The sequence below is a fragment of the Heterodontus francisci genome, chromosome 13 (assembly GCF_036365525.1).
Source record: "Heterodontus francisci isolate sHetFra1 chromosome 13, sHetFra1.hap1, whole genome shotgun sequence".
Lineage (NCBI taxonomy): Eukaryota > Metazoa > Chordata > Chondrichthyes > Heterodontiformes > Heterodontidae > Heterodontus > Heterodontus francisci.
Window position 1 is genome coordinate 44,364,365 of NC_090383.1, and position 144,179 is coordinate 44,508,543.

The 144,179-nt window shown below is 45.0% G+C and overlaps 2 protein-coding genes across 3 annotated transcripts in view; one reads left to right on the forward strand and one right to left on the reverse strand.

Moving 5' to 3' along the window:
• Window positions 1-8,739: 8,739 nt before the first annotated feature.
• tcp1 (t-complex 1) lies at window positions 8,740-79,860 on the reverse strand. Of its 2 annotated transcripts, XM_068044743.1 has the most exons (13): window positions 79,703-79,860; window positions 61,459-61,618; window positions 58,595-58,680; window positions 49,388-49,516; window positions 48,080-48,177; window positions 46,349-46,459; window positions 45,256-45,437; window positions 38,982-39,108; window positions 34,656-34,831; window positions 31,362-31,485; window positions 26,258-26,450; window positions 20,681-20,844; window positions 8,740-9,302 (listed from the first exon to the last, which is right to left on the reverse strand). In XM_068044743.1, exons 2-13 carry the CDS (start codon window positions 61,529-61,531, stop codon window positions 9,086-9,088), a joined length of 1,680 nt encoding a protein of 559 aa, XP_067900844.1. In that variant the 5' UTR covers window positions 61,532-61,618; window positions 79,703-79,860; the 3' UTR covers window positions 8,740-9,085. The 2 variants fall into 2 exon arrangements, with proteins under 2 accessions (XP_067900844.1, XP_067900845.1); XM_068044744.1 differs by lacking the exon at window positions 61,459-61,618.
• Window positions 79,861-141,175: 61,315 nt separating this feature from the next.
• Window positions 141,176-144,179, forward strand: part of tmem181 (transmembrane protein 181) — a 219,165-nt gene continuing 216,161 nt past the window's right edge. The window contains exon 1 of the mRNA XM_068044745.1: window positions 141,176-141,250. Coding sequence (XP_067900846.1) covers window positions 141,243-141,250 — 8 coding nt within the window. The 5' untranslated portion in view covers window positions 141,176-141,242. The remainder of the gene's footprint in view (window positions 141,251-144,179) is intronic.

A 144,179-nucleotide genomic window follows, 5' to 3' on the forward strand; every position in this document is an offset into this window, starting at 1 on the left:
GATTCTATATCCCGGGGTATTGAGCTGCCAATCCTGCCCCTCCCTCAACCATGTCTCCGTGATGGCTACTATATCACAATTCCACGTGTCAATCCTTGCCCTTAACTCATCCGTTTTACCTGTAATACTCCTGGCATTAAAGTAGAGGCCATCCATCCTGTTCTTACTCCCTTGAAACTTACTTCCGCTATATTCCCTCTGACTTGTTTGCTTTCCTGTGTTTAGCTGTGTCCCTATTCTGCTAGGAGTATGCGTCCCCTCCCCCTGCCAAATTAGTTTAAACTCCTCCCAACAGCACTAGCAAACCCACCAGCAAGGATGTTAGTCCCCCTCTGGTTCAGATATATACCGTCCCACTTGTACAGGTCCCACCTTCCCCAGAAATGATCCCAGTGGTCCAGGAATCTAAAACCCTCCCTCCTGCACCAACTCTTAAGCCACGCATTCATCTGTGCTATTCTCCTATTTCTGTACTCGCTAGCATGTGGCACTGGGAGTAATCCAGAGATGACAACCCGACAGGTCCTGCTTTTTAGTCTACTGCCTAACTCCCTGAATTCTTGATGCAAGACCTCATCCCTCTTTCTTCCTATGTCATTGGTACCGACATGTATCACCCTCCCCCTTCAGGATGCCCTGCAGCCAATCAGTGACATCTCGGACCCTGGCACCAGGGAGACAACACACCATTCTGGAGTCACGTTGACAGCCACAGTAGCGCCTATCTGTTCCCCTGACTATAGAATTCCCTATTACTATTGCTCTTCCTCTCTTTCCCCCTTCCTGCACAGACAGGCTGCTTGTGGTGCCAGAAGCTTGACTCTGTCCGCATTCCCTGGAGGAACCAGCCTCATCAGCCTCCAAAATGGAATACAGATTTGCAAGCGGGACCCCAGGGGACTCTTGAACTACCTGCCTGTTTCTCTTGGACTGCCTGGTGGTCACCCATTCCCTTCCTTCCTCAAGTCCCTTCAGCTGCGGTGTGACCACCTCTCTAAACGTGCTATCCACGATGCTCTCAGACTCGCGGATGCTCCACAGTGTTTCCAGCCGCCGTTCCAGCTCTGAAACCCAAGTTTCCAGGAGCTGCAGCTGGACACACTTCCTGCACACATGCTGGTCCTGAGGACTTGAAATGTTCCCAGATTTCCACATGCAGCAAGAGGAGCAAACCACAGCTTTAAGCTCTCCTGCCATGACTAAACCCTTTAAATTTAAAACTTTAGCAGACTGTTATAATAAAAAAATTCAACTAAGTCTTGCTATAACAATGACTTACAATTCAATCCAGTTTGAAAAATACCCACCAGGACTTGCTCACCAGTCAGCTGTGCTCTTTGGAAACTCTCGGCTCCCCTCATGTTCTTTGAGGACAGGTAGGAAATGCAAGGAGCTTCTTGCTCCATCCTCACTGAACTCCCTCAGTCACAAAACTCCCACTTTAGCACTCTAATTCAGCCCCAAGTCAGCACTCCAGTGCAAACCCCCACGTGAAAAGGTTGGACAACCCTGGATTTGAGGATACTGTCATCTTCAGTGGCTTCAGCCCTGCTGCTGGCCACAGCCTCAGCAATGGATGTCCAATAACAGCCAGCACTATCTCCTCCATGGACGTTTGGACATGAGGCATGCCTGTCTCCCTCCAGTTAGCTCCTGCTGCTTCTTGTTTGCATGCCATCTTGCCCTACAAGACAGAGGGATGTGTGTCAATGAGCATCGTGCAATCTGTTTGGCTGAGCTGGTTGTCACTGTTGGATAGCTGTGTGTGTGCAAGGTGTGAGATGTGGGTGTGAGGCTTTCAGCGCTTCTGAGTGTGTGAGGGTGAGGTGAAGCATATCAATGCTAGATATAAGACCTGATTGATACAGCTTGTTGGTAGGTGAATGATGGGAGTGTGGTGGTTTAGAATCATAGAAAGTTTAAAGCACAGAAAGAGGCCACTTGGCCCAATGTGTCTGTGCTGGCTGAAAAACGAACCACCTATTCTAATCCCACCTTCCAGCATTTGGTCCGTAGCCCTGCAGCTTATGGCACTTGAGGTGCATATCCAGACTCCTTTTGAATAAGTTGAGGGTCTCTGCCTCAACTACCCTTTCGGACAGTGAGTTGCAGACCATCACCACCCTCTGGGTGAAAAGGTTTTTCCTCATCTCTCCTCTAATTTTTCTACCAATCACTATAAATCTATGCTCCCTTGTCACTGAGCTCTCTGCTAAAGTGAATAGACCTCCACTCTATCCAGGCCCCTCAACATTTTGTACATTTCAATCAGATCACCCCTCAGCCTTCTCTGTTCCAAGGAGAACAACCCAAGCCTATCTAATCTTTCCTCATAGCTGCATTTTTCCAGTCCTGGCAACATCCTCGTAAATCTCCTCTGTACCCTCTCTAGTGCAATTACATCTTTCTGTAATGAGGTGACCAGAACTGCACACAGTACTCAAGTTGTGGCCTGACCGATGAGTTATACAGTTCCAGCATAACCTCCCTGCTCTTGTATTCTATACCTCAGCTAATAAAGGAAAGGATTCCATATGCCTTCTTAACCACCTTATCGACCTCACCTGCTACCTCCAGGGATCTGTGGACATTCACTCCAAGGTCCCTTCCTCTACCCTTCTCAGTATTTTCCCATTAATCATATATTCCTTTGCCTTGTTTGACCTCCCCAAATGCATCACCTCACACTTCTCCAAGTTGAATTCCATTTGCCACTTTTCTGCCCATCTGACCAGACCATCAGTAGCTTCTTGCAGCCGACAGCTATCCTCCTCACTATCTACTACACGGCTAATCTTTGTGTCATCTGCAAACTTTTTAATCATGCCCCCTACATTTACGTGCAAATCGTTAATATATACGACAAAAAGCAGGGGACTCAGTACTAAGCCCTGCAGAACGCCACTGGAAACAGCTCTCCAGTTGCTAAAACAGCCGTCAACAATTACCCTTTGTTTCCTGCCACTGAGCCAATTTTGTATCCACCTTGCTGCATTTCCCTGGATCCCATGGGATTTTATTTTTTTAACCAGTCTGCCATGTGGGACCTTGTCAAAAGCCTTGCTAAAATTCATGTAGACCACATCAACTGCACGACCCTCATCTATCCTCCCTATTACTTCTTCAAAAAATTCGATCAAGTTGGTCAAACAAGATTTTACCTTTACAAAAAATGGGGCAGCACAGTGGCGCAGTGGTTAGCACCACAGCCTCATAGCTCCAGCGACCCGGGTTCAATTCTGGGTACTGTGTGGAGTTTGCAAGTTCTCCCTGTGTCTGTGTGGGTTTTCTCCAGGTGCTCCGGTTTCCTCCCACAAGCCAAAAAACTTGCAGGTTGGTAGGTAAATTGGCCATTATAAATTGCCCCTAGTATAGGTAGGTGGTAGGGAAACATAGGGACAGGTGGGGATGTGGTAGGAATATGGGATTAGTATAAATGGGTGGTTGATGGTTGGCACAGACTCGGTGGGCTGAAGGGCCTGTTTCAGTGCTGTATCTCTTTAAAAAAAAATCCATGCTGACTGTCCTTGATTAACCTGTGCCTTTCTAACTGACAGTTTATCCTGTCTCTCAGAATAGATTCCAATAATTTGCCCACTACTGCGGTTAGACTGACAGGCCTGTAATTATTTGGTGTATCCTTCGCTCCCTTTTTAAACAAAGGTACAACGTTATGTAAAGTTATGAGAGGTATGGACAGAGTCAGTTACTCGGGGACATAGGTTTAAGGTGAGAGGGGCAAAGTTTAGAGGGGATGTGCGGGGAAAGTTCTTTACAGAGGGTGGTGAGTGCCTGGAACATGCTGCTGGCGGAGGTGGTGGAAGCAGGTACAATAATGACGTTTAAGAGGCATCTTGACAAATACATGAATAGGATGGGAATAGAGGGATACGGTACCCGGAAGTGCAGAAGGTTTTAGTTTAGGCAGGCATCAAGATCGGCGCAGGCTTGGAGGGCCGAATGGCCTGTTCCTGTGCTGTACTGTTCTTTGTTTGCAATTGAGCAGTGTCTGAGGCTAGAGGTGCAGTTGGCAGGATATGGCATTTGAAGATGCACCTTATAGCACTCTATCCAGATCCTCAGGGCTTGACTCATGGTATTGATCTCCTTGGCTATCTGCTCCCACTGTCTTTTGGTCGTGTATGTGGAGGGTCTCCTGGGCACTTGTGGACACAGGACTTCTCTTATTTTCCACCTCCTCTGCTTAGGCCTCCCTTGCAGCATCCGAAAGCCCTGGAGTCTGCGCTCTTCCATGTAATGCCATTCTTCACTGTTTCCCAGGACAGATTCACTTGCTTCATGGCTGCCAGCACCTGCTTTAGCCATAATGCACCATCCCTTTAAGAGGTGCAGGCTGGAGCTTTAAGCAGTACAGGCTATCTTTAAGTGGCACTAGGAAATTACGGTCTTGGCCCCCCTGTTGATGCATGCAGCAATCATTCAAATAACACAGGTAGCACATAGTTGGCGTGTTGTTTGCATTACCTTGAATGGACACGGGTTAATGATTACGCGCCCATTTTTTGGGGGCTATCGAATAAAGCCCTGACTGTCCTAGACCACATGAGGGTAAGGTTCCCAGTTGAAAATGAATCATAGAATGATTCAGCACAGAAGGAGGCCATTTGATCGATCATGCCTCTTTGGATTGAAAGCTGATATACAGACCATCAACCCCATTACCCTAATCAATCTCCTCTGTTAGTTCACCAAAGAATTCAATCAAGTTACAAATCTGGGCTGACTTTCATTTATTAGCCCATACTTCTCAAAGCACCCAGTAATTTTGTGACAGATTTAATGATTCTAAAAGTTTTCCCACCACTGACTGTAGGCTAACTGGGCTAAATCCAAATACAAGTTCACAAGTTTCTGCATATAATGAGCGAGCTGCAGGCCTCTTTGCACATCGCTGTAACAACATGGAAGAAATTAAATGTTTAATCCACCTCATTCATCTAGCTCATAACTATTCCATATGGACACATTTCCTTCCTTAGCCCAATACTTGGTTCTATGGTTATTGTCATAGAATGCTTGTTAAAGGCTTCTGACAGAGCATGACATGGGTTTACTGACCTTTGCTGTAAGATGCAGGACAGGTCCCAGTCCAGTTTAGAGACCAAGACCTAGATTTTAAGCAACCACACCACTCACCACCCCTGCCCCATCCCAGCAACAGGTGGGAGATGGTTGGGCAGGGGGTTAAAATGTGGAATTTGAGTAACCCATCCTTATGCCCCGTTCTCATCTCCGGGCTAATACTATGACCAGAAATAATAGAGTGGGAAATGGAATAGGGTCTGCTTACTGAGGAAGAAAAATATATGTTATCAGCATGACAGTTCCCATTACACTTTATTGTCAAAGGTGGAAGATTAGCTACCAATTCCAACAGCTGACACCACTAAATTTGTTCTTCCTATTGTCTTGATGATTACGGAATGGCAAGGGGCAGGTTGCGGCAAGGGCTGGGGAGCGGCGAGGGCCATGGCTGGAGTCCAGTAACCCAGGCTGTGGGCCAGAAGCATCAAGAGCTGACTGTCTGTGCAGCAGTAGGCTGCAGGTATGGTTTGGTGGGTAAGCCTAAAATGAGGTGTGGGGTGTGTGCTTGTGGTGGAGCCAGGCATGATTTCCAAGAAAGGAGGCTGGTGGGGTCGGGGTGAGGTGAAGCGCGAGAGCCGGGAGGGAGGGAGAGTCTAATTGTTACAGTTCAAGATTGTTTTGAATATGGATAATTTAGTGCTGAGTTGGGGTTTTATTGAAGGAGTTAATATTGAGATGGGGTTTCACTGAGGAACTTAATGTTGAGGTAGGGTTTTACTGAGGGGTTTTAATGTGAGGTGGAGTTTTACTGAGGGGGTTTAATGTTTAGGTTGGGGGGGGGTCTTTTGAGGGGATTTAGTACTGAGGTTGTCCATTCAGAATAACAACAGGTGTCTTGAAACCAGTCGCTTCGGGTAGATGGAATTCGTTAGCTGTGGTTGGCAGTCCAAGTAGGAGAGGGAAAACTCTTGATTTCAAACCTACCCATGCCTCTGGGTGGGGCTCTTTAGCCAGAGGCTGGGAGAAGGAAACTCCAATGTAAAACCTCAGCCCACTGAGCCACTGCAGAGAAACACTTAGCCTAAAGAGTGACATCAGTCAGCATGAGCTGATTTTCACTTTAAAACAAATAAGTGTAGGCAGGAAGAATAAGGCCTATAAGCAATGGAGAAGCGATAATAGCAGGTGTAAGATGGCACTGGCAGCTGCAGCCTCAATCCTGCATGTAGGTGGCTCAGAAGTATGGGTTGGCTGACTGTTGACCTGGAAACATCATTTGGCAGCACTCTTTTGAGATCAAGCAACCTTTTCAAGGGCTAGCACTGCTTGCTCCAAATGGAGATGGGTCTAGAAATGGTGACCCAAGCATTGCTTATCTCAACCTTACCCTTACTGGGCTTACTGAGGTCAACAAGCATCTCTCAAGCAGTGCAAAAGAAAGTAACAAAAAGAGCCAAAGCATTCTGAAATGTGTATTGGAATGTTTGTACAATGATTGACACAGATGACAACATGCACCCTCCAAGACGATCTATAGCTTATTGCTAGCTCAGCTTGACATTGATATTGCAGCACTCAAAGAAGTTTGCTTCGCAGGACAAGGTTCAATGACAGAACACGGAGCAGGCTGCACACTTTATTGGTCAGGGAAAGGCAAGGAGGAACGACGCCTATCCAGTGCTGGCTTTATTATAAATACAATTGCAAGCAAGCTCCGCAGCTTTCCCATCATTCATTCTGATCATCTCATGTCCCTTCGACTGCTGATTCAAAACAACCAGTTTGCCACCATCATCAGCATATATCACAGAATTGTTATTGTGCAGAAGGAGGCATTCAGCTCATTGTGTCCACTCTGGCTCTCCGAAAGAGCAATTCACTCAGTTCATTCACCTTCTCCCCATAACCTGCACATTCTTCCTTTTCATTTAACAGCCTAATTCCCCTTTGAATGCTTCAATTGAACCTGTCTCCACTACACTCTCAGGCAGTGTATTCCAGACCTTAACCACTCTGTGTGAAAAAGTTTTTTCTCATCACATTTGCTACTCTTACCAAATATTTTCAATATGTGCTCTCTCATTATTGATCCTTTCAAGAGTGGGAACAGCTTCTCTCTCTCAACTCTGTCCAGACCCCTCATGATTTTGAACACCTCTATCAAATCACCTCGCACCCTTCTCTTCTCCAAGGAAAAGTCCTAACTTCGCCAATCTATCTTCATAACAGAAGTGCCTCATCCCTGGAACCACTCTCATGAATCTTTTCTGCACTCGCTCCAATGCCCTCACATTTTTCCGAAATTGCAGCACCCAGAACTGGGCGCAATACTCCAGCTGAGGCCAAATAAGTGCCTTACACAAGTTCAACACAATTTCCTTGCTCTTGTACTCTATGCCCTTATTAATAAAGTCCAGGATACTGTATGCTTAGTTAACTGTGCTTTCATCTGTCCTGCCACCTTCAATGACTTATACACCCAGGTCCCTCAAAATGACTTGTGGCAAGCCAGAATTAAGCAGACAGCAGCGACGAGATTTTTTAATGAGTCCTTGAAGACAGTTTACTGACCGTCCCACCTGATGCAGGCACCACTGCAACCTTGACAGCACAACCCTGCTTACTGATAAAGAGGCTGTCACAATGCAATTGTTAGAACACTTTTGAGAGCCTCTTTGGGATTGCAAGGGACAGTGTAGGAAGCTTCAATAGCGTGTATACCCCAAAGGGAAACAGTTCGAACTGGATGAACCGCCAACCCACGCAGAGATTGCGCGTGCTATAACACTATTGAAATCCGGCAAGGCCCCAGGAAGCAACAGTATTCCAGCAGAGGCCAACAAGCAAGGAGGAACTGCACTTCTCAACAAGCTCTGAGTGCTGTTTACAGCTGTTGGGAGAAAGGGACAGTGCCACAGGACCTTTGCGATCCAGTGATTGCCCTCTACAAAAACAAGGGGGAAAAGTAAGACTGCTCAAATTAGCGAGATGACCTTGTTAAGATTTTGGGCTACAATGGAGAGCAAGAGTAGTTCCAAGCTAAGAGTCCCAAGGGCTCTTTCATTTGTGCATGCAACTTTCTTGTATGGAATTAGTCAAATTAGTTACCATCTCAAAATACTGAACTAACCATTAGACATGAATTATCCTTTGCAAATCCATGTGACTTTCTCTAATCATATTTGTCCAAATATTCATCAATATAAAGATTCCAGTAACTTCCCCCCAAGTGACTGCAGATTAATCAGCCTATAATTTTCTATTTTATATCTCCTAACCTTAAGGGAGTGACGTGCAGGTTCATAGTGTAAACTAGTCCTAAATATGCCAGTACAATTTCTGTTGCATATTGCATATATGCAAAATTACTATATCGTCTTTGGCTTTATCATATTAAATTGCCTTACTGAGGTTTTGAATGTCAATTTATTCAGCTCAAGAATTAGCAGCAAAATCAGACTAGTAACTCTGACCAAATTTCGCCTTATGGCAGCTTATTTCAGAGTAGTGGAGTACTCCCTTGGCTGGTGAATGTGTGCAATGCAAGATAAGTAAAAGGATCAAGCTGTTTTCAGCTCTGCACAAACCATTTTAGCATATCTTTACTTGTGAAATAGATGACAATATTCCACAGAAGGCATTAAAAATTCTATCCAGGCATGCAGAACCAGATGTAATGTGACTAAAAAAAAAAACAATTTGACAGATTTTTATTAAAGACATGAATGTCAATCCTGTGCCAGGACAAAACATAAGGTCACATATTTTCTATTCTCTCCAAGAAAAACAGTGATGTTCTTCGTCATCTCACTTATTAAGGAACCAGAAATCACTAGAGTAGAGTAGAGACTTTGCACAGTTTTTGTTTTTAGACAATGAGTGTAATTTGCAGATACCAGAAACACACAAATATTGACTATTGCCACTAATACAAACAAACAATAAATGAAAGCAGAAAATGTGACTTTTGCTACCTATCAAAATAAAAATTATAGTCTGACAAATACTGTGGCTATAGATATCTTTTAAAACAGGTACTTCAACCATCAAGCTCGCCACTTTGAACTGCGTCATGGTAACTCTTTCCTTTGTCTTGTTTATCCTCTGGATAAAGTTTGATCAGATCATCAATGCGAAGGATGGTAATTGCAGCTTCTGTGGCAAACTTCAGACTCTTTGTTTTGACCATAGTTGGCTCAAGTATACCAGCTTGCTTGTTGTCTCTTGGTTTACCATTCACTAAATCAAGACCAATCCTGAGCAAGAAAAAACATCAAATTTGTTGTGCGCTTCAAGCAGGAAATTAAACCAGTCCAGGCAATCAGACCAAGTACCACTGTAAACAAAGACCCATATTAACTTTACTTGGAGCGTGACTGTGATCGAGAGTTCGTTAATCACTTATAAAGGAGGTAAAATAGTCACTCTCATGTCTCTGCCTCTTTTTTTCTCATCCACCCACCAACTTCAAAAAAAGCTTAATTTCTTCATTCTTATAGCAGTTATGAACCCACAGCCCTCCTCTGTCATAGTGGGATGAGGAAGAACCTTAGTTTCCCAGATCTTCAGCTTGATTAGACCTTTCTTATTGCCTACCTTCTGCTATCTTAGGAGGCCATAGTCCCTCCACTGCTAACTATGCATCCAGCAAGAAATTGATAAATACTTCTCTCCAATTCTACTACTAATTAGGTCAGAATTTGCTGTTAAAATAAAGGGGAGGCGAATGGGACTAACTTATTTATTAGTTAAATGGTACAGTAGCTTCAGATGAGAAGTCCAATTAAATGCTAATAGGCAAAAGTTGCTGTCAAAGTCATCTTTGTGAAATGTAATTTTGCTGTCTGCCTCACCATTGACTCATACTGAATGCTGTGAAGTTGCTGCAGACAGGAATTAAAATGACAAAAAGTTGTCTTAAGTGTAAGTAAGAGGTGGAATGGGGCCCATCAGGGACAAAGAGGGTAATATATGCTTAGATGTGCAGGGCAAGGCCAATATACTGAATAAGTACTTTGCATCAGCGTTTACTAATGAAGTGGAATCTGAAAAAATAATTAGTAGAAGAGGAGAGGCAATGGGGAGTAAAATTGAGGTGGGGAGGTACTAAAAAGGTAGATAAAAGTTGCCTGGCCCAGATGGCTTGCATCCCAGGTTGCTAAAGGATGTGAGGACAGAGATAGCGGAAGGGCTTGCCATAATCTTGCAATCTTCCCTGGATAGTGGGGAGGTGCCAGAGGATTGGCGAGTGGCAAATGTGACACCCCCAAGAAAGGGTGTAAGGACAGTCCTAGCAACTACAGGCCAGCTAGTTTATCAGTGGTGGGCAAGGTTTTAGAAACAGCAATCAGGGGGAGAGAAAAAAAGACACTTGGAGAGGTTCGAGTTAGTTAAGGTTAGCCAGCATGGATTTGTAAAAAAGGCAGATCATGCTTGACTAATTTAATTGAATTTTTTGATGACGTGAGAGAAGACTAATGAAGGGAATGTGGTCTGTTATTTACATGGATTTTAAGAAAGTGTTTGATAAGGTACCAGGCACGCAGACCTGCCTGCCAAGAATGAGGCACATTAATTTTGTCATATGAACATGGATTTGAAAACGGTTAGTGAAGAAAGGACTTGTTTAAAAAAGAAAAATCACCATGTCCTTGGCTGGAAAGACATTTGCATATTAACAGACAGTGCTTGTGGAGACAAAGGGGTTACCCTCCCTTATCCAATTTAACCCACAATAGACTTTGAGCACCAGACACTGAAGGTGGGGGAGCTCAAATTTCAGGATGTCTGCTGGGATGGCCGAATCCACAAATAGACATGGCCAGATCAGCTGGTCATGTGACTAGCCTAGCCTGCTTGGCAACCTGTTTTTTCTAAATTGTACAGGGTTTTGAACAGAGACTGCAGTATGCTCCTGCACTGAAGACGACCTCTCCTGTCTGGCTCTCTCCCTCTCTTTCTCACTGAACTCCAAATGCACTGAAGACACATGAACCCCAAGAGAGAAAAGTCTCCTACAGCGAACAAGGTTGAAGAATGCTGGGCCCCAATGAAAAGCAAAATCTACCAACAAAGACTCGAGTGAGCTCGAAGAACCGCAACAAAACCTCTTCAGATGTTGCCTCAAACTTTTCCACTTTGTCTTCTGCTCTTCTCTGCATGTGTGTATATCGCGTATGCACACTAGCATGGGCACATCATGTATCCATAGGCGTTAACCGAATTAGAGTTTAAGTTTAATAGGTTTAAAGAAGAAAGGTTGAAATTTAAGAAAACCCGTTTGTGCTGGGTTCTTTGCCTTATAATTGGAAAGCACTGCACAAGGATTCACCAAGGGGGAGCTAAAAACATGCTTAAAATTAAACCTGTTACTGTAAGAGCAGGTGAAGGCCGAGAGGGAACCCTAGACCCCTTTCTCACCTGGTTGCAGCAGTGCCACATAAAAGGCTGGTTAACAAAATTGAAGCTCATGGAATAGGAGGATCAGTGTCCAATTGGATAATAAAAAATTGGCATGAGGACAGAAAACAGCAAGTCATGGTAAATGCTTGTTTTTCCAGACTGGAGGATGGTGGACAGTGGTGTTCCCCAAGGGTCAGTGCTGAGAACACTGCTTTTTTTGCCATATATAAATGACTTTGTCCTTGGAGTACAGAATAGAATCTCAATTTGCCACTAACACCAAACTTGGAGGGGCAGCAAACAATGAGGATGATATGCCTTCAACAGGACATAGAAAGGCTTGCAGAATGGGCAGACAGGTGGCAGATGGAATTTAATACTGACAGTGAGGTGACGCATTTTGGAACGAGGAACAGGGAGAAGCAATATATACTTAATGGCAGAGCTCGGTGTGCAGGAACAGAGGGACCTGGGGGTGCATGTGCATCAATCTTTGAAGCTGGTAGGACATATTGAGTGGAAAGTAAAGCACATGGGATTTTGATCTTCATAAATAGGAGGTATGGAGTACAAAAACAGGGAAGTTACACTGAACCTTTACAAAGTTCTGGTTAGGCTCCAACTGGAGTACTGTATCCAGTTCTGGTCACTACACTAAGGATGTGAGGGTCCTTGAGGGGATGCAGAGGAGATTTACCAGAATGATTCCAGGGATGGGGGATTTTAGTTACAAGGTTAGGCTGGAAAAGCTGGGGTTGTTCTCTTTAGAACAAAGGGGACTGAGGGGAGATTTAATAGAAGTGACAGGTTTAGATAAGTTAGACAAGGAAAAACTGTTTCCATTAACTCATGGCACAAGCACTAGGGGGCACAGATTTAAAGGTTTTGGGCAAGAGATGCAGGGGGAATATGGGCAAGAACTTTATGCAGCAGGTGGTAATGAGCTGGAACTTGCTGCCCGCAAGGGTGGTGGAAGCAAAGAGACAATCAATGACTTCAAAAGAAAATCAGATGGGCACTTGAAAAATAAACTTGCAATGGTACGAGGATCAAGCGAGGGAGGTAGACTGACTGGATAGCTCCGTGGAGAGCTGGCATAGACTCAATGGCCTCCTTCTGTGCTGTAGATGACTGACTCTACCCTTTTTAATCTCTGGCATTGAAACTTAAGCTTGGAGTTTCATGGTCATTCAAAATGTTTTTCTTTTTTCTTATAGTCTCGCTCTCTCAATTCAATCATTTTCCTCTGCCGCCACCCCCCCCCCCCCCCACCCCCCACCCCGCCCCACCACCCTTGAATCTGATTGACATTTAATTCATCCTCCTTCTCAGTTATTTCCCAATCCTTACATCTCACTGGCGGAGATACCCTGTTTTCTTTACTGCACTGTCATTAGCTTCCACTTTCAGCAACTTTGAGCGAAATCGTTAGAGTGGAAGGGTGCAACAGCAAGTCTAAAATGGCAGATACTATTAGATGCACAACAAATTCTGTCCCACTGTGTATATAACCAGCCATTTAAAGATTACATGCAATGCATGTAAGTGGAGCCCACACCATGAACTATTCCATTTGGGATTAGCTCATAGGAGGCAGCAGCAGCGCTGAAGGTGTGGACCACAGGCCTGCTACAGTGTTTTCCAAAAAAAAAAAGAGTGATTTCAGAGGACAGCAGGTAGCTGACTTTTAAGGTTATTTCCCCTTTCTAAACAAGGGCATTGCTTTAAATTAGGACTGGGAAACTATAAAGTACTGTATTATTACAGCTTAAACAATAAAATTTCAATTGGGGCAAGTAGAACATTAAATGGATTAAGTGCATTAGCACAGAGCAGGTCAAAAGGGATAAATTAAAATTAACAGATTATAAAAGAGGGAATAGAGCTTTTATTTTAATCATGGATGGGCAGCTGAGACCTGTTGCTTGCAATTCCTGCACCACGTGGGAACTTCAGGACACCATGTATCTTGGGGAACCACGTGTGTAGGAACTGTCTCCAGTTGTTTAAACCTACACTCTAGCTCGTGGTAGTAGATGACTGACCGAGAGTTTCTAAGTTGTGGAGCAGCTAGATAATGCGGTGCATCAGGGAGGAGCAGCGTTTTCTGGATCGTCTGTTGCAAGAGGTGGTCAACTCACCGGCAGTGAGAGTTCAGGATAATAGATAAGTGACCATCTGAAAGACTAGGAAGAGGCAGAAGGTGCAGGAATCTTCGGAGTGTGTGCTACTCTGAAACCAGGACAGCGCTTTGGAGACTGCTGGGAGTGGCGACACCTTGAAGGAGTGCAGTCCAGACCACGGCAACAAAGGGCAAGGGACTGTACAGGAGAGAACAGCAAAGAGTAGAAATGTAGTAGTTATTGGGGATTCCATAGTTAGGGGAACAGACAGGCATTTCGCTAACTGTTATCATGAATCCCAAATGATGTGTTGCTTCCCCAGTGCCAGGGTAAAAGGACGCCATGGAAAGTGTGCAGAATATTTTGCAGGGCGAAAGGAGCCAGTTAGAAGTTGTGGTACACGTTGGTACCAATATGTTCAGAAAAGATAGGGAATGAAAAAAAAAAGGCAGGTGGGGTGGCAGTACTGATCAGGGAAGAAGCTGTAGTGCTGGAAAGGGAGGATAAGAAACTGTAGTGCTGGAAAGGGAGGATGACCTCGAGGGGCCAAGGACAGAATCCATTTGGTTAAAGTTGAGAAGCCAAAAGGGTATTCTACATGCCTCCAATTAGAAAGAGAAAGCACGCATCACAGAGCAAAGTAAATCTGCAGGGAAATCAGATGTGCAAGAACTATAGAGTGGTGATATTGGAGGGCTTGAATTACCTAAATATTAATTGAAATAATGCTAGAGTAAAAGATAAGGAGAGGAAGCAATTTCTGAAATATGTTCAGGAGAACTTCCTTCACCAGTATGTTCTCGGTCCAACTAGAAAGCAGGTATTGCTGGATCTGGTGGTGGGGAATGAGGTGGGCCATGTGGACCAAGTGTCTGTGGCAGAACACTTGGGTAAGAGTGATCACCGTACTATAAGGTTTAGATTAGGAATGGAAAAGAGGAAGGAACAATCCAAAGTAGAATTTCTAAATGGAACCAAAGATTGACAGGAAAAACTAACGGAACGGGTGATTTTTTTAAGGGGGAAAAGATATTTCAGGTACAGACTAGGTTGATTCCAACAAGGGCGAAAGGTAAGGGAACCAAAGCCAGGGGTTCTTAGATGACGAGGGAGACAGAGAATACGATAAAAAAAAAAGAGGGGATGTATGATGCATGTCAGGTCAAGCAAGAACCAGGCCAAATACAATAAGCTGACAGGGGAAGTGAAGAGGAAAGAAAGACTTGCAAAGAATGAGAATAGAATGGCAGTTAACATAAAAGGGAACCCCAAAATCTTCTAGCAGCATATAAATAGTAAGCAGCTAGTAAAAGGCAAGATGGGGCCTATTAATGACAAAAGGTGATTTATGCCTAGAAGCACACGGCAAGGCTAGAATACTACAGGAGTACTTTGCATCGGTGTTTACTAAGGAAGGTGCTGATAAAATATTGGTAGAAGTAGAGATGGTAAAGTTAATGAATGTGGTGAAAATTCATAGGAAGGCTGTACTGGAAAGGAATACTATGCTTAGAGCGGATACGTCACCTGGACCAGATCGTTTGGATCCCAGGTTGCTAAAGGAAGTGGGAGTGGAGAAAGCAAAAGGGCTCGCTATAATCTTCTAATCTGTCCTAGATACAGGGGAGGTGCCAGAGGATTGGAGTGTGGCAAATGTGACACCCTTACTCAAGGAAAGGTGCAAGGTCATCCCAGTTACTACAGGCTGGTCAGTTTAACAGCAATGGTGGGTACGGTTTTAGAAACTAGAATCAGTGGGGGAAAGAAAAAAAAAAAAAATCAACAGGCACTGGAGAGATTTGAGTTAAAGGCAGCCAGCATGGATCAGGCAGATTGTGCTCGACAATTCATTAAAAAATTCAATTAGATTTAAGATTGCTGAAGGGAAAGCAACAGATGTTGTCTATATGGATTTTAAGAAAGCGTTTGACCAAGTAGTGCATAAAAGGCTGGTTAACAAAAATTGAGGCTCATGGAATGGAAGGGTCAGTGACAGCTTAGATAAAAAAATTGGGTTAAGGGCAGAAAAAAAAAGGAGTCTTGGTAAGTGGTTGTTTTTCAGACTGGAGGATGGTAGACAGTGGTGTTCCAAAGGTCAGTGAAAGGACCACTACTTTTTTGATTTACATAAATGATTTAGATATTGGAATAAAAGTAAAATTTAAAAATTTGATGTTACCAATTAGTGTGGCAGACAGCGAGGATGATACCAATCAATTGCAACAGGACAGATAGGCCAACAGATTGAGCAGATGGAATTCAACATAGAAGTGTGAGGGGATGCATTTTGGCAGAAGGGATAGGGAGAGGCAATATAGACTAAATGGCACCGTTCTTTAAAAAAAAAAAATTATACAGGGTAAGAGGGACCTGGGTGTCCATGTGCATAAATCTTTGAAGGTGGCAGGACATATTGAGTGTCAGCAAGCCAAGCATATGAGGTCTTGGGCTTCATAAATAGAGGCAAAGAGTACAAAAGCAGGGAAGGTATGCTGATCCTGCATAAGGTTCTGGCTAGACCACATTTAGAGTATTGCGTCCAGTTCTGGTCACCACACTTCAGTGTCCTTGAGAGGGTGCAGAGGAAATTTACCAGAATGGTTCCAGTGATTTTAGCCACAAGGATATGTCAGAGATGCTGGGGTTGTTCTCCTTGGAGCAAAGATACTGCCTGTGTGGAGTTTGCAAGTTCTCCCTGTGTCTGCGTGGGTTTTCTCCGGGTGCTCCGGTTTCCTCCCACAAGCCAAAAGACTTGCAGGTTGATAGGTAAATTGGCCATTATTAATTGTCACTAGTATAGGTAGGTGGTAGGGAAATATAGGGACAGGTGGGGATGTTTGGTAGGAATATGGGATTAGTGTAGGATTAGTATAAATGGGTGGTTGATATTCGGCACAGACTTGGTGGGCCGAAGGGCCTGTTTCAGTGCTGTATCTCTAATCTAATCTAAAGATGATTGAGGGGAGATGTGATACAGCTGCACAAGATTATTACAGGTTTAGATAAGGTAGACAAAGAAAAGTTGTTCCCAATAGCGGATGGTACAAGAACTAGAGTACACAGATTTAAGATTTTGGGCAAGAGATGCAGGAATGATGCAAGGAAGAACTTCTTTTGCACAGTGAGTGGTAATGACCTGGAACATACTACCTACGAGATTGACGGAAACAGAGACTATAAATGATTTCAAAAGGAAAATGGATGGGCACTTGAGGGAAATAAATTTGCAGGTTTACAGGGATACAGCAGGGAATTGGGGGGGGGGGGGGGGCTGATTGGATTGCTCTATAGAGAGCTGGCATGGACTCAATATGCTGAATGGGCTCCTCCTGAGCCATAAACAACTGAATCATAGCAGAAGTAGGAGGCGCAATGATTCCTTAGTCCTCTTGGAGAATGGAATGGACAAATACCAAGGAGAATGTTCCTGCCAGGTTGTGCAAAATTAAACTGAATATTTAATCACTTACTGAAAAAACCTCACTGTCTACAACTGCTGGAATGCCCCAACGATAACACCACTGCCCTGCAGTGGTTTAGGATCTTGCTACTCCCATCACAAATAGGAGATGGAGAAAACATGAAAATATCGATGCCTGGTTCGCCCAATCTAAAGTTAACAACATGTATTAATCCCCAAATAAACTGACAGGAGTCAGTTCGGGCTGGAGTGATTTGAAAACTCTTGGACAAGGCCTTTTACTTTGTACCGTCATTAACATCTTTTTCTTCTATGCTGAAGTAACCTAGGCTTGTTACCAGGACCTAAAGTTCAGGTTAAACTGTTGCCACAAAGTCTTAATTGCCACATTGGGGCGATATTATTAAACAAAGAAATAACTAATGCCTATAAAAATGGTACGGCAATTATCATGGGGGATTTTAATCTACATGTAGATTGGTCGAACCAGCTCAGTCAGGGTAGCCTTGAGGAGTTCGTTGAGTGTATCTGTGATAGTTTTCTTGAACAGTATGTAATGGAACCGACGACGGAGCAAGCTATCCTAGATCTAGTTCTGTGTAATGAGACAGGAATAATTAATGACCTCATAGTTAGGGATCCTCTTGGAAGGAGTGATCACAGTATGGTTGAATTTAGAATACAGATGGAGAGTGCGAAGATAAAATCCAATACCAGGGTCCTGCGCTTGAACAAGGGGGACTACAATAGAATGAGGGAGGACTTGGCTAAAGTAGACTGGAAACAAAGATTTTATGGTGGGACAGTTGACGAGCAGTGGAGGACTTTCAAAGAAATTTTTCAAAGTGCTCAGCAAAAGTATATTCCAGTGAAAAGGAAGGACTGGAAGAAAAGGGGTAATCTGCCATGGGTGTCTAAGGAAATAAGGGAGGCTATCAAATTGAAAGAGAAGGCATACAAAGTGGCCAAAAGCAGCATGAAACTAGAAGATTGGGAAAACTTTAAAGGTCAACAGAAAGCCACAAAAAGAGCTATAAAGAAAAGTAAGATAGAACATGAGAAAAAACTAGCACAGAATATAAAGACAGATAGCAAAAGTTTCTATAAATATATAAAACGAAAAAGAGTGGCTAAAGTAAACGTTGGTCCTTTAGAGGATGAGAAGGGGAATTTAGTTATGGGATATGATGAAATGGCCGAGACATTGAACAGGTATTTTGTATCGGTCTTCTCAGTGGAGGACATTAATAACATGCCAGTAATTGACAAAGAGACGAACGTAGGTGAGGACCTGGGAACAATCATTATTACGGAAGAGGTAGTGTTGGGCAAGCTAATGGAGCTAAGGATTGATAAGTCTCCTGGCCCTGATGGAATGCATCCCAGGGTACTAAAAGATGGCGGGAGAAATAGCAGGTGCACTGGCGGTAATTTTCCAAAATTCGCTGGACTCTGGGGTAGTCCCAGCAGATTGGAAAACAGAAGATGTGACGCCACTGTTTAAAACGGGAGGTAGACAAAAGATGGGGAATTATAGACCGGTTAGTTTAACCTCTGTAGTGGGGAAGATGCTTGAGTCTATTATCAAGGAAGAAATAGCAGGGCATCTCGATAGAAATTGTCCCGTTGGGCAGACGCAGCATGGGTTCATGAAGGGCAGGTCATGCTTGACAAATCTTTTGGAATTCTATGACGACATTACGAGCAAGGGTCCATGGACAATGGGGACCCAGTGGATGTGGTGTACTTAGATTTCCAAAAGGCCTTCGACAAGGTGCCACACAAGAGGCTGCTGCATAGGATAAGGATGCATGGCGTTAGGGGTCAAGTATTAGCATGGATAGAGGATTGGTTAACTAACAGGAAGCAGAGAGTGGGGATAAATGAGTGCTATTCTGGTTGGCAGTCACTAGTGGTGTGCCTCAGGGATCGGTGTTGGGACCGCAATTATTTACAATTTATATAGATGATTTGGAGTTGGGGACCACGTGTAGGGTGTCAAAGTTTGCAGATGATACTAAGATGAGTGGCAGAGCAAAGTGTGCAGATGACTGTGAAACTTTGCAGAGGAACATAGATACATTGAGTGAGTGGGCAAAGGTCTGGCAGATGGAATACAATGTTAATAAATGTGAAGTCATTCATTTCGGTAGGAGTAACAGTAAAAAGGATTATTACTTGAATGGTAAAAAGTTGCAGCATGCTGCTATGCAGAGGGACCTGGGTGTCCTTGTGCATGAATCGCAGAAGGTTGGTCTGCAAGTACAGCAAGTAATTAGGAAGGCAAATGGAATTTTGTCCTTCATTGCTAAAGGGATTGAGTTTAAAAGCAGAGAGGATATGTTGCAGCTGTATAAGGTACTGGTGAGGCCGCACCTGGAGTACTGTGTGCAGTTTTGGTCTCCTTACTTGAGAAAGGATGTACTGGCACTGGAGAGGGTGCAGAGGAGGTTCATTTGGTTGATTCCAGAGTTGAGGGGGTTGGCTTATGAGGACAGACTGAGTAGATTGGGATTATATTCATTGGAATTCAGAAGAATGAGGGGGGGATCTTATAGAAACATATAAGATTATGAAGGGAATAGATAAGATACAAGTAGAGAGGATGTTTCCACTGGCAGGTGAAGCTAGGACAAGAGGGCATAGCCTCAAGATTAGAGGGAGCAGATTTAGGACTGAATTGAGAAGGAACTTCTTCACCCAGAGGGTTGTTAATCTATGGAATTCCTTGCCCAGTGAAGTAGTTGACGCTTCTTCAGTAAACGTTTTTAAAGCCAAGGTAGATATCTTTTTGAACAATACAGGAATTAAGGGATACGGTGAGAGCGCGGGTAAGTGGATCGGAGTCCACGAAAAGATCAGCCATGATCTTATTGAATGGCGGAGCAGGCTCGAGGGGCCGGATGGCCTACTCCTGCTCCTAGTTCTTATGATCTTATGGTACTGAATTAGACGATCAGCCATGATCTTTTTTGAATGGCAGAGCAGGCCCGAAGGGCCGACTCCTGCTCCTATTTTCTATGTTTCTATCAATGCACGTCAATTATCAAAAACGTAGATTAGAACCTGGCCATCCATTTGCCCATCCTGAGCACCTGGAAGGGACACCATAACCTCCAAGTCCCACACCACCCCGACGCAGTCATTGGGTCAATACCCTGAAATTCCCTCTTTAAATTTCAAAAATTCAGACCCCAAATACTGCAAGAAAGTTCGTTGTCTTTGTATATAATTGTTTGTTCAAACACTATTCTAATTTTTCTTTTAGACTCAAGTATTCTCCACTAGTTTCTTAAATCCACTGAAGCAGAGTATTTTTTCCAAAAACAACAAGGTGCAAGACAGTCACCCACTCCTCACCCAGTTTTGAACGCACCACACAAGGACAGCTAATTACCATTTGGGCAAAGGACCTGAGGAATGCAAGGACAACTAGTCAGATTATGCGAGATCTACAGCAACCCACACAATAATGGAAGAGACGACTTTCGGTTGGATGAAAATGAACCTGCATCTTGCCACCTTATAGAGACATGTAACCAAAACCCAACTCTTCATGGGTTTTAAAACAATGATGTTGAACTGTCACTTCATGGGTAATAGATGTCTTTTCACTGCTCTAACTAGTAAATCATCCTGCAGTGCATACTAGCAGAACACTACCTGTAACAAAAAAAAAAAAACTTACCATTTCAAATTTTTGCGTTCGGGATTTACTTGGGCTTCATTGTGGAATGCACGCAGCTTCGCAACCAGGTCTGTAGAATCTTGAGCTGCATTTACTGCCAGAGTCTTCGGAATAACCAACAAGGCCCGGGCAAATTCAGCAATTGCAAGCTGCTCACGTGATCCCTAGAAGACAGAAAATCTTCAATTATACTAGCCACTCTTACTAAAGAGTCATGACAATTTCCTCCCAATATTCCAACTAAGCAGGCACGATAAGACAGTGACTTATAATTCATTGCACAAAGCAGACTGGACATGATTTTTTTTTCAAAAAAGCACCAGCTTGAAGTGTTCTCCAAGATAGAAATAAAAAGTGCATAATCAGTATTATCCTTCTCTTACAACCAAATGTCGCGTTTTCCCCTCAACCCACCACCACATTCAACCAAGATTAAATTACTTCCTGTAGAACTCGATAGTCATGATCTTTTGTTTGGACAATTAGAGGTTGCATTTTTCTCTGTGAAAATACAGTGACTATTCAATATACGAACATATGAATTAGGAGTAGACAACTCGGCCCCTCGAGCCTGCCCCACCACTCAATAAGATCACAGCTGATCTGATTGTAACCTCAACTCCACATTCCCTCCTACCCCCAATAACCCTTCACCCCCTTGCTTATCAAGAATCTATCTACCTCAAAAATATTCAAAGACTCTGCTTCCACTGCTTTTTGAGGAAGAGTTCCAAAAACTCAACCCTGAGGAAAAAACTTCTCATTTCTGTCTTAAATAGGCAACCCCTTATTTTTAAACAGTGACCCCTAGTTCTAGATTTTCCCACAAGAGAAAACATCCTTTCCACATCCACCCTGTTAAGACCCTTCAGAATCCTATATGTTTCAATCAAGTTGCCTCTTATTCTTCTAAACTCCAGCAGATACAAGCCTAGCCTGTCCAACCTTTCCTCATAAAACAAACTGCCCATTCCAGGTATTAGTCTAGTAAACCTTTTCTGAACTGCCTCCAAAGCATTTACACCCTTCCTTAAATGAGACCAATACTGTATACAGTACTCCAGATGTGGTCTCACCAATGCCCTGTATAGCTGAAGCATAACCTCCCTACTTTTGTATTCAATTCACCTCGCAATAAAAGATAACATTCTATTAGCTTTCCTAATTACTTGCTGTACTTGTACACTAACCATTTGCCATTCTTGCAATAAGACACCCAGATCCCTCTGCATCTAGGAGCTCTGCAATCTCTCACCATTTAGATATGCTTTTTTATTCTTCCTGCCAAAATGGACAAGTTCACATTTTCCCACATGATACTCCACTTGACAGATCTTTGTCCACTCACTTAACCTATCTATGTCCCTTTGTAGCTTCCTTATGTCCTCTTCACAACTTACTTTCCTAACTATCTTTGCATCAGCAAATGTAGCAACTATACCTTTGGTCTCTTCATCCAAGTCATTTACATAAATTGTAAAAAGTTGAGGCCCCAGCATTGATCCCTGTGGCACACCACCAGTTTCATCTTGCCAACCAGAAAATAACCCATTTATGCCTACTGCTTCCTGTTAACTAGCCAATCTTCTATCCATGCCAAAATGTTACCCCCTAAACCATGAGCTTTTATTTTCCGCAATAACCTTTGATGTGGCACCTTGTCAAATGTCTTCTGGAAATCTAAGAACAGTACATCCACCAATTCCCCTTTATCCATAGCACAGGTTACTTCTTCAAAGAAGTCCAATAAATTGGTTAAAGATGAATAACCTTTCACAAAACCATGTTGACTCTGCCGGATTACCTTGAATTTTTCTAAGTGCCCTGCTGTAATGTCTTTAATAGCTAACATCTACCCTATGACAGATGTTCAGCTAACTGGCTTGTAGCTTCCTGCTTTTCGTCTCCCTCCTATTTTGAATAAAGGAGTTACATTCACTATTTTCCAATCTAATGGAAGCTTCTCCAAATCTAGGGAATTTTGGAAAATCAAAACCAACGCAACTATCTAACTAGACACTTCTATTAAGCCCCTACGATGAGGTCCATCAAGACCCGGGGAGTTGTCAGCCCGCAGCTCCAACAATTTGCTCAGTTCCACTTCCCTGGTGATTGTAATTTTCTTGAGTTCCTCCCTCCCATTTCCTGATTTACAGCTATTTCTGTTTAGTTTATAATGTTTAGAGATACAGCACTGAAACAGGCCCTTCGGCCCACCGAGTCTGTGCCGACCATCAACCACCCATTTATACTAATCCAACACTAACTCCATATCCCTACCACATCCCCACCTGTCCCTATATTTCCCTACCACCTACCTATACTAGGACAAATTCCTAATGGCCAATTTACCTATCAACCTGCAAGTCTTTTGGCTTGTGGGAGGAAACCGGATAACCCGGAGGAAACCCACACAGACACAGGGAGAACTTGCAAACTCCACACAGGCAGGACCCAGAATTGAACCCGGGTCGCTGGAGCTGTGAGGCTGCAGTGCTAACCACTGCGCAGTGGGATGTTACTTGCACCCTCTATGAAAAGGGATGCAAAATAACTGTTCAATTCATCAGCCATCTCCTTATTTTCCCTTATTAACTCCCCAGACTCACTTTCCATAGGACCAATGCTCACTTTAACTTTTCTTTTTAAAAATATCTATAGAAACTCTTACTAATCTGTCTTCACATTTCTCGCTAGCTTTCTCTTGTACTCTAATTTTTCCCTCAATCTTAGTCGTTCTTCGTTGCTTTTTATATTCTGTCCAATCTTCTGAACTGCCACCCATCTTTACACAATTATATGCTTTTTCTTTTAAGTTTGATACTATCTTTAACTTTTTTAGTTAACAATGGACGGTGGGTCCTCCCCTTAGAATTTCTCTCATTGGAATGCATCTATTGCGTATTCTGAAATATCCCCTTATATGTCTGCCACTGCATCTCTAGTGATCTATTAAACTACTTTGCCAATTCACTTTTGCTAGCTCTGCTTTCATGCCATCATAATTGCCCTTATTTAAGTTTAAAATACTAGTCTGAGAACCACTCTTCTCTCCGTCAAACTGAAAGCAAAATTTAATCACATTATGATTGCTGCTACCTAGGGGTGCCTTCACTATGAGGTCATTAATTAATCCTCTCGTTGCACAATACAGAAACAGAAAAATAGGAGGCGTCTATTCGGCCCTTCAAGACGAACATGGCCAAGCATCCAATTCAGTACCCTGTGCCTGCTTTCTCCCCGTATCCCTTTAGCCCCAAGAACTATATCTAACTTTTTCTTGAATATACTTGATGATTTGGCCTCAATTGCTTTCTGTGGTAGAGAATTCCACAGGTTCACCACTCTGAGTGAAGAAATTCCTCATCTCAGTCCTAAATGGCTTACCCCTTATCCTTAGACAGTGACCCTTCCCTGTTCCTGGACTCCCCGGCCATCGGGAACATCCTTTCTGCATCTAGTCTGTCCAGTCCTGTTAGAATTTTGTAGGTTTCTATGAGATCATCGGACCTTTATGACAAGCACCCATTATTTCTTCCTTTATACCCGGTCCTACTGCGTGGTTACTGTTAGGGAGCCTGTCAACCACTCCCACAAGTGGCTTCTTGCCTTTATCATTTCTCATCTCGACCTAAACTTCTTCTACATCCTAGTTTCCTGAACTTAGGGTCATCCTTTTCTATTGTGCTATTACCATCATTAACAGAGCCACCACTCCACCTTTTCCAAGCTTCCTGTCCTTCCTAAATGTCATGTACACTTCAATATTCAGGTCCCAATTTATGCCATCCTGCAGCCATGGCTCTAATGGCTATCAGATCGTACTTATTTATTTCTACTTGCTCTATCAGTTCATCTGTTTTGTTTGGAATGCTACATGCATTCAGATACAGAGCCTTTACTAGGTTACTAGGGGACAATAGGTTTAAGGTACGAGGGCCAAAGTTTAGAGGGGATGTGCAAGGCAAGTTCTTTACACAGAGGGTGGAGTGTGCCTGGAACTTGCTGCTGGGGGAGGTGCTGGAAGCAGATACGATAGCGACGTTTAAGAGGCATCTTGACAAATACATGAATAGGATGGAAATAGAGGGATATGGACCCCGGAAGTGCAGAAGGTTTTAGTTTAGACAGGCATCAAGATCGGCGCAGGCTTGGAGGGCCGAATGGCCTGTTCCTGTGCTGTACTGTTCTTTAATTTTGTCATTATTTTTGTAACCTCTAGCTTTGTCTGATTTACTCTTAGATTTGTAATCACTGTCCCTTCCTGCCACTGTCTGATTATTTTTCCCATATTAATACCTTTCTCTCTTGCCTAGTCTCGACTCTTTGATTTACTACATCCTCCCAAATTTGATCACTTGCCCCCACTAGAGAGGTTTAAAACCCTCTCTATGTCCCTAGTTATGCGACTTGCTAGAACACTGGTCGCAGCATGGTTCAGGTGTAAACCATCCCAATGGTACAGCCCCCACTTTTCCCAGTACTAGTGCTAGTGCCTCACGAACCGAAACCTACTTCTACCGCACCAGTCTTTGAGCCACACATTCATTTTTCTAATCTTATTTGCGCTGCTCCAAATTGCATGTGGCTCAGGTAATAATCCAGAGATTACCACCTTTGAGGTTTTGCTTAATTTGGTGCCTAGCTCCTCATACTGACTATGCAGAACCTCTTTCCTTCTCCTACCTATGTCGTTGGTACCTAAATGGACCATGACAACTGGATCCTCCCCTTCCCACTGTAAGTTCCTCTCCAGCCTTGAGCAGATGTCCTGAACCCTGGTACCAGGCAGGCAACACAGCCTTCTGGACTCTCGCTCTTTGCTGCACAAAACCATGTCAATCCCCCTCACTATACTGTCCTCTACTACCACTACTTTCCTTTTAACTCCCCCCACTTGAACTACTTCCTGTACCAAGGTCAGTTTACTCACCCACACTACAACCTTCACTCTTGTCCATACAAGCTGCGAGAACCTCAAACTTGTTGCTCAATTGCAAGGGCTGAGGCTCCTCCACTCCCACATTCTCAATCTGCCTGACTCGACGACCCTATCCTCAGGGGTGTGACTGCCTTCTGGAACAAAGCGTCCAGGTAACTTTCCAGCTCCCTGATGCATTGCAGTGTCTGCAGCTCGGCCTCCGGCTCAATGACTCTGAACCGAAGCTCAAGCCACAGACAATTACTCCAGACATGGCTGCCATGGATTGCTGTGGCATCCAGAAGCTCCCACATACTGCAGCCACAACACATCACCTTCTCTGCCATCTTTGTATTCATTTCATTAAGTTTATTTTCTCTTAATTTAGAGGTCCCCTCCTTACCAAACTCCCTTTTTCACACTCTCTGCCCTCCAGCAGCACTCAGTGCAGACCAATACCCTCATTTCAAAGTCTAAACAACCATGGATGTTAACATTTGGCCAAGAAAACATTAGCAGTTCCAGATCTTTCATCTAAGTCAAGGGCATCATCACAAAAGGGCTTAAATAAACCATTTAAATGGCGACCAGGAAGGAAAACATTTAGAAAAACCATGCGCTTTTTTTTGGCAGAAATAACCAAATTGAACTCATACCAAACTAGTTGCGTAATTCTCCAAGTAGATGGAGAGTGCAGCTTCCACAGCACCACCACCAGGTACTAACGACTTGGATTCCAGAACCCTCTTCACCACACTGAGTGCATCATGCAGAGAACGCTCCATCTCATCACACATGAAATCATTTGCTCCACGCAGGATGATGGAAGCAGAAGTACGAGCCTTTGTGCTTAAAAAAAAAAGTAAAAAAGCCACATCAAAACAGCATGCGCTGCTGTACAAAAAAAAAAAAATCAGGTTCAACTCATTTTAAACCTGCAGCATTCAAGCTTACTGACCTGCAAAAGATATAATTTCTAACCACTTACATTTGAGAATTAATAGTTTTAGAACACAAAAATTAACTTGCATTTATATAGCAATTTCAACGTCCCAAGACGATCAAACAAAATCTGACACTGAGCCAGAAAAGGAGATACTAGGACAGGTGACCAAACGTTTGGTCAAAGAACACCTTGAAAAAAAGAGGGGCGGAAAGTTTTAGGGAGGGAATTCCAGAACTTAGCAACAAGGCAGCTGAAGACAGGCCGCCAATGACAGAAGTTGGGACACACAAAAGGCCAGAATTGCAGGTGGTAAAACTGGATGGCTTTTCAGATATAGGGAGGGGTGAGACTATGGAAGGATTTGAACACAAGGATGCGAATTTTTAAACCAAGGCGTTGCCAAACCGGAAGCAAATATAGATCAGCGATGGCTGAGGACATTGGACTACAGGCACTACCAGGCTTTTAAAGATTTCCCAAAAAAATCCAGTCATTTAATTTAGTATCTTCATAGCTTGAAAAATTCTCATTTTGGTTCAAGCAGACTTCAACAGAATGGCATAATGAAAACCCAAATTTAAATCCTGCCCAAGTCTTTTCACTTAGCAGCTGCAAGGGACATGTGTGGAATGAATTTTAATAATCACAATCCAGCTCCCAGTGGGTGCAACTTTAGAACATAAAATGGTCAATAAATGATCAGTTACCAGCCTCAGAAAGAGGCCACAAATATATGGCATAGGGTAAATAAAAAAAAAATCACGTTGGGCAGCTCTAAGCTTCAGGAAGAGTGGGGGGAGTTTTACTCCATAATTAGATTACTTAATGCTGAAAGATAGCACTGCATTCTTCAGCACCTCCGTGCCAGTCAAGAACAGCCAAATAAATCCTCTTAACGGGAGCTTGATTTTTATGCATACATAGGGAATATGAAACTCATTTTCCCAAAGTAATTAAAATTTTCTATCTTACTGATTTCTTCCCTTTCTTTTCTTGGACACACTTTTATTAGAGTGCATTTCCTGAATACCAGCAACTCCATGGCACCTGCCCAAATGGTTATTTTTCATGGAAGAACCTAGACACCGATTCTGTAGGGCATTACTATCAAGCCTGATTTCGCCCTGCCCAACTTCCATTCACATGCACTTTCTAGTAAGGATTAATGAACAGCAGGAACCTAGGATGCCCAGGGGCATCAAGACCAACAACACTGTCCCAGATCATACCTGCTAATTTGGCATAGGCTAAAAAAAAAACAATCAAACTTGGTATCTTTTTTGGTTTTGTGATCTGCTGGCCCATAAATCACTGGGACAGTTAAAGCTGTATCAATTTCAAAAAGGCTAACTACATTCGCTATGTCCACAACTCAGACACATTTAAATTCATTAAGAGTGAACAGTTGTAACTCTTTCCTCCACCCCCATTAATTTCTCTCCAGATCTGATGGCAGTAGCTTATGGTGCCAGGAAGGTGCCAATACTTTGTGGATGGGCATCAGCAGCCCAATGTTCATATACAGGCCCAATGCTATATTCATCTGAACTAGATCAGGAATCAAACATGAATCATTCGCCATGCATTTATTCAGTTTGTCATCAAATCAGTTTAGAAACTCAGCGTTGGATGCACAGCATCAGAATGGGCAACAAAAACTACTTGTAACTAGTTTAAGTGATACATTTTGCGATGAACAATGAGGCACAATATAAAATAGAGTCAGAGTCTTACATCACAGAAACAGGCCCTTTGGCCCAATGCGCCTGTGCCAACAATCAAGCACCCGTCCTAACTAATCCCATTTCCCCGCACTTGGCCTGTAGCCTTGTATGTTATGGCGTTTTAAGTGCTCATCTTAATGTCGTGAGTGTTCCTGCCTCCACCACCACTTCAGGCGGTGTATTCCAGATTCCACCCACCCTCTGGGTGAAAAAATTCCTCAACTCCCCTCTAAACCTCCTGCCCCTTATCTTCAATCTATGCCCCCTAGCTATTGACGTCTCCGCTAAGGGAAAACGTTTCTTCCTATCTAATGTATCATGACTCTCATAATTTTGTATACCTCAATCAGGTTCCCCCCCCTCAGCCTTCTCCGCTCCAAGGAAAACTCCAGCCTATCTAGTCTGTCTTCATAACAGAAATGCTCCAGCCCAGGCAACATCCTGGTGAATCTCTCCTCTGCACCCTCTCCAGTGCAATCGCATCCTTCCTATCGTGTGGTGACCAGAACTGTAAAGAGTACTCCAACTGTGGCTTAACTAGCGTTTTATACAGCTCCATCATAACCTCCCTGCTCTAATAAAGGAAAGTATCCCACATGCCTTCCTAACCACCTTACTGTGCTGCTGTCTTCAGTGATCTAAGGACAAGCACCCCAAGGTCCCTCAGTACTCCCTAGGATCCTACCTGCCATTGTATGTTCCATTGCCTTGTTAGACCTCCTAAAGTGCATCACCTCACACTACTCAGGATTAAACTCCATTTCCCACTGCTCCACCCATCTTACCAGCTCATCTATATCGTCCTGTAATCCAAGGCTTTCCTCAATATTTACAGTACCAATTTTCATGTCATCTTTGAACTTACTGATCATACCTCCTGTATTCACGTCTAAAATCATTAATGTACACTACAAACAGGGTCCCAGCACAGATCCCTGCGGTACATCACTGGTCACAGGCTTCCAATTGCAAAAACAACCCTCTACCATCACCCTCTGCCTCCCTCCACCAAGCCAATTTTGAATCCAATTTGCCAAATTACCCTGGATTCCATGGACTCTTACCTTCTTAACCAATCTCCCATGCGGGACCTTATCAAAAGCCTTATTGAAGTCCATGTAGACTACATCAACTGCTTTACCCTCATCTACACATCTAGTCACCTCCTCAAAAAATTCAATCAAGTTAGACACGATCTCCCCCGGACAAAGCCATGCTGACTATCCCGGAATTCTAAAGGGGGTGCAGAAACAGATGGACTTGGGAGTATATATGCACAAATTATTGAAGGTGGCAGGGCAAGTTGAGAAAGCAGTCCATAAGGCATGCGGGATCCTGGGCATTATAAATAGAACAGAGTGTACAAAAGCAGGGAAGTTTGGTAAACCTTTATAAAAACACTAGTGCGACCTCAACTGGAGTATGGTGTCCAATTTTGGGCACCACACTTCAGGAAGGATGTGAATCTATTAGAGAGGGTGCAGAAAAGAATGGTTCCAGGGATGAGGGACTTCAGTTATGTGGATAGACTGGAGAAACTGGGACCGTTCTCCTTGGAGAGAAATTTGAGAGGAGATTTGATAGGGGTGTTCAAAATCATGAGGGGTATGGACAGAGCAGATAGGGAGAATCTGTCCTCATTGGCAGAAGGGTCAAGAACCAGAGGACACCTTTTTAAGCTGAATGGCAGAAGAACCAAAAGTGACCGGAGGGAAAACTTCTTTACGCAGTGAGTGGTTAGGATCTGGAATACAGAGTGTAGTGGAGGCAGATTCAAACACGGCTTTCAAAAGGGTATTGGAGAATTACCTGAAGAGAAAACAACTACAGGGTGAAGGGGAAAAGGCAGGTGTGTGGGACTAGCTGTGTTACTCTTTCAGAGAGCTGGCATGGACAAGACAGGCCGAAAGGCCTCCTCCTGTGCTGTAAACATTCTATGATTCTAAGTAATAAGTCAGGAACAAAACTGACTCAAGATATACAGGAATTACTTTGATTAAATTGATACAACAGGTTTGATCTGCATCAGTACAACTAAAACATTAGTAAATACAGCAACCAAAGCAGTGTGTGAATTCAAATGGTAATGGTCAGGCACTGCTGTCTACACCAGCGCATTGTATTGTGGATACAAAAGAAATAGGATGTACAGCCCATGTGATTTGTTAACACAACAGTGTCTTCCAGTTACACAAGACCAAATATTCTCTATCCCACGCGTATAACTGCTCACACTACTTATATCAGCATGGCAGCAAATAAATGGGAATTTCAGCACCAAGTATTGCAAATAGGCCTTCAAATAATGCACTGCTTAATCAACTTAACCAACATAAACAAAGTACGATGTCCAGGTTAACTGCAAAACTATTAACGCACGGCTGTTTACTTTCTGCTTGAAGGTTCCGGTTAAAGGATTCTCTCAGTGACTTAGTTTGCGAAATGCATTGTGCAACAGTCTTGCATACTAGGAGGCCCGAGTGAAGTCAACCAGTCTCAGCCTCACCCCAAACTACAGACAACCTGCTACTGATCGCTACCCAGTGACCTGTCAACCGAAGACAGCATTCTGATCTATGATGCCCTATCCACAGTACAACAAGACTTTCAACATTCACTATCCAGATTCTCACCACTTACCGATAGAACAAGAGCAGCCAATCTGAACAAGTGGAGCAGCACAAAGAATTACTATAGGCAGCTAACCTATCGCTGGTAAAGTAATGCATGAATGTGTACTGCAGCAAATGACATCTAACAAAAAGTTCTTAAAATTTTTACTGAAGCTTTGGTACAAATCTAGTCATGCATTTATAACCCTTTGGTGTCACTGGAGTTAAAGGAGAGTTCAACCTTCAGACTATTTGGGACAACTAATTTTTCTCTCCAACTTCTAGGATAAATCTTGATTTTCTATGCCTTTTCTACTGCCAACCTATTTAGAAGGGCAATGTCAAGGAAGTGATCCTGCAAACTGTCCAAACTGAATGAAGACAATGATTAAAAAAAGGCTTCCATTTAAACAAATCCGTATGTAGAAAAAAAACTGCAAGAAGAACACATTCTCCTTCCCCCCCCCCTCCCCCTTACTTTTTAATCAGGATCAGTTCATCATCACATATCCTTTCTTGAACCACTTCCTCAGCCTGACCCAACATGGAGGCTTCAAAGGTCTCTTCTCCTTCCAAGTTTGCCAGTGTTGAACAAACAGTTGCTACAAACAAAACAAAGGATAGAAAACGTGAAACAAGTACTCCTGAACTTTTCTCTGCCTTTAACATAAATTGGTGTCATTAAAAAACAAAATATGTCTTTAATCAAAAGGGTAGCCAATTAATACTGTCACATCAAGTCTTCAAAAGCTACACAACTTAAACAAAATTTTGTAACTGCATATTTGACCATCTTGTTTACTTTAAAGAATGTATAATTACACAAAATCAAAACTGAAAAATAAATGCACACATTAGTAGAAACAATGGAAACAACTGGCCCTTTATTCAAAATGGAAAGTGTAAAAAAAACACATTTCCAAGTATATACAAAAGTGAAATAATGCAGATGTGGGAAATCCACCAAAGAAATGTTGGAAATACTCAGCAGGTCTGGCAGCATCTGTAAAGAGCGAAAGAGTTGATGTTTCAGGTCAATGACCTTTGGTTCTGATGAAGAGTCATTCACCTGCAACAGTAACACTATTTATCACCAAGGATGTGCAAGTTGTTAGTTATGGGAAGGCGGTGGCGTAGTGGTATTGTCACTGGACTAATAACCCAGAGACCCAGGGTATTGCTCTGGGGGCACGGGTTCAAATCCCACCACCGCAGGTGGAATTTGAATTCAATTAATAAATCTGAAATTTAAAGCTAGTCTAATGATGGCCATGAAACCATTGTCGATTGCGGTAAAAACCCATCTGGTTCACGAATGCCCTTTAGGGAAGGAAATCTGCTGCCTTGACCTGGTCTGGCCTACATGTGACTCCAGATCCCAGACAATGTCCCAAACACTGCCATCACCATTCCCGGGTATGTCCTGTCCCACTGGCAGGACAGAGCCAGCAGAGGTGGTGGCACAGTGGTATACAGTAGGGAGCGACTTGCCCTGGGAGTCCTCAACATTGATTCTGGACTCCATGAAGTCTCTTTGGCATCAGGTATACCCTCCTGCGTGTTGCGTGGCACTACCAACGTGCTAAATGGGATAGATTTCGAACAGTTCTAGCAATGCAAAACTGGGCATCATTGAGACGCTGTGGGCCAACAACAGCAGAACTGTACTCAACCACAATCTGTAACCTCATGGCCCGACATATCCCCCACTCTACCATTATCAAGCCAGGAGACCACCCTGGTTCAAAGAAGAGCGCAGAAGGGCATGCCAGGAGCAGCACCAGGCATACCTCAAAATGAGGCGTCAACCTGGTGAAGCTACAACACAGGACTGTGTGTGCTAAACTGCATAAGCAGCATGCGACAGAGCTAAGCGATCCCATAACCAACAGATCAGATTTAAGCTCTGCAGTCCTGCCACATCCAGCCGTGAATGGTGGTGGACAATTAAACAACTAACTGGAGGAGGTGGCTCCACAAATATCCCCATCCTCAATGATGGGGGAGCCCAGCACATCAGTGCGAAAGATAAGGCTAAAGCATTTGCAACAATCTTCAGCCAGAAGCGCCGAGTTGATGATCTATCTCGGCCTCCTCCTGAAGACTCCAGATACCAGTCTTCAGTCAATTCAAATCACTACGTGAGATATCAAGAAACAACTGAAGGCACTGGATACTGCAAAGGCTATGGGCCCTGACAATATTCTGGCAATAGTACTGAAGACCTGTGCTCCAGAACTTGCCACACCCCTAGCCAAGCTGTTCCAGTACAGCTACAACACTGGCATCTACCCTGCAATGTGGAAAATTGCCCAGGCATGTCCTGTACACAAAAAGCAGGACAAATCCAACCCGACCAATTACTGCCCCATCAGTCTACTCTCAATCATCAGTAAAGTGATGGAAGGTATCAACAGTGCCATCAAGTGGCACTTGCTTAGCAATAACCTGCGCAGTGACGCTCAGTTTGGGTTCAGCCAGGGCCACTCAGCTCCTGACCTCATTACAGCCTTGGTTCAAACATGGACAGAAGAGCTGAATTCCAGAGGTGAGGGTAGAGTGAAGGCCCTTGACATCAAGGCAGTATTTGACAGAGTATGGCGTCAAGGAGCCCTAGCAAAACTGAGGTCAAAGGGAATCAGAGGGAAAACCCTCCGCTGGTTGGAGTCACACCTAGCACAAAGGAAGATGGCTGTGGTTGTTGGAGGTCAATCATCTCAGCTCCAGGACATCACTGCAGGAGTTCCTCAGGGTAGTGTCCTAGGCCCAACCATCTTCAGCTGCTACATCAATGACCTTCCTTCAATCATAAGGTCAGGAGTGGGGATGTTCACTGATGATTGCACAATGTTCAGCACCATTCGTGACTCCTCAGATACTGAAGCAGTCCGTGTAGAAATGCAGCAAGACTTGTACAATATCCAGGCTTGGACTGATAAGTGGCAAGTAACATTCGCACCACACAAGTGCCAGGCAATGACCATCTCCAACAAGAGAGAATCTAATCATCTCCCCATGACATTCAACCGTATTACCATTGCTGAATCCCCCACTATCAACATCCTGGGGCTACCATTGACCAGAAACTGAACTGGAGTAGCCATATAAATACAGTGGCTACAAGAGCAGCTCAGAGGCTAGGAATCCTGCGTTGAGTAACTCACCTCCAGACTCCCCAAAGCCTGTCCACCATCTACAAGGCACAGGTCAGGAGTGTGACGGAATACTCTCCACTTGCCTGGATGGGTGCAGCTCCAACAACACTCAAGAAGCTCGACACCATCCAGGATAAAGCAGCCCGCTATTTTGGCACTCCATCTACAAACATTCACTCCCTCCACCACAAATGCACAGTGACAGCAGTGTGTACCATCGACAGGATGCACTGCAGCAATGCACCAAGGCTCCTTAGACAGCATCTTCCAAACCTGCGACCTCTACCAACTAGAAGGACAAGGACAGCAAATGCATGGGAACACCACCACCAGCAGATTCCCCTCCAAATCACACACCATCCTGACTTGGAACTATATCGCCGTTCCTTCAATGTCACTGGGTCAAAATCCTGGTACTCCCTTCGTAACAGCACTGTAGGTGTACCTACCCCACATGGACTGCAGCAGTTGAAGAATGCAGCTCACCACCACCTTCTCAAGGGCAATTAGGGATGGGCAATAAATGCTGGCCTGGCCAGCGATGTCCACATCCCATGAATGAATTTAAAAAAAAAGTGTGCAATTCCCAACTTATTAAGTCAAATTCTTGCACTTACCTCCACTTGCCTTTGCAATTCGTTTCAAGTCCCTTTTCAGACATCGACGTACTGCCATTGCACCAACATCCACAAAATATTTTAGACACATATCATCAATGCCACCAGTGGTCAGAATGACATTTGCACCTGTGGCCAGGATCTTATGGATTCGCTCTTTGGTAATATCAGACTCTCTGAAAAATCAAAGCCACAACTACATATCGGATATCAGGAAGGAAAAATAAATTTAAAGAAAGATATACATAGCAGGAGGATAACCAGGATGTATTGGAAAGGTTGGCTATGCTTAGAGTGGATAAGTCACCTGGTCTGGATGGCTTGCACCCAAGGTTGCTTTGGGAAGTGGAAATGGAGATAGCAGATGGGCTCGCCATAATCTTCCTATCTTCCCTAGATATGGAAGAGGTGCCAAAGGATTGGACAGTGGCAAATGTGACACCCTGATTCAAGAAATTATGCAAGGAAATTCCAAGTAACCATGCGTCAGTTAGTTTATCAATGGCAAGTAAGGTTCTAGAATCAATAATCAGGGGGGGAAAAAAAAAAGAGGCACTTGGAGAGGTTTGAGTTAATTAAGAGCCAGCATTGATTTGTAAAAGGCAGATCGTGCTTGACTAATCAATTGATTTTTTGATTAATTAACAGAGGTTAAAGAAGGAATAGCAATGGATGCATTTATATATTCATATAAAGTACCACATAAAAGGCTGGTTAACAAAATTGTGGCACATGGAATAGAAGGGTCAGTGTCAGCTTGGATAAAAAATTGACTTAAGGACAGAAAAGAGAATGTCTTGGTAAGTGGCTGTTTTTCAGACTGGAGGATGGTAGACAACATGTTCCCCAAAATTCAGTACTAGGGTCACTGCTTTTTTTGATACACAAATGACTTGGATATTGGAATACAGAGCAATATTTCAAAATTTGCTGATGGCACCAAACTTGGAGGTGTGGCAGACAGCAAGGGTGCTACCAATCAAGTGCAACAGGACTCACAGGCTAGCAGAATAGACAAACAAGTGGCAGATGGAATTCAATACAGAAAAATGTGACGTGATGTATTTGACAGAATGGACAGGGAGAGGCAATGAAGACTTAATGGGCTGAATTTTATGCACCCACCACCCTCCTCCCACCCGAACAGCAGGATGGTGGCGTAAAATAGAGGTGGCTCCAGGGGCCCTTCCCGGCCGCCACTTTATGCAGAGCAGCAGCGGCGAGAAACAGCCTTCTTGCCCCAGGCCCTTAATTAGCCAGTTAAAGGCCTTCGCCCATCTCCATGCAGATTTCACGCATGGCAAGCGGGCATCCTAGACCAGAGAGAAGCTGCTCGACAGCCCGGGGGAGAAGCCCTCATGATCAAGCATCCTGTGCCCAATGGAGGGCTGCCCCAACACCCCCCCCCCCGACCTAATCGACCACCCTTGCCTCTCTGGAGCCCAACCTATTACCCCCGGCGAGGCAAACAAAAACATAACCTTTGGTCTGGGTTCCCCCGACATCACCTTTTTCGAGCTGGACTGTAGTCCCAGCAGTTTTCACCGCTCCTAGTGGCGCTGCTGGGACAGTAAGCTGCCGGCCCACTGATTGGCCAGGAGCTCTATTCGGCTGGACTTCCTACCTCAAGTGGGTGGAAGTCCCGCCTCACCAATTGAAGCCAGACGACCCACAAAATACAGGTCAGATCCCCAGGCAAGGCAGAAGCAGGTTTGCTACCGACTTTTCAGTTGGTGGCCGGCTTCCGTCTGCCCAGGGTTAAATCCTGGCCAATGGCACAGTTCTAAAGAGTGTATGAGGGCAAAGGGGCCTGGGGGTTCATGTGCATACATCTTTGAAGGTGGCAGGACGTATTGAGAGAGTAGTTAGCAAAGCATATGGGATCTTGAGCTTCATAAATAGAGGTATTGAGTACAAAAGCAGGGCAGTTATACTAAATCTTAATGAAGCTCTAGTTCAACCACAACTGAAGTATTGCCTCCAGTTCTTGTCACCACAGTTTAGGAAGGTGTCCTTGAGAAGGTGCAGAGGAGATTTACCAGAATAGTTCCAGGGATGAGGGATTTTAGCTACAAGGTTAGGTTGGGCTGGGGTTGTTCTCAGAGCAAAAGGATATTGAGGGGAGGTGTATAAGATTCTGACAGGCTTGGATAGGGTAGACAAAGAAAAGCTATTCCCACAAGGACTAGGGCCCACAGATTTAAAAGGTTTTGGGCAAGAGATACAGGAGGGACGTGAGGAAGATCCTGGAAGTCGCTGCCTACAAGGTTGGGGGAAGTAGAAACGATGAACGATTTCAAAAGAAAACTAGATAGGCACTTGAGGGAAATAAACTTACAGGGCTACAGGGACAGAGCCAGGAAATAAGCCTGACTGGATTGCTCTGCTGAGAGCCAGCATGGACTTGATGGGCCAAATGGCTTCCTTTTGTGCTATTACGACTATGACTCCAAAGGGTTTCTCATGTGTTAGCCGATCTCAGGTGGGGTGGTAAAGCTAATTTAGCAAGTGACCATGGGCGGCACAATGGCGCAGTGGTTAGCACCGCAGCCTCACAGCTCCAGGGACCCGGGTTCGATTCTGGGTACTGCCTGTACGAAGTTTGCAAGTTCTCCGTGTCTGCGTGGGTTTTCGCCGGGTGCTCCGGTTTCCTCCCACATCCAAAGACTTGCAGGTGATAGGTAAATTGGCCGTTGTAAATTGCCCCTAGTGTCGGTAGGCGGTAGGGAATATGGGATTACTGTAGGGTTAGTATAAATGGGTGGTTGTTGGTCGGCACAGACTCGGTGGGCCGAAGGGTCTGTTTCAGTGCTGTATCTCTAAATAAAAGAAATAAAAAATAAATCTGATCACACAAATCAAAAATTATTAGCTTTAACCTCCTAGTGTTATGAGCAAAAACATGAAGTGCATTTATACATACACTGGACTTATTCTAATACACATTTATGTATTTCTATACTTTGCTATTTTGTTCAGCTGCCTACAGTAAAATACAAATGTATTTAAAAGTTTCGCATCGATAAATGCAGAAATAGGGAGGAGCGAGCAGCAAGGCCATGAAGGCATTTGAAAACAAGGTTGAGAATTAAATAAAAATTGGAGTGCTGATGGATGATTGGGACTTAGTGCGAGTTACTACATATATAGGCGTTTTGTAGGAGCTCAAGTTTACAGAAGGTGCAAATTGGGAAACTGGTCAGGAGAGCATTGGAATAGCCAAGTTTGAGGTAATAAAGGAATGGATAAGAGTTTCAGCATCAGATAAGCTGACACAGGACAGAGACATGGGATGTTGGAGATGGAAGGAGTGGTCTTGGCAATGGAGGAAATATTGTCCAGAAGCAAATAGGATGCTACAGTTGTACTTTTTCTGGTTTAGCCTCAAGTAGTGGCCAGGAAGAGGGATGGAGTCAGTGGCTAGCGAATGGAGTTTGTGGCGGGGACAGAAGGTAATGACTTTGTTCTTCCCAATTGGAGGAAATTTCTTCTGGTCCAATACTCCAGAAGGTAATAATGTTGCAGCAGCAGGAAGAGAAGTCATTGCAGGAGATTTTCTGGCAATGAGATAGATAGGAATGGAACCAGGCGAGAGCCATCCCACCCAGTTGTTCATAAAGGAGTGCCACTGGAGGAGGGAGGTGAGGTTGCAAAGTCAATGGCTGCAGACAGCTCAACCAGGGTGAAGAGGGATAGGTTCACCACAGTCACAGTTGCACAGGAAGCAATTGTGACTTTGGGAAGGGCTATTTCAATACTGTGGCAGAGACGGAAACCTGATAGGAGGGGTTCGAACAGAATTGCAGGAAAAATGAATACTGATTTGGGAGTTCCAAACATGAGGGGAAAAGGAGGTTGGAGATGGGACAGAAGCTTGCAAGGAGACACGGGTCTAGGGTGGGCTTTTTTGAAGCAGATCGATGGCAGATTTGACAGGGAGCAGGGGAAGTACGTGAGAAGGAACCACCAACAGCAAGGAAGTTCGGTGATCAGCAGTTTGGTGGGAATAGGGTCAAGGAAGCAGATGGTGAGTCTCAAAGAACAGTACAACACAGGAACAGGCCATTCAGCCCTCCAAGCCTGCACCGATCTTGACGCCTCTCGGATTACTAGTTCAGAGAGGGCATGAGGGGAGAAGAGGAAAGTCCCTCAACTCTAATTACAACAAAACTCAACGTCCTACAAACTCAATAGCAATCTCACAATATACAAAGAAATTTTATATTTTTTATTTACAAGTTAACCTAATGAATACTGAGGCATCCAACAATAAATGATTAAAGGAAAGAGCATCTTCACCCATGTCTAGCTTCAATCCTGTCATACCTCTGTCTGATTTGATCCAATTTTTCTGGGTCAGAGATGACAACTTGGACACCCAGTTTCATTTTTGTCTTCTGCAGGCTGAAGTCCAAACATGCAATCTTAGCACCAAGTATTCTTTTGTTCATTCCTAAACACCAAAAGATTTCAATTAATCTCAATTTAATTCAGTTAAAATGAAACTAAATTACATTGAACAACTCAAAAGGGAAAGTGAATTCTGGTGGAACAAAAAGTTGAATCAAATCTCAAGTTTTAACTATTTCAAAAGTGCACCACAATTTTAGCTTTTTAAAAAAAATTACTTTTTAAAATTGTAAATAAAAATGAAAATATGCATAAGTTTCCTCAATGTGATAGAAGGTACACAGGTATTCCAGCAAACAGACTAGGTCAATTTCAATCAGTGGTCATAACTGTTACCAGACTTTAGCCAGGGCAGCAGTTGGAGTCCAACTGACGAATGGTTTGAGCTTGGCTATGATGTTCAATAGTCTGTAGTCGATTGGCCTGGCAACAACCACTGCCTCAGCACACAAAGGAAGAATGGGCATTTGGGTTGCCAATATCTGTGCAACCAGATCCTAGCACCAGTCATCTTTATTGCATAAAGATGTCAAGGAGAGTATGTTCATTTGAATTTATTTCAAATTATGATTCTGGGATAAAAACGTGCAATTATACATTTAACAATATCAGTGTATATAGTTATATAGTCAACAGCATTTAGGACTGAGGTGTTCCAACTGGGCAATGGCAATGAAAAATTAAAACCTTGGGACTAATTAAAAGCCAAGAGCTACTTAGATGGACACCATAAACTGGACAGAAGTTTTAATACTTTATACCAAAATAACCACATCCACCTGCCTTGGCTCAGTGTCCTTTTATACCCTCGTCTAGGAAAAATCTGATTTAAAATTAATTCAGCTAGCATCTACTGTTTAGTGGAAGAGTGTTCCACATCTGTTTCACTGTATCAAGAAGTATTTTCTAATTTCTCACCTGAATGGCCTGGCTCTGATTTTAAGGTTATGTTCCCCCTTATCCTAGAGTCCTCCACCAGCAAAAAAGTTAATCTCTACCTACCCTATCAATTCCTTTCAAAATCCTAAAAACCTCAATCGTATTATCCAATAACCTTCTGCATTCCAGTGAATACAAACCTAGTTCATGTAACCTCTCAATTTAACCCTCAGCCCATTCTGGTGAATCTGTGCTAAATTCCTTCCAAGGCCAACATAGCTTTTTAAAAGGTGCAATGCCCAGAACTGTACACAGTACTCCAGGTGTGGTTTAACCAGGGCTTTGCCTAGCTGTAGCAAAACATCCTCCCTTTTATATTCTAGCCCTTTAGTTACAACGGGCAACATTCCATTTGGCTTTTTTTTTGTACAAAGTGTGGTGAGTAAGGTTCGTGAGCTACAAGCACAAACAGCCGTGTAGGAATATGATGTTGTGGCAATAATGGAAATGTGGCTTAAAAATGGCGAGGACAAGGCACTTAACATTCAATGATACAAAGTATTCAGAGGGAAGGGGAGAAAAGGAAGGTGGAATTGCAGTACTGATTAGGGAAGACATTGTAGTGTTGGAAAGGAAAGATGCCCTTGAGGGAACAAAGACAAAAGGTTAGAGTTGAGGAGAAAAGGGGGAAAGGAGGTGGAGGAATTTTTGAAATCTGTTCAGGAGAACTTGCTTCACCAATAAGTTCTCGGCCCAACTGGGAAGGAGATATTGCCAGCCGTGATCATAAAGGCTTAGATTAGTAATGGAGAAGAGCAAGGAACAAGCCAAAAAATTAGAATTTTTAAACTGGGATAAGAGGGGATCTAGCCAGGGTAAAATGGAACCAAAGATCGACAGGAAAAACTGTAATGGAATAATGGGTGTTATTTAAAAGGAGATGTTTCAGGTACAGGCTAGGAAAATTCCAAGAGAGAACGATAATTGAACCAAAGCCAGGGCTCCTTGGATGACAAGGGACAGAGAATATAGAAGATGAAACAAAAAAAAGGGTGTATGATGCATGTTAGGTGAATTCAAGCGAGAACCAGACCAAATCTAATAAGAGTGGAAGTGAAGAAAAGATTTGCAAAGGGAGAATGAAAATAGAAAGGTAATTAACATAAAAGGGAACCCAAAAATCTTTTTCTGGCATGTAAATAGTAAGTGGGTAGTAAGAGGTAGAGTGAGGCCCCTTAGGGACAAAGAGGGTGATTATATGCTTAAAGATACAGGGCAAGGCTAGAATACTCGGAGTACTTTGCACTGGTGTTTACTAAGGATGTTGACAAAATATTAGCTGAAGTGGAGATGGTAGAGGTAATGGATGGGGTGAAAACTGAGACTGGATGCACTGGAAAGGTTGGCTATGCTTAGAGCTGATAAGTCACCTGGTCCAGATGGCTTACATTCAAGGTTGCTAAAGGAAGTGGGGGTGGAGATAGCGGAAGGACTTGCCATAATCTCCCAATTTTTTCCAGGTATGGGGGAGGTGCCAGAGGATTGGTGAGTGGCGAATGAGACACCCTTGTTCAAGAATTTGGGCGGCGCAGTGGTTAGCACTGCAGCCTCACAGCTCCAATGACCCGGGTTCAGTTCTGGGTACTGCCTGTGCAGAGTTTGCAAGTTCTCTGTCTGCGTGGGTTTCCGCCGGGTACTCCGGTTTTCTCCCACAGCCAAAGACTTGCAGGTTGATAGGTAAATTGGCCATTGTAAATTTCCCCTAGTGTAGGTAGGTGGTAGGAGAATGGTCGGGATGTGGTAGAGAATTTGGGGTTAATGTAGGATTAGTATAAATGGGTGGTTGTTGGTCAGCAGACTCGGTGGGCCGAAGGGCCTGTTTCAGTGCTGTATTTCTAAATAAAATAAAAGGTGTAAGGACATTCCTAGCAACTACAGGCTCTTCAGTTTAAAATCAGCATGGGAAAGATTTTAGAAACGATAATTGGGGGGGGGGGGGGGAAATCAACAGACACTTGGAAAAGTTTGAGTTAATTCAAGAGAGCCAAGATTTGTAAAAGGCAGATCGTGCTTGACTAATGTAATTGAATTTGATGAAGTACCAGAGAAGGTTAATGAAGGGAAAGCAATGGATATTGTGCAGGAGCTCAACATCATAAAGAGCAAATGCTAAGCCAAACAGATTGTTGCAATCCAATGCTCTTTCAGCAAATACCAGACCCCAACCACACTACTAAAAGCCAGACACAAAAAGGTCTTCTGTGTCAAACTCATAGTTGGCGATTTCTGTTTCCCCTGTTCCCCGAGTAAAACGTAGCTGGTAAATAGTAGTGTTTCCCAAGAGTCAGTGCTCGGACCACCGCTTTGTTACAACCAGGTGAGAAAGATGTTTAAGGGTCCTTTTTAGTCTTCACTTGGTCTTATTCAAAAGGGTTTGATTTTTAAACACACTGTTTTCAGCTCCCCTTGGTGAATCCTTGTTCACAACTTTCCAATTAGAAGGCAAAGAAATGAACACAAACAAGTTTTCTTAGTTTTAAAGTGAAATTTATTAAACTTTAACTCTAAATCAGTTAACGCCTACAGATATACGACGCGCCCACGCTAGCACGTACACATGATACACACATGCAAATAGGGACAGAAAAGAGAAGAAAAATAGAGACTTTTGAGGCAGTCTCTGAGGGGGGGTTATTTCTTGTTACTGTTTTGTGTTTCCAGCTCGCCGTAGAGTCTTTGATTGTAGACAGCTCTTACTTTTCGTTGGGGCCCCAGTATTCTTCTCAAACCGTGTTCACACAGGAGACTTTTCTCTGAGTTCACGTGTCCTCAATGGGTCTTCCATTCCGTGAGAAAGAGATGGGAGCATACAGGAGAGAGGGGTTCAGTCCAGGAGCAAACAGCTTTGAGTTTCTTTCTCCCAGCAAGTTCAAGTTTACAAAAAATCTCCAACAGTTAGTCATGTGACTAAACTGGTCGAACCACTACTTCTGTGTATTGGGGAAGAAAGGACTGGGTCCCTTGTTCCAATAATGTCTGCTAGCATGCAAATGTCTTCCCAGTCAGGGGCTTGGCAATTCCTTGTGATAGGCCCTCTTTTCTTCCCAGCCGCAATTTTAAGTTTTAATGTTCATGTGGCAAAATAATGTGTGCCTCATATTAGAATACAGAGAAGAATTTCAAAGCTTGCCGAACTTGGAGGTATGGCAGTGAGGATGATACTGATGGACTGCAACAGGACAGAAAGGCTAGCTGAATGGCAGACAAGTGGCAGATGGAATTTAATACAGAAAAGTGTGAAATGATGCATTTTGGCAGAAGGGATAGCGAGACACAATGTAGACAGTTCTAAAACAAAGTATATACGGACAGGTTCATGTGCATAGATCTCTGAAGGTGGCAGGACATATTGAGAATAATTAGCAAAGCATATGGGATCTTGAGCTCCATAAATGCATGAACATACCTAGAATACTGCATCTAGTTCTGGCTAGTGCAGTTTAGAAAGGATGCGAGGGCCCTGGAGAGGGGGCAGAGGAGATTTAGCAGAATGGTGCCACGGATGAGGGAATTTAGCTATAAGGTTAGGTTGGAGAGGCTGAGGTTGTTTTCCTTGGAGCAAAGGAGGTCGAAGGAGAACAGAGAGGCGTACAAGATTATGACAGGTTTAGATAAGGTAGACAAAGAAAATCTGTTCCCAATAGCACTGGTACAAGGACAAGGGACACAGATGTAAGGTTTTGGGCACGAGATGCAGGGGAGCTGTGAGGAAGAACTTTTAGAGAGCGAGTGGTCATGGCCTGGAACACTGCCTATGAGGATGGTGGAAGCAGAGATGAAGAATGATTTCAAAAGAAAATCTGATGGGCATTTGAGGGAGATAAACTTGCAGGGCTACGGGGATACAGCAGGGAAATGGGACTGACTCTATAGAGAGCCAGTATGGACGGATGGGTGAAATGGCCTCCTTCTGTGCCATATTGACTGTACCCAGCTGTATTTTAGAGATATGTACACATTGACCCCTAAATCTCTCTGAATCTTCACTATCATAGCTTTTCACCATTTAATACTTTGTCGATCAAAAATGGATGGCCTCAGTTGCCTAGATTGAAATCCATCTGTCATAGCTTTTCCCACTCACTTAGTATATCAGTGTGTCTTTGTAACCCCATCTACAGTACTCCTATACCAATCTTTGTGTCATTGATATATGGCTCTCCGTTGTCCATATTAGAAGTGTGCAGTTGAGGCCACAGCACAGATCCCTGCGGGACACCAACAGCCACTTCCTTCCAATAGGAGTACATGCCCATTATCCATATGCTGTCTCAATCAACGTCATCAGGTCAATAATTTCCCTTCAATTCCATAAGCTTCAATTTTAACTAAAAATCTCATGTAGAACCTTACCGAATGCCTTCTGGAACTTCATATAAATTAAATCCGTAGACAATCCCATCTACTACTTTAGTTACTTCCTCAAAAAATTCAATTAGGTTCATTAAACATGACCTACCTTTTCCAAATCCATCTTGACTCTCTATAAATCAGTTCAAATTTCTCAGTCACTCTCAATTCTAGATTTCAATTAATTTTCCCACAACAGACAAGACCAACAGATCTATAATTTCTTTGTTTTGCAGCCTCACCTTTCTAAGCAATCGAGTTGAATTTTCAATTCTCCAACCTAAAGGAACAATTCCTGAATCAAGAACGGTTTGGAAGATTGTGGCTGGATCTAATTTTCTCACCTACTTCATTTAAAACCCTGGGATGAAAACTATTTCCCAGGGTTTTGTCAGCCTTTGGTGGCATTATTTTTTCTAATACTGTTTTCTTACTTATATTAAGATTAGTGAGCTCTAGTCTGGTGGCATATTGTGACACTGCTATTTGTGTCACCACTATTCCAAGCCAGAATAGAGATGGTGGCGAATTCCCCCGTCAGATCATACCTAGAGGTTACTGCCATAAATAACTGGGATTTATTTTGCAAGTAACAATCCACCATTCAGTGCATCTTGCATCACTGTGCTTTTAAATCAGGCAAAGCAGCTGAGACCTGCTTGATGTCAGCTTGAAGTCCACAGAGACTCTTTAAATAGCCTCTGTAAATAAGACTATTTGCTGAATCAATTAAGATTTAGTTTGCTTTGCTGTTTGCTGAGGAGTAAGCCCTGCCCTGTCTGCAACTCAGACACCCCATGATGTCAGACACTGTTGAAAGTACTCAGGTGGTATTATAACTGGTACTTAATGTTATTTCATTTAACCACAGAGAACAAACATATATGCTGCTGAAATTTACCTTGGGAACCAACAGTAGCATTAAGTGCATATCCATTCACCAGAAGACTCTCTCTCTGGCTCCGTCCATGTGCCTTTAACAGATTTATAGCCTTGATTGGATAGCGAGCCTGGCCCTTGGCATCTGTGAATTTTACTGCATGAGCAGCATCTACCACCATGTTGGCAAAGAAATCTGCATCACTACATAATTCAAGTCAAGGTTCATACGGATTGTTAAACTTTTAAAAATCAAATCAAGGATTACATAAATAAAGCACAATTGAAAACTCAACTTGCATCACTGGTAAGAAAGTACTATGCCTTAATATCTGACTTGCAGCCTGGTCAGATACAAACAAATTGCAAGCATGGAATGCTAGTGGATAATTTACGTGCAACTCAACGGTACCCATCTCAAACTCACAAAAGAAACAATTCTGCTAGCTATGTAATTAACCTTAGAATAATCTACATCAAAATCAAATTTGTACATCAACAGCACAGAAGAAATCATGCTGTAATTTCAAGACAATTGGAAACGGAATAGCAACAAAATGATCAGCGAGCACAAGACTAACTGTACTTTGTAACAGAAATTAGCTTAAGTAAAATAAAGTTTTACTGAAGTAATTACATATCAAGATAGGTGGAGAATTCTAAAGCTGATGCTATGTAGCAAGGTATAATACTGCAGGTATTAAACTTAAGGATTCATTTCAAAGCTTGTATTTCAATTATATTTAAGAAAGATTGTTTTAAAATTTTCTAATGCACTCAAACACTTGGTTCTATCCTTGAAGAAAACTGAGCATAAATAATGTAATCCTTGGATATATGTTGTGTTAGCCAATCCCAATTGGTGTTAAGTAGGGGAACAAAAGACATTAGCAATAATAGCTTAAGAATGTTTTTTTTTATAAAAACAGCCAAACTTGTACTAATGGAAATGCCTCATTCTAGGTGCACATATTTGGAATGCCCACTGGAGAAAAAGGACGAGTGTGTCACAATGTTGAACCATTCCTCACAGCAAGCATGTAATCTGCAGTGGAGACTTTAGGAAAGAAAAAGTATCAAGAAAAGTACATCAGCCATTTCTGCTAGAAAGATACACTCCAATTATTTTTGACGACATGGAAGTTTTCGCAGCATTGACAAGACACTCTCTGCCTAGCTCATCCATGTTAATTGTCAGGTTCTCCTGGATGTAACGGACAGCCTCCCTGTTAAAAAACATATATTTACAATATATCCCATCTTTATTAAATAAGATTTACTATTTATAAATTTACAAAAGCAGGCAAAAATATAAAGCATCAAAATTTGTAACTAAATCAATGTTCAGCTCTATCAAATTTTAAGTGACAAAATTTGAATTCTTAAATGAGCAATACTATGCATATTAAATAACCTGAAGCATGAACATATACAATCTAGATGCTGCAAAGATGTCAATTCAACAGTTTGTTAACCCAACCTCATAAATCAGACCACCATATGCTAGTCGTTCCTCTCCATGTCATTAGAATGGTAAAAGCAACCTCTTTCCCAAATTGCTCAGAGAATAAACACTGCAAACACAGCACTGAGCCACCCAGCAGTATTTCTGGTTCAATCCCTGGTTTATAAATGAGCAACTCTCAGCAAGACTTTATGCAGCTATTTAGAGGAGAGCACAACTAACAGTACATCAACATTATAAAATGTTTAGAGTTCTGTGCAGCCATTTCATTTGTACAGAAACAAATTCAGCACATTATTATGACAATATTTTTCTCCCCACGAACAATAACTAGCAAGTCATAAAACAAAGCCAAGCTAGCCAAACGATGTGGGTTCTTGCAAAGGTTAATCATTTATCAAATCTAACACTAGACAAGAAGGCATTATCTGTTAAAAATTCCCTAGATAAAAGTTCAGATTTTTTTTTAAACCGAAGAATTAAGACTGAAGCTATACTAACCATTGTTTCCACCATTCTTTAGAAATGTATGGTGTCGATACAGACACAAAATGACTCCACCAATTATAGCAGTTGTGTTTATTAATTGAGTTCATCCAGCACAAAGTAGTACAGTAATAACAGTTAAGTTTCAGCCCTAACAATTTCTGAAAAGGACAGGTAGCTGTCCTGGCTCAATAACATATCTGCCCAATAATAGCCACAGACTACCATTTACTGCTTGCTGAAAACATTTAACATTTTTCACATGGCACAGGGTACAGGGTAAGAGCAACCTCTATTATTTTAAGAGTACATAATCAGAGCTCTATCATTCTGCTAATAAAAACTCTGCATTGAGTGTAAACACCACCATCAGTTCCCCATACCAAAAGATGTTTCTTGAAAGCTGGGCATATTCAAAAAATTTATACAACTCTGCAAGAACCTCTTAAAATATTACCACCTATAACTTCAAGTCCATTAAGTTTTAGTGTCAGATGCGATTAGCAGACTTTTTATTAAAAAGGTCTTGTATATAAAATCATAACTGTTGTAAACTTTTCTCTTCCCACTTGTTTATTCCAAACTTGGTTTCACCTAACCACTACTTTAATTTATCTTCTGTTCTCACCTACTCTGTTCGACCTATAGCTGCGTCTGGCATTAGCTCCTTTACCATGGTTTCTTGATAAAACAGATGTTGCAAATGCAAAATCAAACATTCAAGGTTTGAAAAGATAACTCGGGTGAGTTGAAGTTAACTAGCAAACTTCAACTTCTGCACAAAGACAACCAGTGCCTCATGCCAGAGAAACTAGTGCAAGTTAAAATCTGCAATACTCAAATGATTGTATTACTTGTGTCTACTTGACTTATTGAATACTTTACCAGAACTTACTTGCAGGCAAGACGATAACCACCAATGATTGAAGTTGGATGAATTTTCTGTTTGACCAATTCATCCGCGCCTTTAAGTAGCTCTGCAGCGATAATAACCTGTATTAAAAGGACAATGAAACTCAGTCTGTGAAATTATCAACTATTACCCCTATACTGCATTCGCTTTCACAGCTGGCGGATGAATTTTTGATCTAGCATTCGTAAGTCAAATGAGAAACCAAAAGGTGAACTAAAACAAGAAAATATCTTTTTAATCCATACACACAACCAAAATCCTTGAAGATCTGGAGGAAACTCATTGAATTATGATAAAATGTGACTTTGCATAGTTAAGTTCTGAAAATACAATTTTCAAGCTCCAATTCCAATTTATGTAATTACGTTGAGTCAGCGGCGCTTGAGATGGCTTGGCCATGTGAGCCGCATGAAAGATGGCAGGATCCCCAAAGACACATTGTACAGCGAGCTCGCCACTGGTATCAGACCCACCGGCCGTCCATGTCTCCGTTATAAAGACGTCTGCAAACGCGACATGAAATCGTGTGACATTGATCACAAGTCGTGGGAGTCAGTTGCCAGCATTCGCCAGAGCTGGCGGGCAGCCATAAAGACAGGGCTAAATTGTGGCGAGTCGAAGAGACTTAGTAGTTGGCAGGAAAAAAGACAGAGGCGCAAGGGGAGAGCCAACTGTGCAACAGCCCCAACAAACAAATTTCTCTGCAGCACCTGTGGAAGAGCCTGTCACTCCAGAATTGGCCTTTATAGCCACTCCAGGCGCTGCTTCACAAACCACTGACCACCTCCAGGCGCGTATCCATTGTCTCTCAAGATAAGGAGGCCCAAAAGAAATTTAAAACTACTAGATCATTTCATCTTGAAGCAGAAAAACAGCTTTTATATCTAAAATATTGTATTATGAACAAAAGCATAATATAGCATTGCCAACTCGGGGCCAATGGGATACAGGAAAATAACTTGGGTATAACTTAATCATTCAGATTCAAAGTCTTTGGTTCTCAAAATAATTCCCTCCTCCCCAGTTCATGTGGACAATTGTGTTTATGCTGCATCTTCACTGAGTTAATTCTAGACAATAGTCAGTGACAATGATGGTCTCACAGCCCATGGTACTGAAATTTTCTACAATGTATCAATTATTGTAGAAGACTGCTGGTCAGTAAAGAGTTAAAACAGTTAAGTGGTCAACATATTTATACTTTAGAATAATTTAGGTTAATTCACAAGTATTTCCCACTTATGCAGAGTTTTTAAATAAAACCAAACCAGCTGATACAAATTTACTTACAACTGATGTGGTACCATCTCCTACTTCCTTATCTTGAAGATCAGCTAATTCGCACAACACCTTGGCAGCTGGATGCTCCACTTCAAGTAGCTTTAGAATTGTCGCTCCATCATTAGTGATGGTGACATCCTACACAAGATCAGAAACAAGTATAAATTTAGAAATGATTCAGTGATAACTGAAAATATTTTCTTTTAACCCCAAAACACTTACTTTGTATAGACTGATTCTTAGAATGATTACACACAGCTTTACCCTCCTTCAGAGCTATGCAGCTTTGAAAAAAAAGCCTTTACCTGTAGAATCTCACCAAGTCAGTCACCATGCGACATCACCAAAGGATGATTACTTTGAAATATCAGAGTTCAGGCAAGTACACCAGCTGGGTACAGGTTTCCCAAATAAAAATTCTCACCGAAGTTTATTTCCGTTGGTGCTATCTATCCTTTCTAACCCCTCACGCGTGTATGATTTTGTTTTGTACAAGGATGGAAAACACTCAATGGCAAGGGTATTTCAGATAAAAGGAGCCTTCGCTGATTGGGCTCAGGAAGTGTAACAGAAACTGAAGCCAAGGGTACCCCAACCATTAGCCCAGTTGAGATTTCTAGACCGGGGAGCAAGACCTGGAATCTCAGTCAATTTGGCTCAAATGGACACCACTTAACATCTGAACCAACAGCTCTAGGAAGGTGGTGAGTTGGATGATAGCCTAATAAATGTTTGCAATTTCAAAGAAAAACAACTGAGAACAGAACACAGGACCCAAAAATAAAATGTAATGCAACAATACATTTGCTGCCCTAAATGTTCAACAAGTTTATCCAGTTATTAAAACATTAAACCCGAACAGGAAAAGGAAAATGGCGGCTAGAACAATAGTTTTTGGGGAACTTTATTTCCTTTCACGTGATGTGGGCGTTGCTGGCTAGGCCAGCACTTATTGCCCATCCCTAACTGCCCTTGAGAAGGTGGTGGTGAGACACCTTCTTGAACTGCTGCAGTCCCTGTGGTATAGGTACACCATCAGTACTGTGAGGGAGTTCCAGGATATTGAACCAGCGACAGTGAAGGAATGGCCATAGTTCCAAGTCAGGATGGTGTGTGGCTTGGAGGGGAACTTGCAGGTAGTGGTATTCCCATGCATCAGCTACCTTTGTCCTTCTAGGTGGCAGAGGTCACTGGTTTGCAGGGTGCCGTTGAATGAGCCTTGGTGAGTTGCTGCAATACATCTTGTATATGGTACACACTGCTGCCACTGTGCATCGGTGGTGGAGGGAGCGAACATTGAAGGTGGTGAATGGGGTGCCAATCAAGCGGGCTACTTTGTCCTAAATGGTGACGAGCTTCTTGAGCGTTGTTGGAGCTGCACTCATCCAGGCAAGTGCAATGTATTCCATCGCGCTCCTGACTTGTGCCTTGTAGATGGTGGACAGGAATTGGGGAGTCAGGTGGTCAGATACTTGCCGCAGAATTCCAGCCTCTGACCTGCTCGTTACACAGCACTTATATGGCTGGCTCAGTTCAGTTTCTGGTCAATGGTAACCCCCCAGGATGTTGATATTGGAGGATTCAGCAATGGTAATGCCATTGAATGTCAAGGGGAGATGGTTGGATTCTCTCTTGTTTTTGAGATGGTCATTGTTTGGCATGTATGTTACTTGCCACTTACCAGCCTAAGCCTGAACTTTGTCCAGATCTGGTTGCATATGGACACTGACTGCTTTAATATCTGGGGAGTTGCAATGGTGAATATTGTGCAATCATCAGTGAACATCCCCACTTCTGACCTTATGATTGAAGGAAGGTCATTGATGAAGCAGCTGAAGATGGTTGGGCATAGGACACTACCCTGAGGAACTCCTGCAGTAATGTCCTGGGGCTGAGATGATTGGCCTCCAACAACCACAACTATCTTTCTTTGTGCTAGGTCTGACTCCAACCAGTGAAGAGTCCTCCCCTCCAATTCCAGCTTTACTCGGGCCCCTTGAGGTCACACTCAGTCAAATGCTGGCTCAATGTCAAGGGCAATCACTCTCTCCTCACCTCTGGAGTTCAGCTCTTTTGTCCATGGTTGGACCAAGGCTGTAATGAGGTCAGGAGCTGAGTGGCCCTGTCAGAACCCAAAGTGAGCATCAGTGGGCAGGTTATTGCTGAGTAAGTGCCACTCGATGGCACTGTCGACGATACCTTCCATCAATTTGCTGATTATCGAGAGTAGACTGATGGGGCAGTAATTGACTGGGTTGGATTTGTCCCGCTGTGTGTGTACAGGACATACTTGTGCAGTTTTCCACATTGCCAGGTAGATGCCAGTTTTGTAGCTCTATTGGAACAGCTTGGCTAGGGGGCATGGCCAGTTCTGGAGCACAAGCCTTCAGTAATATTGCCAGAATGTTGTCAGGACCCATAGCTTTTGCAGTATCCACTTGATATCTTGATATCACCTGAAGTGAATCGAATTGGCTGAAGATTGGCATCTGGAGGAGGCCAAGATGGATCATCCACTCGGCATTTCTGGCTGAAGATGGTTGTAAATGAACAAAAAAAAGAACAAAGAAAATTACAGCACAGGAACAGGCCCTTCGGCCCTCCAAGCCTGCGCCGATCCAGATCCTCTATCTAAACATGTCGCCTATTTTCTAAGGGTCTGTATCTCTTTTCTTCCTGCCCATTCATGTATCTGTCTAGATACATCTTAAAAGACGCCATCGTGCCCGCATCTACCACCTCCGCTGGCAACGCGTTCCAGGCACCCACCACCCTCTGCGTAAAGAACTTTCCACGCATATCCCCCCTAAACTTTTCCCCTTTCACTTTGAACTCGTGTCCTCTAGTAATTGAATCCCCCACTCTGGGAAAAAGCCTCTTGCTATCCAACCTGTCTATACCTCTCATGATTTTGTACACCTCAATCAGGTCCCCCCTCAACCTCCGTCTTTCTAATGAAAATAATCCTAATCTACTCAACCTCTCTTCATAGCTAGCGCCATCCATACCAGGCAACATCCTGGTGAACCTCCTCTGCACCCTCTCCAAAGCATCCACATCCTTTTGGTAATGTGGCGACCAGAACTGCACGCAGTATTCCAAATGTGGCCGAACCAAAGTCCTATACAACTGTAACATGACCTGCCAACTCTTGTACTCAATACCCCGTCCGATGAAGGAAAGCATGCCGTATGCCTTCTTGACCACTCTATTGACCTGCATTGCCACCTTCAGGGAACAATGGACCTGAACACCCAAATCTCTCTGGACATCAATTTTCCCCAGGACTTTTCCATTTACTGTATAGTTCACTCTTGAATTGGATCTTCCAAAATGCATCACCTCGCATTTGCCCTGATTGAACTCCATCTGCCATTTCTCTGCCCAACTCTCCAATCTATCTATATTCTGCTGTATTCTCTGACAGTCCCCTTCACTATCTGCTACGCCACCAATCTTAGTGTCGTCTGCAAACTTGCTAATCAGTCCACCTATACTTTCCTCCAAATCATTCATGTATATCACAAACAACAGTGGTCCCAGCACGGATCCCTGTGGAACACCACTGGTCACACGTCTCCATTTTGAGAAACTCCCCTCTACTGCTACTCTGTCTCCTGTTGCCCAGTCAGTTCTTTATCCATCTAGCTTCAGCCTTGTCTTTTGCACGGATGTGCTGGGCTCTCCCGTCGTTGAGGATAGGGATATTTGTGCAGCCTCGTCCTCCTGTTAACCGTTCACAATGCACATGGCGAGACTTCAGAGCTTAGATCTCTGCAGATATCATAGCCCAAAAACAGGTCTCTTCAGCAGAACTGGAGGTTGGATTAAAAGGGGGGGCCTGGGATCTCTCAGCACTGGGTAGAGGTCTGTCTTGCTGATATGAACAAATTTGTGTTAGTCCTTCAGATGAATTGCTGTCAACAACTCACATCCACATTGAGTGACATCCAGTGACTGAATAAAACACCAACAATATTGTACTATATATAACAAATAAAAGCAAAATACTGCAGATGCTGGAAATCTGAAATAAAAACAACAAATACTCAGCAGGCCTGGCAGCCATCTATGGAGAGAGAAGCAGAGTTAATGTTTCAGTTCAGTGACCCTTCATCAGAACTGGCAGATATTAGAAATGTAAAAGGTTTTAAGCAAGGGGGAGGCGAGAGATAACAAAAGAGGTGTTGATAAGTCAGGGTCACAGAATAACTGATCAGAAGGTCATGGAACAAAGGCAAACGGTATGTTAAATGGTGTGCTGAAAGACAAAGCGTTAGTACAGGGAAGGCGTGAATAGACTGAAAAGCACAAAGCACGCCAGGCACAAACATTAAAAAAAGTGGGTAGGCACAGTAGAAACAAAAAAAAACCAAATACGAAAAAAAAAGGACAAAAAAAAACAAAAAGGGGGGCCCCGTCATGATCTGAAATGATTGAACACAATGTTCAGTCCAGCAGGCTATATTGTACCAACAATATTGTACTATTCGGTAGCTTCGGTCGCTTTCAACGAGTCAACACCATTCTTCACATGGAAGGCTAGACAATCAAGTTATTGGGGTATGTGCTCCACAGACTCAGGCTGCCACACTGAAACCATCCAAGAACCTTTTATTACTGGTGGTTGGAACAACAGTGGCCAGAACAGAGATTTGTTACATCAACTGGTAGTGACACCAGGGGAATTAATCTTCATAGAACCTACTGGCCTTTAAAATTTAAATAGAAACTTATCAACCTTGTTTCACTACAAACATTCTTGATTCTCAATTTAACAGCTGGAGAAATGGCAGCTGGAGTGGTGTTTTTTTGTTGCGAATTTTAAGTTCATCAGCGATGATTGCCAGAGCGTCCATCCACAGGCACCAGTGATGTTAATAAATACTACTTCATGTGGATGACTTGGCACTAGCAACAGGTGTTTGAATATGGCCACAGGAAATATTTAATTCACGGAAATACATGAAGTGCTGCCCTTCGAACAGCCTCTGGTCTTAATCCATGTTGGCACCTGGACATCAGTTAGTCACCCAAGCTATATAAACTTTATTGGACCTCTGACTAACTCTAGTTTTCCCATCTTTTATCTGCTCCCTACTCAGCATATTTCAAATTGTAGCTATCTTAATCTTGTACGTAACCGTGCCTGTGTAACTTAGTTTCCCCATGTATGTTTTGGCTGCTGCTCTGGACCAGAGAATATCACCTAATTCCCCCTTTGTTTTTTGTTTTAAATCCTCTTTATCCCTCCTACCATCACACCTCGCATTTCTCTGCCCACTGAGTTAAATGATCTTGTTTCCACCCTAAACCTTTCCTTCAATACCCATATTCACCCCCCTTCAATCTCACCGTCTCAAGTGCCATCACAACCAGCACAGGTAAGGCCATCTTTGATCACACTTCATATTGCTCATGACCCATATCTGCCTTCCCCCTCCCAACCCACTTCCTTCAGTGCCCTCCCCTGGAAAAGACAACTCTCCCTCAAATCACTTACCACTGGAAATTCTAATTTCCAACTATCTAATCTTTAGCTCTCCACTCATCATGAAATCACCTCTGATGCCCTTGCCCTGATTAAAACCACTACACACTCACCCAGCATACCCCTCATCTTCGGTCCCTCAAGTTCAAAGGACGCAGATTTGGACATCTACACCGGACAACAGGTTGAACCATTCATTGCAAGACCCAGTTGGACCACAAAGCACTATCGCGTCCTGTTCTCCTTTGCTAAAACTGCTTATTATTTAAAAGATCATCCTGGAATGCAAAGATAACCCCTGGCTTCTCCTCACCAGAAACCCTTCCACGCCTCCTTCGTCTTTACCTCCAATAGCAAGTGTAAGGTGCTCACTGACTTTTTTTTCAGTAACAAAGATTGAGGCTATCTATTCAACTGCCTCTGCCCTCCCTTCCCCTAGCCCACTGGGCCAAACTTCTAAGGTTCTCTGTTGTCTGAACCATGAACTCACAGCTTTCTCTAGATTTCACCCTATCTCCTACCATGTTATCGCCAAGCTTTTATCAACCATCTCCTGCTCCCCTTGACCCCATTTCCAAACTGAGTAATAAAAGCAAAATACTGCAGATGCTGGAAATCTGAAGTAAAAACAAGAAATGCTGGAAATACTCAGCAGGTCTGGCAGCATCTGAAGGGTCACTAGCCTGAAACGTTAACTCTGCTCTCTCGATAGATGCTGCCAGACTTACTTGAGTATTTCCAGCATTTCTTGTTTTTATTCCAAACGGTTGAGGACTAAAATTCGATGCCCTCTCCCCACAGCTGATATTAACTGTTCCCTCTCTTCAGGTACTATCCCAAACACCTTTAAATCACCCCTTTCTGCAAAAACCCTTAGAGTCATAGAGAGATACAGCACTGTAACAGGTCCTTCGGCCCCACCGAGTCTGTGGCGACCAACAACCACCCACTTATACTAATCCTACATTAATCCAATACCACATCCCCACCATTCTTCTACCACCTACCTACACTAGGGGCAATTTACAATGGCCAATTTAGCTATCTACCTGCAAGTCTTTGGCTGCGGGAGGAAACCGGAGCACCCGGCGGAAACCCACGCGATCACAAGGAGAACTAGCAAACTCCGCACAGGCAGTACCCAGAACCTAACCTGGGTCGCTGGAGCTGTGAGGCTGCGGTGCTAACCACTGCGCCGCCCTTGATCCTATTGTCCTTGTAAATCACCAGATCTTAAACCACCCTTTCCTCTCCAAAGTCCTTAACACATTCTTTCTTTGGCCTCCTTGTCTCGAGAGACAATGGGTAAGCGCCTAGAGGTGGTCACACCTGCATTAGACCTTCCAAAATGCATTACCTCACATTTGTCCGGATTAAACTCCATCTGTCATTTCTCCGCCCAAGTCTCCAACTGCTCTATATCCTGCTGTATCCTCTGACAATCCTCATCACTATCCGCAACTCCACCAACCTTTGTGTCATCCGCAAACTTACTAATCAGACCAGCTACATTTTCCTCCAAATCATTTATATATACTACACATTAATGCCTTCCAAAACCATGCCCATCTTACTCAATTCCATGTCTGAATCCCTGCAATCAGCTTTCTACCTTGCCACAATGCTAAAATAGCCATAGATCCATAGAAAAGTTACAGCACAAAAAGAGGCCATTCAGTCCATCATGCCTACACTGGTTGAAAAAACTAGCCGCCCATTCTAATCCCACCTTCCAGCACCTGGTCCATAGACTTGCAGGTTACAGCACTTCAGGTGCAGATCCAGGTACCTTTTAAATGAGTTGAAGGTTTCTGCTTCCACCACCAATCCAGGTAGTGAACTCCAGACACCCACCACCCTCTGGGTGAAAAGGTTTTTCCTCAAATCCCTTCTAATCCTTCTACCAATCACCTTAAATCTGCACCTCCTGGTAATTGACCTCTCTGCTAGGGGAAACAGGTCCTTCCTGTCTACTCTATCTAGGCCCCTCATAATTTTGTACATCTCAATATGTCACCCCTCAGCCTCCTCTGTTCAAAGTAAAAGCAAAGTCAGAAATTGCATTCTAAGCAACTCTGATCGTGGTAAGCTATCCCTCATCGTTCCCTGCTATCTCTTTCAGAGAGCTGGCATGGACACAACAGGCTGAATGGCCTCCTTCAGTGCTTTAACATTTCTGTGATCTGCAGCCTTCAAAGCTGACCACACTATCCTCAATCATCTAGCTGGGTGGAAAACCTTGCCTGGTTCCATTCTTATCAAATCATAGCCACAGAATGGTCTACCAAGGCTTCTCTTCCCACTTAGACATCATTAACTCTGGAGCCCTCCAAGAATCTCTCTGCATCCCACCCCCATGTTTCATCAGGATGCTGCCCACGGCAACAGGTCCACACGTATGCCGACGACACTCAATTCTATCTCATCTCTAATGACTCCTCCAATGACTCTTGATTTGTCACACTGCTTGTCCCTCAACTGGATGAGCAGAAATTTCTTCCAATTGAACATTGGGAAGACCATGGTTCCTGCCACAAATGCAGTTCTCTGATGACCATTTCCATTCCTCCCCCAGCAACTGCCTAAAGCTGAGTCAGACTGTGCACAATCCTGGTGTAGTTTTTGACTGACTTGAACTTCCAACCACATATCCGCACCATCACCACTGACTCAGCTCACCTGCTGCTGAAACCCTCATCCATGCTTTTGGCACATCTAGACTGGACTATTAGAATCCCCCCTTGGTTAGCCTCCCATCTTCCACCATGTGAAAGCTTGTGCCCATCCAAAGCTCTGCTGTCTGTATCTCAACTCACACCAAGTCCCATTCACCCATTACCCCAATACTTGACCTACAGTGGCTTACACTCCAACACCGCCTTAATTTTAAAATCCTCATCCATGTTTTCAAATCCCTCCATGGCCGTGCCCCTTCCCACCTTTGCAACCTCTTCCAGCCCTACAAGCTGTGCTCCTCCAATTCCGGCATCTTGCAGATCCCCAACTCAAGAGGCTCCAAGCTCTGAAATGCCTTCCCTCTCTACCTCTCCCTCCTCCAAGATGCTCCTTAAAACCTAACTATTTGACCAAGCTTTTGGTCAGCTGTCCTGGTATCAGCTTCTGTAGTTTCATGTCAAAATTTTCTTCATCGATAACATTCATGTTAAGCGCCTGTGGATATTTTGCTATGTTAGAGGCGCTGTACAAATGCAAGTCGTTTAGAGCTCAGTTACACAGACTGAAGTTCCAGACTCAATCTCCACTACACCGAATTTGTGACTGCATCACTACAAAGTGGAGGTGCTGCAATTAACCTCAGCATCACTCAGTTAAGCGAACATTTTAATAACACTCAGTATACACATATCTTTACAGGATGACAAGCGGACACTAAACTGGGTATTTGGGAGGGGACAACAAAGCCTTTGGAAGTCGGAAGGGAGGTTGCAAAGCAGAGATGCCGAAGGGAGGAGGTGAAACAGGATAAATACCGCAGCAATCTGGATGACTGCAATGAACGTAAAAACCAAAAAGCAATCCATTCCTAATCTACGTTTAGGGGACAAAATTGGATTTGACTGTGGCTCAAGTCAACTTTCACTTGCACGAGAGATTTGGCTGAGCTATCAGGTGGCACAGCCAGTGCCTGTGGAAGAGGACACCAACAATTCAAAGAGGAAAAATTTGGTGACCAAAATCGACAAACAGTAACAAATTCTACTTACACCGATATCATCCACCAGCATCTTATCCAGACCAACTGGTCCCAAGGAGCTTTTCACAATGTTAGCAATGGAGGCTGCTGCCATCACTGGAAAAAAAATGTACAAATATAACAGCCTAGAGTTATCTTTGGCATTTTATTACACATAATTGGATACAATAGCATTATGGTTTTGTTACTGGTAATGTAACTAGTAATCTAAAACTTAGGACTATTAATAGAGCTAATAGTTCAAATCCCACCACAGCATGCAATGAATATGAATTCAGTTAATTAAGTAAGTCTCGAATAAAAAGCTAGTTATCAGTAAAGGTGACCATGAAGCTATCAGATCGAAAACCCAACGGGTTTATTACTATCCTTTAGGAAAAGAAACATGCCATCCTTACCTGGTCTGGCCTATATGCAACACCAGACTCTCAGCAATGTGACTGACTCTTAACTGCCCTGTGAAATAGCCCAGCAAGCCACAGTTGTATACAGTAAAATCAGAATTTTTTTTAAAATTTGTTTATGGAATGTGGACACCACTGGCAAGCCCAGCATTGAATGCCCATCCCTTATTCCCTTGAAAAGGTGATGCTTTCCTGAACCACTTAAAACCATGTAGTTTAAATACACTGCTGTTAGGTCGGGAGTTCCAGGATTTTGACCCAGCGACAGTGAAGGATTGGTAATATATTTCCAAGTTAGGATGATGCGCGATTTGGAGGTGAACTTGCCATACATCTGCTGCCCTTGTTCTACTAGGTGGTAAAGGCTGCAGGTTTGGAAGACACTGTCGAAGTAGGCTTGGTGAGTTGCTGCAGTGCATCTCGTAGATGGCAAACATTGCAGCTATGCAGCAGTGTTAAATTCTTTAGTTAGTTATGGATGGTACATTCTTCTTGTAGAGTCTTTCTTTCTCAATCATGTATATCTGTTGAGAATTATGAAATTATCACCTTAAATGTCAGCTGTCTCCATACATGTGTAATTGCCTTTAAGTTTAAGACAGTAGTTTCAGACACAAGTTTCTCACCCTCAAACTGAATGTGAAATTCTATCATGTTAAAACTACTCTTCCCTAGAGGATCCTTTATCGAGATTGTTAATTGCCTCATTACACATTACCAGATCTAAAAAGTCTGCTCCCTGGTTGGTTCCACAACATATTGTTGTAAGAAGCTGTCCCGAAAACTGATCCTCAGGGCTATCTTTGTCAATTTAATTTGTCCAATCCATACGAAGGTTACAGTTGACCCCAAGTATTGCAGTACCTTTCTTAGAAGGCCCCTTTACTTCTCGATTTAATGCCCTGTTCGACAGTGTAGCTGGAGACTATTCCCACCAGTGACTTCTTTCCCTTGCTATTTCTAATCTCCACCCAAACTGATTCTACATCTTGATCTTTAAAGTCAATGTCATTTCTGATGACTGCACCACCGATCCCATCTATTGACAAGTTACCCCACCACCTTTCGCTTTCTGCACGCTGTTCTGAAATGTCAAGTATCCTTAAACACTTAGTGCCCACTCTTGATCATCTAGCAACCGCATCTCTGTAATGGCTACCAGATCATACCCATTTATTTTTATTTGTGTCATCAATTCATCTATCTTCTACCCTTTGTGCGTAAAGGTGTTTAACTTCACTCCTGAAAGGGTTGACTCAATTGGGCAGCACAGTGGTTAGCACTGCAGCCTCACAGCTCCAGCAACCCGGGTTAGGTTCTGGGTACTGCCTGTGCAGAGTTTGCAAGTTCTCCCTGTGCCCATGTGGGTTTCCACCGGGTGCTCCGGTTTCCTCCCACAGCCAAAGACCTGTAGGTTGATAGGTAAATTGGCCATTGTAAATTGCCCCGAGTGTAGGTAGGTGATAGGAAAATTGAGGGAAGGTGGGGATGTGGTAGGGAATATGGGATTACTGTAGGGTTAGTATAAATGGGTGGTTGTTGGTCAGCACAGACTCAGTGGGCCAAAGGGCCTGTTTCAGTGCTGTATCTCTAAATAAATAAAGCCAATATATCCTTCCGAAGGCACGGTGCCCAGAACTGCTCACAGTACTCCAGGTGTGGCTTAACTAGAGCTTTGTACAGCTGAAGCAAACTTCCACCCCTTGTATCCTAACGCTCGAGCCAACATTCCATGAGCCTTTTTGATTTTTCCTGTACCTGTTCATGACATTTCAATGATGTATGTACTTGGATCCCAAAGTCTCTTTCAACCTCCACCTTTTCATCATTTGGAAAGTTCCCTGTACTATCCTTGTTAGGTCCAAAGTGGATGACCTCCCATTTGCCTACATTGAAAACTATTTGCCATAACTAGCAATATTTTTTGTACTTTTATGCTTCCATTGACACAATGTTGCCGATCCTTATGTCATCTGATGCAAGGTCACAGACCTGAAACGTTATCTTTTTCTCTCCACAGACTTCAGTATTTCCAGCACTTTGTTTTTATTTTACATTTCCAGCATCCGCAGTATTTTGCTTTAATTAAATTGATTCATACAACTCGCAGACAAGTGGAGCCTTTTAATCCAACAAACATTAGAACTGCATGAATTCCTGAAGGCCGGAGGAAGAACGAATGTGGGGCCAGTTGTTAAGGCGGGGAGATTCTAGAACATTCCAAGAGTCGGGCGGGGCGTGCATAGTCGCCACCAACCAACCACTCTAATTTGACGGATCCAGCCTGAGCCCGGAGACAAAAGAACTTTCTCGAATTTCGCCTCATAGCCAGCCGCCAACATGCACGTGTCTTCATACCCGAGGGCCCTCGTTTATGATCCCAGATCTTATTGCTCGTGCTAATAGAACCCACAAATAATTAGCAGTAACTTCCTTTCTTCCCGCTCAGTATGAAGATACTATCCCTTACCGTTTTGAGTGCGAATCGAATCTCCAGAAGTTCTCTGCCCAAATACGTTCAACGGACCTTCCATCCCCGCCATCTTCAGCTACTTCAGGCAAACTGGAAGCAGCAGCGCGGTGTATGCCGGGATCCTGTTGCATTGTGGGTAATTCTCCCCACTCGGTTGCTATGGGGTGGAGTTAATTAAAAGTAACTCCATTCCTTGACTGCGTAAACGTTTCATTATAATAGGTTTCTCACAATGTATTTTTTCGCCATTTATTTGCAGAATTCTGCGTTATCTGGGTAACAAAATAAGTGTGCCTTGCGCGATGATGTCAGACGCAGCGCGAGTGCGCTTTTCTGAAGGATTGCGCGTGATCGTTGTTGAGTCCGTTTGACTTTCCGTTTAGTTTTAAGAATAAAGCATTGAAATAGGTAAGAACAAAAGCAAAATACTGCAGATGTTGGGAATCAAAAATAAAAACAGAAGGTGCTGGAAATACTCAGCAGGTCATTGACCTAAAACGTTATCTGCTTCTCTCTCCACAGATGCTGCCAGACCTGCTGAGTATTTCCAGCACCTTCTGTTTTTATATTAAAATAGGTAAGTATTCCAACAGCGGCATGTTTCCTGCTCTTAAGTGATAATTCTTCAACATGTATAAATCTTGACAATCAGTAACTTGGGGACATTCTACCACTACCATTTTCATTTATATAGCATCTCGAAGGTTGAAAAACATTCCACGGTATTATTTAAATGAAAGTTGTTACGGGGATGTGCAAAAATAAATCGATAAAAGGGATATTGAAGTGGATGTGAGTTGGGATATGAGACTTATTAACAGAAGTTTGGTCGAAAATATGTTCTGAGGCTTTTAGAGCGCTGGAAGAATAACAGTAAAGATTTCGGGAGAGGAGGGAGTGATGAGGGAGCGGAGCTGGGTGATGGGGGGAGGGAGGAGAGGGGTGGGGAGATGGGAAAAGGAGGGAGGAGAGGGGTGGGGAGATGGGAATAGGAGGGAGGAGAGGGGTGGGGAGATGGGAAAAGGAGGGAGGAGAGGGGTGGGGAAAGGAGGGAGGAGAGGGGGTTAAGGGTGATGGGGAAAGGAGGGATGGGGTGGGGAAAGGAGGGATGGGGTGAGGGAAGGGAAGGGAAAGGAGGGATGGGGTGAGGGAAGGGAAAGGAGGGATGGGGTGAGGGAAGGGAAAGGAGGGATGGGGTGAGGGAAGGGAAGGGAAAGGAGGGATGGGGTGAGGGAAGGGAGGGGGAGTTGGGGTGAAGGGAGGGGGAGTTGGGGTGGAGGGAGGGGAAAGGACAGGAAGAATGGAGGGGAGGGGAATGGGGGACAGGAGGGTGGGGGAGGGGAATGGGGGACAGGAGGCTGGGAGAGGAGAGGGGAGGGGAGGGGAGGGGAAAGGAGGGATGGGGGATGGGATGGGATGGTAGAGTGAGGGGTGATGGGGAAAGTGGGGAGGGAATGAGGGTAGGTAGAATGAGGGTAGGGGAGTTTGGGGTGGGGAAAGGAGGGATGGGAGGGAGTTGATGGGTGAGGCGAGGAAGTGATGGGCGGGAGGGGAGGAGAAAGGGGGGTTGGGGAGGGGGGAAGGCAAGAGGGGCGGAATGGAAGTGGAGGGAAGAGGGATGGGATGTGGGAGAGGAGGAAGGGGATATGGTGGAGGGGAGGGCAGCAGGGAGGAGGAAGGGGAGATGGGATAGGAGGGGTGGGTGAGGGAGTGATGGGGAGAGAGGGGGTGATTGGGTAGGGAGGGGGTGGGAATGATGGGGGAAGAAGGGGGAGGGTTTTTTTATATTCATTCATGGGATTTGGCATTGCTGGCTAGGTCAGCATTTATTGCCCATCCCTAATTGCCCTTGAGAAGGTGGTGGTGAGCTGCCTTCTTGAACTGCTGCAATCCATGTGGGGTAGGTACGCACACAGTGATGTTAGGAAGGGAGTTCCAGGATTTTGACCCAGCGACAGTGAAGGAACGGTGATATAGTTCCAAGTCAGGATGGTGTGTGACTTGGAGGGGAACTTGCAGGTGGTGATGTTCCCATGCATTTTCTGCCCTTGTCCTTCTAGGTGATAGAGGTCGCGGGTTTGGAACGTGCTGTCTAAGGAGCCTTGGTGTGTTACTGCAATGCATCTTGCAGATGGTACACACTGCTGCCACTGTGCGTCGGTGCCGGAGGGAGTGAATGTTTGTGAATGGGGTAACAATCAAGCCATGTCCTGGATGGTGTCGAGCTTCTTGAGTGCTGTTGGAGCTACACTAAAGGTCTGCAAAGGAAACCTGACCCGAGCCCGAATGCTGGACCCGGAGGTCCGACCCGACCGGACCTGAGCCTGTCGTCGGGTTCGGGTTGGTTAGCCGGCCTTTACATCTTTACATGAGTAAAGGCCGTCTACCCAACCCCACCCCGACGGGACCCGACGACATGTGTCGGTTTCGGGTCGGACATCCAGGTCTGGCATTCGGCTCGGATCGGGTTTCCTTTGCAGACCTGTAAGCTGCGCCCATGCAGGCAAATGGGGAGTATTCCATCACACTCCTGACTTGTGCCTTGTAGATGATGGATATGCTTTGGGGAATCAGAAGGTGAATTACTCGTTGCAGGATTCCTAGCCTCTGACCTGCTCTTGTAGCCACTGTATTTATATGACTACTCCAGTTCAGTTTCTGGTCAATGGTAACCCCCAGAATGTTGAAAGTGGGGGATTCAGCGATGGTAATGCTATTGAATGTCAAGGGGAGATAGTTAGATTTTCTCTTGTTGGAGAAGGTCATTGCCTGGCACTTGTATGGTATGTCACTTGCCACTTATCAGCCCAAGCCTGGATATTGTCCAAATCTTGCTGCATTTCTACACAGACTGCTTCAGTGTCTGAGGAGTTGCGAATGGTGCTGAAGAATGTGCAATCATCAGCGAACATCCCCACTTCTGACCTTATCATTGAAGGAAGGCCATTGATAAAACAGCTGAAGATGGTTGGGCCTAGGATACAACCTTGAGGAACTCCTGCAGTGATGTCCTGGAGTTGAGATGATTGACCAACAACCACAATCATCTTCCTTTGTGCTAGGTATGACTCCAACCAGCGGAGAGTTTTCTCCCTGATTCCCATTGACTACAGTTTTGCTAGGGCTCCTTGATGCTATTATCGGTCAAATGCTGCCTTGATGTCAAGGGCAGTCACTCCCACCTCACTCCTTGAGTTCAGCTCTTTTGTCCAAATTTGAACAAGGCTGAGTGGCCCTGGCCAAACCCAAACTGAGCGTCACTGAGCAGATTATTGCTAAGCAAGTGCCGCTTGATGGCACTGTTGATTACACCTTCCATCACTTTACTGATGATTGAGAGTAGACTGATGGCGGGGGGTGGGGGGGGGGGGTGGTGGTGGTGGGGGGGTGTAATTGGCCGGGTTGGACTTGTCCAGCTTTTCTTTGTATACAGGACATACCCAGGCAATTTTCCACATTGCCGGGTAGATGCCAGTGTTGTAGCTGTACTGGAACAGCTTGGCTAACGGCGCCGCAAGTTCTGGAGCACAGATCTTCAGTACTATTGTCGGAATATTGTCAGGGCCCATAGCCTTTGCAGTATCCAGTGCCTTCAGTCGTTTCTTGATATCACGCGCAGTGAATTGAATTGGCTGAAGTCTGGCATCTGTGATGCTGGGGACTTCAGGAGGAGGCCGAGATGGATCATCATCTCGGCATTTCTGGCTAAAGATTGTTGCAAATGCTTCAGCCTTATCTTTTGCACTATTGTGCTGGGCTCCCCCATCACTGAGGATGGAGATATTTGTGGAGCCACCTCCTCCACTTAATTGTTTAATTGTCCACCACCATTCACGGCTAGACTTGGCAGGACTGCAGAGCTGACACTTCATTTTGAGGTATTTCTGGTGCTGCTCTTGGCATGCCTTCCTGCACTTTTCATTGAACCAGGGTTGGTCTCACGGCTTGATGGCAATCGTAGTGTGGGGGATATGCCGTGCCATGAGGTTACAGATTGATGGGGAGGGTTTGATGAGGAGGGAGGGGGTGATGGGGGAAGGGGGAGTTGGGGTGAGCGGTTGGGGAGGGGAGGGGCAGAGGATGGGATGGCAGGGGGAAGGGAGGAGAGAGGGAAAGGGGGAGAAGGAGGAGGAATGGGGAAGGGAGGGGGGAGAGGAAGTGGGGTGGGTGAAGGGAGAGGGAAGGGCGGGGAGAGGAGTGGGAAGGGAGGTGGAGAGGGGCGAGAAGGGAGGAGAAGGGGAGGGGGATGGGAGGGGTGGGAAGGAAGGGGGCAAGAAGGGAGGAGGGGAGGGGAGGGGGCAAGGGAGGGAGAGAGAAAGGGAGGGGAGATGGAAAGGGAGTGGGAGGGGTGAAGGGAGGGGAGATGGAAAGGGAGTGGGAGGGGTGAAGGGAGGGGAGGGTGAAAGGGGCAGGCAAGGAGGGGGTGGGAAAGGTGGGAGGGGAGGGGAGGGGTAAATGGGATGGGAATGGAAGGGGGAAGGGGGGAGGAGGGAAGGGAGGGGAGAGGGTGTGATGGGAGAGGGGGTTGAGGGGGAGGGAAAGAGGAGAGGGGTGGGAGGGGAGGAGAGAAGGGGCAGGAGTGAGGCAGAGGGGTGGAGAAGAGGCGGGGGAAGGGGAGAGGGGCCAAAGGGGAGGGCGGGAGAGCGGAGAGGAGGGGGGATGGGAGAAGGGAGCAGTGGGGGAGGAGGGGGCAGTGGGGACAGGGGAGGAGGAAGTGGGAAGGGGAAGGGAGGGAATTCCTGGTCTATCGTGTGGTCGTGATCCCTACCTTATCTCTGGGGATAGGCTGTCCCCTTTTTTAAAAATTCATTCATGGGATATAGGCGTCACTAGCCAAGCCAGCATTTATTGCCCATCCCTAATTGCCCTTGAGAAGGTGGTGATGAGCTGCCTTCTTGAACCGCTGCAGTCCATTTGGGGTAGGTATACCCACAGTGCTGTTAGGAAGGGAGTTCCAGGATTTTGACCCAGCGCCAGTGAAGGAACGGTGATATAGTTCCAAGACAGGATGGTGTGTGTCTTGGAGGGGAACTTGCAGGTGGTGATGTTCCCATGTATTTGCTGCCCTTGTCCTTCTAGTTGGTAGAGGTCGCGGGTTTGGAAGTTGCTGTCTAAGGAGCCTTGGTGTATTGCTGCAGTGCATCTTGAAGATGGTACACACTGCTGCCACTGTGCGCCGGTGGTGGAGGGAGTGAATGTTTGTCGATGGGATGCCAATCAAGCGGGCTGCTTTGTCCTGGATGGTGTCGAGCTTCTTGAGTGTTGTTGGAGCTGCACCCATCCAGGGAAGTGGAGAGTATTCCATCACACTCCTGACTTGTGCCTTGTAGATGGTGGACAGGCTTTGGGGAGTCAGGAGGTGAGTTACTCGCCTCAGGATTCCTAGCCTCTGACCTGCTCTTGTAGCCACGGTATTTATATGGCTACTCCAGTTCAGTTTTTGGTCAATGGTAGCCCCTAGGATGTTGATAGTGGGGGATTCAGCAATGGTAATGCCGTTGAATGTCAAGGGTAGATGGCTAGATTCTCTCTTGTTGGAGATGGTCGTTGCCTGGGACTTGTGTGGCGCGAATGTTACTTGTCACTTATCAGCCCAAGCCTGGTTATTGTCCAAGTCTTGCAGCATTTCTACACGGACTGCTTCAGTATCTGAGGAATCACGAATGGTGCTGAACATTGTGCAATCATCAGCGAACATCCCCACTTCTGACCTTGTGATTGAAGGAAGGTCATTGTTGAAGCAGCTGAAGATGGTTGGGCCTAGGACACTATCCTGAGGAACTCCTGCAGTGATGTCCTGGATCTGAGATGATTGACCTCCAACAACCACAACCATCTTCCTTTGCGCTAGGTATGACTCCAGCCAGCGGGGGGTTTTCCCCCTGATTCCCATTGACCTTAGTTTTGCTTGGGCTCCTTGATGCCATACTCGGTCAAATGCTGCCTTGATGTCAAGGGCAGTCACTAATATCCACTAATATAAGCCCACCGACTCCCACGGCTACTTTGACTACACTTCCTCACACCCTACTTCCTGTAAGGACTCCATTCCATTCTCGCAGTTTCTCCGTCTCTGACACATCTGTTCTGATGATGCAACCTTCCACAACAGTGCTTCTGACATGTCTATCTTTCTCCTCGACCTCAGAATCCCCCCCACTGTGGTTAACCCCTTCCCTCCATTTCTGCCCTCACCCCTTCCCTCCTTCCCCTCCTTCCCCAAACCGCGACAGAGCTCCCTTTGTCCTCAATTTCCACCCCAACAGCCTCCACATCCAAAGGATCATCCTCCACCATTTCTGCCACCTGCAGCGTGATGCCACCAAATGCATCTTCCCCTCCCCTTCCCTATCAGCATTCCAAAGGGATTGTTCCATCCTTGACACTCTGGTCCACTACTCTATTACCTCCGACACCTCGTCATCTTCCCACGGCACCTTCCCATGCAATCACAGGACGTGTAATACCTGCCCTTTTACCTCCTCTCTCCTCACTATCCAAAGCCCCAAACACTCTTTTCAGGTGAAGCAGCGATTTATTTGTACTTAGAATCATAGAAATCATACAAAGTTTATGGCACAGAAAGAGTTCACTTAGCCTATCGTCTCTACACCTGCTGAAAAACATGCCACCCAGTCTAATCCCACCTTCCAGCATTTGGTCCATATCCCTGCAGGTTATGGCACTTGAGGTGCATATCCAGACACCTTTTAAATGAGTTGAGAGTTTCTGCCTCTGCTACCCTTTCAGGCAGTGAGTTCCAGACCCCCACCACCCTCTGGATGTAAGAAATTTTCCTCATCTCCCAATCTTTCTAACAATCACTTTAAATCTATGTCCCCTAGCCACTCTCTGCGAAGGTAAATAGGCCCTTCACACCCACTGTATCCAGGCCCCTCACAATTTTGTACATTGTGTGGGCGGCACAGTGGCGCAGTGGTTAGCACTGCAGCCTCACAGCTCCAGGGACCCGGGTTCGATTCTGGGTACTGCCTGTGCGGAGTTTGCAAGTTCTCCCTGTGACCGCGTGGGTTTCCTCCGGGTGCTCCGGTTTCCTCCCACATGCCAAAGACTTGCAGGTTGATAGGTTAATTGGCCATTATAAATTGCCCCTAGTATAGGTAGGTGGTAAAGAAATATATAGGGACCGGTGGGGAATGTTATTGGAATATGGGATTCGTGTAGGATTAGTATAAATTGGTGGTTGATGGTCGGCACAGACTCGGTGGGCCGAAGGGCCTGTTTCAGTGCTGTATCTCTAAACTAAACTAAACAGATCTCCCCTCAGCCTTCTCTGTTCCAAGGAGAACAACCCCAGCCTATCCAATCTTTCCTCATAGCTGCACCTTTCCAGTCCCAGCAACATCCTCGTAAATCTCCACTATACTCTCTCTGGTGCAATTACATCCTTTTTGTGATGAGGTGACCAGAACTGCGCACAGTACTAAAGTTGTGCCTAACTAATGATTTATACAGTTCCAGCATATTATATTCTATACCTCGGCAAATAAAGGAAAGTATTCCATATGCCTTCTTAACCACCTTATGTGGTTGGGGAGGGTTTAAACTAAAATAGCAGGGGGATGGGAACCTTTGCAAGGAGTCAGAGGAGGGGGGGAATCAAAGACAAGAACAAAAGACAGTAAGGGGAATAAGAAAAGTGATAGAGAAATCAAGGGCCAGAATCAAACAGGGCCACAGTGAAAAATAGAGAGAAGGGGACAAGTAATGTTAAAAAGACAAGCCTTAAGGCTTTGTGCCTTAACGCGCGGAGGATCCGTAATAAAGTGGATGAATTAATCGTGCAAATAGATGTAAACGGGTATGATATAGTTGGGATTATGGAGACATGGCTGCAAGGTGACCAGGGATGGGAAATGAACATCCAGGGGTATTCAGTATTTAGGAAGGACAGAAAAAAAGCAAAAGGCGGTGGAGTTGCATTGCTGGTTAAAGAGGAAATTAATGCAATAGTGAGGGAAGATATTAGCTCTGACGATGTAGAATCTGTATGGTTAGAGCTGAGAAACACTAAGGGGCAAAAAACATTAGTGGGGGTTTTATATAGACCCCCAAACTGTAGTGGTGATGTTGGGGATGGCATTAACCAGGAAATTAGAGACGCATGCGAAAAAGGAGCATCTGTAATTATGGGTGAATTTAATCGCATATAGATTGGGCAAATCAAATTAGTCACAACACCATACAGGAGGAATTCTTGGAGTGCATACGGGATGGTTTTCTGGACCAATACATTGAGGACCCAACTCGAGAACAGGCCATCCTAGACTGTGTATTGTGTAATGAGAGAGGAATAATTGACAATCTAGTGGTGTGAGATCCCTTGGGGATGAGCGACCATAATATGATAGAATTCTTCATCAAGATGGAGAATGACGCAGTTGATTCTGAGACTAGGGTCCTGAATCTTAGTAAAGGAAATTACAAAGGTATGAGGCGTAAGTTGGCTATGACGGATTGGGAAAACGTTACTTAAAGGGATGACGGTGGAGAGGCAATGGCAAACATTTAAAGAGAGCATGGATAAACTGCAACAATTGTTTATCTCTGTCTGGTGCAAAGGTAAAACGGGAAAGGTAGCCAAACCATGGCTTACAAGGGAAATTAGAGAGAGCATTAGATCCAAGGAAGAGGCATATAAATTTGCCAGAATAAACAACAGACCTGAGGATTGGGAGCAGTTTAGAATTCAGCAAAGGAGGACCAAAGGATTGATTAAGAAGGGGAAAATAGAGTACGAGAGCAAGCTTGCGGGGAACATAAAAACTGACTGTAAAAATTTTGATAGGTATGTGAAGAGAAAAAGATTGGTGAAGACAAATGTAGGTCCCTTACAGTCAGAAACAGGGGAATTTATTATGAGGAACAAAAAAATGGCTGACCAACTAAATGCACACTTTGGTCTGTCTTCACAAAGGAGGACACAAATATCATACCAGAAATGTTATAGAGTCATAGAGAGATACAGCACTGAAACAGGCCCTTCGGCCCACCGAGTCTGTGCCGACCATCAACCACCCATTTATACTAATCCTACATTAATCCCATATTCCCTACCACATCCCCACCTTCCCTCAATTCTCCTACCACCTACCTACACTAGGGGCAATTTACAATGGCCAATTTACCTTTCTACCTGCAAGTCTTTGGCTGTGGGAGGAAACCGGAGCACCCAGTAGAAACCCATGCAGTCACCGGGAGAACTTGCAAATTCCGCACAGGCAGTACCCAGAACCGAACCTGGGTTGCTGGAGCTGTGAGGCTGTGGTGCTAACCACTGTGCCGCCCCAGATGGTGGGGAACACAGGGCTTAGGGAGAGAGAGGAACTGAAGGAAATCAGTATTAGTAGAGAAATGGTGTTGGGGAAATTGATAGGATTGAAGGAAATCCCCAGGGCCTGATGGTATGCATCCCAGAGTACTTAAGGAAGTGGCCCTAGAAATAGTGGATGCATTGGTGGTCATCTTCCAAGATTCTATAGACTCTGGAACAGTTCCTACAGATTGGAGGGTAGCTAATGTAACCCTACTATTTTCAAAGGGAGGTAGAGAGAAAGCAGGGAATTATAGACCAGTCAGCCTGACGTCGGTAGTGGGGAAAATTCTAGAGTCCATTATCAAAGATTTTATAGCAGAGCACTTAGAGAACAGTGGTAGAATCGGACAGAGTCAGCATGGATTTACGAAAGGGAAATCATGCTTGACAAATCTACTAGAATTCTTCGAGGATATAACCAGTGGAGTTGATGAGGGGGAGCCAGTGGATGTGGTTTATTTGGACTTTCAGAAGGCTTTCGACAAAGTCCCACATAAGAGATTAGCGTGTAAAATTAAAGTGCATGGGATTGGGGGTAGTGTATTGCGATGGATAGAAAATTGGTTGGCGGACGGGAAACAAAGAGTAGGGAGAAATGGGTCATTTTCCGAATGGCAGGCAGTGACTAGTGGGGTACCGCAGGGATCGGTGCTAGGACCCCAGCTATTCACAATATATATTCATGATTTAGATGAGGGAGCTAAATGTAATATCTCCAAATTTGCAGATGACACAAAACTGGGTGGGAGGGTGAGTTGTGAGGAAGATGCAAAGAGGCTTCAGGGTGATTTGCACAAGTTGAGTGAGTGGGCTAATGCATGGCAGATGCAGTATAATGTGCATAAATGTGAGGTGATCCACTTTGGTAGCAAAAACAGGAAGGCAGATTATTGTCTGAACGCCTATAAACTGAGAGAGGGGAATATGCAGTGAGACGTGGGTGTTCTCGTACACCAGTCGCCGAAGGTAAGCATGCAGGTGCAACAGGCGGTAAAAAAAGCAAATGGTATGTTGGCCTTCACAGCAAGAGGATTCGAGTACAGGAGCAGGGATGTCTTGCTGCAATTATACAGGGCCTTGGTGAGGCTACACCTGGAATATTGTGTGCAGTTTTGGTCTCCTTATCTGAGGAAGGATGTTCTTGCTATAGAGGGAGTGCAGCGAAGGTTTACCAGACTGATTCCTGGGATGGCGGGACTGACGTATGAGGAGAGATTGAGTCGGTTCGGATTGTATTCGCTGAAGTTCAGAACAGTGAGGGGGGATCTCATAGAAACCTATAAAATTCTCACAGGACTTGACAGGGTAGACGCAGGAAGCATGTTCCCGATTGAGGGGGAGTCCAGGACATAGTCTAAGGATATGGGGTAAACCTTTCAGGACTGAGATGAGGAGAAATTTCTTTACCCAGAGAATGGTGAGCCTGTGGAATTCGCTACCACAGAAAACAGTTGAGGCCAAAACATTGTATGTTTTCAAGAAGGAGTTAGATATAGCTCTTGGGTCTAAAGGGATCATAGGGTATGGGGCGAAAGCGGGAACAGGTTACGGAGTTGGATGATCAGCCATGATCATAATGAATGGTGGAGCAGGCTCGAAGGGCCGAATGGCCTACTCCTGCTCCTATTTTCTATGTTTATCGACCTGTCCTGCTACCTTCAGGGATCTGTGGGCATTCTCTCCAAGGTCCCTTACTTCCTCTACACCTCTCAGTATTCTCCCATTAATCGTGTATTCCTTTGCCTTGTTTAACCTCTCCAAATGCATCACCTCATACTTCTCCGGGTTGAATTCCATTTGCCACTTGTCTGCCCATCTGACCAGTCCATCTGGACCAGACCAGTCCTTCTTTCAATTTAGTATACTGTATTCGCTGCTCACATTGCAGTCGCCTCTACATTGGGAAGACCAAATGCAGATTGGGTGACCGCTTTGCAGAACTCCTCCACTCACTCTGCAGGCATGGCCCCGAGCTTCCAGTTGCTTGCCATTTCAATTCACCACACTGCTCTCATACCCACATTTCTATACTTGGCCTGCTGCAGTGTTCCAGTGAACCTCAATGCAAGACAACCTTCCAATTAGGCACTCGACATTGAGTTCAACAATTTCAGAGCATGACTGGCCTTTTTTAAATTATTATTTTAATTTATTTTGTTTTATTTTTTAACCATGTGCCAGCCTTAAATTGTTTTTTCATGTTTGTGCTTTTGGACAGAGCTGTTGATTATTCTGCCATTAACACTCTTTCTGGACTAATGCTTTGTCTTTCACCACAACCATTACCACTCCCTTTGCCTGTGCCCCATGACATCTTTGTCATTTAATCTCTCCTGCCCTCTGCTGCCCTATCACACACCTTCCCTTTTGTTCTCACTCACCGTCACCACCACCCCCCCCCCCCCCCCCCCCACCCCCACCTCTGGCTCCTTTCACTTGCTTAAAACCTGTTAAATATCTAACCTTTGCCAGTTCTGATGAAAGGTAACAGACCTGAAACATTAACTCTGCTTCTCAGTCCACAGATGCTGCCAAACCTGCTGAGTATTACCAGCAATTTCTGTTTTTATTTCAGATTTCCAGCATCTGCAGTATTTTACTTTTACTTTTTTTGAACTTCTCATTCTCCTGGCCTCTGCTTTGTTGCATCCCCCATTCACGCTGGCCAGTAGCCTTCAGGCGACTGGTATGACCAGCTCTTATGATGAGGAAAGGATTTGAATGTGATAGTTGGATTGTTAACTGCTGGAATGAATTGTGGTTTGGGTAGGTTTTGATTGCAGGGTTTCTGATGGCACTGTCAGATGCCCTCACGCACAAAGATTAAGTAAACGTGCCTGGATGAAGCCGTCGCGGGCTTCTCCGGCAGCCAGGTGAGTGGCTACAGGCACGATGGCCACATGTGGCTCCTCCGCTTCCTCCTTCCTGAGGATTCCAATTGTTCTTGTCTTGTATTTGTACAATATGCTAATGATATGATGACTAAACACTTCCTTAAACTGGCCATGCTTGGTGTCCATCTGGTCTGTTAGTGCCACCCAAATATATCACAGAAAATGGCATGTGAGGATGAGATAAAAGTCAGTCAAAATAGACAGCAAACTGCAGCAGTGAACAAGTTCAGCCAACTTCTGATGACCTACCTGCTCAGATGGGAGAGATTTTGACTGGTATCTGCAATGCCTGAGCCTCAAGCTGTTTCCTCAGTTGAATTGGATGCCACAGGGTCCCAATGTGCATTGGTTTCAAAGTGTTCATTTGGATAAGAGAATATTTTCAACCACTGATTGGACTAGTTTTAGGTATCACTGTTATGGGCAGCCACAGTAAAACGTTTACTGAGTTACTGTGAATTTGGAAACAGGACAACATAGCTGTGCCCAGGGGATACATCAGAAGGTTAGGAACATACGAGAGGGCTCAAGAACAATTCAGTTCATGTATTGAAAGAATATACATGTTTTACAGAGCTAATATTTTTGCAATGTAAGGTGAAAGTGAAGAGGTCAAGACTCAGAGTAAGGCAATTCTTGAGTGCAAGGAAGTAATTTTGCTTACGGAAATTGGCCCAGAATTCTATGGCATGCTTACAAATGTCCTTGCTCCCAACAAGGCAAAAGATGTGCCATTCAACACAGCCTTCACCAAGTTGGAGGAACATTTCAATCCTAAGCCACTAGAGATAGCAGGCAGGCTACAAATTTGGAAATCGAAATCAGAAAAGTAGTGAAACAGTTGGTGTGTACTTTGTCGTACTTAAAAATTTATCACTACTTTGCAACTTTGGCTCATTTTTAGACCGATTTTTGTGCTGATTGGTGGACAAAAGAATCCAATCAAAGTTACTAAAAGGGGAGGCGGTGGCATACTGGTATTGTCACTGGACTAGTAACCCAGAGACCCAGGTATTGCTCTGGGGACATGGGTTCGAATCCCACCACAGCAGACGGTGGAATTTGAATTCAATTAATAAAAATATGGAATTTACAGAAATGCCAAGTGCTTTAATTGCCAAAAGAAAGGCCACATTGCAACTGCTTACCGAGTGAAGGCCAAAGCACGAAAGGGAACTCATTGCAGTGATAATGGAAAATAACAATGTCACAAGAATGGACTTCACAATCTTCAACTGAATCCAGAGTGCCTAAGCAGAGAGGAGCTAGAGCTGTACAGCATTTATGCCACTAGAAATCACTTAAATTATAGATTTTTGTACAAAGGTATTAGTAAATCAACAGTACATCAATATGCACATTGCATTGCTGCAGATTCTCCATGAAGGGTAGAGACCCGTATGAGAGAAAATTTAATTACGAACCTCTAACTGCAAGCACCGTTCAGTTGAAAACTAGAATAAAAACAAGAAATGCTGGAAATACTCAGCAGGTCTGTCAGCATCTGTGGAGAGAGAAGCAGAGTTAATGTTTCAAGTCAGTGATCTTTCATCAGAACTGGCAAAGGTTAGAAATGTAATAGGTTTTAAGTAAATAAAGTGGGGGTGGGCAAACGATAACAAAAGGGAAGATGTTGATAGGACAAGGGTCACAGAGAATAACTGACAAGAAGGTTATGGAGCAAAGGTAAACGGTATGTTAATGGTGTGATGAAAGACAAAGTATTAGTGCAGAGAGGGTGTTAATGGACAGAAAAATGACAAAAAAAGCAAAAAAAAAAGAATGATAAAACAAACTAAAATAAAATAAAAAGAAAAAATAACTACACATAAAAAGGGGGTCCCATCATTCTCTGAAATTATGGAACTCAATGTTCAGTGCTGCAGGCTGTAGCATGCCTAATCGGTAAATGAGATGCTGTTCCTTGAGCTTGCATTGATGTTCACTGGAACACTGCAGCAAGCCCAGGACAGATATGAGAGCAAGCGGCGGAGGGGTGTTGAAATGGCAAGCAACTAAAAACTCAGGTCATACTTTCTGACTGAGTGGAGGTGTTCCACAAAGCTGTCTCCCAATCTGTGTTTGGTCTCCGCCATGTAGTGGAGGCCAAATTGTGAGCAGCGAATACAGTACCCAATCTGCGTTTGGTCTCCCCAATGTAGAGGAGACCACATTGTGAGCAGCGAATACATCAACGCAAGCTCAAGGAACAGCATCTCATTTACTGATTAGGCACACTACAGCCTGCCAGACTGAACATTGAGTTCCATAATTTCAGAGCATGAAGGGCCCCCCTTTTTATTTGTAGTTATTCTTTTCTTTTTATTTTATTTTAGTTTGTTTCATTAATCATTTCTTTTTACCATGTGCCCTTTGTTTTTTTCATGTTTGTGCTTTGGACCAGGGCTGTTCATTTCTCTATCCATTAACACCCTCTCTGCACTAACACTTTGTCTTTCAGCACACCATTAACATACCGTTTGCCTTTGCTCCATGACCTTCTTGTCAGTTATTCTTTTTGACCTTGTCCTAACAATACCTTCCCTTTTGTTATCTCTTGCCCCACTCCCACTTTATTTGCTTAAAATCTATTACATTTCTAACCTTTACAGGAGACTCAGAAGTAGGCTGTGAATCTTCACAATAGGAGTAGTAGATGATGACTTTCCAATCACTGCAACTGAAATTGCAGCTGAAACTCAAAAACTCAATGTTGAAAAGTGTCTACGAACAGACAGTGTACAAACTGAAACCATTCCACAATCATCACAATAAGTTATCATGCAAACAGGGCTGCATTAAGTGGGGTCACAGAATGGTAGTACAGAGTTCGCTGAGAGATAGGATTATGGCAGAACTCCACACTGAAGACACAGGAATAGTCAGTATGAAATCCATAGCTAGAAGCTTTGTTTATTGGCCTGGTCTAGCCAGTGACCCAGAATGTACTATCTGCCAAAACTGTAGAAACAAGCCACCCTAAAATTCCTTTGCAATCATGGTCATGGTCATAGACTCATTTATGGCACAGAAGGAGGCCATTTGGCCAATCGAGTCCATGCCGACTCTCCATGGAGCTATGCTGTCAGTCCCACTCTACAGCTCGATCCTTGTAGCCCCACAAGTCTATTTTTCTCAAGTGGCCATCCAACTTCCTCTTGAAGTTATTGATCGTCTCTGCTTCCACCACCCTTGTGGGTTGTGAGTTCCAGGTCATTACCACCTGCTGCGTAAAAAAGAAAAAGTGCTTCCTTATATTCCCCCTGCATCTTTTGCCCAAAATCTTCAATCTGTGTCCCCTTGTCTTTGTACCATTTGTTAATGGGAACAGCCTTTCCTTGTCTAACTTATCTAAGCCTGTTATAATCTTGTACACTTCTATTAAATCTCCCCTCAATGTCCTTTGTTCTAAGGAGAACAAACCCAGCTTTTCCAACCTAACTTGTAACTAAAATCCTCCATCCATGGAACCACACTGGTAAATCTGCTCTGCAACCCTCTCAAGAACCCTCACATCCTTCCTGAAGTGTGGTGATCAGAAATGTACACAATATTCCAGCGGGGGCCTACCCACAGCTTTCTTTATAAAGGTTCAGCATAACGTCCCTGCTTTTGTACTGAATGGCTGGAATTTTACCTTTGTCGGCGGCTCCATGTTCTGGGAGGCGGAAGCGGATGTCCAAGTCGTTCTGTGCCTAGCTGCTGCCCTGATAGAGTGATTACTAACCAATTAGCGGCTCGGCGGCATATTTATGACAGAAAAAGGCAGGCGCGGGCAGGAGAGTGAGCATCGGCAGGGGTGGGGCAAAGCTGGAAGAAGGTGCTGAAAGCCATTTAAAAAGGAGGAGCTGCATGTTAGAAGAAGGAATGGAACTGCCTGAGGTTGAAAGGAGTGCAACAGGAATTAAAGGGGTGACCTATCCAGTAAACATTAATATATCCGAGACAGACCAGAACCTGCTTGTGACAATGGCAGAGAGATGCAACCGCATGGACCCCAGGTTCTCTGAAGACTCCTTGCATGCCTTCCTCCAGGCGGCTGAGGCAAGGCGGGAGATCCTCTTCCCAGCAGACAGAAGGAGGAGGCCTCCCCAAGTCACCAAGAAGGCGTGGTTGAAGGTTGCGGAGGAGGTTAGCAGCCGCGGGGTAGTGAGGACATGACTCCAGTGCTGAAAGTGGGTCAATGGCCTTCTGCGCTCTGCCAGGGTAAGGGGCATTCCGCAGTCATTGCAGCTTTTAACTGATACGGGAGTGTCACTGGGTGCTGGTGCTGCAAAGTCGAAGCCATCCAATGCAGTGAATGGCTGCAGCCCTGTTGTGGGCAGTAAGCTAGGCACATCTGAGACAAATGGTCCAGAATTGTGCCACCTGTGCAATTCAATGCCATTGGTTCCAGATGCACCACAAGGGGTGAGTGGGTGCTCCTTCAAGTCAAGGGACTGAACTAATTGCCATGTGTCTCCACTGGAGAAGAGGGCACAGAATGCCCGAGAGAGGTGGCGGGCTGGCCAACCTTGCCTTTCTCACCAGACTGGAGGAGGAGGCATTGATTTGCAGAGAATGGGGCAATCAAAGAACAAAGAACAGTACAGCACAGGAACAGGCCATTCGGCCCTCCAAGCCTGCGCCGATCTTGATGTCTGCCTAAACTAAAACCTTCTGCACTTCCGGGGTCCGTATCCCTCTATTCCCATCCTATTCATGTATTTGTCAAGATGCCTATTAAACGTCTCTATGGTACCTGCTTCCACCACCTCCCCCGGCAACAAGTTCCAGGCACTCACCACCCTCTGTGTTTGTTTGAATCTGAAGTTTGTTGAATGTTTTGTCTCCCAAGACATTGACTGATGCTCCTATGACTATGAGAGCACCTACGTCTGAGTAACCAATGGTTACTGTCATATGTGGTTGTTTGCTGTGTCTGAGAGAGTGAGAGGACTAAAGTATGTTCAGGGTTATCCACATCTACTTTGGCTCAATTCTCTTGCCTTTTTGCTGTGGTACACATACATGGCACCCTTGTGTTGGTATTGGACTTAGTAATTGATTTTGCTGATGAGCAATAAACAGGAGCAAATTGGTTGGGTTTTCCATAGGCTTTACACTGTTTACCAGTAGCAGGACACTGTGTCCAGTGTGGGTAAGCACCGCCAGAGTGGAAGCATTCTTTGAATAAGTCACAGCTCTGTTTGTGAGACGGCTGTTGTTGCTTTGCAGGTGGTTTCCTAGCACATGAGCGATGACTCGTGTTTACAGGAGTTGAACTTGGAGTGTGGTAGTTACTGCTAGCACCCTCAACTTCAGTAGCTCTAGACAGCAACAGTGATCTTGCTAACTCCAGCAGCTCTGATGGCTTTTTGTCTTTCTCAAGTGCTTTTCGGCTTAGTTGACTGGAGAGACAGCCTTCGACTATTTGTGTTTTGATTTTCCATTCGACATGCTCAGTATCACCGAAGTCACATCTAGTGGCCAGGTGCCTCAAACGTGTGCAATATTGATCGATTGTCTTGTTTGCTTCTTGCTTAGCACGTTTGAAGACAATGGTTTTGTATATGGTGTATTCCTTGGGCGTGAAGTAGGTTGTCAGTGCATTTTTTGCTGAGTTGTAGGCATTCTCCTCAGGCGTAACTGTCTCAAAGATTCTTCACCTCCATAATGTAAGGCTTTTTTCCATGTGTCTTTGATTGCAAAACCTGCCATCGCGCCTTCGAACATGGCAAGCACTTTTGCCAACATGCGAATACAGATGATGGCTCTGAATGCACATCAAAAGGTGGTAGATTGGGCATAGACAATGCCATACTGATCAGCAATGCAGTGATAAGGGATCGCATTCCTTTGAGAGGAAACTTCTCTGCAGTGATCTAAGATTATATATATTTCTTTGATTGGATGGTTATTTTGGAGAGATCAATGCGTGATTTTACACTGTACTAGCTTCCTGTTGGGCCTAACACTGTCTCCAAGTTAAAATGCTGAAAGTAGACAAAAAAGTACAAAATTCTCATACCTGCAAGCAATGTTTCTGCTTATTTTCCATCAGTTGCTGTTTACCTCCATGTCGTGGTAATGTATTCGGGACTTGAGTAAGGTTTTAGCCGAGTTTAGTATAGGATATGAAGCAAAGACAGAGAGACAAAAATTGCAGTAGCTGAGCATAAAGGCTTCTCTTTTATTCTGTCTTAGTTTCATTTTCGCTTTGTGATCATGTGTGTTCTACAGTAGCCGCTAGAGTACCCAATGCAGAATGCAATTGCAATTTCAAAACACTACAGGATATGCCAGACTTGTGCAATGTGCCAGTTACACATTGTGGTGGAGTACAATTCTTCTGCTGCTGCTGATGCCACATAGCACCGTTTGGATCCCCAGTTTTGAGCTGGTAAATCTATTCTATATCAATCCCATCTGGTCAAGCACAGCCTGACATAGTCATATTCTCCAAATCATACCTTATAGCCAATGTCCCAGACTCCAGCATCACCAACCCTGCGCATGTCCTGTCCCACTGGCAGGACCCACCAGAGGTGGTGACACAGTGGTCGACAGTCAGGAGGGAGAGGCCCTGGGAGTCCTCAACATTGGCTTCGGACCCCATGAGGTCTACTGGCATCAGGCCAAACATGGGCAAGGAAAACCCCTGGTGATTACCAATGTTAAGCACCATTCACAACTCCTCAGATACTGAAGCAGCCCGTGTAGAAATGCAGCAAGACCTAAACAATATCCAGGCTTGGGCTGATAAGTGGCAAGTAACATTCGTACCGCACAAATGTCAGGCAATGAGTAGCTCCATCAAGAGAGAATATAACCATCTCCCTTTGACATTCAATGGCATTACTATCGCTGAATCCCTCACTATCAGCATTATCATTGACAAGAAACTGAACTGGAGTAGCCATATAAATACCTTGGCTACAAAAGCAGGTCAGAGGCTAGGAATCCTGCGACGAGTAACTTACCTCCTGAATCCCCAAAGCCTGTCCACCATCTACAAGGCACAAGTCAGGAGTGTGATGGAATACTCTCCACTTGCCTGGATGGGTGCAACTCCAACAACACTCAAGAAGCTCGACACCATCAAGGACAAAGCAGCCATTTCATTGGCACCCCATCCACAAACACTCACTCCCTCCACCACCGACACACAGTGGCAGCGGTGTGCACTACAAGATGCACTGCAGCAACGCACCCAGAATCCGTAGACAGCACCTTCCAAATCTGCAACCTCTACCACCTAGAAGGACAAGGGCAGCTGCAGCCAGCTTGGTCAGTAGTGGTAATACCAAGCCACCCTTGGTGACGGACTTTGAATCTCCCCACCCAGAGTACATTCTGTGCCCTTGCTACCCTCAATGCCTCTTTCAAGTGGTGTTCAACATGGAGGAGTACTTATTCATCAGTTGAGGGAGAGCGGTAGGTTTTTAAAATTCATTCATGGGATGCGGGCATCGCTGGCTAGGACAGCATTTATTGTCCATCCCTAATTGCCATTGAGCAAGTGGTGGTGAGCCACCTTCTTGAACCACTGCAGTCCATGTGAGGTAGGTACACCCACAGTGATGTTAGGAAGGGGGTTCCAGGATTTTGACTCAGCGACAGTAAAGGAACCATTGATAAATTCCAGAAAGCTTGTATGGAAGGATAATGCTGGAGCATATATTTTCTCAGTTTCACATTTATTGTGCAGAATAAAAGGATTACAAACATGTAGTTCCTCACTCAAAACCTCCACCAGTTTCCATGAGTGTTTGCTTATAAATGCTCAACTAAGACCTCAATTAACACCCTTCACCTGCATATAATCAAACCATTGACATGCAATTAACAGATTAACAACCACCACCTGCAAGTTGCCCTCCAAGCCACACACCATCCTGACTTGGAACTATATCGCCGTTCCTTCACTGTCGCTGCATCAAAATCCTAGAACTCCCTTCCTAACAGCACTGTGGGTGTACCTACCCTACATGGGCCGCAGCAGTTCAAGATGGTGGCTCACCACCACCTTCTCAAGGGCAATTAGGGATGGTCAATAAATGCTGTCCTAGCCAGCGATGCCCACAACCCATGAATGAATTTTTAAAAACCTACCGCTCTCCCTCAACTGATGAATAAGTACTCCTCCATGTTGAACACCACTTGAAAGAGGCATCGAGGGTAGCAAGGGCACAGAATGTACTCTGGATGGGGAGATTCAAAGTCCATCACCAAGGGTAGCTTGGTATTACCACTACTGACCAAGCTGGCAAAGCCCTGAAGGACATCTGCCAGACTGGGCCTGTGGCAGGTAGGGGAGGCGGTGTGGTCGTGATAATGTCACTAGAACCCCAGGCTTATGCTCTGGGGACATGGGTTCGAATCCCACCACAGCAGATGGTGGAATTTGAATTCAATTAATAAAGCTGGAATTAAAAGGTAGTCTAGTGTTGACCATGAAACCATTGTCGATTATTGTAAAAACCCATCTGGTTCACTAATGTCCTTTAGGGAAGGGAATCTGCCATCCTTACCTGGTCTGGCCTACATGTGACTCCAGACCACAGCAATGTGGTTGACTCTTAAATGCCCTCTGAAATGGTCTGGCAAGCCATTCTGTTGTATCAAATGGCTACAAAGTCTCAGAAAAGGAATGAAACCGGATGGATCACCCGGCATCGACCTAGGCACTGGAAACAACAATGTCAAACCTAGCCCTGCCAACCCTGCAAAGTGCCAAAATTGGGAGAGTTGTCTCACAGACAACACAAGTATGCCTGACAGTCATACTCACAGAATTCTACCTTGCAATGTCCCAGACACCACCATCACCATCCCTGAGTATGTCCTGTCCCACCGGCAGGACATATCCGCCAGAGGTGGCGACACAGTAGTATACAGTAGGGAGGGAGTTGCCCTGGTATTCCTCAACATTGACTCCGGACCCCATGAGGTCTCATGGCATCAGGTCAAACATGGGCAAGGAAACCTCCTGCTGATTACCACCTATCGCTGTGCCTCAGTTGATGAATCAATGCTTCTCCATGTTGAACACCAATTGGAAGAAGCATTGAGGGTAGCAAGGGCACAAAATGTACTCTGGGTGGGGGACTTCAATGTCCATCACCATAAATGGCTCCGTAGCATCACTACTGACTGATCTGGCCGAATCCTAAAGGACATATCTGCTAGACTGGGTATGCAACAGGTGGTGAGGGAACCAACAAGAGGGAAAAACCTATTTGACCTCGACCTGTCTCAGATGCATCTGTCCATGTCAGTCTTGGTAGGAGCGGTCACTGCACTGTCCTTGTGGAGACGAAGCCCCGTCTTCACATTGAGGATACCCTCCATCATGTTGTGTGGTGCTACCACTGTGCAAAATGGGATAGATTCAGGACAGATCTTGCAGCTCAAACTGGGCATACATGAGTTGCTGTCGACCATCAGCAGCAGAAGAATTGTATTCAGAAACAATTACCATCAAGCCGTGAGACCAATCCTGGTTCAATGAAGAGTGCAGGAGGGCATGCCAGGAGCAGCACCAGGCATACCTAAAAATGAGGTGTCAGCCTGGTGTAGCTAAAACACAGGACTACTTGCATGCCAAACAGCAGAAGCAGCATACAATAGACAGGGATAAGCAATCCCACAACCAACAAATCAGATCTAAGATCTGCAGTCCTGCCACATCTAGTCATGAATGGTGGTGGACAGTTAAACAATTGATAGGAGGAGGAGACTCCACAAATATCCCCATCCTCAATGATGGGGGAGCCCAGCACATCAGAAACATCTGCATCCATCTTCAGCCACATGTGCCAAGTGGATGATCTATCTCAGCCTCCTCCTGAGGTACCCACCATCACAGATGCCAGTCTTCAGCAAATCCGATTCACTCCCCGTGATATCAAGAAACAGCTGAAGGCCCTGGATACTGCAAAGGCTATGACAACATTCCGGCAATAGTACTGAAGACATGTGCTCCAGAATTAGCCGCACCCCTGGCCAAGCTGTTCCAGTACAGCTACAACATTGGCATCTACCCAGCAATGTGGAAAATTGCTCAGGTATGTCCTGTGCACAAAAAGCAGGGCAGTATTTGGCCGGGTTGGACTTTTCTTATCAGTCTACTCCCGATCATCAGCAAAGTGATGGAAGGGGTCATTGACAGTGCCATCAAGCAGCACTTGCTCAACAATAACCTGCTCACTTACGCTCAGTTTGGGTTCCGCCAGAGCCACTCAGCTCCTGACCTCATTACAGCCTTGGTCCAAACATGAACAAAAGAGTTGACCTCAAGAGGTGAGGTGAGAGTGACTACCCTTCACATCAAGGCAGCGTTTTACTGAGCATGGCATCAAGGAGCTCTAGCAAAACTGGAGTCAATGGGAATCAGGGGGAAAACTCTCCACTGGTTGGAGTCATACCTAGCACAAAGGGAGATGGTTGTGGTAGTTGGAGGTCAATCATCTCAGGCCCAGAAAATCACTGCAGGAGTTCCTTAGGGCAGTGCCCTAGGCCCATCCATCTTCAGCTGCTTCATCTATGACCTTCTCTCCATCATAAAGGTCAGAAGTGGGGATATTCACTGATGATTGCACAATGTTCAGCAACGTTCACAATTCCTCAGATATTGAAGCAGCCCGTGTCCATAGGCAGCAAGATCTGGACAACATCCAGGCTTGGGCTGATAAGTGACAAGTAACATTCAGACAATGACCATCTGAAACAAGAGATAATCCAACCATCTCCCTTTGACATTCAATGGCATTACCATCGCTGAATCCCCCACTATCAACATCCTGGGGGGGTCACCATTGACCAGAAACTGAACTGGACCAGCCAGATAAATGCAGTGGCTATGAGAGCAGGTCAGAGGCTGGGAATTCTGCAGCAAGTAACTCACCTGCTGACTCCCCAAAGCCTGTCCACCATCTACAAGGCACAAGTCAGGTGTGTGATGGAATACTTTCCACTTGCCTGGATGGGTACAGCTCCAACAACACTCAAGAAGCTCGACACCATCCAGGACAAAGCAACCTGCTTGATTGGCACCCCATTTACTACCTTAAACATTCACTCCCTCCACCACTGACGCACAGTGACAGCAGTGTGTACCATCTACAAGATGCACTGCAACAATTAACCAAGGCTCCTTCAACAGCATATTCCAAACTCACGACCTCCAGCAGCTTGAAGGACAAGGGAAGCAGATGCATGGGAACACCACCACCTGCAAGTTCCCCTCCAAGCCACACACCATCCTGACCTGGAACTATATTGCCATTCCTTCACTGTCGCTGGATCAAAATCCTGGAATTCCCTTCATAATAGCACATAAGCGCCCGCGGGAGATGGCTCGGAGAGCATCTGCAGCGAACTGTCGGCAATGCTGGCACCGGCGCACGAGGATGTCGCTCATCTCCCGAAGGACGACGATGAGCTTTCCAGGCGTCAATGGTGGGAACTGAGGAAATGGCTTATTACCTGCACCCGCTTTCCCCCCCCCCTTCCCCTCCCCCCCTCCCTTCCCCTTCCCCTCCCTTCCCCCCCTCCCTTCCCCTTCCCTGCTCCACTCTCTCAGCTCACCCCCTCACAACCCTGTCCCAGCCCCCCTTTGCAACATCTTCCCCCTGCACCCCCTTCCCCTCCACCCCCCCCACCCCCTTACAGCCCCCTTCCCAGCTCCCCCTCGCACCCCCTTCCCTCCACCCCTCCCCCTCTCACCCACTCCTCCCACCGGCATCATCCTACACCTGTGTAGGGGCCCTAACAACCCCACTGCCTTGTGGGCGTCTCGGGAGAGACCAAGGCTAAGGGAGTAAACCCTAACAGAAAATCCGGAGCGGAACCCCGTAGGCGGTCATGTGTCACCTTTGGCATGTTTCCGGCAGTTCCTGCAGCCATACCGGTGCCAAACGTCGTGCTCTGCACTCCTTTGGACCCCACCAGAAAGGCCGAGAGGGGGGTTTTGATGATTGGGCAACTCTCAACCTCCATAAATTCGCCCAGGCATGCGCCATGGAGAGGTCACTCCATAGTTGCCTCACAGCGACTGAAACAACACGGAAGGCAGCAGTTACGGGTTATAAGTCCAGCTAAATTGGCGTAGAAACTGGGCACCACGGGTTGCCTTTGTTGGTGGGAGAGGACATCGCACCTCACTGGACATTTACCGCCCGCCTCAAACCGGGCAGCCCCCGGTCAATAAGGTTCTGTCCCGCCACAGTCTACCTGCTTCAATAGGTGCTTGGAGCTCAGGGTCATTGCCCGAAAGGTGGACTGCAACACTGCACCAAACAACACGAAAAAAGGAAAGAAGGTACCAGCCCTTCGCTTTGCAAGCTGGAACGTCAGAATTATGTGTCCTAGCCTGTCGGAAGACCTTACACAAATCAACGATTCTCGGAAGACCGCCATCATTAACAACGAGCTCAGTAGACTCAATGTAGACATTGCAGCACTTCAGGAGACACGCCTCCCCGCGAGTGGATCTCTAGCAGAGCAAGACTACACCTTCTTCTGGCAGGGCAGGGATCCTGAAGAACCAAGTTCTTGGAGTGGGCTTCGCCATCAGAAACTCCTTGCTCAGCATGATAGAGCCTCCCTCAAATGGCTCGGAACGCATACTGTCCATCCGACTGCTCACCACCTCTGGTCCAGTACACCTACTCAGCATCTATGCTCCAACACTCTGCTCCCCACCTGAAGCTAAAGATCAGTTCTCCGAGGAACTCCATAACATCATTAGCAGCATCCCCAACACCAAACACCTATTCCTGCTGGGGGACTTCAATGCCAGGGTTGGGGCCGACCATGACTCATGGCCCTCCTGCCTTGGGCGCTATGGCGTTGGAAGGATGAATGAGAACGGGCAGAGACTGCTTGAGTTGTGTACCTATCATAACCTCTGCATCACCAACTCGTTCTTTCACACTAAACCCTGTCACCAGGTTTCATGGAGGCACCCAAGATCGCGTCGTTGGCACCAGCTAGACCTCATCGTCACAAGGCGAGCCTCCTTAAACAGTGTTCAAATCACACGCAGCTTCCACAGTGCGGACTGCGACACCGACCAGTCCCTGGTGTGCAGCAAGGTTAGACTCAGACCAAAGAAGTTACATCATTCCAAGCAGAAGGGCCACCCGCGCATCAACACGAGCAGAATTTCTCATCCACAGCTGTTACAAAAATTTCTAAATTCACTTGTAACAGTCCTTGAAAACACTCCCACAGGGGATGCTGAGACCAAGTGGGCCCACATCAGAGCCGCCATCTATGAGTCAGCTTTGACCACCTACGGCAAAAGTGCGAAGAGAAATGCAGACTGGTTTCAATCTCATAATGAAGAGCTGGAACCTGTCATAGCCACTAAGTGCATTGCACTGTTGAACTACAAGAAAGCCCCCAGCGAGTTAACATCCGTAACACTTAAAGCAGCCAGAAGCACTGCACAAAGGACAGCCAGGCGCTGCGCAAACGACCACTGGCAACACCTTTGCAGTCATATTCAGCTGGCCTCAGACACCGGAAACATCAGAGGAATGTATGATGGCATTAAGAGAGCTCTTGGGCCAACCATCAAGAAGATCGCCCCCCTCAAATCTAAATCAGGGGACATAATCACTGACCAACGCCAGCAAATGGACCGCTGGGTTGAGCACTACCGAGAACTGGACACCAGGGAGAATGCTGTCACCGAGACTGCCCTCAATGCAGCCCAGCCTCTACCAATCATGGATGAGCTGGACGTACAGCCAACAAAATCGGGACTCAGTGATGCCATTGATTCTCTAGCCAGCGGAAAAGCCCCTGGGAAGGACAGCATTACCCCTGAAATAATCAAGAGTGCCAAGCCTGCTATACTCTCAGCACTACATGAACTGCTATGCCTGTGCTGGGACGAGGGAGCAGTACCTCAGGACATGCGCGATGCCAATATCATCACCCTCTATAAAAACAAAGGTGACCGCGGTGACTGCAACAACTACCGTGGAATCTCCCTGCTCAGCATAGTGGGGAAAGTCTTTGCTCGAGTCGCTCTAAACAGGCTCCAGAAGCTGGCCGAGCGCGTCTACCCTGAGGCACAGTGTGGCTTTCGTGCAGAGAGATCGACCGTTGACATGCTGTTCTCCCTTCGTCAGATACAGGAGAAATGCCGCGAACAACAGATGCCTCTCTACACTGCTTTCATTGATCTCACCAAAGCCTTTGACCTCATCAGCAGACGTGGTCTCTTCAGACTACTAGAAAAGATTGGATGTCCACCAAAGCCACTAAGTATCATCACCTCATTCCATGACGATATGAAAGGCACAATTCAACATGGTGGCTCCTCATCAGACCCCTTTCCTATCCTGAGTGGCGTGAAACAGGGCTGTGTTCTCGCACCCACACTTTTTGGGATTTTCTTCTCCCTGCTGCTTTCACATGCGTTCAAGTCTTCTGAAGAAGGAATTTTCCTCCACACAAGATCAGGGGGCAGGTTGTTCAACCTTGCCCGTCTAAGAGCGAAGTCCAAAGTACGGAAAGTCCTCATCAGGGAACTCCTCTTTGCTGATGATGCTGCTTTAACATCTCACACTGAAGAGTGCCTGCAGAGTCTCATCGACAGGTTTGCGGCTGCCTGCAATGAATTTGGCCGAACCATCAGCCTCAAGAAAACGAACATCATGGGGCAGGACGTCAGAAATGCTCCATCCATCAATATTGGCGACCACGCTCTGGAAGTGGTTCAAGAGTTCACCTACCTAGGCTCAACTATCACCAGTAACCTGTCTCCAGATGCAGAAATTAACAAGCGCATGGGAAAGGCTTCCACTGCTATGTCCAGACAGGCCAAGAGAGTGTGGGAAAATGACGCACTGACACGGAACACAAAAGTCCGAGTGTATCAAGCCTGTGTCCTCAGTACCTTGCTCTACGGCAGTGAGGCCTGGACAACGTATGTCAGCCAAGAGCGACGTCTCAATTCATTCCATCTTCGCTGCCTCCGGAGAATACTTGGCATCAGGTGGCAGGACCATATCTCCAACACAGAAGTCCTCGAGGCGGCCAACATCCCCAGCTTATACACCCTACTGAGTCAGTGGCGCTTGAGATGGCTTGGCCATGTGAGCCGCATGGAAGATGGCAGGATCCCCAAAGACACATTGTACAGCGAGCTCGCCACTGGTATCAGACCCACCGGCCATCCATGTCTTCGCTTTAAAGACGTCTGCAAACGCGACATGAAGTCCTGTGACATTGATCACAAGTCGTGGGAGTCAGTTGCCAGCGTTCGCCAGAGCTGGCGGGCAGCCATAAAGGCGGGGCTAAAGTGTGGCGAGTCGAAGAGACTTAGCAGTTGGCAGGAAAAAAGACAGAGGCGCAAGGGGAGAGCCAACTGTGTAACAGCCCCGACAAACAAATTTTTCTGCAGCACCTGTGGAAGAGCCTGTCACTCTAGAATTGGCCTTTATAGCCACTCCAGGCGCTGCTCCACACACCACTGACCACCCCCAGTTACCCATTGTCTCTCGAGATAAGGAGGCCAAAGAAGTGTATCTACACCCCAAGAACTGCAGCAGTTCAAGAAGACAGCTCACCACCACCTTCTCAAGGGCAATTAGGGATGGGCAATAAATGCAGGCCTAGCCAGCGATGCCCAAATGCCACGAACGAAAAAAATGGTAGTGAGAGAACCAACAAGAGGGAAAAACCTACTTGACCTCGACCTCACCAATCTACCTGTTGCAGATGCATCTGTCCATGATAATATTGGTTGGGGTGACCAGCACATAGTCCTAATGGAGACAACATCCTGGCTTCACACTGAGGGTATCTTCCATCGTGTTGCGTGGCACCACCACTGCTAAATGGGATAAACTCAGAACAAATCTAAAAGGTCAAAACTGGGCATGCATGAGGTTGGAGATCAGCAGAATGCTCTCCAACCACAATCTGTAACCTCATGAAATGGCATATTCTTCACTTGACCATTACCATCAAGCTAGATGATCAACCCTGGTTCAATGAAGAGTGCCAGACTGCATGCCAGGAGCAGCACCAGTCATTCCTAAAAATAAGGTGTCAACCTGGTGAAGCTACAACACAGGAATACATGTATGCTGAACAGTGGAAGAAGCATTTAATAGAGCAAAGCAATCCCACTCCAACGAATCAGATAAAAGGTCTGCAGTCCTGCCATATCCAGTTGTGAATGGTGGTGGACAATTCAACAACTAACTGGAGGAATGGCTTCAAGAACATTCTCAACGATGGTAGAGTCCAGCACACTAGTGAAAAAAACAAGGTGGAAGCCCTGGTAACCATCTGTAGCCAGAAGTGCCAACTGGGTTATCCATCTCATCCTCCTTCTGAGATACCTAGCAACATAGATGCTAGTTGTTACGACCGAGGCTGCAGGAGTGCACTGTCTTTTTCTAGTTCCACTTCTCCACGGGTCACAACATATATTTAAATCTTTTACCCAGTTACCGATATTGCCAATTATATACTTTATTCTAGTTTCCAGATAAAAATCCACCAATTGGGTTTATTTAATAAACAACAAAATTATTAATTTATTATAAAACAATACCCATTCAATGAAGGTGCAAAGCTTTGTCACACAGTTTGAAATATGGAAGTATAAATATATACCCTTCTAAAATAACCCCAACACACACATGCGTGCACACACATGCGCACGCACGCACACACACCAGGAAATAAAAAAGGTTTCTCTACAGAGATTAGCTTTACAAAAAAGACAAAAAAGTATTTTGGCCAAATACTTGTTAATTCTTGAAGAAAAAGGATAAGATATGGATATGGAATGTTCTCAGCTGGCCCTTTGGTCTGGCACACAGATACACATAGACGACTGGCACTGGGATCTTTTTGGAGCAATTCTCTTCAGGCGACATCGAGGATTAGTGCGGCCAGGCTTTTCAGGAGAAATGCTGCATCAGTTTCTCCAGTCCTCACACTGGATTCTCAGGGTTTTCAAAGAGGTGGAAAAGGATGAGCTGGTGTTTTCTCTCTCTTAGCAGGCATACCCCCAACTGACATTCAAAACGGCCCACACCCCAACTGAACCAAAATTCTATCCAAAAACGAAATCAACTTTTGATCACCATAAATCTTGACTTGTCACTTCTCCATAAACAACTCCCATAGTCAGCAAGGCACCTGCTTTTACTTAGCTTAAGACCCATGACTTCCAGTAAGTGTTTGTTTTTAAACAAAGTCCCAAGTCCTTCCACTGACCCCTTTTAAAAATGCACCAAGCCCAGCATCTCCTCAGGTATTTCCACAAACTTTTACACACAAGTCCTCAAAAAATTTAAAAATGGAAGCACTTTCATAACACCTCCATCTTTGGAGGAATGAAACACCATTCTAAAAGAGTGGACAAAAAAACAGCATATGAGAAAAAAATATTAAAACACATTTACACACTCATTCTCATTCACTCTTTATCTGTAATTTAGTTATGCCCTGTACCTTTGTACTCAGATATCTCAAAGCAAAGTTAAATTCTCGACAAAGCATCAGCAATTACATTGTTTTATCCCTGCAATGTGGATAATCTTTAATGATAGGGCTGCAATAATAAACTCCATCGAAATAGTCTGGCATTCTGTTTTTTAAATTTTTCAACAAAGCCTAGGGGGTTATGATCAGTATGCACCAGTGTCTTTCTTTCGCCATGGTGGACATATACTTCAACATGTTTAGGAGCTAGTAGTTATCCCAAGGTTTCTTTTTCCACTGTCGAGTATCTCTTTTGGTGTTGATTTAGCTTTTTGGAAAAGTATCCCACTGACCTTTCTATGCCCGATTCATCTTGTAGCAGGACTGAACTGACCCACAGGTCACCAGCATCAATTGACACCTTGAACGGTTTAGTGAAATTTGGGGTAGCCAACACTGGTTCATTGATCAAAATTGCTTTCAGCCTCTCAAAAGATGTTTGGCACTCTTCTGACCACACTACCTTGGCTTTCATTTTTTGTAGCAAATCCATCAATGGAGCAGCTACTGTGCTGAAATTGAGTACAAATTTGCAGTAGAAGCCACACATCCCCAAAAACCTCATGATTTTTCATTTAGTCTTAGGGGCAGGGAATTCCACCAATGCTTGTACTTTTACTGTTCTTGGCAACTCTTGTCTTACTATATGCCCTAGGTAGATTACCAGTGCTTTCACAAATTCACTTTTGGCAAGGTTTGTCACCAACTCAGCCAACTGTAATTTTTTAAACAGAGCTTCTAGTTGTTCCAAGTTGTCCTTCCAAGTGTCACTGTAAACTAGCACATTATCAAGGTAAACCACACAGTTAGGAACACTGGTTACCACTTGGTTCATTAGTCTCTGAAAAGTAGCTGGGACATTTTTTAGCTTGAATGGCATCACTCGACATTTTGTCCTGTACACAAAAAGCAGGCACAAGTCCAACCCGGCCAATTATCGCCCCATCAGTCTACTCTCAATCATCAGTAAAGTGATGGAAGGTGTCACCAACAGTGCCATCAAGAAGCACTTGCTTAGCAATAACCTGCTCAGTGATGCTCAGTTTGGGTTCCGCCAGGGCCACTCAGCTCCTGACCTCATTACAGCCTTGGTTCAAACATGGACAAAAGAGCTGAACTCAAGAGGTGAGGTGAGAGTGACTGCCCTTGACATCAAGACAGCATTTGACAGAGTAAGGCATCAAGGAGCCCCAGCAAAACTGGAGTCAATGGGAATCAGGGGGAAAACTCTATGCTGGTTGGAGTCATACCTAGCACAAAGGAAGATGGCTGTGGTTGTTGGAGGTCAATCATCTGAGCTCCAGGACATCACTGCAGGAGTTCCTCAGGATAGTGTCCTAGGCCCAACCATCTTCAGCTGCTTCATCAATGACCTTCCTTCAATCATAAGGTCAGAAGTGGGGATGTTCGCTGATGATTGCACAATGTTCCGCACCGTTCACAACTCCTCAAATACTGAAGCAGTCCTTGTAGAAATGCAGCAAGACCTGGACAATATCCAGGCTTGGGCTGATAAGTGGCAAGTAACATTTGCACCACACAAATGCCAGGCAATGACCATCTCCAACAAGAGAGAATCTAACCATCTACCCTTGACATTCAACGGCATTACCATCGTTGTATCCCCACTATCAACATCCTAGGGGCTACCATTGACCAGAAACTGAACTGGAGTAGTCATATAAATACCATGGCTACAAGAGCAGCTCAGAGGCTAGGAGTCCTGCGGCGAGTAACTCACCTCCGGACTCCCCAAAGCCTGTCCACCATCTACAAGGCACAAGTTAGGAGTGTGATGGAATACTCTCCACTTGCCTGGATGGATGCAGCTCCAACAACACTCAAGAAGCATGACACCATCCAAAACAAAGCAGCCCCATTGATTGGCACACCATCCACAAACATTCACTCCCTCCACCACCGATGCACAGAGGCAGCTGTGTGTACCATCTACAAGATGCACTGCAGCAACACACCTAGGTTCCTTCGACAGCACCTTCCAAACCCGCGACCTCTACCACTTCGAAGGACAAGAGCAGCAGATGCATGGGAACATCACCACCTGCAAGTTCCCCTCCAAGTCACACACCATCCTGACTTGGAACTATATCACCGTTCCTTCACTGTCGCTGGGTCAAAATCCTGGAACTCCCTTCCTAACAGCACTGTGGGTATACCTACCTCACATGAACGGCAGCGGTTCAAGAAGGCAGCTCACACCACCACCTTCTCAAAGGCAATTAGGGATGGGCAATAAATGCTGGCATAGCCAGGGATGCCCACATCCCATGAATGAATTTTTAAAAAAGTCTGTCTGGTGTGACAAAGGCCGAAATTTCTTTAGCTCAGGGTGTTAAAGGAACCTGCCAGTATCCCTTTCACAAATCTATTTTTGTAAGAAATGTGGCACTGCCCACTATGTCAATACATTCTTCTAAGCAAGGAATTAGGTAGGAGTCTGCCTTTGTTACTGCATTAACCTTCCTGTAGTTTTTGCAGAATTCAGTTGAACCATCAGGTTTAGGCACTAACATGACTGGCGAACTCCAGCTGAGTTCAATTCGGTAGTTTTCTAGCATGTATGACATAAGGGGATATGAGGATAGTGTGGGAAAAAGACATTGAAGTGGAAGATGAGCCATGACCATATTGAATGGTGGGGCAAGCTCAATGGGCTGAATGGCCTACTCCTGCTCCTATGTTACTATGTATTGGATTTCTGCTTTTACCTGGGCCTGTTTCTCTGGACTTAAGCGATAAGGATGCTGTATTATAGGAAAGGATTCCCCTACAGCCACATCATGTATGGCTAAGGTTGTACATCCTGGTTTGTCCCTACAGATTCCTTTAAATCCTGTGAGTAGCCTTGTTCGGTCTTCTCGTTGTTCTGCATCTAAATATGGAAGCATGGTATCCAATCTCCCTACCAATTCAGTATTAGCTAACTGGATAGTATGAGGTTCAATTTGAGAATTGTCCAGGCCTCCTTCTGCCTCATCCTTACTATCCCTTTCATCCTTCACTGTCCTTACTATCTGACATGCCTGCGCTTGCTTATCCACCTCCCGGCAGTGATATTGTTTCAACATATTGATGTGACACAGCCACTTCTTTTTCTGGCGATCTGGGGTGTCAATCAAATAATTTACTTTTCCAATCCTTTTGACTACTCTATGTGGACCACTGAACTGTGCTTTCAGCAGTTCACCCTGTAAAGGCAGTAATACTAACACCTCATCGCCTGGTTGAAATGTTCACGTCTTGGAATGCTCGTCTACCCATTTCTTCATGGTTGTTTAGGAAGCTTTATTGAGCCACTTTGCAGGCTCTCATGAGCCACTCCCGGAACACGGATACATAATCTAACATGGAAGATTTATTCCCCTGTTGTAAAAACTTTTCTTTGATTAGTTTTAGAGGATCTCTTATCTCTTGTCTATAAACTAATTCAAAAGGACTAAAACCGGTAGACTCATTAAGTGAATCCCTGGTGGAAAACAAAAGAAATTCCAGCCCTTTGTCCCAATCATGGGGATATTCATGACAGTATGCCCTGATCATCATTTTGAGGGTCTGATGGTACCGTTCTAAAACCCTGTCTGTGAGTGTTAGGCTGCGGACTTTAACTGTGTTATACCCAGATTTCTCATAACTTCCTGAAAAATTTTAGACATAAAATTGGATCCTTGATCCCACTGGATCTCAATTGGTAATCAATATCTAGTAAAGAACTGGGTTATCTTCTCTATCACGACCTTAGCAGAAATTGTTCTCAAGGGAATGGCCTCTGGGAATTGAGTAGCCATATCCATAATAGTAAGTATATAGTGATGTCCTGCTTTTGCTTTTGGTAAAGGTCTCACGCAGTCTACCAACACCCTACTAAATGCTTTCCCAAAACCTGGAATGGGAATTAGAAGGGCTGGTTTTATGGCAGGTTGCGGTTTTCCCACAATTTAATATGTATGGCATGTTTTACAAAACTGCACCATGTCCTTGTAAAGACATGGCCAGTAAAAATGTTGACTTATGTGTGATTGGGTCTTCCAGATCCCCATGTGTCCCGCTGTTACAAACGACCACTTCTGTCAAAGCCCCCAATCAAAATATATGATTCTGATTGTGGTGGGAGAAACGCACTGACAATTCAATCCTGTCACTCCACAGATCACTTAATATATCATTTAAAACTTTCCAAATTAAAGAAAGATCCAGCCAAATTGTACCATCTATTAACCCCTCGAATGAGGCTAACCAAACCAGGTGTCTTTAAATCACAAATTAACTCTTTAATTAGAAGAACTAAATTCTTAAACACTATGAAGATATAAACAACATTTAAAATAGAAAAAATTATAGTCCATGCAAATTTACAGTCCAATGTTGCTTCAAGTCCTCACATAATGTTGCTTGAAGTCCTCATAGAATGTTGCTTGAAGTCTTCACAGAATGTTGCTTGAAGTCCTCACAGCCATCCGATGGGGAAAATGGTTCTTCCATGTAGAACAGTCCGTAGTCTAACTTCAGCAGTAGGTGATGAATTTCAACAACTAACAACTTGCGAACACTTTTATCGACTCAATCTGACTTTAGAGTTTTTGAGGGATAAAAGATTGTCACAGTATAACTTCTTTTTCTTCAGTTTAAATTATCAGAGATCTCTGTTTTGGCTGGACATTTTTTTAGAATTTTGAGAGATAATAATTAAACAGACTAAATTCCTATTCCTTCAGTTTAAATGGCTGAGAGCTCTTTTGCAGGTGCTAAACAGCACAGATGTCTGTGTCCTCTGTCTGTGTGTTCTGTTAGAATGAACTGTCTTCAACTAAAAGCCAGTTCAAAATTGAATTGTAACAAATGTATCGCTTGCTACTCACTCCCAGTGGCTGTATCTATGGTAATGGGTAATGAGAATGCACCCTTTGAATCGCAGTCTCCAAATGGCCGTTTCTAATGGCAACTGAAAATGAACCTGTCTATAGATCCTGAGGCTTGCCGGTTCTTAAAGCAATAATGATCCTCTGCAAACCTTAAAGGCAAACCGCATATTCCCGGAAAATAAACTACAGGACATGACACCACCATAGGAATTTCATGGGCAATCCTTAATATTCCCCGATGATACTTGGGCGGTACCACTTTCTGTGAACAAACATCCATTCTTCATCTGCAGGTCTGTGAGGAGATCTCCACTTCCTCATCAGAATCCCATTTTTAATATAGTAGCCTTCTGGAATTCCCTTTGCCTCAGCTTCAGTTGGAGTCAATTGTGCCACTTTACTTAACTGTGAATTGGCTTGCTGAGCCTTGATCAGATTATCCAAAGCCCCAAAAAAGTTTCAGATATTCAGCTATCTGTCTGTGGTGCCAATTTGACCTCTGACAACGGAACTTGTATAGCCATTGCTCGGGTCACTACACAGGAAAGGGAAAATTCCTGGAACCTTATCCTGCAACTGTTCTGTCTCCTTGACTTCACTTGGTCTTTCCATGACTACTGAACAAAGAACAAAGAACAGTACAGCACAAGAACAGGCCATTCAGCCCTCCAAGCCTGCACTGATCATGATGCCTGTCAAAATTAAAACCTTCTGCACTCCTGGGGTCCATATCCCTCTATTCCCATCCTATTCATGTATTTGTCAAGATGCCTCTTAAATGTCGCTATCGTACCTGCTTCCACCACTTCCCCCGGCAGCAAGTTCCAGGCTCTGTGTAAAACACTTGCCTCGCACATCCCCTCTAAACTTTGCCCCTCGCACCTTAAACCTAGGTCCCCTAGTAACTGACTCTTCCACAATGGAAAAAAGCTTCTGATTATCCACTATGTCCATGCCACTCATAACTTTATAAACCTCTATCATGTCGCCCCTCCACCTCCAGCATTCCAGTGAAAACAATCCGAGTTTATCCAACCTCTCCTCATGGCTAATACCCTCCAGACCAGGCAACATCCTGGTAAATCTCTTCTGTACCCTCTCCAAAGCCTCCACATCCTTCTAGTAGTGTGGCGACCAGAATTGCACGCAATATTCCAAGTGTGCCCTAAGGTTCTGTACAGCTGCAACATGACTTGCCAATTTTTATACTCAATGCCCCAACCGATGAAGGCAAGCATGCCGTATGCCTTCCAGACTACATTATCTACCTGCGTTGCCTCTGTCAGTGACCTGTGGACCTGTACGCCCAGATCTCTCTGCCTGTCAATATTCCTAATGGTTCTGCCATTTACTGTATACTTCCCACCTGTATTAGACCTTCCATAATGCATTACCTCACATTTGTCCGGATTAAACTCCATCTGCCATTCTCCGCCCAAGTCTCCAACCGATCAATATTCTGCTGTATCCTCTGACAATCCTCATCACAATCCGCAACTCCACCAACCTTTGTGTCGTCCGCAAACTTACTGATCAGACCAGCTACATTTTCCTCCAAATCATTTATATATACTACAAACAGCAAAGGTCCCAGCACTGATCCCTGCGGAACACCACTAGTCACACACCTTCATTCAGAAAAGCACCCTTCCACTGCTACCCTCTGTCTTCTATGACCGAACCAGTTCTGTATCCATCTTGCCAGCTCACCTCTCATCCCGTGTGACTTCACCTTTTGTACCAGTCTGCCATGAGGGACCTTGTCAAAGGCTTTACTGAAATCCATGTAGACAACATCCACTGCCCTTCCTTCATCAATCATCTTCGTCACTTCCTCAAAAAACTCGATCAAGTTAGTGAGACACGACCTCCCCTTCACAAAACCATGCTGCCTCTCGCTAATAAGTCCATTTGTTTCCAAATGGGAGTAAATCCTGTCCTGAAGAATCCTCTCCAATAATTTCCCTACCACTGACGTAAGGCTCACCAGTCTGTAATTTCCTGGATTATCCTTGCTTACCTTCTTAAACAAAGGAACAACATTGGCTATTCTCCAGTCCTCTGGGACCTCACCTGTAGCCAATGAGGAGACAAAGATTTCTGTCAAGGCCCCAGCAATTTCCTCCCTTGCCTCCCTTAGTATTCTGGGGTAAATCCCATCAGGCCCTGGGGTCTTATCTACCTTAATGTTTTTCAAGACGCCCAACATCTCCTTTTTGATATCGACATGACCCAGACTATCTACACACCCTTCCCTAGACTCATTATCCACCAAGTCCTTCTCTTTGGTGAATACTGATGCAAAGTACTCATTTAGTACCTCGCCCATTTCCTCTGGCTCCATGCATAGATTCTCTCCTCTGTCCTTGAGTGGCCAACCCTTTCCCTGGCTACCCTCTTGCTCTTTATATACGTACAAAAAACCTTGGGATACTCCTTAATCCTGTTTGCCAATTACTTTTCATGACCTCTTATAGCCCTACTGACTCCTTGCTTAAGTTCCTTCCTACTTTCTTTATATTCCTCAAGGGCTTTGTCTTTTCCCAGCCTTCTAGCCCTTATGAATGCTTCCTTTTTCTTTTTGACTAGGCTCACAATATCCCTCGTTATCCTAGCTTCCCGAAACTTGCCAAACTTATCCTTCATCCTCACAGGAACATGCCGGTCCTGGATTCTAATCAACTGACGTTTGAAAGACTCCCACATGTCAGATGTTGATTTACCCTCAAACAGCCTCCCCCAATCTAAATTCTTCAGTTCCTGCCTAATATTGTTATAATTAGCCTTCCCCCAATTTAGCACCTTCACCCGAGGACTACTCTTATCCTTATCCACAAGTGTCTTAAAACTTACGGAATTATGGTCACTGTTCCCAAAATGCTCCCCTACTGAAACTTCGACCACCTGGCCAGGCTCTTCCCCAATACCAGGTCCAGTACGGCCCCTTCCCTAGTTCGACTATCTACATACTGTTTCAAGAAGCCCTCCTGGATGCGCCTTACAAATTCTGCCCCATCCAAGCCTCCAGCACTAAGTGAGTCCCAGTCAATATAGGGGAAGTTAAAACCACCCACCACAACAACCCTGTTGCTTTGACATCTTTCCAAAATCTGTCTACATATCTGCTCCTCTATCTCCCAACATTGTGACTGCACCCTTCCTATTCCTGTGCTCTACCCATATTGCCTCGCTGCATGAGGTGTCCTCCCGCAGTACAGCTGTGATAGTTTCCTTAGCAGTAATGCAACCTCCCCACCCCTTTTACATCCCCCTCCATCCCGCCTGAAGCATCTAAATCCGGGAACGTTTATCTGCCAATCCTGTCCTTCCCTCAACCAAGTCTCTGTAATAGCAACAACATCATAGTTCCGAGTACTAATCCAAGCTCTAAGTTCATCTGCCTTACCTGTTATACTTCTTGCATTGAAACAAATGCAGTTCAGACCACCAGTCCCACTGTGCTCAGCAACATCTCCCTGCCTGCTCTTCCTCTCAGTCTTACTGGCCTTATTCACTGGTTCCCCCTCAGTTATTTCACCTGCAAACCTACGGCTCTGGTTCCCACCCCCCTGCCACACTAGTTTAAACCCTCCCGAGTGATGCTAGCAAACCTCGCAGCCAGGATATTTGTACACCTCCAGTTTAGATGCAACCAGTCCTTCTTGTACAGGTCCCACCCGTCCCGGAAGAGATCCCAATGATCCAGATAGCTGAAACCCTCCCTCCTGCACCAGCTGTTTAGCCACGTGTTTAGCTGCATTATCTTCCTATTTCTAGCCTCACTGGCATGTGGCACAGGGAGTAATCCAGAGATTACAACCCTAGAGGTCCTGTCTTTTAACTTTCTACCTAACTCCCTGAACTCGCCCTGCAGGACCTTGTCACTCTTCCTGCCTATGTCGTTAGCACCAATGTGTACCACAACTTCTGGCTGTTCACCCTCCCCCTTCAGAATGCACCCTGCCCGTTCAGAGACATCCTTGACCCTGGCACCAGGGAGGCAACATACCATCCTGGAGTCACTTTCACGTCCACAGAAGCGCCTATCTGTGCCCCTGACTATAGAGTCCTCTATAACTATTGCTTTTCAGCACTTTGTCCCTCCCTGCTGAACAACAGAGCCAGTCGTTCCCCTGATAGGCCATCCCCCCCCAACAGTATCCAAAACGGTATACTTGGTAGAGAGGGAGACAGCCACAGGGGATTCCTGCACTGACTGCCTGCCCCTTCTTGAGGTCACCCATCTATCTGCCTGCACCTTGGGCCACGTCTCTAAAACTCCTGTCTATGATGCTTTCCGCCACCCGCATGCTCCTAAGTGCATCTAATTGCTGCTCCAACCGATCCAAGCAATCTGTGAGGAGCTGCAATTGGGTGCATTTCCTGCGGATGTAGTTGTCCAGAACACTGGAAGCGTCACGGACCTCTCACATCTCACAGGTGAAGCACTTGACCCCTCTAACTGACATTTCTAGAACTAATTAATAAATTAATTTAAAATACTTATTAAATTCTTACTAAGTTAAGTTACAATTAACTATATGGTCCCTAGCGCTAGATTTCTACTATAAATATTAATGCTAAATACAGTAATAAATGAGGAGGACATAGTAAATAATGCCAGTAAGACTAAGATGAAGAGCAGGCAGGGAGATGTTGCTGAGCACAGCGGGACTGGTGGTCCGAACATGCATTTGTTTCAATGCAAGAAGTATAACAGGTAGGGCAGATGAACTTAGAGTCTGGATTAGTACTTGGAAATATGATGTTGTTGCTATTACAGAGACTTTGTTGAGGGAAAGGCAGGATTGGCAGCTAAATGTTCCAGGATTTAGAAGCTTCAGGTGGGATAGAGAGGGATGTAAAAGGGGTAGGGGGGTTGAATTACTGGTTAAGGAGAATATCACAGCTGTACTGCGGGAGGACACCTCAGAGGGGTCATGCAGCGAGGCAATATGGGTGGAGCTCAGCAATAGGAAGGGTGCAGTCACAATGTTGGGGGTTTACTACAGGCCTCCCAACAGCCAGCGGGAGGTAGAGGAGCAGATATGTAGACAGATTTTGGAAAGATGTAAAGGTAACAGCGTTGTGGTGGTGGGTGATTTTAACTTCCCCGATATTGACTGGGACTCACTTAGTGCTAGGGGCTTGGATGGGGCAGAATTTGTGAGGAGCATCCAGGAGGGCTTCTTGAAACAGTATGTAGATAGTCGAACTAGGGATGGGGCCATTCTGGACCTGGTATTGGGGAATGAGCCCGGCCAGGTGGTCGAAGTTTCAGTGGGGGAGCAGCATTTTGGGAACAGTGACCATAATTCCATAGGTTTTAAGGTACTTGTGGATAAGGATAAGAGTAGTCCTCGGGTGAAGGTGCTAAATTGGGGGAAGGCTAATTATAACAATATTAGGCAGGAACTGAAGAATTTAGATTGGGGGAGGCTGTTTGAGGGTAAATCAACATCTGACATGTGGGAGTCTTTCAAACGTCAGCTGATTAGAATCCAGGACCAGCATGTTCCTGTGAGGAAGAAGGACAAGTTTGGCAAGTTTCGGGAAGCTTGGATAACGCGGGATATTGTGAGCCTAGTCAAAAAGAATAAGGAAGCATTCGTAAGGGCTGGAAGGCTAAGAACAGACGAAGCACTTGAGGAATATAAAGACAGTAGGAAGGAACTTAAGCAAGGAGTTAGGAGGGCTAAAAGGGTCATCAAAAGGCATTGGCAAACAGGATTAAGGAAAATCCCAAGGCTATTTTTATGTATATAAAGAGCAAGAGGGTAATCAGGGAAAGGGTTGGCCCACTCAAGGACAGAGATGGGAATCTATGTGTGGAGCCAGAGGAAATGGGCGAGATGCTAAATGAGTACTTTGCATCAGTATTCACCAAAGAGAAGGACTTGGTGGATGATGAGCCTAGGGAAGGGAGTGTAGATAGTCTCAGTCATCTCATTATCAAAAAGGAGGAGGTGTTGGATGTCTTGCAAAGCATTAAGATAGATAAGCCCCCAGGGCCTGATGGGATCTACCCCAGAATACTGAGGGAGGCAAGGGAAGAAATTGCTGGGGCCTTGACAGAAATCTTTGCATCCTCATTGGCCACAGGTGAGGTCCCAGAGGACTGGAGAATAACCAATGTTGTTCCTTTGTTTAAGAAAGGTAGCAAGGATAATCCAGGAAATTATAGGCCGGTGAGCCTTACGTCAGTGGTAGGGAAACTATTAGAGAGGATTCTTCGGGACACGATTTACTCCCATTTGGAAACAAACGATCTTATTAGCGAGAGACAGCATGGTTTTGTGAAGGGGAGGTAGTGTCTTACTAATTTGATTGAGTTTTTTGAGGAAGTGACGAAGATGATTGATGAAGGAAGGGCAGTGGATGTTATCTATATGGACCTTCAGTAAAGCCTTTGACAAGGTCCCTCATGGCAGACTGGTACAAAAGGTGAAGTCACACTGGATCAGAGGTGAGCTGGCAAGATGTATACAGAACTGGCTCGGTCATAGAAGACAGAGGGTATCAGTGGAAGGGTGTTTTTCTGAATGGAGGGATGTGACTAGTGGTGTTCCGCAGGGATTAGTGCTGGGACCTTTGCTCTTTGTAGTATATATAAATGATTTGGAGGAAAATGTAGCTGGTCTGATTAGTACGTTTGCGGATGACACAAAGGTTGGTGGAGTTGCGGATAATGATGAGGATTGTCAGAGGATACAGCAGGATATAGATCGGTTGGAGACTTGGGCGGAGAAATGGCAGATGGAGTTTAATCCGGACAAATGTGAGGTAATGCATTTTGGAAGGTCTAATGCAGGTGGGAAGTATACAGTAAATGGCGGAACCCTTAGGAGTATTGACAGGCAGAGAGATCTGGGCGTACAGGTCCACAGGTCACTGAAAGTGGCAACGCAGGTGGATAAGGTAGTCAAGAAGGCATACGGCATGCTTGCCTTCATCGGTCGGGGCATTGAGTATAAAAATTGGCAAGTCATGTTGCAGCTGTACAGGACCTTAGGGCACACTTGGAATATTGCGTGCAATTCTGGTCGCCACACTACCAGAAGGATGTGGAGGCTTTGGAGAGGGTTCAGAAGAGGTTTACCAGGATGTTGCCTGGTCTGGAGGGCATTAGCTATGAGGAGAGGTTGGAAAAACTTGGATTGTTTTCACTGGAGGGGCGACATGATAGAGGTTTACAAAGTTATGAGTGGCATGGAAAGAGTGGATAGTCAGAAGCTTTTTCCCAGGGTGGAAGAGTCAGTTACTAGGGGACATAGGTTTAAGGTGCGAGGAGCAAAGTTTAGAGGGGATGTGCGAGGCAAGTTCTTTACACAGAGGGTGGTGAGTGCCTGGAACTTGCTGCCGGGGGAGGTGGTGGAAGCAGGTACGATAGCGACGTTTAAGAGACATCTTGACAAATACATGAATAGGAAGGGAATAGAGGGATATGGGCCCCGGAAGTGCAGAAGGATTTTAGTTTAGGCAGGCATCGAGATTGGTGCATGCTTAGAGGGCCAAATGGCCTGTTCCTGTGCTGTACTTTGTTCTTTGTAATCTCCTCCCTCCGGTTTAGTTACTTCTCTACTTATTAATTAATTAGTTAATTAGGGTTAATTAGTTTATCAATGTTTTATTTTCAAATTCAGTGAAGATTCCCTACCAGCGAATCAGGTCACAGCTTTCCTGAGACATCACTTTTTCAGTTTGTTTTTCCACCCGAGGTAAGTTACTCTATATACTCACCGCTCCGGAACTCCACCCTCCGAGTCTTCTTCCTGGAACTAGGCCACGAGTCCCCGAGGTAAGGTTTTTATACTCACTGCTCTGGAACTCCGCCCTCCAGGTCTTCTCCCTGGAACTAGGACGCGAATCCCCGTGGTAAGGTTTTTATACTTACCGCTCTGGTACTCCGCCCTCCGAGTCTTCTCCCTGGAACAAGTCGCACAAATGTCTGAGAGAAAAAAATTCTCTTCATCTCTGTCCTAAAAGGGCGACCCCTAATTTTAAAACTGTGTCCCCTAGTTCTGGACTCACCCACAAGAGGAAACATCCTTTCCATATCCACCTTGTCAAGACCATTCAGGGTCTTATCCACTTGAATCAAATCTCCCCTCATTCTTCTAAACTCCATTCAAAAAATGCCCAGTCTATCCAAACTTTCCTCATAAGACAACCCGCTCATTCCAGGTATCAATCAAGTAAACCTCCTCTCAACTGCCATTTACATCCTTCCTGAAATAAGGAGACAAAAACTGCACACAGTACTCGAGATGTGGGGCTGAAACGGCAGCGAGCTTTGTAGAAGGCGCGGCGCACGCGCCACTGAGCCCCGCAATATTTTGTGCGGATGCTCATTTAAATGGAGGGGGCAGAGTGGCTGCCCCCGATTATGTAGAGGGGCCGGCCGCTTCGTCCCCAGCAATGGCATCCGGTGCCAGTGCGCAGGTACCGGCGCCATTTTTAAAGGGCTTTTAGCCCTTTAGGAACATTTGCATTTTTAAAGTCAAAGAATGTGGAAAAGTGCAGTTACACATAGAATTACATTTTCACTCCCCTCATCTACCTGAAGACCGGAGCAGCGGCAGTCGGCAGGCGGACCTGGGAGAAGGCAGATCCGGAGCGGATTAAGCCCTACACTGACCTCAGACTGGAGCAGTCGCAGTTGGCAGGATCTCTCTCTCTTTGTGCGCTGGGTTTCAAAAGATGAAAAAAAACTTACAGTGACATCATGGGAAATCTGTAAGCTGATTGGTTGGGTAAGTAACAGCCATTATTGCCTGTAAATAGCTTAAAAATCAGGGAGAAAAGTTATTTTTTCAAACCGTCAAATAGCTACCTTGTAAGTGATAAGGTTAGTACTTGTTGAAGAAATTCAGATTATGCCAAATTGTTGAACAAATTCTCCAGACTCAGACCTTGAGCATTAACAAACTTTATTGCATGATATCATGGGGAGCACACCTTTCCTAAGTGCGGTCCAGTGCCACTCCACCGAACAAAGGAAAATCCACAAATACAGTTACTCAGCCCATCCCGGCTGGACATAATCCAATCATAACGGTTATTGATTATATACATTACACATATTACCAATTAGATTACTCATTAGGCATCATGTGGCTACGTGATCAGCTCGTGCAAGCCCCCTGATCATCTTGTGATGTTTCCCAGACCCCCTTATCAACGATCCTTGAGTCTTCACAATGAATCCTTCTACCTTTATCAAGTTTGCATTCCTGATTGCTTCGTGCAGTCTGCAGTTACACAAAGCTGCTGTCTTATACACTGATATGAGGGGCCCCCCTTGGTCAGGCTAATTGGCTGTGCTAAGCAGTACCATGCTCAAGGCTGCAAGCTAACTAACTTGTCCCACAATGCCTTGAGTAAATACTCCATTTTGTAACAATATGTGGCTATACTTTCAACTTGTATATGAGTGTATATACATATATATATATATATATATATTCACTAGGATTATGTGAATCTCCTTACTCAAATAACATTTAAACAGTATGATATTTACTGAAGTTATAGAAGCAAAAGCTCAGCAAAACTGCTACCACAGTACTACTAAGGTTTTGTTTAATTAGTGCAATTTATTAATAATTACTACTTAGAATAGTGCTGTTTGAACAGAGTGTGAGGCTGTGAGTTGTGTGTGAGGGATTTCACTGACAAGGGAAAAGAGGTGCTCTTTGGTCTCTTTCTTTTCTTTTCTGCCTTTTCAGCCTCCCCGGTACAGGAGAAGAAGCTGATTGGCAAGTAACTGGTAAGTTATTCCCCTTATTACATTAGCAATAGTTAGTTGTAAAGCTAAGTAATGGCAGGGCAGTTCAGCCAAGTGGAATGTGCCTGCTGCGGTATGTGGGAAGTCATGGACTCAACATGTGTCCTTGACAAACACATCCGCAACAAGTGTCACTGGCTGCAGAAGCTTGAGCAGCGGCTGGTGTCACTGTGGCGCATCCGCGAGGCAGAGAACTATATGGATAGCACGTTTCAGGAGGTAGTCACCCTGGAGCTTAAGAGAACACAGGCAGAGAGGGACTGGGTGGCTGCCAGAGAGACGTGAAGGTAGTGCAGGAGTCCCCAGAGGGCATCCCACTTTCTAACCGGTTTTCAGTTCTGGAGAGTCATGACCAGAGCACCAGCTGTGCAGGGAGGGAGGAGAAAGGACAAGAGAGCAATAGTGATAGGGGATTTTATAGTTAGGGGAACAGATAGGTGTTTCTGTGGTCGCAGACGTGATTCCAGGATGGTACGTTGCCTCCCTGGTGCAAGGGTCATGGATATCACCGAGCGGCTACAGGGCATTCTGGAGGGCGAGGGTGCTAGCCAGAGGTCGTAGTTCACATTGGTACCAACAATATACGAAGAAATAGGGATGAGGTGCCGCAGGCTGAGTTTGGGGAGTTAGGAACTAGATTAGCAAGCAGGACCTCAACGATAGAAATCTCCAGATTACTCCCAAGGCCACGTGCTAGTGAGTATAGAAATAGGAAAATAGGGAGAGAGTATAGAAATAGGAAAATAGGAGGGAGGGCTTCAGATTTGTGGGGAATTGGGACTGGTTTCTGGGGAAGGTGGGACCTGTACAAGCTGGACGGTCTACGCCTGAACAGGACTGGGACAAATATCCTTGTAGGAAGGTTTGCTAGTGCTGTTGCGGATGGTTTAAACTAGCTTGGCAGGGGGAGGGGAACCTGAACGGAGTCTTAGATAGGACAATTCAGGGCAGCGAACAGGAGGCAGAAAATTAGCAAGTGACTCTAAAAGAAATAAGAAGCAAAGGTTATAAAGTGTACAGCACAGGAATTTGGCAGCGTTAAAGGGTATTTATTTAAATGCAAGGAGTATAGTAAATAAGGTCGATGAGCTGAGAGCACAGATAGACACATGGCAACATGATATCATTGCTGTCATGGAAACTTGGCTTAAGGAGGGGCAAGAATGGCAACTCAACATCCCTGGATATAGAGTTTTCAGGTGGGATAGAGGATATAAAAAAGGGAGTTAAGTTATTAGTTAAGGAATCAATAACAGCTTTGAGGAGGGATAATATGCTAAATGAATCATCAAATGAGGTCATATGGGTGGAGCTCAGAAATAAAAAAGGGGCAGCCACACTACTAGGAGTGTACTATAGACCCGCAAATAGTGAGAGGGAGCTAGAAGAACAAATATGTAGGCAAATTTATGAGTGCAAAAACTATAGGGCAATAATAGTTGGGGATTTCAACTACCCCAATATCAACTGGGATACAGTGTGAAGGGCACAGAGGGGACAAAATTTTTGAACGGTGTTCAAGAGAACCTTTTTAGCTGGCACGTAACAAGCCCAACGAGAGGGGGTGCAATTCTGGATTTAGTCTTCAGTAATGAAGCAGAGGAAGTAACAGTGGATGACCATTTTGGAGATAGTGACCATAATACAGTAAGTTTTAAGCATAATCATGGAAAAGGACAAAGATAAAACAGGAATAAGAGTTCTAAATTGGGGGAAGGCGAATTTTAAGACGCTGAGAGGTGACCTGGCAAAAGTGGACTGGATACAGTGACTTGAAGGAAAATCAGTGGCAAACCAGTGGGAGGCATTTAAAAGCAAGATTCAACAGGCACAGTGTAGGCATGTCCCCACAAAGATAAAAGGCGGTACTGCCAAATCTAGAGCCCCCTGGTTATCTAGAAGCTTACAGGGTAAGTTAAAACAGAAAAAGAAAGCCAAGAGGAGTATAGAAAGTGCAGGGGTGAATTAAAAAAGGAAATTAGAAAAGCAAACAGAGGACATGAAAAATTATTCACAGGTAAAATCAAGGAAAACCCAAAGATGTTTTATCAGTACATTAAGAGCAAGAGGATAACTAAGGGTAGTGCCTATCAGCATTGGGGTTCGAGGTGGGCCTCTCCCAACAACCCCCAACAAGGTGGCAGGTCAGGTAGACAGAGTGGTGAAGAAGGCATATGGAATGCTTTCCTTTATTGGCTGAGGTATAGAATTCAAAAGCAGGGGTGTAATGCTGGAACTGTATAAAACACTGGTTAGGCAACAGTTGGAGTACTGTGTACAGTTCTGGTCACTACATTAGAGATAGGACATAATTGCTCTGGAAAGAGTGCAGAGGAGATTTACAAGAATGTTGCCAGGGCTTGAAAATTGCAGCTGTGAGGAAAGATTGGATAGGTTAGGGTTGTTTCCCTTAGAACAGAGGAGGCTGAGGGATGACTTAACAGAGGTGCACAAAATTATGAGGGGCCTAGATAGAGTGGATAGGAAGGACCTGTTTCCCCTAACAGAGAGGTCAATTACCAGGGGGCACAGATTTAAGGTGATTGGTAGAAGGATTAGAGGGGACATGAGGAAAATATTTTTCACCCAGAGGGTGGTGGGTATCTTGAATTCACTGCCAGGAATGGTGGTGGAGGCAGAAACCCTCAATTCTTTTGAAAGGTACCTGGACATGCACCTGAAGTGCTGTAGCCGGCAAGGCTATCGACCACGTGCTGGAAAGTGGGATTAGATTAGGCGGCTAGTTTTTTTGGCTGGCACGGACATGACGGGCTGAATGGTCTCCTTCTGTGACGTAATTTTTCTATGGTTCTCAGGTTCTACCCACACCCACACCCCCAAGGAAGAATCAATTCATAAATTGGACATTCCCCCCCCCCACAAAAAAACTTTTATGCAGATCCCGACCTTCCCGCCCACCCCCCGAACTTTAACAACTTTAAACCTTAACTCCTTCCCACCACAGTTACAATCAAAAGAGTTTTCCCCTCTCCCCCGACCCTGCCCCGAGAATTACACACCTCCCCACTCCCCACCAGTGTCTCACCTCGAATCCCCATGCGGGACTTCCGGCCACTGGCCAGAATATCCGTGTGGGACGGCTGCCGGTCCAGATGAGTTAATTAACATTTATTTCCATTAATTTTATTACGCAAATGGGGTTCCGCCGCCGTGTTGGGGGGTGGGGGGCCACATGAAGGCCTTGCTGCTGCCGGTAAAACACGGCGGGCCTTCTCAGCATTGGGGGTCGAGGTGGGCCTCTCCCGGAAGAATTTTCCGGGCCTCCCCGCCATGATCCTGATGTTGGAGGGCTGATAAAATTCAGCCCATGGTCCCACCAATGCCCTGTATAACTGAAGCATAACATTCTTACTTTTATTTTCAATTCCTCTCGTAATAAAGGATAGCTTCCATTAGCCTTCTTTATTACCTCCTGTACTTGCATTCTAACTTTTGGGACTAATGCACTAGAACATCTAGATCCCTCTGCACCTCGAAATTTTGAAGTTGTTCTCCATTTAAGTAATACTCTGCTTTTTTATTCTTCCTGCCAAAGTGAACAACTTCACATTTTCCCACATTATACTCCATCTGTCGGATTTTTGCCCGCTCACTCAACCTATTTATATCGGTCTGCAACCTCCTTATGTCCTCTTCGCAACATACTTTCCTACCTATCTTTGTGTCATTTGCAAATTTAGCTACCGTGCCATCGCTCCCCTCATCTAAATCATTGATATAAATGGTAAAAAGTTGAGGCCCCAACACAGACCCCTGCGGCACTTCACTCGTTACATCCTGCCAATCAGAAAAGGACCCATTTCTGCATACTAACTGTTTTCTGCGAGCCAGCCAATATTGTATCCATGCTAATATGTTACCCCCTACACCACGAACTCCTACTTTGCGCAATAACCTTTTATGTGGCACCTTGTCAAATGCCTTCTGGAAATCTAAGAACAGTACGTTAACTGGCTCCCCTTTATCCACAGCGCATGTTACTCCTTCAAAGAGCTCCAATAAATTGGGTAAATATGATTTCCCTTTCACAAAATCATGCTGACTATTCACGATTACCTTGAGTTGGTCTAAGTGCCCAGCTATAGCCTCCTTAATGATCAATTCTAACATCTTCCCCATGACAGATGTCAAGCTAACTGGCCTGTTTTCTGCCTCCCCCACCCCACCCCCAGATGGAACCTTTCCAGAATCTAGCGAATTTTGAAAAATTAACACCAACGCATCTACTACCTGAGAGCGGCACAGTGGCGCAGTGGTTAGCACCGCAGCCTCACAGCTCCAGGGACCCGGGTTCAATTCCGGGTACTGCCTGTGTGGAGTTTGCAAGTTCTCCCTGTGTCTGCGTGGGTTTTCTCCGGGTGCTCAGGTTTCCTCCCACAAGCCAAAAGACTTGCAGGTTGATAGGTAAATTGGCCATTATAAATTGTCACTAGTATAGGTAGGTGGTAGGGAAATATAGGGACAGGTGGGGATGTTTGGTAGGAATATGGGATTAGTGTAGGATTAGTATAAATGGGTGGTTGATGTTCGGCACAGACTCGGTGGGCCGAAGGGCCTGTTTCAGTGCTGTATCTCTAATCATACCTCAATAGCCATCTCTTTTAAGACCATAGGATGAAGTCCATCAGGACCCGAGGAGTTGTCAGCCCGCATCTCCATCAGTTTGCTCAGTACCACTTCCCTGGTGATAGCAATTTCACGAAGTTCTTCCCTTCCACCTCCTGATTTACAGCTATTACTGGAATGTTTTTTTATATCCTCTATAGTGGAGACAGAAGCAAAATATTTGTTCATTTAATCTGCCAATTCCATATTATCTATTAACTCCCCATTCTCACTCTCTGGAGGACCAACACTCACCTTACTTAATCTTTTCCTTTTTAAATACCTGTAGAAACTCTTGCTATATACATTTCTAGCTCGCTTCCTCTCATACTCTAATTTCTTTCCCTTGATTAACCTTTTAATCATTCTCTGCCATTCTTTATATTCAGGCCAATCATCTGACCTGCAACTCATCTTTGAGCAATTATATGCTTTTTTCTTAAGTTTGATGCTTTCCTTAACTGCTTTAGTTAACCACAGATGGTGGGTTCTCCCCTTAGAATTTTCTTTATTGTAGGAATATACTTATTCTGAGTATTTTTTTTACTCATTCATGGGATGTGGGTGTCCCTGACCAGGCCAGCATTTATTGCCCATCCCAAATGGCCCTTCAGAAGATGGTGGTGAGCTGCATTCTTGAACTGCTGCATTCCATTTGGGGTAGGTACACCCACAATGCTGTTAGGGAGGGAGTTCCAGAATTTTGACCCAGCGATAGTGAAGGAACGGCGATATAGTTCCAAATCAGGATGGTGTGTGACTTGAAGGGGAACTTGCAGGTGGTGGTGTTCCCATGCATTTGCTGCCCTTGTCCTTCTAGTTGGTAGAGGTCGTGGGTTTGGAAAGTGCTGTCGAAGGAGCCTTAATATCCCCTTAAATGTCTGCCACTGCTTCTCTATTGATCTATCTCCTAGTCTAGTAACCCAGTTCACTTCAGCTAGCTCAGCCTTCATGCCCACATAGTTGCCTTATAATACTTAAAATACTTAGGCCCATGCTTTTCCCTTTCAAACTGGATGTAAAATTCAATCATATTGTGATTGCTCCTACCTGGAGGTGCCTTTACTCTGAGGTCATTAATTAATCCTGTCACATTACACAATACCAAGTCTAATATAACCAGCTCTCTAGTTGGTTCCAGAATGTGCTGTTCTAAGAAACTATCTCGAAAGCATTCTATGAACTCCTCATCCAGGCTACTGTTACCAATCTGATTTTTCCAGTTTATATGTAGATTAAAATCACCCACGATTATTGCTGTCCCTTTATCACAAGCACCCAATATTTCTTCTTGTATACTTCATCCAACATTGTGGTTACTGTTAGGGGGCCTGTAGACCACTCCCACTTGTGACTTCTTTCCCCTACTATTCCTCATCTCCACCCAAACAGATTCTACATCCTGATCTCCTGAACCAGGGTCATCTCTAACTATTGCACCAATGCCATCCTTGATTAATAGTGCTAAGCCTCCACCTTTACCTACAAAGAGAACAAAGAACAAAGAGAACAAAGAAAATTACAGCACAGGAACAGGCCCTTCGGCCCTCCAAGCCTGCACCGATCCAGATCCTCTATCTAAACATGTCGCCTATTTTCTAAGGGTCTGTATCTCTTTGCTTCCTGCCCATTCATGTATCTGTCTAGATACATCTTAAAAGACGCTATCGTGCCCGTGTCTACCACCTCCGCTGGCAACGCGTTCCAGGCACCCACCACCCTCTGGTAAAGAACTTTCCACGCATATCCCCCCTAAACCTTTCCCCTCTCACTTTGAACTCGTGACCCCTAGTAATTGAATCCCTCACTCTGGGAAAAAGCTTCTTGCTATCCAACCTGTCTATACCTCTCATGATTTTGTACACCTCAATCAGGTCCCCCCTCAACCTCCGTCTTTCTAATGAAAATAATCCTAATCTGCCCAACCTCTCTTCATAGCTAGTGCCCTCCATACCAGGCAACATCCTGGTGAACCTCCTCTGCACCCTCTCCAAAGCATCTACATCCTTTTGGTAATGTGGCGACCAGAACTGCACGCAGTATTCCAAATGTGGCCGAACCAAAGTCTTATACAACTGTAACCTGACCTGCCAACCCTTGTACTCAATACCCCGTCCGATGAAGGAAAGCATGCCGTATGCCTTCTTGACCACTCTATTGACCTGCATTGCCACCTTCAGGGAACAATGGACCTGAACACCCAAATCTCTCTTTACATCAATTTTCCCCAGGACTTTTCCATTTACTGTATAATTCACTCTTGAATTGGATCTTCCAAAATGCATCACCTCGCATTTGCCCTGATTGAACTCCATCTGCCATTTTTCTGCCCAACTCTCCAATCTATCTATATTCTGCTGTATTCTCTGACAGTCCCCTTCACTATCTGCTTAGATACCAATCTTAGTGTCGTCTGCAAACTTGCTAATCAGACCACCTATACTTTCCTCCAAATCATTTATGTACATCACAAACAACAGTGGTCCCAGCACAGATCCCTATGGAACACCACTGGTCACATGTCTCCATTTTGAGAAACTCCCTTCCACTGCTACTCTCTGTAGCCTTGGTGCATTGCTGCAGTGCATCCTGTAGATGGTACACACTGCTGCCACTGTGCGTCGGTGGTGGAGGGAGTGAATGTTTGTAGATGGGGTGCCAATCAAGTGGACTGCTTTGTCCTGAATGGTGTCGAGCTTCTTGAGTGTGGTTGAAGCTGCACCCATCCAGGCAAGTGGAGAATATTCCATCACACTCCTGACTTGTGCCTTGTAGATGGTAGGACAGGCTTTGGGGCGTCAGGAGGTGAGTTACTCGCCTCAGGATTCCTAGCCTCTGACCTGCTCTTGTAGCCACCGTATTTATATGGCTACTCCAGTTATGTTTCTGGTCAATGGTAGCCCCTAGGATGTTGATAGTGGGGGATTCAGCGATGGTAATGCCGTTGAATGTCAAGGGTAGATGGTTAGATTCTCTCTTGTTGGAGATCATCATTGCCTGGCACTTGTGTGGCGCGAATGTCACTTGCCACTTATCAGCCCAAGCCTGGATATTGTCCAGGTCTTGCTGCAGTTCTACACGGACTGCTTCAGTATCTGAGGAGTCACGAATGGTGCTGAACATAGTGCAATCATCAGTGAACATCCCCACTTCTGACCTTATGATTGAAGGAAGGTCATTGATGAAGCAGTTGAAGATGGTTGGGCCTAGGACACTATCCTGAGGAACTCCTGCAGTGATGTCCTGGAGCTGAGATGATTGACCTCCAACAACCACAACCATCTTCCTTTGCGATAGGTATGGCTCCAGCCAGCGGAGGATTTTCCCACTGATTCCCATTGACAGTTTTGCTAGGGCTCCTTGATGCCATATTCGGTCAAATGCTGCCTTGATGTCAAGGGCAGTCACTCTCACCTCACCTCTTGAGTTCAGCTCTTTTATTCATGTTTGAACCAAGGCTGTAATGAGGTCAGGAGCTGAGTGGCCCTGGCAGAAGCCAAACTGAGCGTCACTGAGCAGGTTATTGCTGAGCAAGTGCCGATTGATGGCACTGTTGATGACACCTTCCATCACTTTACTGATGATTGAGAGTAGACTGATGGGGCGGTAATTGGTCGGGTTGAACTTGTCCTGCTTTTTGTATACAGGACATACCTGGGCAATTTTCCACATTGCAGGGTAGATGCCAGTGTTGTAGCTGTACTGGAACAGCTTGGCTAGGGGCGCGGCAAGTTCTGGAGCACAGGTCTTCAGTACTATTGTCGGAATGTTGTCAGGGCCCATAGCCTTTGCAGTATCCAGTGCCATCAGTTGTTTCTTGATATCACGCGCAGTGAATTGAATTGGCTGAAGTCTGGCATCTGTGATGCTGGGGACTTCAGGAGGAGGCCGAGATGGATCATCAACTCGGCACTTCTGGCTGAAGATTGTTGCAAATGCTTCAGCCTTATCTTTCGCACTGATGTGCTGGGCTCCCCCATCATTGACGATGGGGATATTTGTGGAGCCACCTCCTCCAGTAAGTTGTTTAATTGTCCACCACCATTCACGGCTGGATGTGGCAGGGCTGCAGAGCTTAGATCTGATCCGTTGGTTATGGGATCGCTTAGCTCTGTCTATCGTATGCTGCTTATGCAGTTTGGCACGCAGATAGTCCTGTGTTGTAGCTTCACCAGGTTGACACCTCATTTTGAGGTATGCCTGGTGCTGCTCCTGGCATGCCCTCTTGCACTCTTCATTGAATCAGGGTTGGTCTCCTGGCTTGATGGTAATGGTAGAGTGGGAGATATGCCGGGCCATGAGGTTACAGATTGTGGTTGAGTACAATTCTGCTGCTGCTGATGGCCCACAGCGCCTCATGGATGCCCAGTTTTGCATTGCTAGATCTGTTCGAATTCTATCCCATTTAGCACAGTGGTAGTGCCACACAACACAATGGAGGGTATCCTCAATGTGAAGGCGGGACTTCGTCTCCACAAGGACTGTGCGGTGGTCACTCCTACCAAGACTGTCATGGACAGATGCATCTGTGGCAGGCAGATTGGTGAGGACGAGGTCAAGTATGTTTTTCCCTCTTGTTGGTTCCCTCACCACCTGCCGCGTACCCAGTCTAGCAGTTATGTCCTTTAGGACTCGGCCAGCTCCATCAGTAGTGGTGCTACTGAGCCACTCTTGGTGATGGACATTGAAGTCCCCCACCCAGAGTACATTCTGTCCCCTCACCACCCTCAGTGCTTCCTCCAAGTGCTGTTCAACATGGAGGAGTACTGACTCATCAGCTGAGGGAGGGCGGTAGGTGGTAATCAGCAGGAGGTTTCCTTGTCCATGTTTGATCTGATGCCATAAGACTTCATGGGACTACTACAACTACAACTAAAGTTATATTTTTCTTGATTACACAGATATGTGTTTTCGGTATTTATTTTAATTATTTTATTTTATCTTTTATTTATTTTATTTTATATTTTATTTATTATATTTTAATGTGCTAGTTTTTTAAAATAGATCTACCTTAACTCTGGTTTCCTAAGCTAGCTACTAACACACTCTCCCTCACACGAAGCACTTACCTAGCAAAAGCTAGCAAAACAGAACAGTAGACTCACCAGCTGTTCCCTTCTGCATGTGTGCCTTAAGTAATTATAAGCTAGTTACATCAATTTAAATGCAGATGATAGGTAAATTGGCCATTGTAAATTGCCCTTAGTGTAGGTCGGTGGAAGGGAATATGGAATTACTGTAGGTAAGTATAAATGGGTGGTTGTTGGTCAGCACAGACTCAGTGGGCTGAAGGACCTGTTTCAGTGCTGTATCTCTAAATAAATAAATTTTTAAAAATAGTCTTCAGCCAATTTGATTCACTCTACATGATATCAAGAAATGGCTGATGTCACTGGATACTGCAAAGGCTGTGGGCCCTGACAACATCCTGGCTGTAGTACTGAAGGCTTATGCACCAGAACTAGCTGCACCCCTCGCCAAGCTGTCCCAGTACAGCTACAACACTGGCATCTACCTGACAATGTGGAAAATTGCCTGGGTATGTCCTGTCTACAAAAAGCAGAACAAATCCAACCTGTCCAATTACCGCCCTATCAGTCTATTCTCAATCATCAGCAAAATGATGGAAGGTGTCGTTGACAGTGCTATCAAGTGGCACTCACTTAATAACTTTCTCACCAATGTTCAGTTTGGGTTCTGCCAGGACCACTCGGCTCCAGCCATCTTACAGCCTTTGTCCAAAATGGAGAAAAGAGCTGAATTTAAAAGGTGAGGTGAGAGTGACTGCCCTTGACATCAAGGCAGCATTTAGCGGAGTGTGGCATCAAGGAACCCTAGCAACATTGAAGTTAGTGGAAATCAGGGGGAAAACTCTCCACTGGTTGGAGTCATGCCAAGCACAAAGGAAACACGTGTGGTTGTTGGAGGCCAGTCATCTCATCCCCAGGAGATCACTGCAGGAGTTCTTCAGGGCAATGTCCTAGACCCAGCCATCTTCAGCTGATTCATCAATGTCCTTCCCTCCATCATTAAGGTCAGAAGTGGGGATATTTGCTGATGATTGCACAGTGTTCAGGACCATTTGTCACTCCTCAGATACTGAAGCAGTCTGTGCCCACAGCACCTTTGCAACCCGCAACCTCTACCACCTAGAAGGACAAGGGCACCAGACGCATGGGAACACCATCACCTGCAAGTTTTCCTTCAGACCATCCTGACTTGGAACGATATTGCCGTTCCTTCACTGTTGCTGGGTCAGAAACCTGTAATTCCCATCCTAACAGCACTGTGGGTGTACCACATGGGTTGCAGCGGTTCTAGAAGATGACTCACTGCCACCTTCTGAAGGGCAATTAGGGTTGGGCAACGAATATTAGCGTTGCCAGCGACGCTCACATTCCATGAACGAATTTTAAAAATTCACATTCAAATGTGGAGGCTTGATTTCAGATGTAGGATCATTTCAGTGAGGCTGAGATCTGTGAGCCTGATATAGTTAACTGCCAAACTCACGTCTGTGGAATTGATAAGTCCTGAAATGCAATTTGAATGCTGCCCCCGGAAGTGTATTTAAGTGATGCTTTTGGACAGGCTCAGATTGAGATGGATGGAAAGAGTTAATGTGCCCACTTGTGTATATCTGTGCGGTGAGTTTGCAGCCAGCCTCTCACTGCTGCATAGATGACTGTGTGTGCTGACAAAACATCGTCATCATCCCCGAACAAAGGGGCAGCTAATCTGTTTCATCACAAATTTTAAAACGATATTTACTCGCATTACTACGGCAAATAGCGGATTCTGATGATTCCAAAACTCATTACTGAAAGGGGATTGCTGCCGCACGAGAACACCAGCAAGCCATGGGTTCAGAATACCCTTCCTTTGAAAATCCTTTCTATACAGAACTGAAATATTTTTACAAAAAGATGAAAGGAGCTTACATGGATTTAAAGGAAGACCTGATTCCCGACAAAGACGATCGATATTATAGGTGGGAGATGTAATTTCTTTAGCTACCACTTCAGTTTGTGTACAGTGCACTGCCTTTTGTCTTAAGATTTATAAAATTAGTGTTCAATGAATGCAATTATGTTTTGATGTATTTCAAATCAGTATTGACTTTGCAAGAAAATATTTCCCAGTGAACTATTTATATTTACTCTAACCTGTTAATATTCCAACCAATCGTTTTGAGATCGGTAACGTATCTCTAAATCTGACGTTAAAGCGTTCATACAAAGAGTGAAGAAAATTGCAGCAGTTTCCACCCACTGCCTCACATACAACAGCATTAAAATAACTGTTGGGTTGTTTATTACAGAAGAAAGTGATTATGATTTAGGATCAGAGCGGGCCTCGATTTCACAGCGACTCGCAGTGACGAAGCCTACATCAGTTAAATATTGTCTCCTGCTGGAATATACAGTGAGCAGAGCGTTCAGTCGCATATATTCAAGAACAGAGATTCCAAGCAAGGAAGTATTTGTATTCAGCCGTAAAAGGTCAAGCAAATTCATCCTTAACCCACCCACTGGTTCCATTACCTCCCTAGGTCCACCATTCTGAATGTGGTTGTGGGTGCATGGAGGGGGCAAGCACCGCTTCCCCGGTATGTTGTTGACATATGCGGGAGATATTGTTTTGATGACTGAGTTGCTGGTGGTTGTGGCTCTTACAGGGCTGAGAGAATGGCGGGATTATGAATTATTCATGAACTGATGGGTATGCTATAGTTAGTATAGATTTCGGAGGTACTTAAACATGTATACTCAAAGACTTTGGTAGAGTCTTGGCAACTGAAGAATATTGACATTCATTCAGTTCTTGTGTATTTTCAGTATATTCCTTTAGGTATTATAGGGAGGTGAATGTGTCTGGAATATTTGATATTTTGAAATACAGACTAAGGGAAAAAACTGAAGGAAGGGGTTCTATTAACATGGGATTTGTTGCCCCAACACATCGAGCCAGGTTTTGGACCTAATGACCTCAATATTAATTTGGAGATGCTTTGGGAGTGGGAATGCCGGTCCGATAGTTCATTCGCATTTTAATTCCGGATTTGGTATTCGATGTGCGGTAGTGGGTGTGATGAGGACCCTCATGAAATAATCCCAACTCAAATATTTAAAGGACCAATCCAAAGATGAAATTTGGAGGAGTTTGGAGTTGGCAAAAAAGAGAAAAAGAGCTGTGACAATCGATTCCAGATGTGCAAAGGCTGAGCCATGGTTCACTGACCCCTTACTTGACGTGCTGCTGGGGTCAGTGTGGACACAGAGAGATACCCTTGTCCGGCACTGAGAGAAAGAAACCTGCTGCTGACACCAAGAAGAGGTGGCTGGAGGCAGCTCAGGAGGTCAGCAGCAGGAGCAAAGTGCCACACTCATGGATTCATTGCAGGAAATGCTTTAATGTCCTAACCAGGTCAGGAATGGTGAGTACAGTTGCATATTCAGCTACATTCTTCTGTGTGCATCATCCCACCCCTCACTTTGCCTTGTCAAACTAATCCATCACATCACTCCTCACACCACTTAACTTGCAAAATCGCACCCATCCTTTCTTTGCTCTTCCTCATATCCCCATCTATCCATCCACTACTGCCACTCACACTCACCCTCATGCAATTTCATGCCTCTCTCTAAAGGCTGGCTCGGGTCTGCAAATGAAACACGGCCGAAGTCCTTTCATTTTTTCCCACACCCAACCTGCCCCGACCGTCAGTTAACTTAGCTTCCGTTTTTCACTTTGTTGCTTATCTGCACAAGCTTAAAAAAGCTGTAACAAAACAATCTTTCAAGTCCAAAAAGTACATTAACAATTAACATTGGAGGCACTTACCGGAGGTGGTGATAGAGTGTGTCCAACCCAACCCGAGCCGAACCCGAATGCTAGACCTGGAAATGTGACCCGACCCGACCCGAACCTGACACATATCGTCGAGTCCTATCGGGTTCGTGTCGGGTAGCCATGCTCTACCTCTCTCACCCTCACCAAATGCACTGTATCTGTTGGGTGAACACATGGCATTGCAGTCACTCATAAGTCTATTCTTTGTCTTGTTGGAGTAGAAGAGAGCACAGGACACTAGGGAGTGGAAGGGCGGTTCTATACTGATTTCCAGCTTACAAAAGCAGAGTATGAGATGCTGGAGATCAGTGGAGCTTCGGCGACCCTGGCCATCAGAGATGAGGAGATGGGAACTTGCCAGCTACCCGGTGATACAATTCAATATCAGTGACCCACATATCATACTCCACTCAGAGTCATTTTGACGTAATTTCAACAGCCAGTTGATTATTCATAATGATTAAGTTGCAGAATTCTTACCTTGACAGTACTAATTTACTCATATCTTTTTATCGTTAACAGGGCAGCAGCAGTCGGTGGAGGTTGTGGACAATGAGTCCTCAGAGGAGCTGATTCCTTCTGAGGACACACCTTCAGCAGGGCTCATGCGTATGATGTACCATCTCAGATGCTCACATTTGGTGGGACCAGTTAGAAAGATAGTTGGGCTTTCACCTAGTGACTCTCATTTCACAAGGGAGCAAGAGCACATGGTGGTGGCAGGGACAGCAGTGGAAATAATAAGTGGGAAGACATGAACAGATGGGGACCAATGGGAGGATGTGCAAGGGTGGTTGGTTGTTTGCAGGACTGCTTTGTGTCAGTATCATTGTGGGTGTGGGGGCTGGAATGAGTGGCTGTTGTATGTGCTTCTGACATCAGTCCATGGATGTAACCTAAATGAACCTGGCATTAATAAGGGCATCCCTGGCATCCCAGCCAGCAATGTGAGCAGCTGGGGGTGCATTACCCTTATGGCCTTCCTTCTCCTCATCTTCCTCTTCCACCTTGGAATTGTCTGAAGAGGATCTGAGCTCGGCGCCTTGTTCCTCCTAAAGGTCCAAATCTCACTGCTACGCAATGTACACCACCACTATTCTGGGGACCCTGGCTGGTGTTTACTGGCACCTCCCGATCTGTCTAGTCATCTGAAGTGCATCTTCAATATGCTGATGGCTTGTTCTATCACACATCTGGTGGTTATACGGCATTCATTGTAGTGCTGTAGGGTTTCATTGGTCAGGTTTCTGACAGGTGTCATCTGCCAAGTTTGAAGTGGGTACCTTTTAAGTCTATTTGTAGGTTGGAAGATGTCAGGGAGCTTGGACGAAAGCACCATGGCAGCTCCCCAGGAATCTTGTGCGCACCTGTATAAATATCTTTCTGTTGCACACTAGCTGGGCATTAATGGAGTTGAAGCTCTTGCAGTTGACTCATGCTCCTGATTGATTTGGAGGTGCCTGGATTGCCAGTTAATGACACCCTGCACCTGTAGGAAGCCAGCCAGAAACGCAACCCTGAGCACTGCTTCTGACTGGTATCATCGCAGGCAAAGTTCACATAATTGCTGGCCTTGGCAAACAAGCTATCAGTCACCTATCCTATGCATTTGTGGGCTGCCATCTGAGGTCCTTGATAGGTGCCAGCAGAGCCCTGGAAGCACACAGAGAGGGCAATGGTGCCTTTGACAGCTACTGATATAGTGAGGCCACCAGGTTCAGCAGGCATCAGGTTTTCTAGGAAGCTACAGATGTCTGTCACCACTTGACACAACACCTTGAGCGTTCTGAAACACTGCTGTTCAGACATGTCAAGGAAATTCTGCCTCTGCCTGTAGATTCTGTGTCGTGCATAGTGTATCTCCGTGAACTGCACCCCTCTGTTATTCCCCAGTCTGCTGTTACCATCGCTGCAGTCCAGCTACAGGTCTATCGAGAACAGGCTGGTGCTGGACATATTGGTCCTGGTGCGAGGTCCAATCAAAGGCAGCCAAAGTGCAGCCCATTCAAAAAACCTCCAAGTGAGCAAAATCTTTCTCGCTAACAGGTAAGAAAGCAGCTGAGTACACAGTAAATAGAGTCATATAGTTATCAGGGCACAGAGGGAGGCTATTCGGCCCATCGAGTACATGCCAGCTTTCTGTAGAGCAATCCAGTCATTCTCACCCCCACTTTATTCCCATTGCCCTGCAAGTTTATTTCCTTATCCAATTTCCTTTTAAAATCATTAATTGTGTCCGTTTCCACCAACCTCATAGGCAGCAAGTTCCAGGTCATTACCACTCGCTGCGTAAAGAAGTTCTTCCTCACCTTTTGTCCAAAACCTGAATTCTGTGTCCCCTGGTCCTTGTACCATCGGCTAATGAGAACAGCTTTTCTTTGTTTACCTTATGTAAACCTAACATAACCTTATACACCTCTATCAAATCTCTCTTCAATCTCCTTTGCTCTAAGAACAATCTAATCTAACCTTGTAGCTAAAATCCCTCATCCTTGGAACCATTCTGGTAAATCTCCTCTGCACCCTCTCAAGGACCCTCATACAGGGATAGGCACAGTAACATTTGCACCACACAAATGCCAGGCAATGACCATCTCCAACAAGAGAGAATCTAACCATTTCCCTTGACATTCAATGGCATTACCATTGCTGAATCCCCCACTATCAACATTCTAGGGGCTACCATTGACCAGAAACTGAACTAGAGTAGTCATATAAATACCGTGGCTACAAGAGCAGGTCAGAGGCTAGGAATCCTGCGGCGAGTAACTCATCTCCTGACTCTCCAAAGCCTGTCCACCATCTACAAGGCACAAGTCAGGAGTGTGATGGAATACTCTCCACTTGCCTGGATGGGTGCAGCTCCAACAAAACTCAAGAAGCTCGACACCATCCAGAGCAAAGCAGCCCACTTGAGTGGCACACCATCCACAAACATTCACTCCCTCCACCACTGACGCACAGTGGCAGCAGTGTGTACCATCTACAAGATGCACTGCAGCAACACACCAAGGCTCCTTCGACAGCACCTTCCAATCCCGCGACCTCTACCACCTCGAAGGACAAGAGCAGCAGATGCATGGGAACATCACCACCTGCAAATTCCCCTCCAAGTCACACACCATCCTGACTTGGAACTATATCGCCGTTCCTTCACTGTCGCTGAGTCAAAATCCTGGAACTCCCTTCCTAACAGCACTGTGGGTGTACCTACCCCACATAGACTGCAGCAGTTCAAGAAGGCAGCTCACCACCACCTTCTCAAGGGCAATTAGGGATGGGCAATAAATGCTGGCATAGCCAGTGACGCCCACATCCCATGAATGAATTAAAAAAAAATTTGTGGCATTCTGGTGGGTTCTGATTTTTTTTAAAGCCTGCCAGAAAACCACAAATTTGTCTGAAGTTCAGAAACCACTGTTCCCGCTGTCAACACCTGTCAGCGGTGAATATGGAAAGGAGTGTTAATGAGCATTAGATAAAGATCTGAGCTTAGAAATTCCAATTCAGCTGTGAGACTGACTGTGAGCTTTTTAAAGCCAGTCTGGTTGGAAAGAAGAAGCCAACGGGAAATTTCTCATCCCTGAAATTACTAGTCACAGACCTCAAAATATTTTACCATGGACACTGGTGTCCATGTATGGACACGTTGCTGACCCCTGCCCTCATATCCTTCCGAAAGTGTGGTGACCAGAATTGAACACAATACTCCAATTGTGGCCTAACCATAGCTTTATAAAAGTACAACATAACTTCCCAGCTTTTATACTTAATGTGTCTATTTATGAAGCTCAAGATCCCATTTGCTTTGCTAACTACTCTCTCAATATGTCCTGCCACCTTCAAGGATCTGTGCACATGGACCCCAATGTCCCTCTGTCCCTGCACACTCTTTAGAACTGCACCATTAAGTATATATTACCTCTCCCCATCCCTTCTGCCAAAATGCATCACCTCACACTTCTCTATTAAATTCCATCCACCGCTTGTCTGTCCAATCTGCCAGCCTATCTATATCCCATACCCATGATTGGTATCATCCTCACTATTTGTCACACCTCCAACTTTGATATCATTGGCAAATTTTGAAATTTTACTCTATATTCCAATAACCAAGTCATTTATATGTATATCAAAAAACAGTGGTCCCAGCACTGAAGCTGGGCGAACACCACTGTCCTCCAGTTTGAAAAATAACCATTTACCATGACTCACTGTTTTTTATCCTGAAGCCAATTTTTTATTCAAACTGACACCGACTGTTATAGCGGTATTTCCGTAAGTTTGAATCAGCCCACTCAATTGTCGTTGTGTTCTGGTCTTGCTTTAATTGGCAAGTTTCAGGAAGCCAGGGAACCCTGTGAGTGTGGTGTTAAATTTGAAAATGAGTTGAAATATTGCTCCATTTGAATGATTAGCATTTGTTGATAGGCAACCTGCCTCTCCTGAGGGGTTGTGCACAAGGGGCCTCATGTACTCAAGTTAAACGCGAAAGTTGGAGGATTGGAACTGGCTTCCTGAATGCTCACATTTTTGCCAGTTTTATCCCCCCACCTGCACCCAAACCCACTTGCTCCTCCAGGTTAGAATTCCAACCGATTGTTTCTCAGTCTCAGCTATGCTGTCGAAAGGAGGTGTAGGTTGGAGGACTGATGTGTGCGAGTGGAGGTGAGGGGCGATCCAATCCCCTGGAAATCTCTCTTACCTCATACTTGAAGTGACATGGTGTGAGAGCAACCAGGCAATGGAAAGAAAACTAAAGGATTTAACATTGGAGGAAAGTGAAGAGCTCTGTCTTTGGTCTCCTCATATTGCTCTATTGCCACAAATTCTGTTCTTCGGTAAAGAAAATAATCTGGGTTAAGGATTTCTGCATGTACTCCACTAGTACTATTCAGTATTGGCAGCCAGCCTACAATCAGAGCTACCTGCAGGGCTACAGTCAAGAGTAACAACAATAACAGTTTGAATTTATATACTGCTTTAAATTTAGTAAAACTCCCCAAGGTGCTTCACAGGAGCAGTTTCAGTCAAAATTTGACACTAAGCTACATAAGCCGATATTAGAACAGGTGACCAAAAGCTTGATGAAAGAGGTAGGTTTTAAGGAGCATTTTAAAGGAGGCAAAAGAAAGGTTTAAGGGAGGGAGTTCCAAAGCTTACGGCATAGACAGATGAAGGCACTGCTGCCAGTGGTGGGGCAAAGGAAATGGGTAATACACAAAAGGCCAGAATTGGAGGAGCGCAGAGATCTTGGAGGGTTGTAGGGCTAAAGGAGGTTACAGTTATGGGGGAGGGGAGTCCATGTTGAGATTTACAAACAAGGATGAGGATTTTAAAATTGAGAACACGCAAAACTGTTAATAAAAGTTTTACTTTCTTGCTATAAAGAAATGGACCCACCTTGCAATAGCTTCTTTCCCCTGTCTTATTCATAGTTGGATGAATGTGTGCTTTCCTCAGCAGCAGTTGATTTGGTGAAGAAGAAGAGTCTGAATGCTCCACCACAATTGCCATTAACTGCCCCGTCCAAGTTATTTTCAATTCAATTCACCTTAACCCTTAAAGAACACTCTATCACTCTAGCTATACACTTTCCACAGTTTTCTGCACTCCATATGGAAAAAAAGATGATACACTTCCAGTCCAGTACTGAGGGAGTGCTGCACTGTCAGAGATAGATGTATATACTCCAGGACTTGAGTCCATAATCTAGGCCAACACTCCCTCGTGCCAGTACTGGGGGAGTGCTGCACTGTCGGAGGTAGATGTATATAGTATAGAACTTGAAGCCCATAACCCAGGCTGACATGGAATGCTGCACTGATGGAGCTGCTCTCTTTGGATAAGGTGTTAAACCAAGGCCCCTGTCTTCCCTCTGAGGTCCACTAATGCATTTGCTCATGCGTGCGCGCACACACAAGGAGAGACAGAGAGGAAAAGGGATGCGTGGGGGGTCATGGTCAACCTGTTGAAATCTCTCAGAAGTCAAGTTCTTATTGGTTGCAGGCCTGAGGCGTTTGTAGATTTCTCTCTTGGTTGAAAGTTCATTTGAAGGCCTTGGATCACTTCTAATTCATGCTGTATAAAGTGTAGATGTAGAATTCTACAACAGGGTGCATCCCTTCTGGTCTGTTGGATATTCTACCAGCACCTGAACTGGAAAAGCTGTTTGGATACTGCTTTTTGGGTGTCCCTCTTTCTCGCTCTCTCCAACCTGCCTTATATCTCGCCTCCTGGTAGGAGACACTTTGGTCTCTCCCCCATGATGATCACCAGGATGTGGCTACTTCACACCTTCTTTGTTTCAGAAGAACCCATTCAAATCAAAAGGGTTTCTTGAGGGATTCAGGATGAGAATAATCTGGTTATGATGTTTCCACTTCACAGTGGCGCAGTGGTTAGCACCGCAGCCTCACAGCTCCAGGGACCCGGGTTCAATTCTGGGTACTGTCTGTGTGGAGTTTGCAAGTTCTCCCTGTGTCTGCGTGGGTTTCCTCCGGGTGCTCCGGTTTCCTCCCACCACCAAAGACTTGCAGGTGATAGGTAAATTGGCTGTTATAAATTGCCCCTAGTGTAGGTAGGTGGTATGGCATATGGGATTACTGTAGGGTTAGTATGGATGGGTGGTTGTTGGTCGGCACAGACTTAGTGGGCCGAAGGGCCTGTTTCAGTGCTGTATCTCTAAATAAATAAATAAATAAACATCTTCTTTGTTTCAGAAGAACCCATTCAGTTCTGGAATATTTTAGGATGGGTGTAGGATGGGTGCAATTGATATCTCTTAGCTTTGAAGATTTTCCTTTGTCCCTGTCAGACAGTTCGAATATACAAAGGCCAAGTCCTTTTCCTTCTGTGACTATTTTTGAGCACATTGTTCACTTTTTAAAAGAAAGGTCCATTTTTTAAAAGACAAAGTCAGTTTTTATAACTCTTCAGTTTTTGTCCATAATCTTTCATCGTCGCACTTCTTACATGCGTGACACTACCCTCAAGTGTTCGCTGATCTGACCAACCAGGTGCTCTTGAAAACTCATTGCTTATCTAATTGCTTATCTGTTTTGTGATTGTTTAATAAACCAGATTTCTGTGTGAAATCAATGTGTGCTGGTGTTCTGTTAAGGCAGATTTCAGGTCCAGGAACCATCTTCTGTGCACCCCCATAGGAGGTGCGGGTTGATCATTCCTCCAAATGTAGACAAGATATTTAAGTAAAATTTAGGTGTGAGTCACCCTGGCACACTCTCTTATTCCTAGCTGAGCTCTTCTAGCCCAGGAGGATGGCATGGTCTGGAACTCACTCTTGTCTGCCTGTGAGAATAGATCCATTCTTACCGCCAATGAATGATACAGATCTGTCCCCCTTCAAAGATCTTTGCTTTCCTTCACCACCTCTTTCCTCTTTTCCAGCCACACTATTAAAGAATGCAAGCTCACACGTCCAGCATCAATATTTAGGGTGTCTTCTAAAAGTTACAAAATGCGCATTTACAAGTGAAACAAATCCCAGTGAACCACTCAGTGCTTTGCCCAACACGGTGGCCTCCGCTCTTGGCCACTTCTACGCGATGCTCCCCTTGTGGCCTCAGATGTGGTAGAGGCAGCCTGCTCACTTGTTTCTGTTTGGAGCTGAGATGTACATGGTGATCATCCTCATCGTGGAGGTGCAAGTGGGGGAATTTCTAGAGGCTGCTGCATCGACATCAATGCAGGGGCAGCCTCTGTCTGGCCCTGTGACATAGATGGTCCCTCACTCATAGGGGCCAAGAAAGCCAATGTTGATAAAGTCACCCCGTGAGGGGTGGCACCCTCATCCTCTTTGGTGACTGCCTCAGCCCTTGGATGTTGCTCCAGATAGCTGAATGGGAGCACCAGTTGGGGTGCAACTAGCTTCCACTCCAAACATCTTTACACCATCAGCGCCACTAACCAGTCAATGCTGCAGAGCATGGCATGAATTTTGTGTACGTCAGTGCACTGCCCCTACATCCACTCCTGAGTGCTGCCGCATATGGCTCTCCATGAGGTTTTTTTTTAAATTCATTCATGGGATGTGGGTGACGCTGGCGAGGCCAGCATTTATTGCCCATCCCTAATTGCCCTTGAGAAGGTGGTGGTGAGCAGCCTTCTTGAACCGCTGCAGTCCATTTGGGGAAGGTATACCCACAGTGATGTTAGGAAGGGAGTTCCAGAATTTTGACCCAGCGACAGTGAAAGAACGGCGATATAGTTCCAAGTCAGAATGGTGTGTGACTTGGAGGGGAACTTGCAGGTGGTGGTGTTCCCATGTATTTGCTGCCCTTGTCCTTCTAGTTGGTAGAGGTCGCGGGTTTGGAAGGTGCTGTCTAAGGTTGGTCACTCTCTCAATGGAGGAGCTCATGCATTCAAAGCCCTGAGCCAGGGTGGTGTACATGAGCTGAATCGGCAGGGAACTCTGACATTTGGATACACATCTGTTGCTGCTGGTCTAAGTAGAGCCTCCTCTCCTGTGACTCCCAACACTCTGCATCTGCACCCAGCTGAGCATGGTTGCGTCTGTCCTCCATCCTCTGAGGGGGACTACCCACAGCTGCCTCTGTCACCTCCTCCTGCTAACTCATGACATGCTCTTCACACAGTGCCACCCTATCTAATTGTGCATGAGGACCCACTGACATGATTGAACCTGCAAGGTGTGACAGTGCTGGTTCTGCTGCCTCAGTCTCTTGCGAGTGCCCTGGTGCTATCACAGGACTCGGGCATTCCCCCTCCACATCAGAACCTGTGGAAGGCACAAGAAGAAATCATGAAAACTAGTCTTCGACAGCAGAAGCCTCTGCAGTGCTGAGGCTTCCCAATGCAGCTGAGTCTTTGGCATGCTGTTGAGTGGGGAGGAGTGCATTCCACCCCTTCATCTACAGTTTGAAATATCTTTTCACCCTCTCCACCAGGAATGCCCATATCTCCTTCCCCAACATGTTCCTGCAGGGCTACCCTTACGATTTCCATGGCTTCCTCCTCCACTGCAGTGATGATGTGGAGATGGGGCACCCCTCTGCCAGTCAGAGCCCTCTCCCTGGCATTGTGCACCTTTTTCTTCTGCAAGGACAAGAGAGAGAAAGATAAGGCACTGCTGGCCTCTGTGACCAATGCCAATGTCTCATTGACATAGGAAGCTGCATGTATCAGTGCTGATAAGTCCTGAACAGCAATATGGCTCTGAGCCTTGCTAAGGGGTTTGTAAGTCCCCTGGGCGCACATTATTTCCAATGTCGAGGAGCAGCATGCACCTTCAGGTTCCTCAGCTGGATTGTTTGCTGGAGGTTGATAGCCAGAGGCTTGTCATCAGGACCTGGCATTGCACTCATCTTGCCAGAGCAAAGGAAGTCATTGATCCTTTACAGCACTGGACGCAGTTCCTATTACCACACGTCTGCTGCTGATAGTCTCAGCCACCTCCAGCCACGTCAGATCTGGCAAATGGAGTTTATTCTGAGAAATGTGAAATTGTCCATTTTGACAGGAAGAATAAAAAAGAAGCATATTATCTAAATGGTGAGAGATTGCAGAGCTCTGAGATGCAGAGGGATCTGGGTATCCTAGTGCATGAATCACAAAAGGTTATTATGCAGGTACGGCAAGTAATTAGGAAAACTAATAGAATGTTATTGTTTATTGCAAGGGGAATTGAATACAAAAGTAGGAAGGTTATGCTTCAGTTATACAGGGCTTTGGTGAGACCACATCTGGAGTACTGTGTACAGCATTGGTTTGCTTATTTAAGGAAGGATGTAAATGCATTGAAAGCAGTTCAGAGGAGGTTTACTAGACTAATATCTGGAATGGGCGGGTTGTCTTATGAGGAAAGGTTGAATAGGCTAGGCTTGTATCCACTGGAGTTTAGAAGAGTAAGAGGTGACTTGACTGAAACATACATGATCCTGAGGAGTCTTGACAGGGTGGATATGGAAAGGATGTTTCCTCTTGTGGGAGAATCTAGAATTAGGGGTCAATGTTTAAAAATAAGGGGTTGTCCATTTAAGACAGAGATGAGGAGTCATTTTTTTCTCAGAGGGTCGTGAGTCTTTGGAACTCTCTTCCTCAAAAGGCGGTGGAAGCAGAGTCTTTGAATATTTTTAAGGCAGAGGTGGATAGATTCTTGATAAGCAACGGGTGAAAGGTTATCAAGGGTAGGTGGGAATGTGGAGTTGAGATTACAATCAGATCAGCCGTAATCTTGTTGAATGGCGGAGCAGGCTCGAGTGGCTGAGTGGCCTACTCCTGCTCCTAATTTGTATGTTCGAATGCCAACTTTGTTTGTTGGGTGTTCTTCTCCTTCTACCCTTTGGAAAAAGGACCTCCCTCCTCTCCCTAACAGTCTCCAGGAGGACTTTGAGGTCGGCATCTGAGAATGGAGGGGAAGCCCTGCCTTGGTGGCAGGAATCTGCCTCTTGAATCCCTGGTACATCCACTTTTCATTCAAATGGCAGCCACGGTAATATCTGCTGTGATGTCTTTAAATGGGACACGCACCTGCAGAGTCCGGCCTCCATCTTGCTCCCACAGCTGCTAATTCACCGCCCAACCTGCCCTCCAGCCAATTAGCAGCTTGCCTCAGCAAAAATTGCAGGCTGTGACTACATCCCCCCCAGGGCAGGGACAGGATCCGAAAACAGACCCGACGTCAGTTTCCCAACCTCGGAGGGAAAATCCTGCCCCATGTCTTAGTAGTTGCTACCATGTCATTACCATCCAAGTTGAATTTGCACCTGCAATTAAATCAATTTGTTCCTTATATTCTGTGCATTTGGCCACACACACTCACCTATGCTTCTGCGCTGATGTTTTACTCATACTTTTCTTATTTCTCTCTCCTTGTTCAATTACTTCACTTCTTTTCGTTTTCTCTTTACATGTAGTGCCTAAAGCATAATTTCTGAATGTTAGTCTACTCTTCCTTTTTGTTCATTTTTGAGCTTTTATTTATATTGCCTTTTCCAGTTGAGCCCTCCCCCCACTTACTAGGTTATAGTCCTTGTGACTGCCCTATTTATGCTTTCTGCAAGGAACCTGGTCCCATCCCAGTTCAGACAGAGCCCATTCCAACATCCCAGTATTGATGCCAGTATCCCATGAAATGCAACTCCTCCTTCCGATACCACTCCCTCAGCCATGTGCTCACCTCCCTAATTTACTTATCCCTATGCCAATTTGCACATGGCTTGGGAATAATCCAGGGATTATAACCCTTGCGCCCCTTGTTCCTGGTACTCACCAAACAGGACTTCTTGCCTGTTCTACCCAGTGTTGCTGGTCCCAACATTCACCACAAAAACCGGTTCCTCCCCCTTTCAAGCTGGTTTGAGATGTCCCTCACCCTGGCACCCAAAAGGCAACATACCATGTGGGACTCTCGATCCTGCTTACAAATCTGCTGTTACTGAATGTGAATTTGGATGTCAGATAGCCTGGCCTACCTGTTCAAGTGCTGGTCATTGGAGTCTTAACAGTGGGGATAAAAGGCACTGCTCAGTTCAAAACAACAGCTTCACAACAGCTGCAAATTTACTTGGAAATTGTGGTGGAGGGAGATAGAGAAGGAATATTGACAATGAAGGAAAAAGGAATAAGATTTTGGGAAGGAAATGGAAAGATTGAACAAATAGTAAAGTAATGCATACTAAGCAGCTGTCGCAAACGGGCTGAATTTTGTGCCCACAGCAGTGCTCCCGGCGGCGGGCCGGAAAGACGGGGAAATCCTGCCTCGACAGCTGGAGTCCTCCCCCCAGGACAACTCTATGGTGCTGGGCCAATTAACAGCCCGGTGCCAGGATCCCCGTCCCTTTAAAGACAGGGATCTCACCTCCAAGAGCTGCCGCCAATCACAGGGTCAGCAATATTGGCAGTGCCACTGTGAGTTTAGTGCAGAGAGAGGGTGGTTCAGGGAGGTGCAGGTTTTCTCGGCCAGGGCCATCCGTGGGCCACAGATTGCCCACAGAGGAGCCCCCCCTCCCCACCCCCGAGCCCACAGGGAGGTTGCATTATTTTACTGGGCGATCTCCCCGCGTGACGGAGGCACTCCCGCTGTTTAAATCCCTCCTTCGCAACCACTTCCTTCCAGGTGGGAACTGGCAATATTATTAGCAATATCGCACAGTTCTCCCCATCCATTAAAGTATCTGGGACGTGACAGAGGAAATCTAGGAAGAGGAGACTTCACCTCTTCTCCCTGAAAAGGAAAAACCAGAATGAGAGGGCATGGGGGTTTGCCAGGATAGTGGGCTTCCCAATAATGCAGGGTAGCATCGACTGCATGCTGTTACGACCAAGGTGGGAGTAATGCACTGTTAATTCAGTCCCACTACTCCACAGATCACAGCATATTAGTAAAATTTCCCACCTACCAGAAATTAGCCAAATTGAACACATTTATCCCCCAGAATAAAGCACATCAAACCAGGTTTCTTTAAACAACAATAACATTAACTATTTATTAATAAACCAAGTTTTTGAATGAAAGTGAGATAAATCTCTATGTATGAAAAGATTTTATAACTCCTTAATCTTCCTAACCCTCATGCACACACACATACATTCAAAAATCGGTTAACCAGGGAAAAAGGGTGATTTGAGTTGTAACTGTTTCTTGGGAACAATAAAATAATTGTTTGTCAGAGTCTGGTAGGATATTTCTGGATTGGTGAAGTGTCCCAGAGTCAAATTGTCAGATGCCACTAGATGTCTCTCGAGGAGAGTTTGGTAAACAGTCCGTGATGGGTAGGCGTTCAAGGTAATTCGTCCCAAGCAGATGTCACACAGATCTTTCAGCTTAAAGTATAGCAACAGGTCTACTTAAATTTTAAAGTAGCAGTCTAACAGTAGAATCTTTCTTGAGATGTCAGGATCTTCCAAAACAATACAAAAAGCGACAGAACTCGCTCTTGAGGCAGGGATTCTTGAGACTGGAGGCAACAGCAACATGTCACACCTGAAACACAAGACTTCCTTTCTCCAAAGCAGTGTTTCTCCACAGAGTGTTGCAACTGCTCTTTCTCTGGGTCTTTTCTCTCTCTTCAGACAGGTCAAAACCACACCATAAATGTAGCACTTTTTCCTTGAAATGCAAAGCTTATTTTCAGAGAGAATAGGTCTTTTTCTTTGATCTATCAGCAAATCACAGCTACAATTCACTGCTAACTACTTGTCTAGCTCCCTGGTCTGTTTCACACTGCAGAACTAAAAGCTTTCAACAGTGAAGTCACAAAACTGTTGTAAAATCTTCCTGTTGCTTGGATACAAATTGCCTTGCAGTCTGTGCTCCACCCAGTTCAGCATTCAATGTTCTCAGAAAGTCCTTTCTTTTCTCAGTCTTAAGGCACACAGACCTCTTGGGTTTAAAAAAAACAAAACTCTTATGAGAACGCACATGGCTGTGCGGGCCCCCCACATCAAGAGGGAGTGATACCACAACTACAGGGGCTATCACTCAATAAATGTGCAGTTGGTGTGCAACCACACTACGAAATTCATCTTGGTGAATGCCCGTTATCCTGGCAGCACCCACAATGCTTTCATCCTTTGACAGTCTGCACTAACCCATCGTCTTGAGCTTCCAAGACAGAAAGAGGATGACTGCTCGAAGACAAGGGATACCTTCGCCACATATGTCTCATGACCCCCTTCCACTATCCCACCATACAAAGTCAGAGGGTCTTCAATGAAAGTCATGGATCCTCACTTAATACTGTAGAGCAAGCCATTGGTGTGCTAAAGCAGAGATTTTGCTGCCTAGATCACTCGGGGTGGGGGTAGGGGGGATCTTTGCAATACATGACTGAGAGAGACTCCATAATTGTGGTAGTGTGCTGCGTCATCCACAACCTTGCTATGATGAGGGCCCAGTCACTACCTCCTGGGATCTGAAGGCACCTCAGGAGGTGGAGGAGGAGGAAGAATGGAGGAGGCCACCTGCACCAACTGCAACTGGACAGAGCGAGAGGGATCGCAAAGTGACGCTTTGCTTCAGCTGAACAGAACATCCCCACCCCCAACGTGGACCCCTTATCCATTTCAGACTCTTCATGACAAAGTCCCGTTGGCCTGCAACACTCAATAAAGGTCAACAACAATAATCTTCACACACTAACTTTACTCAGCAAGACATCACTAATACAAGAAAACAAAAGAACTAAACACCCTGGTACATTCCCTTAGTGCCTGCTTTGCGGGTGCTGTTGCCTGGCCTAGTGCTGTTACACAGTGCTACCCCAGTAACTGTAGCATGGCTGGTGGAAGGCTGCTGACTTTCCCTGGTGCAGATAGCCTTGGAGGAGTCGAGTAGCTCTGGGTCTTGAGGCCCCAGCTTTGAACTGCACCACTTTAGCATGGCAACAGTTTGGGCTGGCTAGCTGAGAGGCACCAGCAAGGGCACTGGCAGAGTGGCAGTGGTGAGAGCACAAAAATTGTTATCTTTCTCTATGGAGCCACTGTCACTCCCATGGGGCGGCACCTCAGCACACCTCATTATCTGTTAGAGCACAGGTTGCTGCATTGCTGTGAGAGTCTGCATGCCCCTTTGAACACTGAGATCCACATCCATGATGGCTGCTGTCTTGCCTGGATGGCAGCAGACATAGACCAGATGGCAGCAGCCTGAGCCTGCTTGCCAGTAGCCAATAATCTCATGACCTTTGTCTGAACTTTCACTGCAGCATTGACACATCAGCAGGCTTCCAGCTGTGCTGTAGTGGAAGCTGAGACAGTGGTCATCAGACACTCCATCGGTCAGTCTGGCAATGCTGTCATGGAGGTGCCCACCATCTCCAACGTGGAAATGATGGGCTCTTAGTTCTTCATGATGCCCGGCGCCACAGTGGAACTGGACTCTTGATTGCTGCTAGTGAGTGACTGAGGTCTATCTGGCAGGTCTGTGAATATTCCAAGCTTCTCAGTGTGCATGTTCATCAGCGCTCTCCTCTAGTCCACCCCAATATGGCCCTCATCTGAGTCCTCTACCGCAGAACTGGTGCGTGACCTCACCGTACAGGTGTTTGCACATGAGCTGATCTATTTCCCGTCCTGGCTGCAGCCCACTCATGCTTTGTGATTCACCATGTGCAGATCCCGACGCTAAACTAGCCTCTAAGGTATGCGCTGTGCCAATCTGAACTGGTGGCTGCAAGTGTTAGGTCGAGCGATCATGCTTCTTCTTCCAGGCATCTTCCTCCTCTTGCCCCTCGACTTGCTTCTGGAGAGGCTGAGCAATTCCTGAGCAGCAGTTCCTGGCTATCTGAAAGTACAACAGAATAAGGAGAGGGGAGGGGCTAAGGGAAAGATGGAGTGGGGACGGAATCAAGTGGACCATGGCCACTCCATCGGTATTATCCATTTCTTGGATTTGAACTTGAATGTGGGGGTATGAAGGTTGCAGCCAATACAAAAATTGGCCATGTGGTTGAAGAGAAAAGCTGTCAACTGCAGGAAGATATCAATGGACTAATCAGGTGGGTGAAACAGTGACAAATGGAGTTCAACCCGGAGAAGTGTGAGGTAAAATTGATAAGGAAGAGATATTAGATAGGCCGTCTATACTTAAAGTTGATAAAGCACCAGAGCCGATGGGATGCATCCAAGGATACTGAGGGACATGAGAGTGGAAATTGCGGAGGCACTGGCCATAATTTTCCAATCTTCCATAGATTCAGGGGTGGTACCAGAAGACTGGAGAATTGCAAATGTTACCCTTGTTCAAAAAAGGATGTAAAGATAAGCCCAGCAACTACAGGCCAGTCAGTTTAACTTCGGTGGTGGGGAAACATCTAGAAAAAATAATTCGGGACAAAAACACATGGACAAATGCGGGTTAATTAAGGAAAGGCAGCAAGGATTTCTTAAGGGAAGATCATGTTTAACTAACTTGCTGGAGTTTTTTGAACAGGTAACAGAGAGGGTTGATGACAGCAATGTTGTTGATATGGTGTGCATGGACTTCCAAAAGGCATTTGATACAGTGCCACACAACAGACTTGAGAGCAAAGTTATAGCTCATGGAATAAAAGGGACAGTAGCAATTTGGCTATGAAATTGGCTGAGTGACAGGAAACAGAGAGTAGTGGTTAATGGTTGTTCTTCGGGCTGGAGGAAAGTTTGTAATGGAGTTCCCCAGGGGTCAGTGATGGGACCCTTGCTCCTCCTAATATATATTAATGACCTAGACCTTGGTTTACAGGACATAATTTCAAAATTTGCAGATGATACAAAACTTAAAACAATTGTGAACTGTGAGGAGGGTAGTGTAGAACTTCAAAAGGATATAGACAAGTTGGTGGAATTGGCAGACAGGTGGCAGATGAAGGTCAATGCGGAGAAATGTGAAGTGATTCATTTTGGTAGGAAGAACATGGAGGGACAATATAACATAAAGGGTACAACTCTAAAGGGGGTGAAAGAGCAGAGGGATCTGGGTGTATCTGTGCATAAGCCACTAAAGTAGCAGGACAGGTTGAGAGAGTGGTTAGGAACCACTGAGGAACCTCAGGTATGAAAACAGTTAAGAGAAGTTGGGACTGTTTTCCTTGGAGAAGAGAAGGCTGAAAGTAGATTTGGTAGAGGTATTCAAAACCATGAGGGGCCTGGACAGAGTGGATAGGGAAAAACTGTTCCCACTCATGAAAGGATCGAGAACGAGAGGGCACAGATTTAAAGTGATTGGCAAAAGAAGCAAAAGCGACATACGGAAATACTTCTTCCCGCCTCGAGTGGTTAGGATCTGGAATGCACTGCATGAGAGTATGGTGGCGGCAGGTTCACTCGAGGCATTCAAAAGGGAATTAGACTGTTATCTGAAAAGAAAGAATGTGCAGGGTTACGGGCAGAAGTCAGTGTAATGGCATTAGGTGAATTGCTCATTTGGAGAGCCCGTGGAGACACGATGGGCTGAATGGCGTCCTTCTGTGCTGTAACAATTCTGTGATTCTGTAATGCATTCGGGAAGGAGAACAAGGCAAGGGAATACACAATAAAAGATAGGATATCGAGAAGTGTAGAGGAATAGAAGAACCTCGGAATGCATGCCCACAGATTCTTGAAGATGGCTGGACAGGTAGATAAGGTGGTCAAGAAGGCCTACGGGATACTTGCCTTTATTAGCTGAGGCACAGAACATAGTAACTGGGAGGTTATGCTGGAACTGTATAAAACACGAGGTAGGACACAGCTGGAGTACTGCATGCTAGATTCTCTCTTGTTGGAGATGGTTATTGTTGTGCACTTGTGTGGCATGAATGTTGCTCGCCATTATGAGCCCAAGCCTGAATGTTGTTCAGGTCTTGCTGCATATCTACATGGACTGCTTCAGTATCTGAGGAGTCGTGAACACTTTGAATTCATCACCAAACATTCCCACTTCTGACCTTATGTGGGCGGGAAGGTCATTGATGAAGCAATTGAAGATGGCTGGGCCGAGGACACTACCCTGAGGAACTCCTGCAGTGATGTCCTGGGGATGAGGTGATTGGCCTCCAACAACCACAACTATCTTCCTTTGTGCTAGGTATGACTCCAAACAGTGGAGCGTTTTACTGCGATTCTATTTGACTTCAATTTTACTCGGGCTGCTTGATGCCACACTCAGTCAAATGCTGCCCTGATGTCAAGGGCCATCACTCTCACCTCACCTCTGGAAGTCATCTCTTTTGTCTGTGTTTGGATTAAGATTGCAATTAGGTCTGGAGCCAAGTGTCCCTGGCAGAACCCAAACTGAGCATCAGTGCGCAGGTTATTGCTCAGTAAGTGCTGTTTGATAGCAGTCATTGACACCTTCCATCACTTTGCTGATGATTGAGAGTAGACTGATGGGGCGATAATGAACTGAATTGGATTTGTCCTCCTTTTCGTGGACAGGACATACCTGAACAATTTTCCACATTGTTGGGTAGATGCCAGTGTTGTAGTTGTACTAGAACATCTTGGCTAGGGGAATGGCTGGGTCTTGAGCACAACTTTTCAATACCACAGCCAGGATGTTATCAGTGCCCATAGCTTTTGCTGTATCTCGTGTCTTCAGCCATTTCTTGATATCATGTGGAGTGAATCGAATTGGCTGAAGACTGGCATCTGTGATGGTGGAGACGTCAGCAGAAGGCCAAAATGGATCTCTCGCTCCGTCCAGTTGCAGTTGGTGCATGCGGCCTCCTCCATTCTTCCTCCTCCTCCATTTCTACACATATCCTCACAATGAGGGCTAGGAGTTAATGAAGAAGGTGCATAAGGCAGAAACTTACCATCCAGGATGACCTCCAATGCACAGGATGCCATTGGATTCCTGGCACTGTTGCCTATTATTCTAAGGATACCACAAAAAGCAGGGGACCTAGTACTGAGCCCTGCAGAACCCCCTGGAAACTGCCTTCTAGTTATAAAAACACCCATCAACCATTACCCTTTGTTTCCTGCCTCTGAGCCAACTTTGGATCCAACTTGCCACTTCACCTTGAATCCCAGGGGCTTTTACATTGGTGGTCAGTCTGTCATGTGGAAGCTTAGCAAAAGCCTTGCTAAAATCTATATAGACCACATCAAATACATTATGCTCATCAACCCGCCTCATTACCTCCTCAAAAAATTCAATCATGTTAGTCAGATACGACCATCCCTTAACAAATCTGTGCTGACTGATTTTGATTAGTCCATACCTTTCTATATGAAGATTTATCCTGTCCTTCAGAATTTTTTCCAATAATTTTCCCACCACTGAGGTTAGGCTGACTGCCCTGTAATTACTCAGTCTATCCCTTTCTCTCTTTTTAAACAGTGGTACATTGTTAGTTGTCCTCCCATCCTCTGATACCATGCCTGTATCCAGAGAGGATTGGAAAATGGTCAGAGCCACGCTATTTCTTCTCTTGTATCCCTTAACAGCCTAGGATACAGTCCGTCTGGGCCTGAAGATTTATCCACTTTCAAATTTTTTAAACCCCTTTATACTTCCTCTCTTGCTATGTTAATTTCATCTAATATTTTGCACTGCTCCTCCCTGATTGCAATGTCTGTATCATGCCTCTCTTTTGTGAAAACAGATGCATAGTATTCATTAAAAACCTACACTCATGCCCTCTGCCTTCACCTACAGGTTATCTTTACGGTCTCTAATAGCCCCTACTCTTTCTTTAGTTATCCTCTTGCTCTTTATGTATTTATAAAAAATCTTTGGGTTTTCCTTGATTTTACTTGCCAATATTTTTTCATTCACTTTCTTTGATTCCCTAATTTCTTTATTATTTTCACCCCTACACTTTTTAAATTCCATTCGGTTTTATGCAGTATTGAGCCCTCGGCATCTGCCATAAACTTTCTTTTTTGTCTTTATCCTCTCCTTTAACCCCCTTGACATCCAGGGATTTGTTAGTCCCATCCTTTTTTTTAAAGGAACCATTACTTGCTCTGAACCTTCACTATCTCTTCCTTCAATGCCTCTGACTGATCTCGCACTGATTTACCTTCGCATTGCTGTTTCCAGTCCACTTCAGCTGACTCACATCTCAGCTTAGTAAAATTAGCATTTCCCCAGTTGAGAACTTTTATTTCTGGTCTATCTTTGTCCTTTTCCATAACTACACTGAATCTAGCTGAATTATAATCACTTCCACCAAACTGCTCCCCACCTGATACGCCTTCCACCTGCCCAGCTTCATTCCCTAAAACTAAGTTTAGAATTGCCCCCTCTCTTGTTGGGCTTGCTACATGCTGGCTAAAAAAAGTTCTCCTGAATGCATTTTAAGAATTCTGCTCCCTCTGTGCAGGCTAAATCTATCACACTAATTCTATCCTAGTTAATATTAGGGTAGTTGAAATCCCCCACTATTACTGCCCTATTGTTTTTGCACTTCTCAGAGATGTCCCTACATATTTGTTCTTCTGTCTCCCTCTGGTTGTTTGGAGGTCTAAAGGGCACCCTCAATAGTGTGATTGCCCCTCTTTTGTTCTTCAGTTCAACCCATATGGCCTTATTTGATGATCCTGCCATCATATCATTCCTTTTCACAGCTATAATTGTTTCTTTAATCAAGATTGCAACCCTCCTTCTTTTATCCCCCTCTCCATCTCATCTGAAAACCCTGTAACCAGGAATTTTGTGCTGCCACTCCTGCCCTTCTTTCAGCCATGCCTCTGTAATAGCTATAATATCATGCTCCCATGTGTCAATCTGTGCTCTCAGCTCATCTGCCTTATTTCCTAAACTTCTTGCATTGAAGTATATACCATTTAGCACTGCCAAACTTTATTATCTATTTGCTATCCCTTTGTTTCCCCTGCCTTCCAAACATGCTTACTAATTTCCTGCCTTCCATTTCCATTTTTTCTCTGCTTTCTGAATCCACGCTCAGGTTCCCATCTCCTTGCCAAGCTACTTTAAACCCTCCCAAACAGCAGTAGCAAAACTCCCGCAAGGATATTCATCCCAGTCCTGTTGAGGTGCAACCCATCTGGTTTGTGCAGGTCACACCTCCCCCATAAGCGGCTCCAATGCCTCAGGAATCTAAATCCCTCCCTCCTGCACCATCTCTTCAGCCACATAGTCATCAGCTCTATCTTCCTATCTCTGTACTCACTAGCACGTGGCACGGGGAGTCAAGCCTACAAGTAACAAAGGCATAGATGAGGGTTTCAGCCACAGATGAGCTGAAGCAGGCTCGGAGTCAGGCAATGTTACTGAGGGAGAAATAGACAATGATAGCGGGGAAATGTGGTCAGAAACTCATCTCGGGGTTAAATATGACACCAAAGTTGTGAACCTTCTGGTTCAGCCTTGGAATTTTATCACTGCACCATTAGCGGTTGTGCTGTTATCTGACTAGTCCCGAAGCTCTGACATTCTCACCTCTCTGCATATCTACCTCTCTCTTGTTTAAGATGCTCCTTAAAACCTATCCCTTTGACCAAGCTTTTGGTCACCTGTCTTGATACCTTCTTATGTTGCTCAGTGTCTAATTTTGTTTGATATTGATCTGAGGATGCACCTTGGGACATTTTACTACTCTAAAGGCGCTATATAAATGTAAGTTGTTGATTTAATTCTGAAGTTAGCTTAGCGATGCAGACTAGGAACTTGGTCAATGCTGAATTAGCTGAACTCAGCGAAGTTGCAAGTAAGGATGTTACAATTTGCTTCAACTTCCTTGGCTTAGAGAGGTAAAATTAGTCAGCGCTCCCTCTCCCAATTGATATCCAGGAAACCCTTACTGGAAATGTGTTTTTGTGAATGCCAGGTGAGGGCAGGATTTCTATTCACAAATCAGATGAGAGTGTTCCCATTGGATCAAGGCAAGCTGACACTTAATTCAGTACACATCCTGTGTCATGTGGGAATTCCAGGATACTTCTTGTGTCCTTGACAACATGAGAAAGGAGTGTCATTAACTGGGGGGAACTTGACCTCCATGCCTGTCCATCAGACAGACAATGCAGACCAGGCAGGTAGTGCAGGAGTTCCATGAATGCGTCATGCTCTCTAGACAGTACTGGTGAGGGTGATGATTCCTCTGGGCAGCCACCATGCAGGGCGGGGCGGTGCAGTGGAGGGTCGGAAAAGCGATAGTGATAGGGGATTCAATAGTTGGGGGAACAGATATGATTAGGACGGGATGTTGCTTCTGGCTTTCCTCTGTACGGTAAATTTCTGTGATTGGGCGCAGGAAAACCACTAATTTGAAAAAAAAAATCAAAATGAAGTGGATTTTGTAAAGGTCTGACGAGCAGAACCACTAAATCCCATGGTAAGGTGCGTTAGCAATGTACAATCACATATGTTTGATGGCGTTTTCAGCCGATGCGACGTCGTATTGCGCTTGACGTCAGATTGTGCGTGCGGTGGTTGTGAGGTGGCTGTTGCCGGGCTGCGGAATCAGCCGAACAGATTCGGGATCATGGAGTTGTAAGTTTTGGCATCCGAAGCTGCGTTTTACGTTGTGGGGGTCGGGGGGCACGAGACACTCTTGGTTACGGTATCGAGACCGTTGTCTCTGGACTCAGGTGTTTATAAAGATTTTGAGTGGTGGCCTGCTCTTCCTGGAGCTCGGGCCGGTTCTCTGATTAACCTGGCCTATGGGTGAGCGCACATTTGGGAAGAGAGCGAATCTGAAGGTTGAAGCTTTGGGGATTAAATCACTGACTGAAGGGGTCTGAGTGTTGAGATTGAAGTTTTGTAGCCTGTAAAGGTGGTCTAGGTATGATTCTATGATAGCAAGTGGTACGGAAAAGCTGAATGCGGAATATTTAATTTGTGCATAGGAGCTAGTAAAGGGTAACTTTAGGGTTGATATCCGGAAGTTCTGCTTCATGCAGTGATCATTTGAACTAGATTTCAGGATCGAGCCATAGAGGTGAAAACCCTGTTGTGAATTTAGTTTGTGGCAACAAAAGGGCGACTCTAAAGGTCCAGTTCCCATGTTTCCCAAGTAGTTTTTAAGTTTCATTTGTGAAATTTCTGATGTACGTGGGTGGAGTAAGTTTGTCTTTGTTATTAACTAGACTATTGTAGTTTCCACTGTCTAGTAAACGGCTGAACGTGTGGAAGGAGCGACCACCATCCGTGTAGTAATTTAATCTTGATGAGCTGATGGAAAATTCTTTACAGCGGATATAATATAAGAACAAACTTGACAGCAAAAATAACGCCATTTTAATGTGAACTCTCAAGTCACTGCAAATTGAGTGCATGTGTGAACTGCTGCCAAGTTGCATTTTCCCCCCAATGTAACAAGGATAAGGTTAAATCAGAAGCTTCTTACAGCTTGTAGGAAATAGGATTAGGCCATTTGGTCCCTTGAGCCTGCTCCACCATTCAGCTAGATCATGGTTGATCTTGTATCTCAACGCTATTGTTGATCTTTGTCTTGACCAAACTAAATATGACTAAGCTTCCACAGCCCTCTGGGGTAGAGAATTCCAAAGATTCACCACCTTCAGTGAAGAAATTCCTCCTTATCTCTGGATGCCCCAGCCAGGGGAAACAATCTTCCTGCATCCACTGTGTCGAGCCCTGTAAGAATTTTGGATGTTTCAATGAGTTCACCTCTTATTCTTCTAAACTCTAGAGCATGTAGGCCCAGTCTCCTCAATCTCTCCTCATTGGACAATCCTGCCACGCCAGGAATCAGTCTGGAGAACCTTAGTTGCACTCCCTCTAAGGCAAGTATACCATTCCTTAGGGAAGGAGACCAAAACTACACAATACTCCAGGTGCGGTCTCACCAAGGCTCTATAGAATTGCAACAAGACTTCTTTATTCCTGTACTCATATCCTTTTGCAATAAATGCCAGCATACCATTTGCTATCCTAATTGCTTGCTGCACCTGCAGGTTAGCTTTCAGTAATTTATGAACAAGGACACCCTTTGGACATCAATACTTCCCAATCTCTCTCCATTTAAGAAATATTCTGCATTTCTCTTTTTCCTACCAATGTGGATAACTTTCCATTTTTCCACATTATATTTCATCTGCCATGTTTTTGCCCACTCACTTAGCCTGTCTAAATCCCCTTGAAGTCTTTTTGCATCCTCCTCACAACCCCACCTAGTTTTGTGTCATCAGCAAACTTGGAAATATTACATTTGGTCCCCATATCCAAGTCATTGATATAGATTGTGAAGAGCTGGGGCTCAAGCACTGATCCTTGCAGTACTCTACTAGTCACAGCCTGTCAACCTGAAAATGACCCGTTTATTCCTACTCTCTGTCTTCTGTTCGTTAACCAATTCTCGATCCATGCCTGTATATTACCCCCAGCCCGATGTGCTCCAATTTTGCTTACTAATCTCTTGTGTGGGATCTTATCAAAGGCCTTCTGAAAATCCAAATATACCACATCCACTGGTTCCCCCTTATCCATTCTGCTGGTTACTTCCTGTTAAGACCGAGGCGGGAGTAATGTGCTGTTAATTCAGTCCCACTACTCCACAGATCATAGCATATTAGTAAAGTTTCCCACCTACCAGAAAAATAGCCAAATTAATCACTTTATTTATCCCAGGATAAAAATCATGCCAAACCAGGTTTCTTTAAACAACAACAAAATGAACTATTTATTGATTAACTAAGTTTGAAATGATAATGAGATGAATCTATATGTATGAAAAGATTTTATAACTCTTTAATCTTCCTAACCCTCATGCACACACACGCATTCAATTACCAATGGTTAACTGGGGAAAATGGTTATTAATTTTATGACCGTTTCTTAGGAATAATAAAAATAACTAGGTTGTATCTTGTAGTATTTTCCTGGATTGGCGAGGTGTCCCAGAGTCAAATAGTCAGATGCCACCTGATGTCTCTCTGGTGAAATTAGTGAACAGTCTGGTGGGTAGGTGTTCAAGGTAGTTCAGCTGTAGCAGGCATCATGCAGATCTTTCAGCAACAGATTGTAGCAACAGGTCTATTTAAAATCGCAGTCTAACAGTAGAAACTTTCTTGAGAGTTCAGGAACTTCCAAAAACAAAAACAGGACTTACACTCTGCAAAGGAGTGTTCTCCACAGAGCACAGCAATTAAAGAGCTCACTCTTCAGTCAGGAATTCTTGAATGGAGGCAACAGCAATTTGCCCCACCCGAAACACAGGCTTTCTTTCTCCAAAACAGTGTTTCTCCTCAGGGTGTAGCAATTCTCTTTTCTCTGGGTCTCCTCTTTGATACAGGAGTTATTTTTCGAGAGAGAGTTTTCTGGGCTGTATTCCTGGCCAGTTTCCAGAAGTAACTCTTTCAGCTGCTCACAGCCCCCTGGTTTCTTCTTTCACTGCCAAAATGGAACTGGAAGCTATCTTAATAGGAGTCATAAGACTGTTGTAAAACCATCAGGTTGC

Excerpts from the sequence above, each read along its gene's own strand:
- tcp1 (XM_068044743.1), bottom strand. The coding sequence starts at position 61,531 with ATGGCGGGGATGGAAGGTCCGTTGAACGTATTTGGGCAGAGAACTTCT. Across the intron at positions 49,517-58,594 it reads TGCTGGTGGATGATATCGGT|GATGTCACCATCACTAATGA; the intron begins GTAAGTAGAATT and ends GATCTTGTGTAG. Across the intron at positions 48,178-49,387 it reads GAGATGGTACCACATCAGTT|GTTATTATCGCTGCAGAGCT; the intron begins GTAAGTAAATTT and ends CTTTTAATACAG.